General features: G+C 36.3%; 10 protein-coding genes, 4 long non-coding RNA genes and 1 pseudogene across 15 annotated transcripts; 10 read left to right on the top strand and 5 right to left on the bottom strand.

The window, feature by feature from the left end:
• Nucleotides 1-18,577: 18,577 nt before the first annotated feature.
• LOC116112339 (F-box/kelch-repeat protein At1g64840-like) lies at nt 18,578-20,234 on the bottom strand. The gene is made up of 2 exons (XM_031398488.1): nt 19,235-20,234; nt 18,578-18,699 (listed from the first exon to the last, which is right to left on the bottom strand). The coding sequence occupies exons 1-2, from the start codon at nt 20,232-20,234 to the stop codon at nt 18,578-18,580; spliced, it is 1,122 nt and encodes a 373-aa protein (XP_031254348.1).
• A 4,730-nt stretch (nt 20,235-24,964) lies between these two features.
• LOC116112338 (F-box protein SKIP23-like) lies at nt 24,965-26,083 on the bottom strand. Its single transcript, XM_031398487.1, has one exon. It carries the CDS (start codon nt 26,081-26,083, stop codon nt 24,965-24,967), a length of 1,119 nt encoding a protein of 372 aa, XP_031254347.1.
• Nucleotides 26,084-27,528: 1,445 nt separating this feature from the next.
• Nucleotides 27,529-30,431, top strand: LOC116112337 (annotated as a pseudogene).
• Nucleotides 30,432-30,920: 489 nt separating this feature from the next.
• Nucleotides 30,921-34,518, top strand: LOC116112336 (DNA polymerase eta-like). Its single transcript, XM_031398485.1, has 8 exons — nt 30,921-30,983; nt 31,103-31,318; nt 31,777-31,885; nt 31,959-32,062; nt 32,429-32,501; nt 32,591-32,724; nt 33,546-33,648; nt 33,733-34,518. The coding sequence occupies exons 1-8, from the start codon at nt 30,921-30,923 to the stop codon at nt 34,008-34,010; spliced, it is 1,080 nt and encodes a 359-aa protein (XP_031254345.1). The 3' UTR covers nt 34,011-34,518.
• Nucleotides 34,519-38,712: 4,194 nt separating this feature from the next.
• On the top strand, nt 38,713-40,641 carry LOC116112366 (putative disease resistance protein RGA3). The gene is given in 2 exon segments (XM_031398506.1): nt 38,713-39,518; nt 39,520-40,641. Coding segments are annotated over 2 exon segments (1,518 nt in total). The 5' UTR covers nt 38,713-39,104; the 3' UTR covers nt 40,624-40,641.
• A 1,419-nt stretch (nt 40,642-42,060) lies between these two features.
• LOC116112370 lies at nt 42,061-45,174 on the top strand. Its single transcript, XR_004125229.1, has 3 exons — nt 42,061-43,382; nt 43,475-43,608; nt 44,595-45,174. It is a non-coding gene; the product is annotated as an uncharacterized LOC116112370 (long non-coding RNA).
• A 1,032-nt stretch (nt 45,175-46,206) lies between these two features.
• On the top strand, nt 46,207-47,540 carry LOC116112368 (putative disease resistance protein RGA3). Its single transcript, XM_031398507.1, has 2 exons — nt 46,207-46,863; nt 47,030-47,540. Exons 1-2 carry the CDS (start codon nt 46,377-46,379, stop codon nt 47,062-47,064), a joined length of 522 nt encoding a protein of 173 aa, XP_031254367.1. The 5' UTR covers nt 46,207-46,376; the 3' UTR covers nt 47,065-47,540.
• LOC116112335 (disease resistance protein RGA2-like) lies at nt 47,276-48,922 on the top strand. Its single transcript, XM_031398484.1, has one exon. The coding sequence runs from the start codon at nt 47,276-47,278 to the stop codon at nt 48,920-48,922; it is 1,647 nt and encodes a 548-aa protein (XP_031254344.1).
• Nucleotides 48,923-56,694: 7,772 nt separating this feature from the next.
• Nucleotides 56,695-57,320, top strand: LOC116112369. Its single transcript, XR_004125228.1, has 3 exons — nt 56,695-56,718; nt 57,060-57,132; nt 57,240-57,320. It is a non-coding gene; the product is annotated as an uncharacterized LOC116112369 (long non-coding RNA).
• Nucleotides 57,321-62,658: 5,338 nt separating this feature from the next.
• On the top strand, nt 62,659-65,479 carry LOC116112333 (putative disease resistance protein RGA3). Its single transcript, XM_031398483.1, has 5 exons — nt 62,659-64,243; nt 64,424-64,584; nt 64,914-64,986; nt 65,076-65,203; nt 65,438-65,479. Exons 1-5 carry the CDS (start codon nt 62,659-62,661, stop codon nt 65,477-65,479), a joined length of 1,989 nt encoding a protein of 662 aa, XP_031254343.1.
• A 15,715-nt stretch (nt 65,480-81,194) lies between these two features.
• LOC116112373 lies at nt 81,195-82,640 on the bottom strand. Of its 2 annotated transcripts, none has more exons than XR_004125230.1 (4): nt 82,532-82,640; nt 81,702-81,814; nt 81,488-81,602; nt 81,195-81,402 (listed from the first exon to the last, which is right to left on the bottom strand). It is a non-coding gene; the product is annotated as an uncharacterized LOC116112373 (long non-coding RNA). The 2 variants fall into 2 exon arrangements; XR_004125231.1 differs by having other exon boundaries at nt 81,702-81,870; nt 82,532-82,631.
• A 202-nt stretch (nt 82,641-82,842) lies between these two features.
• On the top strand, nt 82,843-85,135 carry LOC116112386. The gene is made up of 2 exons (XR_004125238.1): nt 82,843-83,238; nt 84,819-85,135. It is a non-coding gene; the product is annotated as an uncharacterized LOC116112386 (long non-coding RNA).
• A 3,233-nt stretch (nt 85,136-88,368) lies between these two features.
• On the top strand, nt 88,369-90,162 carry LOC116112332 (putative disease resistance protein RGA3). Its single transcript, XM_031398482.1, has one exon. The coding sequence runs from the start codon at nt 88,369-88,371 to the stop codon at nt 90,160-90,162; it is 1,794 nt and encodes a 597-aa protein (XP_031254342.1).
• Nucleotides 90,163-105,785: 15,623 nt separating this feature from the next.
• On the bottom strand, nt 105,786-107,083 carry LOC116112331. The gene is made up of 2 exons (XM_031398481.1): nt 106,961-107,083; nt 105,786-106,549 (listed from the first exon to the last, which is right to left on the bottom strand). Exons 1-2 carry the CDS (start codon nt 107,081-107,083, stop codon nt 105,947-105,949), a joined length of 726 nt encoding a protein of 241 aa, XP_031254341.1. The 3' UTR covers nt 105,786-105,946.
• A 46-nt stretch (nt 107,084-107,129) lies between these two features.
• On the bottom strand, nt 107,130-108,101 carry LOC116112357. Its single transcript, XM_031398499.1, has 4 exons — nt 107,961-108,101; nt 107,639-107,797; nt 107,324-107,406; nt 107,130-107,256 (listed from the first exon to the last, which is right to left on the bottom strand). The coding sequence occupies exons 1-4, from the start codon at nt 108,070-108,072 to the stop codon at nt 107,215-107,217; spliced, it is 396 nt and encodes a 131-aa protein (XP_031254359.1). The 5' UTR covers nt 108,073-108,101; the 3' UTR covers nt 107,130-107,214.
• Nucleotides 108,102-121,387: the final 13,286 nt, after the last annotated feature.

Raw genomic sequence — 121,387 nt, 5'->3', positions numbered from 1 at the left:
CGGGATATTGAAGTCCCATGTCGATTATACTCCATTTCTTGTCTAAATTTCTCCAGATTCCTAGTTCTTTCATATCATTATCTCTCGCGATAACAGCAAACTCATCATCATTCTCATCAAGAGACGATGAAAATAATAATTTCACGACAATATGCTGTTCATCAGTTGATACAAGTTGGTATGACTTAGTTATTTCAGTAACCCGATAATCTAACAAATTTAAAGACTTTGGTAAGTGATCGGACAAGTCTTTACATTCTGAACCAAAAATTGGATCAATGATTCGGACTCTACCTGGGTTTCGCTCTTGGACTCTGACCACCCACGTTTGAGGAGTTTCTTCTTCGTGGGTATGGGAGGTCTTGTTGAGGGGCTCGATGGCGTAAACAGTTCAGACGGTGAAGTCAAAGTGGTCTTCTTCATCTGGGTATGGGCCTTTTAGAAAGTCGGTGGTGGCTAGAATAGAGTGTGGGAATGGGTATTGTTCTGAAGGAAGAGGAATTGTGGCGCGAAATGAACGACAGACGGCGCTCAAACGGAGGATATCGATTTGTGCTGGGAGAAGTTTCACGATGGAGAAGAGGAGCTTTAGAAACTCTGCTCCTATCTGGTTCGATTCCCGCCATTGGAAAGGAAGAACTGGAGAAAGAAGAAGAGTAAACCGAAGAGAAGGTAAGGTTTTGCTGAAATAGTATCTGTAATGGGGTGTCTTTGCAAGAACTGCAAACATGCCACATGGTCCGTTAATTTAGAAAATTTAGGGGTACTACAGATTTGCCCATTTTTTAGATCGTTTTTTTATAAGTGAGTTAACCACTTTTTCCCACCCGAATGATGGTGTAATGACACTTCCCCACCCTTACACTTTTAAAATACCGATTTACTACCCAAACATTAGATACCATTAACAGTTTCAGTTAAAAGTAGTGATATTCATTGTAAAGACCAAAATACCCCCACCAAAGATCAATCCCTAATCGCCGGCCACCACAATTCAAAGTTTCATGCGCCTCAGCCCAAATTCCGGCCAATTCTAGCATCGAAAAACGACCCTATCACCACCATTCAACTCATCAATGTCCCCCCTCCAAAACCCCTCTCACCCCTCACACACAATCACTCCTCAATCGTCGGTGCCACTTGGAGAGAGGCAATTCATTGAGCACTTGGTGCGCGTTGATGAAAGAGTGTAAAATGGCCATCGTCAGCAGTAAGCCATAAACCCAACACAATCATTCCTTAAACATTCAATAAGCCTAAATAGCCGCAAAGTAACATCAAATCAAAGCCTATTTCAGAGGAAATTAAAAACCCAGTCACGACGATGAAGGCGAGTTCGGCTAGCAATCAACGAGCTAACAGATGATGGGGTTTGGAGGGTTTTGTAGTGTGGAGTTCAGTGGTTTGAATGGTGGTGTTGGATTGGATTTTGGCCGCCATTAGCGACCAGAATTTTGTTTAGAACATGAAATCCTAACAAGGCAATGGCCGGGAGGAGAGGCTTGGAAATGTTGGGGGTTTTGGTCTATGGAGGATGGGGAAGCTAGTGGAGGGGTGAAGGAAAGTCAACAATGTCAGATTCTGGCCAAAATAGTTCGAAGAATGGGACACGCGCATGAGGACTCCAATGGTGGGTTCGATGAGGATGGTGGAAGATGGATTTTGATGAAGGAGGCACGAGGAACAAAATGGTGGTGGCAAGGAATCACAAAAATGCCGAAATTGGCTAGCAACGCAAAAAAAGGCAATCGCGATTAGATGAGGGGAGATGACGAAGAAGATGATCAATCAATTGACATTGGCTGTTTTGCCCTTACTTATAAGACATTTTTGACCATTCTACCCTTCTTTATAATAAAATTTACAAACAGAATTGAGTTTTGGATAGTAAAGTGATATTTTAAAAGTCTAAGGGTGAGAAAGTGGAGAAAAAGTCATTAACTCTTTTTTTAACCTTTTATTTTTACTTTTTAGCGCCCACCTAATTCATCTTGAGTTCTTCACCCACTACTTTAAAATTTATTTTTTGTTTTGACAAATTTAACCTTCTTAATTTAAATTACTAGAAATAATATTATATTTTTTAAAAACACTCATACTACATTTTATATTTTTCTTTTAAATTTTAATATTGAATCTTACATAAACTCTGACTCTAATTTTTTGTAATTATTGAAACCATTTGTTTTATTTCAAATATTTGTTTGTACGAAAAATATAACTAGATGAATTTGAATCTAAAGAAGAAAAAATAAGTTGAAATTAGGAAATCGGCTACAAAAAAAAAAAAAAAAGGCACATAAAAAACAAATCATTATTCGCCCCATCAAGTATAGCATCCAATATTCCCAATCCAATTGTAGCTCTTCTGCAACTCGAGTAACAACCAAAGATTTAGGATCCACAGTTACAATACGGCCCATGGGGAGCACTGCATAAAACTTGTGATCATAAATAATATCCACAACTGAGAACTTGGGAAATTTAAGTTCCATGTCGATTATACTCCATTTCTTGTCTAAATTTCTCCAGATTCCTAGTTCTTTCATATCATTATCTCTCGCCATAACAGCAAACTCATCATTCTCATCAAGAGAATGAAAATATCAATTTTACAATATATGCTCTGCATCAGTTGATTCAAGTTGGTATGATTAGTTATTTCAGTAACCCGATAATCAACAAATTTAAAATTTTGGTAAGTGATCGGACAAGTCTTTACATTCTGAACCAGAAACTGGATCAATGATTCGGACTCTACCTGGGTTTGGCTCTTGGACTCTGACCACCCACGTTTGAAGAGTTTCTTTCTGTTGGTATGAGGTTTTGTTGAGGGGCTCGATGGCGTAAACAGTTGAGACGGTGAAGTCAAAGAGGTCTTCTCATTTGGTATGGGCCTTTGAGGAAGTCGGTGGGGCTAGATAGAGTGTGGGAATGGGTATTGTTCTGAAGGAAGAGGAATTGTGGCGCGAAATGAACGACAGAGGGCGCGCAAACGGAGGATATCGATTCGTGTAGGAGAAGTTTTACGATGGAGAAAGGATTCTTTAGGAAGTGTGCTCCAATCGGGTTCGATTCGGCATGGCAAAGAAGAAGCAGGAGGAAGACGAAGACTGAAGGCAAGATAATGTTCAGCTTTTTCTTGAATCTTGATGGAGGAAGACGAAGACTGAAGGCAAGATAATGTTCACTTTTCTTGAATCTTGATAGAGGAAGACGAAGACTGAAGACAAGATAAATGTTCAGCTTTTCTTGAATCTTGATAGAGGAAGACGACGACTGAAGGCAAGATAAATGTTCAGCTTTTCTTGAATCTTGATAGAGGAAGACGAAGACTAAGCAAGGTAAATGTTCAGCTTTTCTTGAATCTTGATAGAGGAAGACGAAGACTGAAGACAAGATAAATTTTAGCTTTTCTTGAACCTTGATGGAGGAAGACGAAGACTGAAGGCCAGATAAATGTTCAGCTTTTCTTGAATCTGATGGGATGGGGTTTTAAGTTTTAAGAAACTCTTGCAAATTGTCACTAAGGGGTTTTGAAGATTTTTTTTCTTTTTGAAAACTTAGTGTGTACAAAGTTCTATAAATAATACTAGATGATTGAGTGAAAGTTTATTTTTAATTTAAAATTAGTCATCATCTATTGTCATGTCATGTTGTATAAGAAATATTGTATAAAAATGAACAAAATAAAAGATGATTTGTATAAAATATTGTATAAAATGAATAAAATAAAAGATATTAAGCCTGAAAAAGTTACAAAGATACATATAGAGATGATAATGAAAAACAAAGAAGTACACCATGTCAAAAAATGTTACTATCTACTTAATCAGCTCTTGAGGTTTGTAACAAGTATTCAATTTCTAAAATCTGCAGCCAAAGAATTTCGGAAACAGAGCAACTTGAGACACACAAAATTTATCAAGATACATTTTCAATTGAAATCGAAACAAGTAGACGAAGAAATACTTACATTAACCAAGCTCGTGGGGGACAGAAAACGCTTAAATAGCTTGAAATTTTGAGAGTCGCCTGACCCCACTATTCTTTAAGTCAGAAATCCAAGTACCTTGTCCGGATTGTTGGATATTTGTGGCTTGCTTTCAGTGTTCTAGGTACTGGGTTGAGCGTGGTTAAAACTAAGATTGTTTCCGCTTTGTTTTCTGTATTGAGTTTATGGTATTGTGTACTCTTGTATATCATGTTCATGAAATTATAGTGGATTTCTCTCATCCGTGAACATAGACAGATATGCCGAACCACTAAATATTTATTTATTTGTATGGTGTAATCTTATTTTGATGTTGTTCATCTCGAATGTATGTTTTTTCTGCTCGATCTCCTAACACGAATAACCATAATTATAAACACAGCCCTTTTTAAAGCTCGGGAACTCCTTAACCGAAGAGAATATGGACAACAAATTTCTCCCACAACAACATTCTAAATTCCATTTGTGTACTCAATATTACGTCTCCTCAAAATGTTGCATCTTTCAACTTCGCATAGTTGAATTCTGGTCGTTTTCTGTCTGCAAAATAAAATCATCTTGTCCAAGATCTACGACTCAAACAATCTTTTGAGTATATGTATTGATTTACTGAAATTTCTAAAGTACACATACTAATGATCTTCTTTGAACTCCATGAGCTTGTGCCATTTTTGCCAGAATTTGGTGTTATGGTGCATATCCATATCCATTCTGAGAAATTAAGTTGTCTTTTAACAAAAACCTGAAACATCAAACCCCCAAGATTTCCTATGCTTCCTTCTTTAACCATCATAGCATCAAGCTTGGGATGTTTTCCTCGCTATCATCTCCGCTGCTCTTCTCTTGTTTCCCATTACTTCAAATGAGTTGAAACACAGAAAAATTACTTGATAATTGACTGATTTCATTTCATTTCAACACCTATAGAAATTGAACAACACACAGAAAGGTGGAAATGGAATGGAAACGACCAGAAAAGAGAAAGTTTACTTCAACCAACTGGAGGAGGCCAGAAAAGGTTCAAATAGCTTGGAAAACAGAGTTTCCCAACTACATGACTTTGCAGTTACAAATCCAAGTATATTTCCGGGGTAATGGGTAATCGACCTAACCTGCATAGTACACAACCCGCGACCTCCTTCATCGAAAACGAATATGCACAACGACTTTTACCCACAAACAACACTCTTATCTTCCATCTCTGATCCATCCACAACTGGAACCCATTTTTGGTTCTCCTCATTAAGCTTAAAAATTGCGATATTATACTCATCATAATCATCCTCGCCGTCCTGGAACTGAACAATAAAAAACAAATCAATATTCAGCCCGATCAAGTATAGCATCGCACATTCGTAATACGACTGCACCTTTCCTGCAACTCGAGTAACAACCCAAAGATTTAGGATCCACAGTTACTGTATGGCCCATTGTAAGCACTGCATAAAACGGTGATCATATATAATACCTCAACAAAGAACTCGGGAAATTTAAGTTCAATGTCGATTTTACTCCATTTCTTGTCTAAATTTCTCCAGATTCCAAGTTCTTTCCAAACTACCGCTCGCCATAACAGTAAACTCATCCTCATTCTCATCAAGAGAGGAAAAAATATCACTTTTGAAAGCAATTCAACAGTTGGTTTAAGTTCGTATGACTTCGTTATTTCAGTACACCGATAATCCAATAGATTTAATGACTTGGTAACCAATCGGACAAGTTTTGATATTCTGAACCAGTAATAGGATCAATGATTCGGACTCTACCTGGGCTCGGCTCTTGGACTTTGACAACCACACCCTCACACCACCCCACCCCCCCCCCGGTTTGTGGAGTTTCTTCGTCGTGGGTTTGGAGGTTTTGTTGAGGGGCCGATGGCGTAAACAGTGGAGACCATGAAGTCAAAGATGTCTTTTTCATCTAGGTTTGGACCTTTGAGGAATCGGTGGTGGTTAAATAGAGTGTGGGAATGGGTATTGTTCTGAAGGAAGAGCAATTGTGGCGCGAAATGAACGACAAACGGCGCGAAAACGGAGATATCGATTCGTGTAGGGAGAAGTTTACGATGAGAAGAGGAGGTCTTCAGGAATGTGTGCTCCAATCGGTTCGACTCTGGCCATGACAAAGAAGAAGCAGGAGGAGACGAAGACTGAAGGCAAGATAATATTAAACTATCAACTCTTGAGTTTGTAACAAGTATTCAATTTCTAAAATTGCAAGCAAAGAATTTCGGAAACAGAGCACCTTGAGACACATTTTCAATTGAAATCGAAACGAACAAAGAAATACTTACATTAACCAAGCTGGTGGAGGATAGAAAACGCTTAAATAGCCTGGAAATTTCGAGAGGCGCCTGACTAAACCATTCTTTATGTCAAAAATCCAGGTACCTTGTCCCGTATACCATCATCTGTATCACTTGCATAATTAACAGAACCCTTTTAACGCTCGCAACTCCTTAACTGAAACAGAATAGGACAACAAATTTCTCCACAGACCATTCTATCTTCCGATCCTAATCCTCCTTCACCCGAAACCACTTTCATCTCTCCTTAATAAGCTTAAATACCTCATCATATTAAGCATCGATCACAGGCAACTTTATTTTCTATCTATGAACTGAACCTTTGAATTTTACATTGACAAACTTCACTGGCATTCATTATTTACATGATGTACGTACGAAGTATTATAAGGATGAAGTTGGGAGAGAGCTTCCAGAACTCCTGTAATTCAACTTTAGGTCCCAAGACTACCATACAGAAAGAAAAGAAACAAATGAAATTCATATTAAGCCTGAATAAAGTGCAAATGGAGAAATAACGTAAATATTGAACACCATGTTCAATCATATAATTCAACTTAATGATTCAGCGTCGCTCAGCATTGAAAACCCCCCATTATCATGCAAAACTGTCTCGTTACACAATTCAGCTGTCACCACACTCGCGACCCATGCATGGATGCATACACGCATCACGCATTTTCTCTTCGGACGGAGACAAAATTCAGATAAAATTCTCTACAGATCACCGTTTACTTTATAGAGAGTACTAATCATGTACTCTTTACCGAGTTTAATAAAAAAAATTATGCAGCAGCCGAAAATTTCAACAAAACTAGGTCATGTTGTGGGATATTCCCACTAATGAAGTCACGGAGAAGAAACAATAACGCTCACCCATGGACAGCAGTCGGGACAATGCCCACTTACAGTATTTAAAGATAACCAGCCCAGCAGAATGCAGGTTCACCCTTGCCATCTTTTTAGTTAACAATCCACATTTTCCTCTGGGTTTTATAAACTGATCAACACATATTCCTCTACATATTATATATTTTCGTCGTCAAAGGCTGAGGGCGTGAAGAGTAGACTCGGTGAGGACGAAGTGGTCTTCATTGTCTCTTGGAACTATTATTAGGTGAATGATCCAAAGTCTATATGGGTTTGACTCTTGGAACTTGACCAGCCACATAAAGAGTATCTTCGTCTTGGGTATCGTTAAGGGGCTCGATAGAGCAAACAGTGCACTCCATGAAGTCAAAAGAGCTCATTTTCGTAGGTTTTGGCCTCTAAGGAAGTCGGTGGTTACAAAGTGTGGGAATGAATTGTAATTGTTGGCGAGCAAGAGGATCTGGAGCAAAATGAGTGACAAACAGCTTTATGATTACGGAATTTAGGAAGTTATAAAGAAATTAGTTTATGATACAATCCAGCTGGATGGAAAATTATGAATCATCCTTCATGTAGAAGCTAGCATGCATTGAATATCAATCATTATTTTTTTTTAGCTGGTTTTTCCACCAAACAAAATTTTTGTAGTTTGTTTATGATACAATCCAGCTGGTTTTTCCACCAAACAACAGCTAAGAACAACTGCATTGAGTTTGTCAAAGAACTAATAAAGTATATGCTGATAGAAGAATTGGCTATTAGAAATGATGATGGGGATACCACTTTTTTACTTGCTGTTGGAAATGGAAGCATGGAAATTGTGAGCACAATGTTTGAGAAGAATAGAGGGTTACCAAATATACGTGGATGTTCCGATGATTTACCAATTCACCGAGCAGCCAAGTTGGGTCATAAAGAGATGGTAGAGTTCCTTTATATGAGAATTGGAAATTACTTAAATGACGAGGATTACATCAAATTGATTAACAATCTGATAAGAAGTGGTTTATATGGTAAGCATGCATTATGCCTTATATTTGAGCAAATTAATTTTAAGGATATCACTAGGGAAACCTTTTTATTTTTTATTTTTTTACATTTATTCTATCATAAACCCCTATAATTATTTTTCATTTCAGTATAAAACAAAAATGAACAAGGTAATTGTATATATTTAATCTATATAATTATTATTGTATCAATTTAATTATTTGAATCTTCTTTGAATTGAATTTATTTCAAGGTTGAATCTAAGTTATCTATCAATTTAATTGTTGTGTAACCAGGCTTAGTGCGGTATTATTTATACATAAGGCCAGAGTTAGTCAACTATCGTCAGAAATCCAATGGGGAGACAGTATTGCATATTTTGGCTCGAGCACCTAAATTTGCCTATCAAAAGCAGCACGGAATTTTTAAGAGAATGTACAAAGATTAGTCTCTCTGCTTTTTACAACCTTAAAGCATGTCTTGATTAGTCATATTGCTTAATTTCTTGGCTTGTACATTCTATATTTACATTCCAATTTGACACTATGATTATTATTTTTTTCAGTTAAATGATTTTTCAACATCAACTGTTGCACTTCTTATTTTACATTCTTAATTTACTAAAAATCATTTTATAAGTTTTCACTTTCATTCTTTCTAATCCTTACAAGATATGTCTTTCTTCAAATTGAAAGATATCTGAAGCCTCAATTTGACTGTAAGATAATTAAATTGTTTTGGCTCACCAAACTCGTAGGTTCAGATATGCAGATGAAGATCTCCTTTATGTGTCGCCCAGAAAGTTGTTGTTTGGATTCTCATCACTTTTCTTGTCAATAGTAGCATTGATGGTAGCATCTTGTGCAGCTATGTTCTTTGTCTTCAAAGATGGAGGGATGTTGATTCCTGTTCTTGTTAGCATGATTGCTTCCTTGCCTTTCATTGTGTCCACGATGCAACAGTGCCGACTCCTTTATGATGTAGTGCGCTCCAACTTTGAAAATAGGTTTTCTTTGCAGGACGGTAAGCTCTCTCTTTTCAACGCTGACGACGAAGAGAAATCATGGAACCTTAAAAAGTGAGAACTTTCCTGAGCAATGATGGAACTTTCTATATTATAGGTTCTTTTGAGAATGCTGGTACTCTATATTATAGATTCTGTAGTTATTAATTTATTGTAGGTTCTTTTATTATTGCTTGTACTTATATGTTTATGACTTATTATAGGTTCTTTTATTATTGCTTGTACTTTATATTTATTGGTTTTTTCATTGTTGAAGAAATATGTGCTCTATAAGATTGAAAATTCATCTTTTAGTTATGTATATGAGGGTATTTGAGGTTTTTCGGTAATTTTAACAGAGTTTAATAATGTATATATAGTGTAAGTGACAATTAGATTCGAATGTTTAAATAAGTGATATTACAAACTCAATCATTATCATATAGTGACAGTTTCATCCAAAAGATTAGTGCCAGTAGTCTAATCCATTCAATAGAAGGGTAAAGTTGGAAATAACATGAAAATTAATAAGATATAAAAACAAAAGAGTTTATCTTTGTGTCACATAATAGCACAACTACTCATGGGTAACAAATGGATAAAGTACACAAATTATTATTTTTAACTACTATATCATCATTAAATAATTTTATAATAAAACTTTATTTCCTTGATTTAAACACTTATTATTATAATTTTAGTGGAAAGAAATAATTTTTCTTTCATGAAAAACATTTTTTTAGATTTTGTATATTTATGAAAAATTTACTTGAGAATTGACTGATTTCATTTCATTTCAACACCTATAGGAGACTAAGCAACACATAGATTTTGTATAAATCGAATGGAAACGAGTAGAAAAAACAAACGTTTACTTCAACCAAGATGGAGGCGGCCAGAAAAGTTTCAAATAGCCTGGAAAAACGGAGAGTTCCCCAACTACATGATTTTTGCAGTCACAAATCCAAGTACCTTGTCCGGGGTAATTGGCAATCGAGCTAAAATCTTCATAGTACACACAACCCGCGACCTCCTTAATCGGAAACGAATATGCACTACTACTTTCACCCATAAACAACACTCCATCTTCCAACTCTAATCCATCCACAACGTTAAGCTTAAAAAGCGCGATATTACACTCATCATCATCACCGTCGTCATAATCATCATCGTTGTCCTAGAACTGAACAATAAAAAACAAATCATTATTCAGCCCCATCAAGTATAGCATCCAATATTCCCAATCCAATTGTAGCTCTTCTGCAACTCGAGTAACAACCAAAGATTTAGGATCCACAGTTACAATACGGCCCATGGTGAGCACTGCATAAAACTTGTGATCATAATAAATAATATCCACAACTGAGAACTTGGGAAATTTAAGTTCCATGTCGATTATACTCCATTTCTTGTCTAAATTTCTCCAGATTCCTAGTTCTTTCATATCATTATCTCTCGCCATAACAGCAAACTCATCATCATTCTCATCAAGAGAAGATGAAAATATCAATTTTACAATAATATGCTCTGCATCAGTTGATTCAAGTTGGTATGATTTAGTTATTTCAGTAACCCGATAATCCAACAAATTTAAAAATTTTGGTAAGTGATCGGACAAGTCTTTACATTCTGAACCAGAAACTGGATCAATGATTCGGACTCTACCTGGGTTTGGCTCTTGGACTCTGACCACCCACGTTTGAAGAGTTTCTTCTTCGTTGGTATGGGAGGTTTTGTTGAGGGGCTCGATGGCGTAAACAGTTGAGACGGTGAAGTCAAAGAGGTCTTCTTCATTTGGGTATGGGCCTTTGAGGAAGTCGGTGGTGGCTAGAATAGAGTGTGGGAATGGGTATTGTTCTGAAGGAAGAGGAATTGTGGCGCGAAATGAACGACAGAGGGCGCGCAAACGGAGGATATCGATTCGTGTAGGGAGAAGTTTTACGATGGAGAAGAGGATTCTTTAGGAAGTGTGCTCCAATCGGGTTCGATTCTGGCCATGGCAAAGAAGAAGCAGGAGGAAGACGAAGACTGAAGGCAAGATAAATGTTCAGCTTTTTCTTGAATCTTGATGGAGGAAGACGAAGACTGAAGGCAAGATAAATGTTCAGCTTTTCTTGAATCTTGATAGAGGAAGACGAAGACTGAAGACAAGATAAATGTTTAGCTTTTCTTGAACCTTGATGGAGGAAGACGAAGACTGAAGGCAAGATAAATGTTCAGCTTTTCTTGAATCTTGATGGGATGGGGTTTTAAGTTTTAAGAAACTCTTGCAAATTTGTCACTAAGGGGTTTTAAGAAGATTTTTTTCTTTTTTGAAAACTTAGTGTGTACAAAGTTCTATAAATAATACTAGATGATTGAGTGAAAGTTTATTTTTAATTTAAAATTAGTCAATCATCTATTGTCATGTCATGTTGTATAAGAAATATTGTATAAAAATGAACAAAATAAAAGATGATTTGTATAAGAAATATTGTATAAAAATGAATAAAATAAAAGATGATATTAAGCCTGAAAAAGTTACAAAGATACATATAGAGATGATAATGAAAAACAAAGAAGTACACCATGTCAAAAAATGTTAAACTATCTGACTTAATCAGCTCTTGAGGTTTGTAACAAGTATTCAATTTCTAAAATCTGCAGCCAAAGAATTTCGGAAACAGAGCAACTTGAGACACACAAAATTTATCAAGATACATTTTCAATTGAAATCGAAACAAGTAGAACGAAGAAATACTTACATTAACCAAGCTCGTGGGGGACAGAAAACGCTTAAATAGCTTGGAAATTTTGAGAGTCGCCTGACCCCACTATTCTTTAAGTCAGAAATCCAAGTACCTTGTCCCGGATTGTTGGGATATTTGTGGCTTGCTTTCAGTGTTCTAGGTACTGGGTTGAGCGTGGTTAAAAACTAAGATTGTTTCCGCTTTGTTTTCTGTATTGAGTTTATGGTATTGTGTACTCTTGTATATCATGTTCATGAAATTATAGTGGATTTCTCTCATCCGTGAACATAGACAGATTATGCCGAACCACATAAATATTTATTTATTTGTATGGTGTAATCTTATTTTGATGTTGTTCATCTCGAATGTATGTTTTTTGCTGCTCGATCTCCTAACACGAATAACCATAATTAATAAACACAGCCCTTTTTAAAGCTCGGGAACTCCTTAACCGAAGAGAATATGGACAACAAATTTCTCCCACAAACAACATTCTAAATTCCATTTGTGTACTCAATATTACTGTCTCCTCAAAATGTTGCATCTTTCAACTTCTGCATAGTTGAATTCTGGTGCGTTTTCTGTCTGCAAAATAAAATCATCTTGTCCAAGATCTTACGACTCAAACAATCTTTTGAGTATATGATATATGATTTACTGAAATTTCTAAAGTACACATACATAATGATCTTTCTTTGAACTCCATGAGCTTGTGCCAATTTTTGCCAAGAATTTGGTGTTATGGTGCATATCCATATCCATTCTGAGAAAATTAAGTTGTCTTTTAACAAAAACCTGAAACATCAAACCCCCAAGATTTTCCTATGCTTCCTTCTTTAACCATCATAGCATCAAGCTTGGGATGTTTCCTCGCTATCATCTCCGCTGCCTCTTCTCTGTTTCTCCATTACTTCAAATGAGTTGAAACACAGAAAAATATACTTGATAATTGACTGATTTCATTTCATTTCAACACCTATAGAAGATTGAACAACACAGAGAAGGTGGAAATGGAATGGAAACGACCAGAAAAGAGAAATGTTTACTTCAACCAAGCTGGAGGAGGCCAGAAAAGGTTCAAATAGCTTGGAAAAACAGAGAGTTTCCCAACTACATGATCTTTGCAGTTACAAATCCAAGTATATTTTCCGGGGTAATGGGTAATCGACCTAAAACCTGCATAGTACACAACCCGCGACCTCCTTCATCGAAAACGAATATGCACAACGACTTTTACCCACAAACAACACTCTTATCTTCCATCTCTGATCCATCCACAACTGGAACCCATTTTTGGTTCTCCTCATTAAGCTTAAAAATTGCGATATTATACTCATCATAATCATCCTCGCCGTCCTGGAACTGAACAATAAAAAACAAATCAATATTCAGCCCGATCAAGTATAGCATCGCACATTCGTAATACGACTGCACCTTTCCTGCAACTCGAGTAACAACCAAAGATTTAGGATCCACAGTTACTGTATGGCCCATTGTAAGCACTGCATAAAACTTGTGATCATTATAAATAATATCCTCAACAAAGAACTCGGGAAATTTAAGTTCAATGTCGATTTTACTCCATTTCTTGTCTAAATTTCTCCAGATTCCAAGTTCTTTTCCATAACTACCGCTCGCCATAACAGTAAACTCATCCTCATTCTCATCAAGAGATGAAGAAAATATCACTTTTGAAAGCAATTCAACAGTTGGTTTAAGTTCGTATGACTTCGTTATTTCAGTAACCCGATAATCCAATAGATTTAATGACTTTGGTAACCAATCGGACAAGTTTTGATATTCTGAACCAGTAATAGGATCAATGATTCGGACTCTACCTGGGCTCGGCTCTTGGACTTTGACACACCACACCCTCACACCACCCCACCCACCCCCCCGGTTTGTGGAGTTTCTTCGTCGTGGGTTTGGGAGGTTTTGTTGAGGGGCTCGATGGCGTAAACAGTGGAGACCATGAAGTCAAAGATGTCTTTTTCATCTAGGTTTGGACCTTTGAGGAAGTCGGTGGTGGTTAGAATAGAGTGTGGGAATGGGTATTGTTCTGAAGGAAGAGCAATTGTGGCGCGAAATGAACGACAAACGGCGCGAAAACGGAGGATATCGATTCGTGTAGGGAGAAGTTTTACGATGGAGAAGAGGAGGTCTTCAGGAAGTGTGCTCCAATCGGGTTCGACTCTGGCCATGACAAAGAAGAAGCAGGAGGAAGACGAAGACTGAAGGCAAGATAAATATTAAACTATCAACTCTTGAGATTTGTAACAAGTATTCAATTTCTAAAATATGCAAGCAAAGAATTTCGGAAACAGAGCACCTTGAGACACATTTTCAATTGAAATCGAAACGAACAAAGAAATACTTACATTAACCAAGCTGGTGGAGGATAGAAAACGCTTAAATAGCCTGGAAATTTCGAGAGGCGCCTGACTAAACCATTCTTTATGTCAAAAATCCAGGTACCTTGTCCCGTATACCATCATCTGTATCACTTGCATAATTAACAGAACCCTTTTAACGCTCGGCAACTCCTTAACTGAAACAGAATATGGACAACAAATTTCTCCCACAGACAACATTCTATCTTCCGATCCTAATCCATCCTTCACCCGAAACCACTTTCATCTCTCCTTAATAAGCTTAAATACCTCATCATATTAAGCATCGATCACAGGCAACTTTATTTTCTATCTATTGAACTGAACTCTTTGAATTTTGACTATTGACAAAAACTTGCACTGGCATTCATTATTTAACATGATGTACGTACGAAGTAAATTATAAGGATGAAGTTGGGAGAGAGCTTCCAGAACTCCTGTAATTCAACTTTAAGGTCCCAAGACTACCATACAGAAAGAAAAGAAACAAATGAAAGTTCATATTAAGCCTGAATAAAGTGCAAATGGAGAAGATAACGTAAAATATTGAACACCATGTTCAATCAATATATTATCAACTTAATGATTCAGCGTCGCTCAGCATTGAAAAACCCCCCATTATCATGCAAAACTGTCTCGTTACACAATTCAGCTGTCACCACACTCGCGACCCATGCATGGATGCATACACGCATCAGCCATTTTCTCTTCGGACGGAGACAAAATTCAGATAAAATTACTCTACAGATCAGCCGTTTACTTTATAGAGAGTACTAATCATGTACTCTTTACCGAGTTTAATAAAAGAAAAATTATGCAGCAGCCGAAAAGTTCAAACAAAACTAGGTCATGTTGTGGGATATTCCCACTAATGAAGTCACGGAGAAGAAACAGATAAACGCTCACCCATGGACAGCAGTCGGGACAATGCCCACTTACAGTTATTTAAAGATAACCAGCCCAGCAGGAATGCAGGTTCACCCTTGCCATCTTTTTAAGTTAACAATCCAAACATTTTCCTCTGGGTTTTATAAACTGATCAACACATATTCCTCTACATATTATATATTTTCGTCGTCAAAGGGCTGGAGGGCGTGAAGAGTAGACTCGGTGAGGACGAAGTGGTCTTCATTGTCTCTTGGAACTATTATTAGGTGAATGATCCAAAGTCTATATGGGTTTGACTCTTGGAACTTGACCAGCCACAATAAAGGAGTATCTTCGTCTTGGGTATCGTTAAGGGGCTCGATAGAGCAAACAGTGCACTCCATGAAGTCAAAAGAGCTCATTTTCGTAGGTTTTGGGCCTCTAAGGAAGTCGGTGGTTACAATAAGTGTGGGAATGAGAATTGTAATTGTTGCGGAGCAAGAGGAATCATGGAGCAAAATGAGTGACAAACAGCTTTATGATTACGGAATTTAGGAAGTTATAAAGAAGATTAGTTTATGATACAATCCAGCTGGTTAGAAAATTATGAATCATCCTTCATGTAGAAGCCAGCATGCATCAGACAATATTTTCTTGTAGTTTAGTTTATGATACAATCCAGCTGGTTTTTCCACCAAAACAAAATTTTGCTTTGTTGTTTATGCATTGAAGTATCAATCATTAATTTTTTTTTAGCTTTAACGTGAATGCCCACATTTGAGAATATCTAATATATTCTTCTCTCTCGAACAGACAGGAAACGCTATCAACTAATTAAGCACCGCCAACATATTCTTAAGGTTGAGTAAATCATTATTTAAAGTGATGCATGTACTGAGAACTCGGGATATTGAAGTCCCATGTCGATTATACTCCATTACTTGTCTAAATTTCTCCAGATTCCTAGTTCTTTCATACCATTATCTCCCGCGATAACAGCAAACTCATCATCATTCTCATCAAGAGACGATGAAAATATCAATTTCACAACAATAAGCTGTTCATCAGTTGATACAAGTTGGTATGACTTAGTTATTTCAGTAACCCGATAATCTAACAAATTTAAAGGCTTTGGTAAGTGATCGGACAAGTCTTTCCATTCTGAACCAAAAATTGGATCAATGATTCGGACTCTACCTGGGTTTCGCTCCTGGACTCTGACCACCCACGTTTGAGGAGTTTCTTCTTCGTGGGTATGGGAGGTCTTGTTGAGGGGCTCGATGGCGTGAACAGTTCAGACGGTGAAGTCAAAGTGGTCTTCTTCATCTGGGTATGGGCCTTTCAGGAAGTCGGTGGTGGCTAGAATAGAGTGTGGGAATGGGTATTGTTCTGAAGGAAGAGGAATTGTGGCGCGAAATGAACGGCAGACGGCGCTCAAACGGAGGATATCGATTCGTGCTGGGAGAAGTTTTACGATGGAGAAGAGGAGCTTTAGAAACTCTACTCCTATCGGGTTTGATTCCTGCCATTGGAAAGGAAGAACTGGAGAAAGAAGAAGAGTAAACCGAAGAGAAAGTAAGGTTTTGCTGAAATAGTATCTGTAATGGGGTGTCTTTGCAAGAACTACAAACATGCCATATGGTCCGTTAATTTAGAAAATTTAGGGGTACTACAGATTTGCCCCATTTTTTAGATCGTTTTTTATAAGTGAGTTAACGACTTTTTCCCACCCGAATGATGGTGTAATGACACTTTCCCACACTTACACTTTTAAAATACCGATTTACTACCCAAACATTAGATTCCGTTAACAGTTTCAGTTAAAAATAGTGATATTCATTGTAAAGACCAAAACACCCCCACCAAGGATCAACCCCTAATCGTCGGCCACCACAATTCAAAGTTTCATGCGCCTCAACCCAAATTCCGACCAATTCTAGCACCAAAAAACGACCCCGTCACCACCATTCAACTCATCAATGTCCCCCCACCAAAACCCCTCTCACCCCTCACACACAATCACTCCTCAATCGCCGGTGCCACTTGGAGAGAGGCAATTCATCGAGCAATTGGTGTGCGTCGATGAAAGAGTATAAAATGGCCATCCTCAGCAATAAGCCATAAACCCAACACAATCATTCCTTAAACATTCAATAAGCCCAAATAGCCGCAAAGTAACATCAAATCAGAGCCTATTTCAGAGGAAATTAAAAACCCAGTCACGATTATAAAGGCGAGTTTGGCTAGCAATCAACAAGCTAACAGATGACGAGGTTTGGAGGGTTTTGTAGTGTGGAGTTCATTGGTTCGAATGGTGGTGTTGGATTGGATTTTGGCCGCCATCAGCCACTGGAATTTTGTTTAGAACATGAAATCCTAACAAGGCAATGGCTGGGAGGAGAGGCTTGGAAACGTTGGGGGTTTTGGTCTATGGAGGAAGGGGAAGCTAGTGGAGGGGTGAAGGAAAGTTAACAATGTCAGATTCCGACCAAAATAGTTCGAAGAATGGGACGCGTGCATGAGGACTCCAATGGTGGAAGATGGATTTTGATGAAGGAGGCACGAGGAACAAAATGGTGGTGGCAAGGAGTCGCAAAAATGCCGAAATTCGCTAGTGACGCAAAAAAGGCAATCGCGATTAGATGAGGGGAGATGAAGAAGAAGATGATCAATCAATTGACATTGGCTGTTTTGCCCTTACTTATAAGACATTTTTGACCATTCCACCCTTCTTTATAATGAAATTTACAAACAGAATTGAGTTTTGGATAGTAAAGTGGTATTTTAAAAGTCTAAGGGTGAGAAAGTGTCATTACGTCATTATTCGGATGGGAAAAAGTCATTAACTCTTTTTTTAACCTTTTATTTTTACTTTTTAGCGCCCACCTAATTCATCTTGAGTTCTCCACCCACTACTTTAAAATTTATTTTTTGTTTTGACAAATTTAACCTTATTAATTTAAATTACTAGAAATAATATTATATTTTTTAAAAATACTCATACTACATTTTATATTTTTCTTTTAAATTTTAATATTGAATCTTACATAAACCCTGACTCTAATTTTTTGTAATTATTGAAACCATTTGTTTTATTTCAAATATTTGTTTGTACGAAAAATATAACTAGATGAATTTGAATCTAAAGAAGAAAAAATAAGTTGAAATTAGGAAATCGGCTACAAAAAAAAAAAAAAAAAGGTGCTAAGAAAAATTCAAATTAATTTTGACTTATGAAAAACATAAAAACCTGAACTCCATGAGCCTGTGCCAAGAAATTGGTGTTATGCACCGTATCCATATCCATTCTGAGCAAAATTTTCTTTGATTTAAGTCCTTACAAATGCATATTAAGTTGTCTCTTAACAAAAAATACATAAAACTAACAACCAATTGTTGCTAACTGAGTAGAAGATGATGGTCAAGCATTCATTTCACCATTCCATGATATCCTTCTTTAACCATCACAACATCAAGCTTGGGATGTTTCCTCACAATCATCTCTGCTGCCTCTTCTCTTTTTCTCCCCAGCAATGGCAGTAAGCTCTTGCCTGTTTTTGAAGTTAACAACCATATATATAAACATACACACAAAATTCAGACCCCAAAATCTCTACAGATAAAAATTACACGAACACAAAATTTTACTAATCAAATGTCTCCACATTAGAGAATATCTCATATACTCTTCTCTTTCGGGCAAAGAAGAAAATCTATAGATAAATCAAGCACTATTGGCAAATTATCATACATATTAAGCTCTTGACATTTGCAACAAATATTCATATTTCTAAAAAATACAAGCGGAGAAAATCAGAAACAGAACACGAGTTGGAACACAAAAAAATTTACTTGATAATTGACTGATTTCATTTCATTTCAACACCTATAGAAGACTGAGCAACACACAGAAAGTGGAAATGGAATGGAAACGACTAGAAAAGAGAAATCTTTACTTCAACCAAGCTGGAGGAGGCCAGAAAAGGTTCAAATAGCTTGGAAAAACTGAGAGTTCCCCAACTACATGATCTTTGCAGTCGCAAATCCAAGTATATTGTCCGGGGTAATGGGCAATCGACCTAAAACCTGCATAGTACACACAACCCGCGACTTCCTTAATCGAAAACGAACATGCACAACTACTTTGTCCCACAAACAACACTCTATCTTCCAACTCTAATCCATCCACAACTGGAACCCATTTTAGTTTCTCTTCATTAAGCTTAAAAAGCATGATAATATACTCATCACGATTATCGCCGAACTCCCGGAACTGAACAATCAAAAACAAATCATTATACAGCTCGATCAAGTATAGCTCCGAATATATCGAAACGAACTGTGGCTCTTCTGCAACTCGAGTAACAACCAAAGATTTAGAATCCACAGTTACAGTACGGCCGTTGGAGAGCACAGCATAGAACTTGCGATTATGATAAATAACATCCTCAAAGAACTCAAGAAATCTAAGTTCCATGTCGATTTCACTCCATTTCTTGTCTACATTTCTCCAGATTCCCAGTTCCTCACTACCACGACAGCTCGCCATAACAGCAAACTCATCATCATTCTCATCAAGAAACGAAGAAAATATCAATTTTGTAACAATAAGCTTTCCACCAGTTGATACAGGTATGTATGATTTAGTTATTTCAGTAACCCGATAATCCAACAAATTTAAAGACTTTGGTAACTGATCGGTCAAGTCTTTACATTTGGAACCAGAAATTGGATCAATGATTACGACTCTACCTGGGTTTGGTTCTTGGACTCGGACCACCCACGTTTGGGGAGTTTCTTCACCCTGGATATTGGAGACTTTATTGAGGGGTTCGACGGCGTAAACAGTGGACACCATGAGAGTAAAGACGTCATTTTCTTTAGGGTTTGGGCCTTTGAGGAAGTCTTTGGAGGTTAGAATAGAGTGTGGGAATGGGTATTGTATTGGAGGATGAGGAATTGTGGCGCGAAATGAGCGACAAACGGCGCGCCAACGGAGGATATCGATTCGTGTAGGGAGAAGTTTTACAATGGAGAAGAGGAGTTCTTCAGGAAGTGTGCTCCAATCGGGTCCGATTCTTGCCATGGCAAAGAAGAAGCAGGACGAAGACCGAAGGAAAGATAAATGTTTAGCTTTTCTTGAATCTTGATGGAGGAAGATGAAGACTGAAGGCAAGATAAATGTTTTAACTTTTCTTGAATCTTGATGGGATGGGGTTTAAGTTTTGAGAAACTCCGGGGTGTCTTTAAAAATTTGCAAACTTGTCACTCATACGTAATTGCTCAGAACTAAGGCGTTTTAAGAAGATTTTTTCTTTTTTGAAAACTTAGAATGTACAAACTTTTTTATACAAGTCAATGTGTTATAAATTTAATAATAAAGATAGGGTGATAAATCCTTCTCACTAACTTTCTCTCATAAACATGACGTAGTAGCTTGCAATTGGTTAGTGGAATCCATTATTGGATAAACAGGACTAATTACGAGCAACTATATTGTTTTTGTGAGAAAAAGTTAGTGAGAAAGATTTGTACGTAATATTACTCTAAATTGAATCTAACGATTAACGAATACATGCAAAAAATCAACTTTAGTACTCAAAAAATAAAGGTGAATAGAAAAATGTTACATGTACAAAAAGTCTTTGTACAAAATGATGTGGCAGTTATCACACTACTAGTTTGTAAAAAGAAAAAGAAGATTGATATGAAACTAGTGGTATAGGAGCTGTCACATCATTTTGTACAAAGACTCTTTGTAGTATTTCTCAGGTAAATAACATGTCAACTAATAAATAGTGAGTTTGTATACATTAGTTTTAGTTTGTATTCCAATGGAGGAAGAGGAATTGTGGAGCCAAATGAGCAACAAACAGCTCGTAAGCGAAGGATATCAATTCTTGTGGAGAGAAGTTCTATGATGGAGAAAATGAGGTCTTCAAGAAGTATACTCCAATCGCAGTCCATTACTTCAAGGACAAGGTTGGCTTAACTTTTGAGAAAGTCATGGTACACGTATGTAATTGTTGAAACCTAACGGATGTTAAGATAAATTATCCAATTTTCGGAAACTTTTTCTTTCCATGTAAATGACTAAAGAGTAGAATTAATTTCCATGAAATTAATATATACAATAATTGTATGCAAACAAGTATGATACATAAATCATGGCGTTCATTCACCATTTCAAGCTTCTGAAGTTAAATACCATATAACATATACACATTAGCCATTCTCTCTTCCAAAGGATGCAGAATACAGGTAAGAATTACAAAAACACAAAAATTTTACATTCTTGTGAAAGTACTAATCATGCATTCTTTTTAGCTCTTTGGTGAATGTCCATATTTGAGAATATCTAATATACTCTTCTTTTTGATCTTGAGGTAGAGGAGAAACTCTAGATGCATTAAGCTTCACACGGAGTTGCGCGAGAACTTCCATAACTTCTGAAATAAAACTTCAAGGTCTGCAGATCCTATCATAGTAACAAAAAAGAACAAAATAAAAGATGATATTAAGCTTGAAAAAGTTACCAAGATGCATATAGAGATGATAATGAAAAACAAAGAACACCATGTTAAAAAAATTAAACTATCGGACTTAGTCAGCTCTTGAGATTTGTAACAAGTATTCAATTTCTAAAATCTGCAAGCAAAGAATTTTGGAAACAGAGCACCTTGAGACACAGGAAATTTATCAAGATACATTTTCAATTGAAATCGAAACAAGTAGAAGGAAGAAAAACTTACATTAACCAAGCTGGTGGAGGCCAGAAAACGCTTAAATAGCCTGGAAATTTCGGGAGGCGCCTGACTGCACCATTCTTTAAGTCAGAAATCCACGTACCTTGCACCGGATAACCATCATCTGTATCACCGGCATAATTAACACAGCCCTCTTTAAAGCTCGGGAACTCCTTAACCGATACAGAATATGGACAACAAATTTCTCCCACAAACAACATTCTATCTTCCAATCCTAATCCATCCTTCACCCGAAACCACTTTCGTCTCTCTTTAAAAAGCTTAAATACCTCAACAAATTAACCCTCACAAATGTGAATTTCAGATCACATATCAGTGTTATGCACCACATCCATTTCGCAACACAATTTACTTTGATTCAAGAGTTAACCCTCACATCAGGCATTCTCTCTTCCAAATGATGTAGTATTTAGACCAAAAAGTTTATAGATAAGAATTACAAAAATAAAAATTTAGCTTTCTTGTTTATGCGTTGAAAGTACTAATCATGCATTCTTTTTTGCATTTAAGTGAATGTCTCCGTATTTGAGAATATCTAATATGCTCTTTTCTTCGGGTAGAGAAGAACTCTATAGATATATCAAGCATCACAAGCAATTTTATTATCTATCTATAGAACTTAACTCTTGATGCATTAACATTCATAATTTAACATATTGTAATTCTTGTAAATTATAAGGATGAAGTTGGGAGAGAGCTTCCAGAACTCCAGTAATTCAACTTTAAGGTCCACAGACTCCAATGTACAAAAACAAAAGAACCAAATGAAAGATCATATTGAGCATGAATAAAGCATCGGGATGCAAATGGAGAAGATAATGTAAAATAACGAACACCATGTTCAATCAATATATTATCAACTTAATGAGCTCTTGAAAATATTAACCAATATTCATATTTCTAAAATCTGCAAGTGGAAAAAATCAGAAACAGAGGACATCAAAACATACAAAATTTACTTGAAAATTGATTAATTTCATTTCTTTTCGGAAGCTGTGAAGATAGAGCCACGCAAAGAAAGTGGTAGTGAAGATACATTTTCAATTGAAATTTAAACAACTAGAACAAAGAAACACTTTAACCAAATCTGAGAGATGCCAAGATACACCATCTTTGAAGTCCCAAATCCAAGTAACCATCATCATCATATGAGGTATCGGCTACATAATAAACGCAACCTCCTTTACATCTTCACAATTCTTTAACCAAAACTACTACTTTCACCCACAAACAACACTTTATCTTCCTATACTTATAATCAATACCAATGTCCTCCTTGAACCCACTCCCCTTTTTCTTCATTAAGCTTAAAAACCTCGACATAATACTTATAATCAATAACAATGTCCTCCTTGAGCTGTTTAATTAGAAACAAATCATTAATTGATCCTACCAAGTATAGCATTGAAAGTTCCGAACACAACTGTAGCTCTGCAATTTGGGTGACAACCAAAGTTTTAGAATCCACAGTCACAGTACGCCCCTTGGAAGACAAAGCATAAAACTTGTGATTATGATAAATAATGAGCGACAAACGGCGTGCAAACGGAGGATATCGATTCGTGCTGGGAGAAGTTTAACGATGGAGAAGAGGAGGTCTTCAGAAATTCTGCTACAGTCGGTTCGAGTCTCGCCATTGCAAAGGAAGAAGTGGAGAAAGAAGAAGAGTAAAACGAAGAGAAGCTTAAGGTTTGCTGAAATAGTATCTCATAATTATGGAATCAAAATTTCACACACCACTTACAGTCAAATTCATAATTATGGAATCAAAATTTTAATCCATTAATAACAATGTCAGCCGCCATTGGCTCTTGCTTGTGATTTAAAAGTTACAAGAAAATAATCATGTAGCATCGAGTTGTACACCGATGCCAGTTAATCTCACCGAACATTATACCAACCTCAGCATTGAAAAACCCCCATTACCATGCAAAACTGGCGTCGTTACACATCCAGCTATCACCACACTCGCGACCCATGCATGGATGCATATACACATCAGCCTTTACTAATCATGTACTCTTTACCGAGTTTAAAAAAAGAAAAATTATGCAGCAGCCGAAAATTCAAACAAAACTAGGTCATGTTGGTGGGATATTCCCACCAATGAAGTGACGGAGAAGAAACAGATGAACGCTCACCCATGGAGAGGAGTCAGAGGACAATGCCCACTTAAAGTTATTTAAAGACAACCAGCTCAGCAGGAATGCAGGTTAACCGAGATAATGATTGGCAAAAACAGTCAAGAAAATCTGGGAGTTTTCCACCCTTGCCATCTTTTTAAGTTAACAATCCAAACACTTTCCTCTGGGTTTTATAAACTGATCAACACATATTCCTTTACATATTATGTATTTTCGTCGTCAAAGGGCTGGATGGCGTGAAGATTAGACTCGGTGAGGACGAAGGGGTCCGACACATAATAATTTTGGACCTTTTAGGGGTAGTTAATAATTTACCTCCTTCCTGAAAATCATTTTATATTGTTATTATTTTTATTTTTTTATTTAAGAAATTACTTAGGAATTATTCATTTTTATTGTTATTTTGTTTTCTTTTAGGGGTAGTTAGCAAGAAATTACTTTACTTGAAAAAAAAAATGTTTAATATTAATACCGTTATTTTTTTACTCTAAATTAATTATATATATTTTTTTTATGAATAGGATAACAATTGTTGGTATTTTTCAAGAATTTTTCATAGATCTCTTTTAAATAAATAGTATTTTTTAAGCAATTCCAGACATAGAATTTCTCATGCTTAATGCAAATAATTTACAGTCAAATTGATAACAATGAGAGCCGCCATTGGCTCTTGCCTCTGATTCATAAGTTATAAGAAAATGATCATGTAGCATTGAAAAAAAAAAAAAAAAAAAGCATTACCATGCAAAACTGCGATCCATCAACAACTGGAGCCCCACATATGTTTCTCTTCGTCAAGCAAAAAAATCCTTGAAGAATAATCGCCCGAATTCAACTCTTCGACTTGGACCAACCATGGTTGAGACGTTGCAGCTGAGTCTGAGACTCTGAGCAGGAATTCACTTTCAAAGTAACCTAGCTGATGAATACCAGAGAGGGTTAGGAAAATATGCAATTCTCTCAGAAGAATAATGATCCTTTAAGTTAAAAATCTTAACAAATGGACCAAATGGATCAACATCTTCATATTTGAAATTAATACCGTCATACCTAGAAAACGGACACAACAGATTATAAAGGTCCACCCAAAAAAACACGCTATCCTCCAATCCAACTGTCACCCGAACCCACTCATGATTCTCTTCATCAAGCTTAAAGACTATAAAATAACCTTCAAAGGCCCGATCGTACGAGGCAATCAAAAGTAACTCATTTGACAAATCCACCAAGCACAGATACGACAGACCTTCCAGACCTCCTGGGTACTGGACCTCCACAACAGTCAAAGATTTAGAATCCACAATTACAGTAGAATACAGGTGGTTGACAGTGTAGAACTTGTGATTACGATAAACCATATCTAGAATACCCTCACGAAACCTAAGGTCTATGTTAATATTAGTCCATTTCTTGTCTACATTTCTCCACACACTTAGCTCTTTATCTCTAAATTTCGCCATGACAACAAACCCATCAACGGTCTCATCAAGAAAAGAAGAAAAAACCACTTTTGCAACAACAGAAGATTCTTCTGAGGACATCTTATAAGAGCCATATCTATCATAGAGTTTGACTTTATCTTCACGGATAGCAGCCGATTCAAAAACGTATGATTTACTTATTTCCTTGACCCTATAATCCAACAAGTTCAAAGACTTGTTTTCCAAGCTTTTAAAATGAAATCCAGAGAGGGAATCCTTTATTCGGACTTTACCTGAAGTTGACTCTTGGACTTGGACCAACCATGTTGGAGACGTTTCGTCGTCAAGGGGCTGTATGGCGTAAACAGTACACTCCGTGAGAACAAAGGGGTCTTCATTGTCAGGATGGGGACCTTTGAGGAAGTCAGTCGTTCTTAAAATGGATTCTGGGAACATGACTTTTGGAGGATGAGGAAGTTTGCATCGAAATGAGCAACAAACGGCACGAAAACGAAGAATGTCGATTCGTGTGTGGAGACGTGTTGCTATTGAGGTGAGGAGGTCTCGAGGAAGTCTGGTCCAATCGGGAGTGATTGTGTCCATGGCTGCAAATTGCTAAAGAGGAAGAAGAAGAAGAAAAGCAAAATGCAAGCAGTAAATTGAGAGAATGGTGATTCAAGGAAGATTATATATAGTCATAATTCAACACTAATGGTAATACAAATAGTCACAAAGTTAATGGAGATAATAATTGTTCTCGTGAAACCAAACAAACTCCTGGAAATTATAAAGTTGGTAATGCAAATAGTCACAATTAATGGAGTGAATAATTAGCAAGAATGACATTTTCCCACCCAAAGTTTAGCTAAACGACACTTTCCCACCCGTTTTAAGCCTTTGTTAGATTTTGTTAGTGTTTTTTTGTTAATATTTGATTGAAATGATAAAAATACACTTAAATAAATTATTTTTTAATTAGTTTATTATAAATTAAAATTTAATTAAGTCAAAAATTTTATTCGATTATTTCTTAGTTCAAATGTAAAAGTTATCTTTTTTTATTTTTATTTTATTTAATTAATTAGGAATATTAATTTTCTATATTAATTAGTAAAAATGAAAATCATTATATTATGAAAAACATTATAAATTTAGTAGGTTATTGAATAATAGTGATGAGATATTGATGATATTATAAATAAATAAATATCAAAGTCATTTAACATTTAACAATTTTATAGCATTACAGTTGACTTTTTAGATGGGATTAACTATTTTTTCTTTTTTGACTTTTTAATATTTTACTTTTTGGCTAATTAAAAAATAATAAAAAATTTATAAAGTCAAATAATTAAAGGGTATTTTTCATCTTTTCACAATCCAGTATCAAGAAAACATGTACTTAAGAGATTGAAAAACGCTAATTAAACATTAATTGTCAATTGAAATTGTAACGTTATTTGTTCATTTATTTAAGAAATTACTTAGGAATTTTTCATTATGGTTTTTGTTTTTGTTTTCTTTTTCCCTTTTCATTTCTTACTTTACTTGAAAAAAAAAATGTTGAATATTAATACACTTATTTTTTTAATCTAAATTAATTATTTATAACGTACTTTATATTTTTTATGAATAGCATAACAATTGTTGGTATTTTTCAAGAATTTTTCAATTTGTATTAAAAAGTTAATGAATATTGAAGATCTTGCATTATAAATAATAAAAATTTCAAAATTGGTTATTAACAAAACTTTGTTTTAATTAATCTCCATTGAAAATTAATTTGATTTTTAAAATTATTAGTGATGTTAATAGAATTCATTTTATTTGAATTTTTTTTTTTTTTTGGGTATAATTTCGTCTATATTAACTTCTTTACTAATTATTAATTCTCACATTTAAAGAGAGAAACTGAAAAACTCTGGGGTAAAGTTAATACTTTCTCAACTGTAGAGGAGGTACTTGTAAATTACCCTTCATAAATCATAAAACACAACAAGAGTGTCTTCTCTCGCTTTATTTCGTCTTAGAGGTTGGAGGGAAAAGCAATGCCAGCGGCGAAACCACAATCTTTGATGCCAGGATCATCGCTCACGTCGACATGGACTGCCTCTACGTTCAAGGTCCTACCGATTCTCCCTCTCTCTCTCTCTCTCTCTCTCTCTTTTTAAGTGTGTGTAGTTAAATGTATGTATAATGGAGAAAATCATTGTTTGTTTTGAGTTCGAAGAACATTTGATGAATTTTAGAGAATAATTTCGTTGTTATGAGAAAAATTAAAGCATTATGAGTAAAATTTTGGACAATATTTGCGATTTCGTTGCGTATTTGTGCTTGAATTTAACTTTGTTGGTGAACTGAGATTTGTCGACGAGAAAAAGAAGAAAGTTGATACTGTGAAACAACGCTAGTGATGGTTGAATAATTGGAAAAATAGACTAGTTTTTGAAGCTTGAGAATTGTGGATGGCATGAAATCCATGAACTAGCGAAACCTTCATTATATTTGACTCGCATTAATTAATTTGTTAAATTAACCAAGGTAAGAATTGCTAGTGATAGTGTTATTGAAGGTGTGTTTGTTTTCTTTTGATTCAAATAATGATGATTCACTTTATTTTCTGTAAAATGCTCTGTTGAAGACTTATATGTCTTTCTCTTTACATGCTTTGCTTTAGTTATGCTGTAGTTTGTTCTGTTCTGAAAATGTGATATAATTTTCAATGCTTTGGAGCAGAGAAAGCAACCACATTCAAGGGGTTTGCCTACGGCTGTGTTGCAGTCAATGAGTGGAAAGGTGGGGCCCTGATTGCTATTAGCTAAGGATCTTTTTATTTGTAACAAAGTCTTTTGCAGAAATGCATTAGGTTTAAATATCTTATCCATGATTTTCAGTTCAATGAGAGGTGATGAGGCAAAGGCAGTTTTTCCACAAATTGAGCTAGTCCAAGTCCTTGTAGCCCGTGGTAAAGCTGATCTCAGTACATACCGCAATGCAGGTTGAGAGGTGTATGGATTTAAAATACATTTTGAATGGATCATTAAATTTTATTGAAAGTTATCTTATGCATACTTCTATCAAATTTGCAGGTAGTATCCATTCTTGCAAGGAAGGGTCATTGTGAAAGGGCTTCCATTGATGAAGTGTATCTTGACCTTACTGATGCTGCAGAAGCTATGCTAGCAGAAACTCCTCCAGAGAGCTTGGAAGTAGTAGATGAGGAAGCTCTTAAATCACACATATTGGGGCTTGGAAGTGGGGTACATGATACTGCTTTTTAATTTTCTGTAATATTACTTGAATGCTCAGACTATGATGCATAATTGAATAAACTTGATGACAGCTAAATACTGGTCCTTACATGTAGTTTCAATGAAAATGTGTCAAAGCAGAATGGTTAAAAACCACCAAGCTGTTCATTAATCATTTGAACTCTAAAACTCTTTGCTTTTTGCATAAATTGTTTAGTGACAACTCTGCACTCTAGTTGATACCTGTTTACATATATGGAGGGCGGTGGGGATTCACCCTCTGTTCAATATCTAAAGGTTTAGAATGTGGACCCAGAAACAGTACATAATAAAAAAAAAATTAATTTTGTTCTAGTTTATTTTTTATTGTGCCCCAGGGGCTGGTACATGGAGAGTCACTATTGTTCCACATATATGATTTTCTAGCAGTGGCTGAAGTCATCTACTTATGCTTTACATGGATATCAAAATTTTGGCAGAAATTGGTGAAATCACACTGTCTCTCTTTTGTCAATGCCACTGAACTTTTGCCTTAGATCTCACCTACTATGAGGTAGAATTTCTCATTAGCCCTTAGGGAATACTTAGGAATTTGTTTGGCCAGTTTCTTTTCTCTATAAACTCAACAGAAAATAAATAAGAGAAATTTATACTTTTCTTATATCTGTTTCTGCAATCCCAAGCCCAAGAGTCAAAGACCTTTTTTTTAATTAATTTTTTTTTAATCATTTCTTTTTTAACTTATTCACAAATTCAATTTGGGAATCACTATTCTGTGTATTTCATAACAATGTCTCTTCGGAAAATTTTTAAGATTTCATTAGACATGAGAACGCTCATTTTGTGAACTGCATTTTTTTCCTTCTTTGTTCTTTCCTTTTTTATTTTTCCTGTTAACTTTGTATATTATCTACAACTGTTATATTGGATCTGGCATTGAGTTCAGGATGGAGTTGATGCCAAATCAAATGTGAGGGAGTGCCTATGTAGAAGTGAGCCTGATCACCGTGATAAATTATTAGCTTGTGGGGCCCTCATTGTTGCAGAGCTTAGGAAGCAGGTTTTGAAGGAGATTGAATTTATCTGTTCCGCTGTTGTTGCTCATAATAAGGTTCAGCAGTCCTTACTTTGGTTTATTTTCAATAATGAGATCATAAGCATAACAATTTTTTTTCCCAGATGTGCAATTTGTCTTGTGTAAATGTTGCTTCTTAGTTGACTTAAAACTCAGCTACTTTTTCCATTTGTCATATTATTTTTAGTTTTAATAACTCTGTTGCTAAATAATTAAAAATTTATGAGGTTATAGCCAATTTATTTCTGTTTCTTTTTGTTAGAGTTTAAACAGTATTATTAGGTCCTTTTCCTAAGATCTTGAGTTTTTAGGGTTAAGCTGGATTACGTGAATATTTAGGCTGATATGGAGTTAAAACTCAAGGAACTCATTACAATGGACGGGGAATAAAACTCTTTCTGTTTCAGCAAGTAAAATTGTTCCTACATTTGTCTGTAAGTACAGAATAAATTTAGCTGTGATATATCATAGGACCTTTTTGTTTCCTTGACATCCTTATGATTTCCAGTACATTGCCAGTTCTTTTTCACCACCACATCTTACCATAACTGCAAACTTGGCATCCTTCTCACCTAGAGACGTAGAATATATCACTTTTTGCAAAGTCAAGCTTTTCAAATGCTGATTCAATTTCATATGATTTACTTATCTCTTTAACCCTATAATCCAATAAATTTAAAGACTTTGGTAACTTCTCGGCCTTAATAAATTCTGAACCAGAAATCGGAACAAAAGAGTTTATACTCAATTTTTTTTTTCCTCTTCGGAAATCGGAATGACACAAAATTCAAACCCAAAACCTCTGCAGATAAAAATTACAACAACACAAAGTTTTACTAATCATATATTGCTTTTAGCTTTTCAAGCAAATGTCTCCACATTAGAGAGTATCTAACATACTCTTCTTTCAGGCAAAGAAGAAACTCTATAGATAAATCAAGCATTATTGGCAAATCATCATACATATAGAATATTTCTAAAATATGCAAGCGGAGAAACAGAACACATGAGTTGGAACACAAAAAAATTTACTTGAGAATTGACTCATTTCATTTCAACACCTATAGAAGACTGAGCAACACATAGAAAGTGGAAATCGAGATGCATAAATCGAATGGAAACNGAGCAAAACAAGCGGATTGCACGCACACTCACACTGCATGTGAGTGCATTCAGGGTAACATGTCCTTCCTGATTTATATTTTAACTGATCTCAATTATCACAGCTTCCTTCAGAAATTCTATCTGATTGTTACTTCTTGTATGTCGCTGTCCTGATTATAAGTTGTCCTGCAGTCAAGTGATACAGATTCTCTTAAAAAGTTCCCTTCAAAGTCTTGCCCTTTAAGGTATGGGACTGCCAAGATTCAAGACGATGCTTTTAACCTATTTCAAGCTGGATTACGTGAATATTTAGGCTCATATGGAGTTAAAACTCAAGGAAGTCATTACAATGGATGGGGAGTAACAGCTCTTTCTGTTTCAGCAAGTAAAATTGTTCCTACATTGTCTGTAAGTACAAAATTAATTTATCTGTAATATCTCATAGAACCTTTATGTTTCCTTGACATCCTTATGATTTCCGGTACTTTGCTGTCCAATTGTGATCAATAGGAGTCTATTCTGAATAACTGAGATGGTCTGAAATTGCTGTACCCATGATCTTTAGAGAGATTATCATATATGATAATGTTTTGCTGCCCTTTCTCATTCCTTTTCAATTTAGTCTTTTCATAAGGATGTGAGTCCACCGACTAATTAATTGTTGTCTACTGGTAGGTGATTCTCATTGTGGAATATTTACTTAGAATTTGTGAAAGAATATCTTATTAAAATTTCTCCTAAAATGAGTTCAATAACATATCTACTGATATGAATAGAACTTCGATTGATTATCATGTATTCCCCTTAGATTTTCTTTGATAATAATTTTGATACATTGCATCTTATTGTGAAAATACCTCTGATAGGGAACATGTTCAATCACGAAATATTTCCATGGCCAAGATGCATCTGATTCTTCTTTAAAGCAATTACCTGATACCTTTGCTGGAAATATCGCACTGTTGTCACCTTCAGGTGTTTTTAATTCTAATGACTGTCATTTCTATATCATTTGTTGTTCAGTTCCTAATAAGTCCTTTTCATTCAGGCAGTGAAAGCTATTCAGAACTGAATCCAACTGAACCACAAGTCAAGTTCCCTAGTGAAGAAGTGCGAATGAAACTTTCTGTGGCTGGTTTGGGTCAACAAGAAGTGAGAACAGCTTCTATGATGTTAATATGTTGTTGAGGTTCTTCTGTCTCATATACAACTGTTAGTTGGATTTTGTAAAAAAATTTATGAACTTATATGCTATTTGGAAGGCCTGCTTCAGTCTATTGAAGGTCAAATCAGAAATGACCAGAACAAAAGTTTGGCACTTTATCTATACATTTTGCCGTCTTAATCCAATATTTTGTCCCCATAAATATTTAAAGAGAATGCCCCCATGCTACTTGTCATCAGGATTTGAAGCTTCAGACTTTGTTTAAAAAACAGGACAAAAGAAAGATCAAGAAACCACAATAAGTTCATCATTCTTATTGTCTGATTCTAATGTGAGATTCTTGGTCTGTGTAGGATCAATCTTGCTCCAGTATACAGCAGGCATCATGTAGCTTCACCCCAGAAGTTTCACCATTCTCTTGCTCAGGTAGTAACTTATTTACCATTGCTCATAACTCTCCCACTTACCTTGTTAGATTTTAGTTTCATTGTAATCAAGGCTAACTGCTCATTTAGGAAGTGAAAGCTTTTCAGGACTGAACCAAAGTAAGCAACAGAGGGATCAGGTTCATTCTGATGACTCCAGGATTAAACCTATCATGACTAATTTGAAGCAGCAGGAACAAAAGAGAAATGCTTTGAAAGACAAGGTTCAACCGTTTTCTTCTGTTTTCTCTACATTCATTGCTATTTATTATATCATACTGCTATCATGTGTGTACTATCTAGTAAAGATTTTGTGTTCGATGAAAATTTCTTTTCAAGTTTCAATATTTTGATTCATAAAATTGATGGTGTTTGGGAATTTGATTGTTGTTTTTGTGGTTATTGGACAAATAATGTGATTTTTGTCTGTAATGACTGTTTAATGTTGGTTTATGAAGTTAGTCATAATCCAGGTTGCCAAAAATTGCTCAAATTTGTAACAATTTATTACTTGAATATTCATTCCAGAATGTGGAATGCTTTTGGTCATTAGTTGTTGTGGGTAACAGAGGCATTTGTGCCAAGTTTAATTATGGATAAAACTTATGTAATTAAACATGTGGATTTTGAAGATGGAAGATCTTTGATATCTGCCATTGATAAAATATATAAGAGTTAGAAAGATTTGAGTATTATTATTGGCAGAAGTTAGATGAATTTGCGGAAATTCCAGATGGGCAAAATGTTCTTACTAATAGCTTTTATAAACAAATCTTACTTGGAGGCATGAGGAATAATGGTAGTATAGATGCTGAGAATCTTGGGCCCTTTTGTTGTGATGCAAATTTGTGAGTATGAATTGATTGTAAAAGTTATATATATGTAGCCTGCTTTACATAAAGCAGGGCTGAATTAAAAATAAATTAGAAAATGAGAAGGGAACTAATTAAAAGTGACCTTGCTGTTCAAGTTAGGACCAACTATTAGGAATTTTTTTGGATTTTGGAGATAATTGCTTACTGTTTTTTTGGTTATGGTGTGTTAGGGAACATCTTCAATCTTGAATTTCTTTAAGAGCCAGAATCCTTCTTGCTCATCATGGAAGCAGGAGCATGTTGAAACTTCTCAAAATGCTAAAGCTACAGTAGGTATATGATCCCACTTCTAAGTTATATTTAGGTATTCTTTTTTCACTCCCAGGTGCTTAATCTGGTGCACTTTTCAATTCAAAGGCGATTGCTGTTCAAAATTGATTCAAGTTCAGGAGCCAATAGAGAGTTTTTTACCGGAGACCGCAACAAACAGTGGCAGGTCCAGTTCAGATCAAATTCGACAAACAAGTGAAGCATGGAATTACAGGATTGAAGAGATTGACCCCACTGTGATTGATGAATTACCCCCACAAATCCAAGATGAAATCCGAGCCTGGCTCCGGCCACATAAGCGACCTAATATAGTGAAACGAGGTTCTTCCATTGCTGATTATTTCTTACCATCCAAAAACAGATGAGAGAATCCCAAGTGATATCATCCTGTAGAAAGCTATGTTCTCTAAATCAAAGTTCTATGGAGTCACATTTGTATCTGTAAGTATCATAAATGTTCTTCATTCTTAAATTGCGCTGCACACTAATATGTGAGAAAATGATACAGAACATGTATGATAGTAGAAATTAAAAAAAAAAAAAAAAAAAAAAAAAAAAAAAAAAAAAAAAAAAAAAAAAAAAAAAAGGAATGTCAATTATTGTGGTTAGTGCTATCATAGGCTGCTCCAGTGTATATAAAATTATGGAAATTGAAGGTGAAGGGTGAATTAGATTTGCTTTATATCATGATATGTATATTTGGGTTCAATGTAATTCATTTTTCCTTTATGTATATGATCTGGGAATTATGGGTTATACTTTTAGAAATATTTATTTTGTTTATGGTGCTATGAATTACAGTCTTGTATCTGCACGCTTAAGTTCATAACAATTAGGCTTGGCCAAAAACAAATGTCGTTTAGTTATATTTAATATATTTGTTCATCTACAGGTAATCCCAGCACTGCTGATTCTTTTTTTTTTAATTTCACTTCTTTCCAACCAATCTTATGGGATCAATGTTTGTGGTCAACGTCAACTCACTAGTGTAGTTGAGAAAAGTATCTCTATTCTTCTCGTCGCTTTGTCACAAAAGAAGCTATGGCAGAATCATTTCTGGGTGAAATTGCAGCTAACTTTTTGTTGAGGATAGGGTCTCTTGCTTACAGAGAACTGAGCTTGTCATAGGTTCTTGAAAGTGATTTAACAAAGCTTGAAGAGACCTCGTCCATCATCAAATCTGTGCTCTCGAATGCTGAGGAGCATCAGACCAGCAGTCACAAAATCATGAGCTCCGTATTTGGCTTGGGAAGCTTAAAAGAAAAATTTAAAAAAAAAAAGAAAAAAAAGAAAAAAATAAAAAAAAAAAATTAAAGAAAAAAAAAAAAAAAAAAAAACAAAGGAAAAAAAAAAAAAACAAAAAAAAAGAAAAAAACATTCTTTTCAAGTTCTAATCCTGTTGCATTTCGTCACAAAATTTGTCATAAAATCAAGGAGAATAGAGAGGCTAATATTCCTTCACTTTATGACAAATTTCACCTCACTGAGCGTGTAAGTGTTGAGTAGTACACGGTAATACTTCATGTACAGATTAATGTGATTGTTTATGTGTATCATATTGAATATAAGAAAGTAACACGGTCGTTCTATTATCTTATAATCAATATTGTGTTAGACATATAAGCTGTTACATCAGTCGAGATTTAATTTTACATATATGGTATTACTCTGCATCAACAACGAATCATACTCCCAATTTTTATTTTTTATTTATTTTTTATTATTTTCCTATTTTCAAGGTTATTGAAAAGAAAACACTGGAATAGCCAATAGGAGAGTTTCAAATGAAATTTATACAAAGTGATGAGAATTGTTGGCATATTCAAAATACAATTTGAATGTATGAGGACCTGTTGAACATTATTATTACTATTTTTCGTAGTGAATTTGCTTTTTCTTTGTGTAAATCATTATCAATAGAGGTTTTGTTGTAATAAGGTTTTTCATATTAAAAAAAATCTTTATTTTATTTGTTTGACAAATGATATCGAATGATCTATGACAAAATTGTTTTATATGACAAGCAATTAAATTAAAATCATATATATTTCTTAATTATTTTTTAATTAAACAATTCTCGTGCTAAATCTAAGGAGCTTTTTGGTCTTGACACATATATATAGAATAACTCTATATTAAGAATAATATTATCTGCACTAACTAATTTGTACTAAACCAAGTACTAACTTTGAAAATTTAAAATTTCTCAAAAAACTAAAAAAAAAAATTTTAAAGTTTCAATGTTAATACTTGGATTAGTACAATTGCTTAATTTAACCATACATTTTTAAAAAAAATGCATTTTTATATAAATATTTAACAAAGTTTTAATACCTTTAAGAGAGGATAGTTTTGTTATTTCGATATAAATTTAATAGTCAACTAACCTTTTTATCGAGTCAAAGAATAAATACAGCGCGTAGTAGTACTTTGAAACTATGAGGACCAAAGACAGTTTTTGAAACAACTGCCTTTAAACAGTAAACTGAAACCACAATGACTAAAAAGAGGTTAACTCTATTGAACAGTACATGACTTGGACCAAAAACATGGACCCTTATGATAAAAAAATTAAAATAAAACTGAGTTTAGATTTATAAAATACAATAATATTAACGTAGTTAATCCCTCTCACTAATCTTATGTGAGAGTTTGTGATTAACTTGGTTAGGTGAGACTCATTATTGGACAAGCAGGCCCCATGTAAATTGATGAATTATGAGCGGACATGTGACATTAGTGAGAGAAAATTAGTAAGAAGTGTTAGTAAATGTAATGTTACTCTATAAAATAATTTATTTTGCCATCGATGTTTCGTCAAAATTTCAATGTTTAATTTACTTTGATTCATTAAACTAGATTCCAAAACCCTTCTATTTTGCTGTAAAAAAAAACCTAAAGGGGAAAATTTTGTTAAACTAAAGAAAATTACTAATAAAAACTATATAACATTTATGAAAAAATGTTTATTATTATTTATTTTAGTTTTCTTTTATTTTTGTATTTTTTTTTATAACTGCAACAAATATTGTTATTTTTAACCCAATGTTCGATATTTGAGAAATATATTAAAATTGTGTAGTGGGAAAAGTCACGACCGGATATAAGTGTGAAATTATGGCAAATAATTTAACCCTAAGGGGCTGATTGGATCAATGGTAATCTTCGTTTATTTTACAAGATTTTTGTATTTGGCTTGCAAGGAATAAATAGCTACAATAATCTTTTATTACAAATAGTGTTTACTGTTGATAATGTGGAGGGTAATCTTATTATCTTTTTATGGGGTGTTGCTAAAATATTACCAGAGTAATATGATTTTTCTACCTATTTTGCTCTTAATTAAAAACCATTTTAGACATAATTACCCTTAAATGTCTACCAAGTAACAATTACCTAGCCCCGCTACATTTGAAAAATTAGCTAAAACACTCTAGTCACAAAAAAGTTTTAAAATTAACAAAATCCCCTCAACTACCCAAGACTACTATTGGCCGTCGGTGTCAATTGCTATAACGGTGTACGACTGGGGAGATCTGACTAGTCGCTTGAGGGTAAGGCTTTTTCTTAAACGGCCAAATTTGACGTTTCTATGGCTGTTTTATGGTTTTTCGGTCATGGATTTGTGATCCATGGTCATTTCCGGCTTTGTTGGTACACGACAAACCATATACAACCAGTCGTGTGCCATTCCATCGACCGTTGGTGACAGTCAGCGATGGTGGCTAGCTGTCAATAGTGGCTTGGGGTGGGTGGGGGTGATTTTGCTATAAATTAAAATTTTATATAGTTAGGGTGTTTTAGCAAAATTTTAAATGTAGAGGGTTAAAAAGGTGCTCCAAAAAATAATAATACAAACACTATTATATTAATATTTAAAAGGAGGGTAATTTAATAATTTACATAATATACCCACCTATTTATCCTCCCAACCAAATACATTTTCTAAACATTCTAATAATCTTCAAGGAGATTTTTTTTTTCGTTAATAAAATATACCCTTATAATAAAATATTGTATGATCCAAACACTTCACCCCCTAAACCATATATATATATTATCCATTTTGTAATCATAGTGTTATGATATAAATTTGGTTAAGACTATCCATTGTTGGATTCATTGGATGAAAATGATATTTTACAATTTAAATCCAACGATGTATTTGCATGGTCTTAATCAATTATATTAAGACATATTTAACATAAGAGTAATACTATGTGCACTAACCAATTGTATTAACCTAGGTACTAACTTTAAAAATTTAAAAATTCAAATTTTTAAAGTTAGTACTTGGATTAGTACAAATTGATTAATGCAGATAATATTATTCATTGTGTATATATATATATATATAGAGTAAACCCATCCTTATGTTTTTTTGTGTACAAAATATCATTTCAGTCCAATGAAGACAAATCTAATAAATTCAGTTTGGTCCTTACAAAATATATATATTACTCTCTAATCAGGAATGTCTTAATATAATTATATCATAACCATATATATTCACCGTTGGATACTTATATGTAAAATAGAATTTTAGTTTAATGAGTGGATCCACTAATATCCAAGCACAATCTTAATATAATTATATTAGGACGGTCCTGATTAGAAAATTTTCGTATAGTAATCATTCTCTTGTCAGGAAGTCCTAATAATAGTTTCATTATAACTACGTTTAATCACCGGATGATTTATTTCATTGGATTAGGATAATATTTTATTATTTAAATCTAATGATATATATACATGATCTTAATAAATTAATATCAGAACGTTTTGACTAGAGACCTATTTTCTCTCTCCATATATATATATTGAATCATTGATGACAAAAATTGCTCTATGAATTTACCGTTTATAATGTGTTTAAGCAACATTTTACTTTTCTGAAGTTTTTTTATTCAGGGACCAAAACGTTATTAGAAAATTCTAGAAGACTAAAGGGACTTTAACCAAACTTAGGGATATGTTATTCTCCGCAGCTGAATATGTCCTACGACAAGCCCAAAACATTTTTATCCCTCTCTCTGTGCTTTTGTCTCGAACAAAAATGGCGGCGGAATCATTTCTGTATGAAATTGCAGCTAACGTTTTGATGAAAACAGGGTCTCTTGCTTACAGAGAACTGAGCTTGTCATGTGGTATTGAAAGCGATTTAAGAAAGCTGGAAGAGACCTTGTCCATCATCAAAGCTGTGCTCTTGGATGCTGAGGTTCAGCAGTCACAGAATCATGAGATCCGTATTTGACTTGGGAAGCTTAAAGATATCTTTTATGATGCTGAGGATGTATTGGATGAAGTTGAATGTGATGCTCTGAGGAGACAAGTAGTGAAAGCAACACAAGGGATCTTATGGAGGTCCATAAGCAAGGTAAGTACCTTCTTTTCAAATTCTAATCCTGTTGCATTTCGTTACAGAATTGGTCATAGAATGAAGGAGATTGGAGAGAGGCATGGCAGCAGATAAGTCTAAATTTCAGCTAACTGAGCGTGTGAGTGTTGATTCTAGGTATGTTTTTCCTCGGGAGAGAGTGATGACTCACTCCTTTGTTCATTCTTCTAATGTTATTGGAAGAGATAGCGACAAAGAAAATATCATAAATTTTTTGTTGGAGCTTTGTGATTTGGGAAATGTTCCCCTTGTTCCTATAGTTGGAATAGGAGGTTTGGGCAAAACCACTCTTGCTAGAATGGTGTACAATGATGAGAAAGTGAATAGACACTTTTCTTTAAAAATGTGGGTATGTGTGTCAGAGGATTTTAATGTTACCAGGTTGATGAAAGAAATTATTGATTCTGCAACTGGTGAATATTGTACTAAGTTAACAGCTGATCAGTTGCAAGCCCGCTTGAGAAAAACTTTGGGGAAAAACTTTGGGTGGTAAGAAGTTTTTACTCATTTTAGATGATGTATGGAACGAAGATCGAGTAAAATGGATTGAATTGAGAGAATTGTTGATGGGTGGTGCAAATGGAAGTAAGATTATTGTCACAACACGCAGTAATCAAGTTGCATCAATTATTGGCACTGTTCCTCCTTATGTCTTAAGGGGTCTTCCCCATGAGGATTGTTTGTTTTTATTTTTGAAATGGGCATTTGTAGATGGAGAAGAGAAAAGGTATTCAAACCTTGTCAAAATTGGTGATGGAATTGTGAGAAAGTGTGGAGGGGTTCCTCTGGCGGTGAGAACTTTAGGAAGCCTACTTTATGCCAAAACTGATGAAAATGATTGGCTATTCATAAAAGACAACGATATATGGAGGCTTGAACAGGGAGAGAATGGCATCCTTCCAGTATTGAAATTGAGTTATGATTATTTGCCGTCTTACTTGCAATGTTGTTTTGCATATTGTTCCTTATTTCCGAAGGATTATTGTTTTGACAGCAGATATTTGGTCTATTATTGGATGGCACTTGGACTACTTTTTATCCCAAATGACAATGAATTGTTGGAAGATGTCAGGCTGCGGTATTTGAAGGAGTTATTATCAAGGTGTTTCTTTCAAGATGTTGAGGACTATGGTTTTTATTTTACTTTTAAAATGCATGACCTTCTACATGATCTTTCAGTATTAGTAGCACGAAGAGAGTGCTTAACGGTAAATTTTAAGACCCAAAATGTTGATATAAGAGTTCGACATTTCTCATTGATTGATAATCCTTTCAATAATCAAGAAGATCCAAATTTATTAAATAATGCAAGGAGTGTCCGGACTTTTTTTCTCCTAAGGGAAAATGATTTTTTCACGGAATCTTTTCTTAGTAGATGCTTATCAAGATTTAAATACTTCCGATTGCTAAGCTTAAGCTCTATACTTCGTGATGTGTTACCAGATTCTGTCGGTACATTGAAACATCTGAGATATCTCGACCTTTCTCATAATTTTTTTTTTGGCAGAACTCCCCGAATCTATTTGTCAGCTTCACAATTTGCAAACCTTAAGACTTGTTGGTTTTTCAATGCTGTATAGGTTCCCTTACAATATGAAACTAATGATCAGTCTCAGATATGTAGAGATAACCACATGTGTTCAGCAACTACAAGAGGATGTCATAGGGTGTTTGAAGTCTCTTCGATATTTGTACATCAATAACTGCTTCAATCTTGTAAGTTTGTTTGAAGACATGCAAAAACTCACAAGCCTCCAAACAATATATATTCGAGATAGTGCATGCTTGACTTCATTGCCACATGGTATGAAGTATCTAACCAGGTTAGAGAAGTTGGTGATTTGGGATTGTCCAAAGCTTAATCTGAACATGGAATTGCAAGAGGAAGACCCCTGCTTGAGCCTTCAAACATTTATTATTATCGACTTACCAGCATTAGTTGATTTGCCCCTGTTGATACTTCAAGGATCTGCTAATACTTTACGGTACATGCGGATTGAAAAATGCCCCCGCTTAAAAGCACTACCAGAGTGGCTGCAAAATCTCACATCAGTTCAGAAACTTGAGATTATAAGTTGCCCGGGTTTATCGTCTCTACCGCAAGGGATACAACACCTGACTGCTCTTCAAGAATTAAAGATTCAAGATTCGCCGGCACTCAGTGAAAGATGCAGAAAAGATTGTTTGATGACTGCTCATGTCCCAGAGATTCATTTGGACTAAACAAGCATTTTATGATTAATTAGGTACTACAATTTGCTTCTTATTTACTTTGTTATAAGCCAGGATAATTGTATACGGTGCATGTCTGAAGTTATTAGTACAACCTTCAGTACTCGCTATGTTGCTCCCAAGTTATGCTTCTGAATTTGGAAACGGAAAACATTATTAGTGTTTAGAATTGGCTCTAAAATCAGTTTAGAAATTTGGTATAGTTCCCAAATCTATATACATACATATATACACACATAAGTAAACAATCTCACGTTCATATGTGACAACTAATCATATTCTAATTTTTCTATTTTCCATGGTTATTGGAGAGAAAAAAAAGCGGAAAGGCCAGCTAGAGAATTTCAAAAAATTATACTGGTGAAGAGAATTTTTCTCAAAACAATTTGAATGTATATAAGAGTTATTGAATTCTTTTTCGTTGTGAATTTGTTTTTCTTTGTGATGAACTATTATTGCTACTGGTTTTTTCGTATAAGTTTTTTCATTTTAAAAATATTTGGTTATGGTTGTGGTCTCTTTATTTATTGTTTTTATTGGTTTGATTGATAATAATATTGAATGAATGACGACAAATTATTGTGCATCATAATTAATTGTTTATCCGATTAATTTGTAAGTTGGTGAGTTTTTATATTAAACAATTCTCATCCTAAATCTAATCAGCTCTTGATCATAGAACCCTTCACTCCCTCTAGATTATTCATAATGTAATTTCACACTTTTGTAGCAACTGTTTTTCAATATTTTTATTTTAAGTTATATGTAGTTTGGATGGCCTGTATGAGTCAATTTAAAGCTCAGATTTGAAATGACAAGGACAAAAATTTGGCACTCTATCTATACATTTCACTGTATTAATATAACCCACTGTTTTGAAACCCGGACCGTACGAGACCGGCTGGTTCGACTGGGAACCGGATACAACTCCGGTCCAGTTCAATGCTAAACCCGCTAATGCACTAAGACCCGTTTTGAACCGCGGTCGGACTGGCGGAATAGTATCAAACTGCCGGTCTGTGACCCAAACCAGGTCACTAATTATTGGTGGGACTATTCTACTTTACTTCTAGACTTCCAGACTTCCATTACTCCTCACTTCTTTCTCTTTTGAAGCAAAAGATGAAGAACCCTATACTGACACAAAAGATGAAGAGCCCACATTTTTCTCTCTCCTGTAAAGACCTTTCATTTTTTTTTTTTTAATCTTCAAGACTGTTCCTTGTCCCTTGATTTGCTCTCCCTTGCTCACAAAGAAACCCACAAACCCATTTCAAGAGTGGGTTTTTTAAGCTTCATTTGTGAGCTTCATCAACAGAGGAAGTTGTACAAGTTGGTGTTGAAGTGAGACAAGTGTGGATGGTCCCACCAACAAGTGATGGGATTCCTACTATGAAGCTAGTCCATTTTCTTAAACCTATGAATGGGTTTTCGTGAGGCAGAGGGAGGGGGAAAAGAGATTGGATTGGAGGGAGAGAGCGGTAGGGGTTTTCTGGAGAGTGGAGAGACGCCATTGATGGAGAGCTTGAGGCTCTCTGTCTGTTTGTGTTTTTGTGTGTGTGAGAGGAAGAGTGAGTGCTGAAAGAGGATTGGATTACGGCTAAGAGGGAAATGGAGGGTGGAGGCTGAAACAAAGGAGAGGAATGGAGGGAGAGAGCCATTGGGGTTTGCTAGAGAGACGCCATTGATGGAGAGTTTGAAGCTCTCTGTGTGTTTGTATTTTTGTCCGTGAGAGGAAGAGTGAGTGCTGAAAGAGGATTGGATTAGACTGAAGCAAAGAAGAGGAATGGAGGGTGGGGATTATCTTGAAAGTGGAAAGATTGACCGGTCCGACTGGCACAGCCCGGGACCTGGATGCCTGACCGGGCCAGGTCTCAAAACATTGATTTAACCAATATTTGTGTCCGATCCTACTCATCATCAAGATTTGAAGCTTTAATTCTCTTATTGTCTGGTTCTGATAAAGAAAAATAGATTGCAATGAGTTTATCATTCTTATTGTCTGATTCTAATGTGAGATTCTTATCTGTTTAGGATCAATCTTGCTCTACTTTACAGCAGGCATCATGTAGCTTCACCATAGAAATTTTACCATTATCCTGCTCAGGTAGTAACTTGCATTAACTATTTCTCAAAACTCTCTCCCTTTACCTTGTTAGATTTTTGTTTCATTGTAAATAAGGCCCACTGTTCATTCAGGAACTGAAAGCTGTTAAGGACTGAACCAGCATAACCAACAGAGGTATCAGACTCATTTTGATGACTCCAGGATTAAGCCTGTCATGACTAATTTGAAGTGGCAGGAACAAAACAGAAATGCATTGAAAGACAAGGTTCAATGGCTCACTATTGTTATCTTTATTGATTTATAGCTATTTATCGTATCATACTGCAATCATGTGTCTACTACCTGTAAAGTTTTTGTGTTGGATGAAAAATTCTTTTCAGGTTTCAATATTGATTCATTAAATTGATGATGTTTGGGAATGTCATGATTATTTTTGTGGTTATTGGACAAATAATCTGATCTTTATTTGTAATTGGCTGTTTAGTGTTGGTTTATGATGTTAAGTTGTATTTTGAGTTGCCAAAAATAGCTCAACTTCGAAACAACTTATTACTTGAATATTCATTCCAGAATGTGGAATTCTTTAGGTCATTAGTTGTGGGTGTCAGAGGCATTTGAGCCAAGTTGAATTAAGGATAAAACTTAGCTAATTAAACATGTGGAATTTGATTGATGGAAAATCTTCTAAAATTTATATTTTGTTTGAGAAGATATATAAATTACAGAACTCCGAGTAATTATTTTAGACAGAAGTAAGATGAATTTGCGGAAAGTCAAGATGAAAAAAATGAATTTTTCTTACTAATAGCTTTTATGAACAAATCTTACGTGCAGATGAGGAATGATAGCAGTATAGAGGAAGAATATTTTATGGCCTTTTTGTTGTGATGCAAATTTGTGAGTATGAATTGTTTGTAACAGTAATGTATATGTATAGCCTACTTTTCATATATCACAGGTGAATTAAAAAGAAGATAGAGAATGAGAAGGGAATTAATTAAAAGTAACCTTGCTATTAAAGTTTGGACCAACTATTAGTATGGCTTTTGGATTTTGTTAATAAGTTAGTGTATATAATATTTCAGCTTTAATGTAATTGTTTTATTGTTTTCTCTTTTGGATTTTTCTGTTTTCTCTTTAAGTGCCAGAATTCTTCTTGCATGTTGAAACTACTCAAAATGTTAAAGCTCCATTGTCCTTAGGTATGATCCCACTTCTATGTTATAACTGCCTATTCTTTTTCCTCTCCAGTGCTCCATCAGTTGCAGTTTTCTATCCACTGGTGACTACTGTTCGGAATTTATTCAAATTCAGCAACCAATAGTGTGTTTTTTACCAGAGAGTGCGATAAGCAGTGGCAGGTATACTTAAGATCAAATTCAACAAGATTGAGGATATTGACCCCACTGTGATTGATGGATTATGCCCACAAATTCAAGAAATTCAGGCTTGGCTCTGGCCAAAGGAGAGACTTGATATGGTTAAACAAGGTTCTTCCATCGCTGATTACTTCTTACCATCCAAATATAGATGGGGCATTCCCAAGTGTTATCTTTCTGTAGAAAGTTGTGTACTCTCTCAAAGTTAAGAAATCTGGTGCTGCTTGATTTTGTATTTGATTTTTCATGTGACCGTTACAAGAGCCAGAAGATGGTAGAGCCAAATTGAGTTACAGTTGTATCTGTAAGTATCATAAATGTTCTTCATTCTTTCTTAAACTGCATATTGCACTAATATGAGAGAGAATGATAGAAAACATGTATGAGATGGTAAAAGAATTTGATGTTGTGGTTAGTGCAGCGAAAGGCTGTGGCTGCTGCAGTTTTTATAAATTGTTTTAGTTACTAAACAGTTGTGCTTATATTTAAGGTTATCTTCGATGAACTTGTTGAATTAGTTGATATGGAAATGTAGGTTAGGGTGAGCAGTAGTTCATGATAGCAAGTTGTTATGTGGGCTCAATCTAACACCTGTTTCTTTTTCCAGATCTGGGAATTATTGGTTTGTTCAAATATATTAGTCTAGTATGATTCATAAGTTGGATTTATTTGTGTCGTGTTGGTTCGTATTTTCCCTTTTTTTTTTTTTTTTTTTTTTTTAATTTCCTTTATTATGAAGTTGTTAATGGCAATTTCAAAAAAGAGTTCATCAAATAGTTTGTTGAACATGGGTAGCCACTTCTAGAAACTTAGATGCAAATAACTAATTTAGCAGTAATCTAATCATTATGCCCTGCAAATAGTATCCCTAGTATCGTTTAACATCGTGCTAAACCGCATCTTGCATAGTCTAGTCACTTTTGCACTCTAGACCCTATATCTTCTTTCAAAATGCTTGACCATTAATGGTCCATGTAGCTTAATATTAGACCATCTAGTCTAGTATGTCACTTTCAAAAATTTAGACAGCTTAGATAATTCATTTTCCATGATTTTTAGTGCTAATATGATCTAGAATTAAATCTAGCAGGCTGGTATGGAATAGCATGCTAGATAATTTATGACTAATAAAGTGGCTTTTGATAGTACTATTAGATTATTACACAACAAAAGTTGTTTTTGACTTATCATTCGTTTCAATCTATCAAAAAAGTTGCTTTGTCTTTACCTGAATGAATTAATACTTCCTAAGTTAGTTGTTATATAGCTTATCATGTGTGGTTTTTTCTCCAAATTAATTTTAAAGTTTTAGAAGATTCTTCATGCTTGATGATGGTTCATGCTGACCTGCTTGGAAGTTAGAATGTGGTTTGTTTTAATCGAATTTTCTACTAGTTTCCTAGTTGACATCTCCAATTAGATGATGCAATGATGTTGGTTGTACTTTTCAGAAGATATCTTATATGCTTCTGATAATAATTTAATATTCTTGTAACATATCTTCCTGGGTGCCCGTTTTAGTCGAAGTCAACGCTTTCATGAAGTTCATAATTTCTTCAATTGTTCAAAGTTGAAATTCTCCAGGAACAAGTCCATCATAATCTATCAGCTAACTCATTATCCCTCTCTTTCCTTTCTTTCAAACTCAAAGAACATGGCAGAATATTTTCTGTTCCAAATTGCAGCTGGCATTTTATTGAAGATAAGCTTCCTTGCTAATCGACAACTGAAGTTGTCCTGGGCTCTTCGAAAGGATTTAAGAAAGCTTGAAGAAACCTTGTCCATAATCAAAGCTGTGCTCTTGGATGCTGAGGAGAAGCAGATAAAGAATCATGAGCTCTCTATTTGGCTTGGGAAGCTTAAAGATATATTTTATGATGCTGAGGATGTATTGGATGAAGTTGAATGTGATTCTCTTAGGAGAAAAGTAATTAAAGGAAGCCAAGGGATTAGAGCGAGCTCCAAAAGAAAGGTGAGCACCTTATTTTCAAGTTCTAATCCTGTTGCATTTCGTTTGAAAATCGGTCGTAAAATCAAAGAGATTAGAGAGAGGCTAGATGTGATGGCAGCTGCTAAGTCTAAATTGCATCTCACTGCGCGTGTAAGTGTTGATATTAGGTGTGTTCTTCCAAGAGAGAGGGCAATGATCCACTCCTTTGCTCATGCTTCTGATGTGATTGGAAGAGACAGTGATATAGAAAACATCATAAATTTTTTGTTTCAGCCATGTGATGTTGGAAATATCTCCATTCTTCCAATAGTTGGAATTGCAGGTCTTGGCAAAACTACTCTTGCTAGAGTGGTGTACAATGATGAGAGGGTACATCTGCATTTTGCATTAAAAATATGGGTTTGTGTATTCGAAGACTTTGATCTTACGAGGTTGATGAGAGAAATTATTCAATCTGCACTGGTGAAAACTGTGTCAAGTTAACAACCGACCAATTGCAAGTTCGCTTGCGAGACACTGTGAGCGGTAAGAAATTTTTGCTCATATTAGATGATGTATGGAATGAAAATCGTGTGAGATGGATTCAACTGAGAGAATTATTGATGGGAGGTGCATATGGAAGTAAGATAGTGGTCACTACACGTAGTAACCAAGTTGCTTCAGTTATGGGAACTGTTCCACCATACATCTTAAACGGTCTTCCTCATAAGGATTGTATGTCATTGTTTTTCAAATGGGCATTCGTAGATGGAGAAGAGAAAAAGTATCCAAACCTTATTAAATTTGGTGGTGAAATTGTAGAAACAAGTGGAGGGATTCCTCTAGCAGTGAGAACTTTAGGAAGTTTACTTTGTACAAAAACAGATGAAAGTGATTGGTTGTTCATAAAAGACAATGACATATGGAGGCTAGAACAAAGGGAGGATGACATCTTACCAGCATTGAAATTGAGTTATGATCGTCTGCCCTCTCAGTTGCAACGATGCTTTTCATATTGCTCCTTATTTCCCAAGGATTATCATTTTGACAGCAGATATTTGGTCCATTTTTGGATGGCGCTTGGACTTGTGATCCCATATGGAAATGAAGAGTTGGAAGATGCTGGTCTGCGGTACTTGAAGGAGTTTTTGTCAAGGTGCTTCTTTCAAGATGTTGAGGATTTCGGTTTTTATTTTACTTTTAAAATGCATGATCTTGTACATGATCTTGCAGTATCAGTAGCAGAAAGAGAGTGTTTGGTGGTAAAATCCGAAACCCAAAATGTAGATAGAAGAGTTCGACATTTCTCATTCGTGGATACTCACTTCTATAAGGATGAATCTCCAAAACTTTCAAGTAACACAGATTCTGTTCGGACCATTTTTTTCCCAAGAGAAGACTACGGGTTTTTAACTGAATCTTTTCTTAAGATGTGTTTCTCAAAGTACCTACGGCTGCTAAGTTTAAGCTCCATACTTCATTTTGCTTTGCCAGATTCTATTGGTACATTGAAACATTTGAGATATCTTGACCTCTCAGATAATATCTTTTTGACAGAACTCCCTGAATCAATTTGTAAGCTTCACAGTTTACAAACCTTGAGACTTCTTGGTTGTTCACTTCTTCATGGGTTGCCTTCTAATATCAAATACATGAGCAGTCTCAGATATTTAGAATTAACCACAGCTGCTCGGGATATACCAGAGAATGGTATAGAGTGTTTGAAGTCTCTTCGATATTTGTGCATGGATAACTGCCTCAATTTACTAAGCTTGTTCGACGTGCAAAGCCTCACAGCCCTCCGAACATTATGTATTCAAGAGTGTGGATGCTTGATCTCGTTGCCATGCAGTATGAAAAAACTAACCAGGTTAGAGAAGTTGGTGATTCAGGATTGCCCAAAGCTTAATCTGAAGATGGAATTGCAAGAGGAAGACACTTATTTAAACCTTCAAACATTTATGCTCATTGACTTACCAGCATTAGAGTATTTGCCTCAGTTGATTCTTCAAGGATCTGCTACTACTTTACAGTACATGCGGATTGAAAAATGTCCCAGCTTAAAAGCATTACCAGAGTGGTTCCAAAATCTCACATCGCTTCAGAAACTTGAGATTATAAGTTGCCGGCGTTTGTCATCTTTACCAGAAGGGATACAATATCTCGCTGCTCTTCGAGAAAAAAAGATTCAAGACTCTCCGGCACTCAGTGAAAGATGCAGACAAGATTGTTTGATGACTGCTCATGTCTCAGAGATTATTTTGGACTAAACCAACATTTCGGCAACGAATCATGATTAATTAGGTACCATAATCTGTCTTCTTATTTACTTTGTTATAAGCCAAGAAAGTTGTATGCAGGTGCTTGAACTTCCTCTGTTTTCTGAAGTTACTAATCCAACATACAGTATTATGTATTCTGATTTTCTTTTGTGATTATTTCTTACTTCTAAAATTTTAACTCTACATAGTATATCAAGATTTGCCGGAGTTGAGTGTTTTTAGGTTGTTTATATTGGCATAAAATTGCAGTTTCTTTAGAATGAACTTGTAACATGCCCCATTTTAATTGTGAGAGTTCATTTATGGGAAAATCGAAGAATGCTTTGAATGTTCCAATATTATATTCGCTGCTATTATAGCCAATACCATGTATACAAAGTTGGATTCTAATTTACGTGACTGTTTATGTGTCGGCACTAACATTGATTATAGCAAGTAACACACTCTCTCATCTCATTATCTTATAATCAATGGGAGTTAAAATCCGAAGTTGGGATTCCAACTTTGGAGGTGTAGTATGACTCTCCAATTATTAACCACTAATCATATTTCGATTTTTCTAGTTTTCAAGGATATTGGAGAGAAAATCATTTGGCTCGTGGCTGAATGGTAAGACTGTGGGTTACCATCCAGTATTGTGTTCGAGTCATACAACGTGGCCATTTATCACGTTTGTGACTTATCCTATTACATTTGTAACTTATCTGATTTATTAGGTTTGTAGGGTGTTCAATGATTCCAGAGATTAATTAAGTTGCGCACAAACCGTGGCTTGGACCCATCGGTTAAAAAAAAAAAAAAAAGAAAAAAGAGATATTGGAGAGAAACTAGGAAAGCCAGCAAGAGAGTTTCAGATGAAAATTTTACAGGTGATGAGAATTGTTGAAGATTATTATTTTTTGTTTGTTTGTTGTGAATTTTCTTTTCTTTGTGATGAACTAATTTTCGCCAGAGTGTCTTTCTGGTATCAGATTTTTCACAAGAAAAAATTATTACTCTTTTTAATTGTTTAATTATTTTAATTGTTTTTATTGATAATTATATCGAATAAACAGTAACGGAATTATTCTAGAAGAGGAGTAATTAATTATCTGATTAATTTCTTAATTTCACACTTTTGTTACAACTTTTTTCCAATAATTTTCTAATCTATTTATCAAATTATTGGACTTTCTGTCCATACGTCTTGGTCTTGATTTAATAGTTTAAAATTAATTAATTAATTAAATTCAAAAATTGCTGTAAAGGCATAATTTCTCCTTCCAGAATTAAGATTCGATTTGTATTCTATCACAATACGTTCTTTGAAAACGTAGTATAATATTTCACTATTCACATCTTTATAATTCCCAAAACCACCTTTACTTTTTGTGAAATAATATAAATGACCATCATTTTTCTCTTGCATTGAAAAGTAACCTCTTTTTAAAAGTTTTCAACTCTATATTCTTCTTCCAATTATCTAATGAAATTGTCCTCATACCAGCAAAGTTTTAAAACCCGACCCAGAAAATGACCCGATCAGTTCATCCGGTCATCAGGTTGGATGGTTGAATCAATTCAACCATCGGATCAAACCGTGATGTCATCATGTTGATGTCAGTGTGATGACACTATTCTGACATCAACATGACATATAAAAAAATAAAAATAAAAAATAAAAAAAAATGGTTTAACCGTTGGGTCGAATCAGTTGGACCGACGGTTTGTAATAAAAAATCTGATCCAATTGCAATTCAAACTAAGTCATTTCAAAATTTTGGTTTTTTAGTCGAACCGACCCGACTCGATCATCAGTTTTTTATTCAACCAGTTGAACCGGCTAGACCTAGCCAGGTTTTAAAACCATGCTCATATGTAGTATAAGCTTAAACACAATACATTAAATAATATTCTACATTGCTCGAATATGGGGTCTCAGACACTATCGTCTTCAATCTCCAACCCCAGATCGCTCGACATTATCTAAATATCAAGATTTGAGCACTATAATGAAAGCCAGATAATGTCTAATAGTCTTGAATGGTTGGAATTTTTTCCCCCTTTATCAAACATAAAATATTACTCAAACCCCACCATTTATATTATTTATCTAGCAATTATCCATAAATCAGTTTAGAATTTGAGGAAATCCTTGACATTTATAAAATTTAGTTGTTTTGCTTCATTCATGAGAAAATATGCAAATCAGAATAATCAATCTATAAGCTTAAATACAATACATTAAACAATGCTCGACATTGCTTGAATATTGGGATTCAGACACTATCATCTTCAATCTCCCGCCTATTAAGATTCGACCACTATAGTGAAAGTCAAATAAAACAACGATAAAACTTCTAGAAACTGAATAATAAATTTCTTCAAAATCTATGATTTAATAAATTGAATAGATGACAAAAGAAAATTAGGTGTGAAGAGAAATTCTAGAGACCACCGAATTATTTGAAGCATGTGAGAGACGTAATTGATAAATAAATACTTTGACTAATATGCCCACAATGAGGTTGGTGTTGGTGTAGCCAATAAATGTTTTTGACTTTTCAACTCCTCTTGTTTCTTATTCAACGTTCAATATTCAGCCGTCAACTTTGGAGGGGCTTTCCACAGCCCCTTATCTATGTTTGAAGAAAATCTCACCCCTCTAGTTTCAAAAACTAACAACACCACCTTTTGTTTTTTTGGTTGTTTTTAATTTAACGTCCGACTTTGAAAATTACGAGTTAAGGTTGTGTTCATTGTTTTCTTCTTTTTCATTTTCTATTTATCTTATCCTTCTAGTGTCAAAATTTAAAAATATCATCCCTTGCTTTGTTAATTTAATTGTCTAATTGTGAATATTAGGAACGATAGTTTTAGGAGTGTCAAAAGTGTAGGTAGTGTTCATTATCGTTTCATTTTCTATTTTTTTCTTGCAAAATTTGTAATATTTATTCATTTATCATATCTGTTTTCTAAAGGGGAAAACATGAAAATATTTCAGTGTTTCCATTTTTTCAAATTTCTAAAAAAATATTTTTGGAAAATGATAATAAATGCATTTATAAATTTTGAAAATACAAAATCAAACTTCTTATTTCAAATTTCATTATTTGACACAAAAACACTAAATACAATAATGAAAGCCACCTAAAGTTAATGGAAGAACCGAAGAAGGGGTAATACTGTTAGTTTATGAAACTAAGACGGTAATCTTGATACCATATCATAGATAGGGGTCAAATAAAATTTTCTTTCTCCATTACATAGCACAAACATTGACGCAACACTCCTTTAGAAATATCAGCGGGGCAAATGATTAAAAAGCCATATTGGCCTTGAATTTATTAAAAGGCCATGTATTTTTTTAATTTTTACTAAAAGACATTATTTTTTACTAAGACAAACTAATAACAATTAAACTCTAATCATGGCTTAATTAGGATTAATGAAGCATTGTGTAAAAAATTATAATATATCCCCAAAAACTTAAAATTCTTGCAAACAAACCCAAACATAACATCTTCTTCTTCTTCCTCCCGCCATTAACGCATCCCTCCCCTAGTTGCTGTTTATTCTAAGCTTCGTCAACATCTTCTTCTTCCTCTGCATCTTCTTCTTCCTCCTTCCTGTACATCTTCTTCTTTCCGCCATTAACACTATCTTCTTCCTCTACCATTAACATCTTCTTCGTCATGGATTCTCCTCCTCCTCCTCCTGACATTTCGTCTAGGTATGTGTGTCTCCCCTTTCCATTTTATATTTTGATTTACAAAGATTTAATAATGGATTGGGTTTGGATTATGATTTTGATTTTGATTTACTTGTTTAGGTTGTTGGGTTGTGTTTGATGTAATGCAAGTTGAAAGGAGTGAAATTTGTTGGATATTTTCTTGCATTATGGGTAGCTGGGAGTGGTAGCACCGATTGTAGGTGGAGATGATTGAAAATGTGTTCTGGATCTGATGGATCGCTTAAGCGATCTGGTATGTCATATAATGCAACAGATCATAGATCACTTAAGCGATCAGGTATATGGTATCAGATTGCTTAAGCGATATTCTTTAAGTTTGGTATATGGCAGCAGATTGCTTAAGCGATCAGTTATATGAAATAAGATTGCTTAAGCAATTAGGCTTATTTATACCAGATTGCTTAAGCGAGCCAGTAAGTGATATAGCAGATCCGTTAAGTGATACACCACATCGCTTAAGTGACTCTACATATGCTTTTTAAAATCTATTAACCCTTAATATATCAGTTAATAATTTTTGTTTTCTTGCATTATAGGTATTTGGCTATTATTAGACATGAGATAAGTTATTTTGGGTGTTGAATATTTTGATGAATGGGTGGAGGAAAAAAGTTACTGGAAGTGGATTGGGAAGAACAAACAAGTTAAATCAATTGTAGTGAGTATAGAAGTTAGTTTTGATGAGTTGATTGATGAAATCATTAGAAGAGGTGCATTGAGTTGCTGAGGTGGTGATATAGTTGTGAAGTATGTTTTAAATGAATTTTTTAAAACATACGGTTCCTGCCATCACAATAAAATTTTTCAGCACAACAACTATATCTTGTAAATGTGTGATGACATTACATTTGTGTTTTGAAAAGCTTGAATAAATAATTCTTTATATCATATTAAATAAAATTAATTATTTTTAACTTTCATCCATTTTAAATATTATCAAAATAATTGTCGTGTCAAATCAATCAATTTACTAAATTAGTCACAAGTGAGCTGTAAAAAGCACACCAAGCCTAAGGTTACTGCAATTTTCAATTTCATTTGAACTTTTTTAGTAAAGTAAATCTTCAAAAAGCTTAATATATTATATAAGGTTACAACTGTTGCACTAAAAAAGTTATTGTGACAACAAGAGCTATTGTTCATAGTAAAAAACTCTAAAAAATTCAGGCACTCTCTCGGTCTATAGAGTGCAGAGAAGATGGTTGCAGAGTTCAATTTTATATAAATATTATATTTATTTATATATTATTTTCTTGCCAAGAACTAACAAAAATAATAGAATAACAATAGATCATTTAGTTTTATGTACATTGCTGACTGATAAAGACTGAAGTGTTACTTTCACATTCTATTAAAATGAAAAAAATTATTAATAATAATAAATATTTAATAAAAAAGGACTAACAACAGTAATAGAATAACCGTAGATCATTTAGTTTTATGTACATTGCTGACTGATAAAGACTGAAGTGTTACTTTCACATTCTATTAAAATGAAAAAAATTATTAATAATAATAAATATTTAATAAAAAAGGACTAACAACAGTAATAGAATAACCGTAGATCATTTAGTTTTATGTACGATGCTATAACTTTGCAAAACCATCTACACAAACAATCTTTTACTAGTCATTCAAACTTTGTTTACTCCTTAAAATACAACTCTTTTTAAAATAAGACTGAGAAGAATCTCAAAAGAGTGTAATATTTATCAATGCTCTAAAAATTTTACCGTCTTCTTTTTCGTCCATATCTCAACTCTGAAGCCATTTTCTTGCTTGAACTCTTAACATCTTTATGTTTCGAATAAAGAAGAAGAAGAAGATATGTTCACTAAGTTGCATAGTTGTCTAGTTCTCTTCTACCCAAATCTAAATTTGAGAATGATTATTGTAGAGTACAAAGGAAATTAGCCTTGATCGCTTAAGCGACGCGGGATATCGCTTAAGTGATCATGGCTTATGTATACTGGATCGCTTAAGCGAGATAAAACATCGCTTAAGTGAGCCTGTATTTGAGAATGAATTATTCCAAGCACAAAAGGAAATTTTCCTTGATTGCTTAAGCGACGTATGTTATCGCTTAAGCGATCACGACTTATGTATACTGGATCGCTTAAGCGAGAGCCCATATTGCTTAAGCGATCCTTAATTTAGAATGATTATTAAGTATAAAGGAAATTAGCTATGATCGCTTAAGCGATGAGGGATATCGCTTAAGCGATCAAGGCTTATGTATACTGGATCGCTTAAGTGAGATAAGACATCGCTTAAGCGATCTTGTACTTAAGAATAAATTTTCAAGTACAAAAGGAAATTTGCCTTGATCTCTTAAGCAACGTGGGTTGTCGCTTAAGCCATCACGACTTATTCATACGGGATTGCTTAAGTGAGATCTGAAATCGCCTAAGCGATCCTATAGTTGAGAATGAATTATTCCAAATACAAAAGGAAATTTGCCTTGATCGCTTAAGCGACTCGGTTTATCGCTTAAGCGATCATGGCTTATTCATACAGGATTACTTAAGCGAGATCTGAAATCGCTTAAGCAATCTTGTAGTTGAGAATGAATTATTCTAACTACAAAAAGAAATTTTCCTTGATCACTTAAGCAACGTGGGAGATTGCTTAAGCGATCAAGGATTATGTACACTGGATCGCGTAAGCGAGAGAAGACATCGCTTAAGCGATCCTATACTTGAGAATGAATTTTCCAAGTATAAAAGGAAATTTGCCTTGATCGCTTAAGCGACTCGGGTTATCGCTTAAGCGATCACGACTTATGCATATTGGATCACTTAAGCAAGATATGAAATCGTTTAAGCGATCCTGTAGTTGAGAATGAATTATTCCAAGTACAAAAGGAAATTTGTCTTTATCGCTTAAGCAATCAGGGCTTATGTACACCAGATTGCTTAAGTAATCAAGGCTTATGTACACCAGATCACTTAAGCGACAGCCCACATCGCTTAAGCGATCCGTGATTTAGAGTGATTATTAAGTATAAAGGAAATTAGCCATGGTCACTTAAGTGATGTGGGATATCGCTTAAGCGATCCAGTGTATTTGAGAATGAATTATTCTAAGTACAAAAGGAAATTAGCCTTGATCGCTTAAGTGACGTGGTATATTGCTTAAGCGATCATTGCTTATGTATACTGGATCTCTTAAGCGAGGTATGATATCGCTTAAGTGATCCTGTATTTGAGAAAATTAATGGAGTACAAAAGGAAATTAGCCTTGATCGCTTAAGTGACGTGGTCTATCGCTTAAGCGATCAAGGCTTATGTATACTGGATCACTTAAGCAAGGCATGACATCTCTTAAGCAATCCTGTATTTGAGAATGAATCAATGTAGAGTACAAAAGGAAATTAGCCATGATCGCTTAAGCGACTTGGTATATCGCTTAAGTGATTATGGTTTATGTATACTGGGTCGTTTAAGCGAGATACTAAATCGCTTAAGCGATCGTGTGTTTGTGTGAATTATTTTCAAGGTGTTTCTTTCAGGATATTGAAGATAATGGTTATGGCTTGACCTTTAAAATGCCTGACCTTATACACGATCTTGCAATATCCGTGACACCAAGAGAATGCTCAAGGGATAGTCTAGCACCCAAGCATATTGCCCAAACTGTTCGACATTTTTCATTTATTGACACTCAACATTCTGAGAAAGTTGCAGAACTCTTGAAGAGCTTAAGAGCTACTCGGGCCATTCTTTTTCCGAGTTTACAATCTAAGAATGTTACTCAATCCTTCGTTGGTAATTGCATATCGAATTCTATTTCCATGGCCAAGATGCATCTGATTCTTCTTTAAAGCAATCACCTGATACCTTTGCCGGAAATATCGCACCGTTGTCACCTTCAGGTGTTTTTAATTTTAATGACTCTCATTTCTATATCATTAATTATTGAGTACCTAGTAAGTCCTTTTCATTCAGGCAGTGAAAGCTATTCAGAACTGAATCCAACTGAGCCACAAGTCAAGTTCCCTAGTGAAGAAGTGCGAATGAAACTTTCTGTAGCTGGTTTGGGTCAACAAGAAGTGAGAACAGCTTCTTTGATGTTAATATGTTGTTATGGGAATTCTAATCTTATTGAGGTTCTACTGTCGCATATACAACTGTTAGTTGGATTTTGTAAAAAAATTTATTAACTTATATGCTATTTGGAAGGCCTGCTTCAGTCTGTTGAAGGTCAAATCAGAAATGGCCGGAACAAAAGTTTTGCTGTCTTAATCCAATATTTTGTCCCCATCCTACTTGTCATCAGGATTTGAAGCTTCAGACTTTGATTAAAAAACAGGACAAAAGAAAGATCAAGAAACCACAATAAGTTCATCATTCTTATTGTCTGATTCTAATGTGAGATTCTTGGTCTGTGTAGGATCAATCTTGCTCCAGTATACAGCAGGCATCATGTAGCTTCACCCCAGAAGTTTCACCATTCTCTTGCTCAGGTAGTAACTTATTTACCATTGCTCATAACTCTCCCACTTACCTCGTTAGATTTTAGTTTCATTGTAACCAAGGCCAACTACTCATTTAGGAAGTGAAAGCTTTTCAGGACTGAACCAAAGTAAGCAACAGAGGGATCAGGTTCATTCTGATGACTCCAGGATTAAACCTATCATGACTAATTTGAAGCGGCAGGAACAAAAGAGAAGTTCTTTGAAAGACAAGGTTCAACTGTTTTCTTCTGTTTTCTCTACATTTATTGCTATTTATTATATCATACTGCAATCATGTGTGTACTATCTAGTAAAGTTTTTGTGTTCGATGAAAATTTCTTTTCAAGTTTCAATATTTTGATTCATAAAATTGATGGTGTTTGGCAATTTGATTGTTGTTTTTGTGGTTATTGGACAAATAATGTGATTTTTGTCTGTAATGACTGTTTAATGTTGGTTTATGAAGTTAGTCATAATCCGGGTTGCCAAAAATTGCTCAAATTTGTAACAACTTATTACTTGAATATTCATTCCAGAGCGTGGAATGCTTTTGGTCATTAGTTGTGGGTAACAGAGGCATTTGTGCCAAGTTTAATTATGGAGAAAACTTATGTAATTAAACATGTGGATTTTGAATGATGGAAGATCTTTGGAAATCTGCCATTGATAAAATATATAAGAGTTAGAAAGATTTGAGTATTATTATTGGCAGAAGTTAGATGAATTTGCAGAACTTCCAGATGGACAAAATGTTCTTACTAATAGCTTTTATGAACAAATCTTACTTGGCATGAGGAATAGTGGTAGTATAGATACTGAGAATTTTGGGCCCTTTTGTTGTGATGCAAATTTGTGAGTATGAATTGATTGTAAAAGTTATATATATGTAACCTGCTTCACATAAAGCAGGGCTGAATTAAAAATAAACTAGAAAATGAGAAGGGAACTAATTAAAAGTGACCTTGCTGTTCAAGTTTGGACCAACTATTAGGATTTTTTTTTGGATTTTGGCAATAAGTTAGTATAAATGAGATAATTGCTTACTGTTTTATTGGTTATGGTGTGTTAGGGAACATCTTCAATCTTGAATTTCTTTAAGAGCCAGAATCCTTCTTGCTCATCATGGAAGCAGGAGGACGTTGAAACTTCTCAAAATGCTAAAGCTACAGTAGGTATATGATCCCACTTCTAAGTTATATTTAGGTATTCTTTTTTCACTCCCGGGTGCTTAATCTGGTGCACTTTTCAATTCACAGGCGATTGCTGTTCAAAATTGATTCAAGTTCAGGAGCCAATAGAGAGTTTTTTAGCGGAGACTGCAACAAACAGTGGCAGGTCCAGTTCAGATCAAATTCAACAAACAAGTGAAGCATGGAATTACAGGATTGAAGAGATTGACCCCACTGTGATTGATGAATTAACCCCATAAATCCAAGATGAAATCCGAGCCTGGCTCCGGCCACATAAGCGACCTAATATAGTTAAACGAGGTTCTTCCATTGCTGATTATTTCTTACAATCCAAAAACAGATAGGAGAATCCCATGTGATATCATCCTGTAGAAAGCTATGTTCTCTAAATCAAAGTTCTATGGAGTCACATTTGTATCGGTAAGTATCATAAATGTTCTTCATTCTTAAATTGCGCTGCACACTAAAGTTTAAGAGAATGATACAGAATATGTATGATAGTAAGAATTAAAAAAAAAAAAAAAAGTATTGTGGTTAGTGCAGTCATAGGCTGCTCCAATGTCTGTAAATTTATGGAAATTGTAGGTGAAGGGTGAATTATATTTTCTTGAAAACATGCTATGTAAATTTGGGCTCAATGTAATTCATTTTTCTATTATGTATATGATTTGGGAATCATGGGTTCTACTTTTAGAAATATTTTTATTTTCTTTTTGGTGCAAATCCTGTATCTGCATGCTCAAGTTCAGAATGAATAACCCATCTTTGAGTAGCTTAAATGGTAGGACGAGCATTATGATGTGTGATTAAGACGCACGGTCTTAGGTTTAAATCCTCTGACTTCTAAGATTTAAGAAGGTGATCATGACGACCAAAACAATTGTTTTTGAGTTATATTTTACATGTTAGTTCATACAAGTAATCACAACATTGATGCTTTATTTTATTCTTTTATGATCAGGAGTGCTCGGGTCAGTTTACGTGTATTTTAACTAATTTCTCAGGATCTTGAAACTACTAGTTAAGTAAGAGTTTCAATAACCATTCCTATTAGCAATCAAAGAGAGACTCGAACTCATGACTTTTTGAGTAATATATTTAAGAGTCTTTATCAAATTATTCAAATATTCAAAAGTAGTTAAAAAATTTATTGTTAGATATTGGGATTTATAATTAAAAAAAAAAAAATGTGTACATAGTAGCTTTTTACCATGAACTATTTATTCTAACTATGAACTTATATTATGTCAACAAATTATGGTTTTAATATTCAACGATAACTTATAGAAGAGACATAGTTTAAGATATCCTTAATATAATTACGTGTCATTCAAAATGTATTGTTTAGCTTAAATTATATGATCATATTAAATTTCTGAATTTTATTTACTGAAACTAATGTTTTAAAACCTGACCCAGCTCGACCAGTTTAACTGGGACCTTGAAGGTTCAACAGGCTAGGTTTATATTTTTCCTATTCACTCAAAACCCTAGGATTTGAGAGGATGATCGGTAAACAATTGATGACCGGGATGTTGGGGCATTTGAAGAGAAAGTGTTGACGAATGCAATGGTGGCGACGGAGTTGATTTTCGGTGAGTAAATCGACCAAAAATCGAACAAAATTGGCAGCGGCAACAATCGGCTTTTGCCGGTGATTAGCGAGGCTAACGGTAGTGGAGTGAGGTGGTTTTGGTAGGGAGGAAGAGAGGAGTAATTTATGAGTGATGTGGGAGGGTTGTCAATGTTGGCATCGATGAGATCTGGTCTGGAGTGCTGACGCCAATGTCGATGAGATTTGGCCAAAATCGAACCTATTTCGGTTAGATCTTGGGTATGTTTTAAGTGGAATGGGCTCAAGGGATTATTGGGGTTGCATCTGGGGTGTCGTTGCTGCCAACCAATCGTTAGACGATTTGTATTTGAGGTGTGTTTGCTAAATTTCAAACCTATAGGGATTTAATTGTAATTTTTAGAAGTGTATTTATTGAATTTAAAAGTTTTTGTCAACCAGTTTGACCGCCGAACAAACTGATTAAACTGGTCAGCCTAGGACCCAACAACTTTTCCAGTTTTCACCCGGGGTTGGGTTTTAAAACATTGACCGAAACTATTATATCATAAGATTCAAAAGAGAGCAAATTGCCTGTTCTAGGCAGGATTTAATTATTTAATTATTATACTTCTTTTTAGCAAATCTTATTGGGTTAATGTTTATGGTCAAAGTAAAGTCACTAGTGTACCTGATAAATGTTTTCGGTCCCAACTGAGGTGATTGTTTATGTGTTGACACGAACATTGATTATAGAAAATAACACACTTATCTCATCTAATTAATTATATTATAATGTTTACACATAGATAAACATATCAGTTAACCAATGACCAAATTATTCTAGAAGATGAGTAATTAATTATCTGATTGATTTCTAGATTTCACACTTTTATTTCAACTTTTTGCAATTAATTTTCTAATCTATTTATCAAAATATTGGACTTTCTGTAAGTCTTGGTCTTGATTTAATAGTTTAAAATTAATTAATTAATTAAATTAAAAAATTGCTGTAAAAACATATAATTTCTATTCCCAGAATTAAAATTCGATTCGTATTCTATCACACGCCTTTTCAAACGTAGTATAATATTTTCACTATTGACACTTTATAATCCCCAAAATAACCTTTATTTTTTGTGAAATTATATTAAATGACCCCCATTTTAAAAGTAATCTCTTTTTAAAAGTTTTTGAACTCTATAATTTTTTTTTTCTTTTTTAATGAAGGGGTGTCAGGGTCAGTTTACACGCACATCGATTACTCTCTGAGGTTTATTAAATACCATACAAACCTAATGTTATAAGGTAAGCTATAAATGTGATAGGTGACTCTAAGCTTCGAACTTAAGAAGGAACTCTATAATTTCTTTTAATTTTCTAACAAAATTCTCCTTGTATATAAGCTTAAACACAATACATTAAATAATACTCAGACATTACTCGAATATTGGGGTTCAGACACTATCATCTTGAATCTTTCCCCTCATATCATCTAATGTCGTTTGAATATCAAGATTCAAGCACTATAATAAAAGTCATGAAAGGCTTGATTATTGGAATTTTTTTTTTTTTTTTTTTTTTTTTTTTTAACCACCACTTGATGTCTTTATGGTAAAATAGCAAAATAAGATTTCATAAGCTCATGAGTTCGAGTCCCCATAAGCCCTAATAGGGGTGACCATTGAGAAGCTTACCCAGTCGTCAACTTCAGGGCCTTGGGTGATTAGTTGAGATCGCGCAAGTTCGCCCGGACACTCCCGATCACCAGAAAAAAAAAAAAAAATTAGTTTCACACAAACAATAATAAAACTTCTAGAAAATGAATAATAAATTTCTTCAAAATCTATGATTTAATAAATTGAAAAGATGACAAGAAAATAAGGTGTGAAGAGGAATTCTAGACTCTAGAGACCACCGAATTATTTGAAGCATGTGATGTGAGAGACGTAATAGATAAATAAATACTTTGACTAATATGCCCGCAATGAGGTTATTGTAGCCAGTAAATGTTGACTTTTCCACAGATCCTCATTCTAAATTTCAACTCGTATTATCTCTTATTCAACGTTCAATATTCAGCGTCAACTTTGGAGGAACTTTCCTCACCCCCTTATCTATAGTCAATCTGACCCCTCTAGTTTCAAAAACTAACAATATCACCCTTTTGTTGATGTTAATTTAGCGTCCAATTTTGAAAATTGGGAGTCAAAATTTAAAAATTTCATCCCTTATTTTTTAATTTTAACGTCTAATTTTGAATATTAGGAGCAATAGTTTTAGGAGTGTTAGAAGTTTAGGTCATGTTCATTATCGTTTCATTTTTTTATCATATACGCTTTCTAAAACAGAAAACATGAAAAAGAAGAAATTTATGGATAATGAAAATACTTAAAAATATAGGAAACAAAAAATATTGGTTTTTTTTTATTAATTATGTACTTTAGCACAATATTTCAAAGTTTTCATTTTTTTTCAAATTTCTAAATAAATATTTTAGAAAATGGTAAGAATGAATTTATAATTTTTGAAAATACAAAATCAAACTTCTTGTTTCGAATTTCATTATTTAACACAAAAACACTAAGTACAATAATGAAAGCCACCTAAAGTTAACAGAAGAAGGGGAAATACTGTTAGGTTCTGAAAATAAGAGGGTGTGCTGTTTCTATATCATAGATAGGGGTTGAAATTGAATTTTTCTTTCTCCATTACATAACTTAAACATTGACGTAACACTCCTTTAGAAATATCAGCTAGCTCAGATCTCCCTCTGTTTTGCTTCATCTCACCATGGCGGAATCGTTTCTATTCAGCTTATCAACGAACCTTTTGATCAAGTTAAGCTCCCTTGCCTCCAAAGAACATAGCTCGTCTTCGGGTACTCTCGAACCCGATTTGAGAAAGCTAGAAGCAACCTTGTCCACCATCAAAGCTGTGCTTTTGGATGCCGAGGAACAACAAACGCATAACCACGAGCTCCGTTTCTGGCTCTGGAAGCTCAAATACGTCCTTTACGATGCGGAGGACGTGTTGGATGAATTCGAGTACGAAGCTTCGAGGAGGCAAGTGGAGAAGCCAAAGGTAAGCTCCTTCTTCTCAAGCTTTCAGTCCAAATTGAGTCCTAAAATCAAGGAGATTAGGAAGAGACTAGATGAGATTGAAGCTAGTGTGTCTAAATTTAATCTTAACGAGCGTACTGACGTTAGACGAGTCTTTTCAAGGAACTCGTTTGACAATGCCAATGATGTTCTTGGTAGGGAGGGTGATAAAGAAAACATGGTAAACCTTTTGATGCAACCATGTGATCCGGTTGAAAGTTTCTCGGTCATTCCTGTAGTTGGAATCCGAGGTATCGGAAAGAGTACACTTGCGAAAATGGTGTATAATGACGGAAGGGTGGATAAACACTTCGAACTAAGGATGTGGGTGTGTGTATCTGATGACTTCGACGTCAGTAAATTGATGAAAGAAGTGTCCACTTCTGCAAATGGGAAGAAGTTTTTTCTTGTCTTAGATGATGTACGGTCTGAAAGTCATGTTAATTGGAATGATTTGAGGGAATTATTGTTGGATTGTGCTAGTGGAAGTAAAATTATGGTTACTACATGTAGTAACCAAGTTGCCTCGACAATGGGCTCTGTTCCTGCGTATGTCTTGAAAGGTCTTTCCCATGAGGATTCTATGTCGTTGTTTGTGAAATGGGCGTTTAGAGAAGGGGTGGAGAAAAATTATCCAAACCTCGTTAAAATTGGAGACGAAATTGTGAGAAATTGTGGAGGGATTCCTTTGGTAGTGAGAACTTTAGGGAGTGTGCTTTATCAGAATACGTATAAACATGATTGGTTGTTGATAAAAGATTCTGACAGATTGAGGCTACTAGAACAAGGGAAAGGTGACATCCTACCGTCCTTGAAACTATGTTATGATCATCTGCCATGTCACTTGCAACGGTGTTTTGCTTATTGTTCATTGTTTCCAAAGGGTTACCGTTTTGACAGTAATTATCAGGTTCATTACTGGATGGCGCTCGGTTATCTTGCATCCCCTAATGAAAACGAAGAGCTGGAAGATGTTGGGTTGCGGTACTTGAAGGAGTTATTTTCAAGGTGTTTCTTTCAGGATATTGAAGATAATGGTTATTGCCTGACCTTTAAAATGCATGACCTTATGCACGATCTTGCAATATCCGTGACGTCAAGAGAATGCTCCAGGGATAATCCAGCACCCAAGCATATTGCCCAAATTGTTCGACATTTTTCATTTATTGACACTCAACATTCTGAGAAAGTTGCAGAACTCTTGAAGAGCTTAAGAGCTACACGGACCACTCTTTTTCCGAGTTTACAATCCAAGAATGTTACTCAATCCTTCGTTGGTAATTGCATATCGAATTCTATTTCCATGACCAAGATGCATCTGATTCTTCTTTAAAGCAATCACCTGATACCTTTGCCGGAAATATCTCAGCGTTGTCACCTTCAGGTGTTTTTAATTTTAATGACTGTCATTTCTACATCATTCTTTGTTGAGTCCCAAATAAGTCCTTTTCATTCAGGCAGTGAAAGCTATTCAGAACTGAATCCAACTGAGCCACAAGTCAAGTTCCCTAGTGAAGAAGTGCGAATGAAACTTTCTGTGGCTGGTTGGGGTCAACAAGAAGTGAGAACAGCTTCTTTGATGTTAATATGTTGTTATGGGAATTCTAATCTTATTGAGGTTCTTCTGTCTCATATACAACTGTTGGTTGGATTTTTTAAAAAAATTTATTAATTTATATGCTATTTGGAAGGCCTGCTTCAGTCTGTTGAAGGTCAAATCAGAAATGACCGGAACAAAAGTTTGGCACTTTATCTATACATTTTGCCGTCTTAATCCAATATTTTGTCCCTATAAATATTTAAAAAGAATGCCCCCATCCTACTTGTCATCAGGATTTGAAGCTTCAGACTTTGATTAAAAAACAGCACAAAAGAAAGATCAAGAAACCACAATAAGTTCATCATTCTTATTGTCTGATTGTAATGTGAGATTCTTGGTCTGTGTAGGATCAATCTTGCTCCAGTATACAGCAGGCATCATGTAGCTTCACTCCAGAAGTTTCACCATTCTCTTGCTCAGGTAGTAACTTATTTACCATTGCTCATAAATCTCCTACTTACCTTGTTAGATTTTAGTTTCATTGTAATCAAGGCCAATTGCTCATTTAGGAAGGGAAAGCTTTTCAGGACTGAACCAAAGTAAGCAACAGAGGGATCAGGTTCATTCTGATGACTTCAGGATTAAACTGACTAATTTGAAGCGGCAGGAACAAAACAGAAATGCTTTGAAAGACAAGGTTCAACCATTTTCTTCTGTTTTCTCTACATTTATTGCTATTTATTATATCTTACTGCAATCATGTGTGCACTATCTAGTAAAGTTTTTGTGTTCGATGAAAATTTCTTTTGAAGTTTCAATATTTTGATTCATAAAATTGATGGTGTTTGGGAATTTGATTGTTGTTTTTGTGGTTATTGGACAAATAATGTGATTTTTGTCTGTCATGACTGTTTAATGTTGGTTTATGAAGTTAGTCATAATCCGGGTTGCCAAAAATTGCTCAAATTTGTAACAACTTATTACTTGAATATTCATTCCAGAATGTGGAATGCTTTTGGTCATTAGTTGTGGGTAAAATAGGCATTTGTGCCAAGTTTAATTATGGATAAAACTTATGTAATTAAACATGTGGATTTTGAATGATGGAAGATCTTTGGAAATCTGCCATTGATAAAATATACAAGAGTTAGAAAGATTTGAGTATTATTATTGGCAGAAGTTAGATGAATTTGCGGAACAATAATACTATACTTACAAAGAAATCTTACAAAGAATTACATACAAAGTGAGGTGACAAAAAATGAATGAAAAAGTTAAACTCATTAAATTCACTATTTCATTCATTTTTTGCTATATCACTTTGTATGAAGATCTTTGTGTTAAACAATCTAAAGAACAAAGAAATAATAATAAAAAAGAGGAGGCTATGGTTTCATTGATACTGCACAATTCAATTGAATACTAAAAGTATGATTTAACCTAAATACAAAGATATATATAGGCTAAACAAAGGAAATAATGAAAAGATAGATCTACCCTTAATAAACAATAAAACAAAATAACCCATATTTCTTAACATCTCCCCTCAAACTCACAATGCGGCGGATACAAGCATCGAGAGTTTGCCAACTAGAAAACGAAAACGGGAAATAGAATGCGACTTTGTAAAGAAATCTGCAATCTGCAAAGAAGAAGAAACAAAGGGCAAGGTAATGGTGCCATGCTCTGAGATGTGAGAGGTAGTTTGAACAATTGATCTCAATGTGCTTAGTTCGTTCATGAAAACCGAGTTGTTAGCAATCTGAATAGAACTCTGGTTGTCACAATACATAGAGTGGGATGAGAAAAAGGAACGCCCATATCTGCAGTAACCAACGTACCAAACAATCTCTTTGTAGTAGATGCCATAGCACGATATTCTGCTTTGGTTGAAGATTGAGAAACATGGATTGTTTCTTGCTTTTCCAAGAAATAAGAAATCACCCAAAAAGATACAGAAACCAGTACAGACTTGCGATCCGTGGGATCACTGCCATGATCAGCATCAAAGTATGCACGCAGCTCCAAGGAGAGGTGGATGGAAGTAAAAGACTCTGAAAGACTGTACCCCGAAGATACACACATACGAAGATAGCTGCCCAATGAACTGAAGTAGGAGAAGCAACAACCTGACTAACAACATGACAGCACTATGCAATATCTGGACGAGTATATGAGATATACCAACTCCCAACAACAGTACGGTATAAATAGGATCTGACAAAGGTCCCATCAAGAGAATACTTTGCATTAACCTCAATCGGAGTATCGACTTCTTATTATCAGTAAGTCTAGCCTGCTAAGAATATCTGCAACATTTTCGCCGAGAGAAGATAACCTCTATGTGAAGTGCTACCTCATACCTAGAAATATCGTAGAGAACCCAAATCCTTCATTTCAAACTGTGATTCGAACTCTGTCTTCAAAACTGAAATATCATCAATATCATCACCAGTAATAATCATATCATCAACATATAAAGACAAATGATACGATCTGCATCAGTGCACTTAACAAAAGAGCAATCATACTACTAAAGCAAATCCAAGAGAAGAGATCACATAGAAAAATTTCTCAAACCAACACGAGTGCTTGTTAAACCAATAAGCTTTCTTCGCTTGCAAACATACCCAGAATCATTGAAACACCAGAGGGGCGCCATATAAACTTCTTCTGAAGATCTCCATCAGAAGGGCATTTTAACATCAGTTGAGAGATAGTCCACTGACGAACCGAAGCTACTGCAATAGAAGTACGAATAGTAGTCATTTTTGCAACAGGAGCAAATGTCTCCTTATAATCCATACCATACTTGTGAAAGTACCTTTTGCAACCAACCTAGCTTTGTATCGCTCAATAGATCCATCAGAATTAGTCTTGATCTATACCCCCACGACAACCAACAACAGTCTTACCAGGAGGTAGAGGAACCAAATCCCAAGTACCTGTCTTATGCAAAGCAGAAAGTTCCTCATCCATAGCTGCTGCCAAAAGGATCAGAATTGCCTCTTTATAGGAAGAGGGCTCAGAGAGACAATGATATAGCTAAAAAAGAAGCAAAAGATTAAGAATAACAAGAATAAGCAAAATCTGGTAACTTTGTGGACTTACGAATGCGTATGGATTGAAGTAGAGGTGGATCCACAATCTCAGACGAAGCTTGAGTGACCATAGGAAAGAGAGAGCTTCAGGTTGTGCTGGAGAGTAAAATGTCAGTACCTGCAGAATGATCGTACTAGGAACCTGAGATGAACAACTATCAGAATCCTCAAAAATGATCTATATGAATTATATCAGATCTAGTCAAGGTATGAGTAGTGGATGGAATAGAAAAGAAAGGTATATGCTCAAGAAAAACAACATGACGAGACGCATAAGTTTCTGAGTTATTGGATCAAAACAACGATACCCTTTTTTCCTTCACCATAACCAAGAAGACACAAATAGCAGATCGAGAGGACAACTTGCTGCGTTCTACATGAGGACGAAGAATGAACACAGTACAACCAAAAAATTAAAGGAAGAATAATCAGGGGCATACTCATACAACTTTTCGAAAGGAGAAAAACCTAAAATATGAAAGAGGAATTGTATTAATCAAACCTACAGCAGTAAATATACTTCACCCCAAAACACACTAGAACAGAGGCAGACAATAAGAGAGAACGAGCAGTTTCAACAATGTGCCTATGTTTTCTTTCAGCACACCATTTTGCTCAGGAGTATCTGTACACGGGTCTGGTGAACAGTTCCATCTAATGCAAGCAGCTCACAAATTTATTAAGGTGTATTCCCCCCCCAAATCACACCTAAACATTTGATATATCAAAATGTTGAGTTTTGACAAGAGCTCGAAAGGCTGTTATATCTCAAAGATTCATAACGATGTTTCATTAATAAACCCACAATAACAGTATGATCATCAATAAAAGAACATAATATCAAGACCCTCCTTTTGTGGCAACAGGAGAAGGTCCCCATACGTTAGAATGAATCAAATCAAATGAGAAGAGAAACAGAAATACTTCAATTAAAAGGTAAAGCTGAAAATTTTGCCAGTTTACATCCACTACATCAGAAATATCACAAGTTTGCAAATTTCCTAAGCCCCTGTGGATGCCAAAAATCTCAAACGAGACGAAACATGACCTAAACGAGAATGCCATAATAAAACTATGAAAGGACTCAAACGAAAGAAGACAATCACACTATAGCGGTAGCATCAGCACTAGTAGCAGTAGCACTAGCATTTTTAACTCATCCAAATATATAGCCCCCCTTCCTACGGCCTGTCCCAATCAGCTTCTGAGACTGTAGATCCTGCAAATAACAAGAAAGAGGAAACAAGTGACTATTACCAGAATCACATAACTGACCAACAGAAGCAAGATTTAATGTAAGTTTTGGAATATGATAACATTAGAGAGAGACAAGTGAGGTGTGACAACAGAACCAACACCTGCTAAAGGCATAGGTCCATCAACAACATGAGAAATAGAAGACGAAGGAGACACAGAAGCAAAGATGAGAATTTGGAGACTATGATGTGAAGCACCAGAATCCAAACCCATACAGAATGTGACATACCTGAAGATTATGAGGTAACTGACCTACGGAAGAAGAGCAGAAATAGCTTGTGGCTGTAAGGAGAGAAACTTCTGAATTGCTCAGCCAAAGTACTAGGATCGTGAAGGCCTGATGAAACTACTGTTTGCAGTATTAGACTGTGGTGGTTTGTAACCCTGAGGTGGTCTATAAGCATGATTTGTGACTGGTTGCCAAGCTTCCAAGCTTGAGATTGCTGCTACATTGATTCTGCTACCTCAACTTAGGACACTAAGCCTTCCAATCCCTTTTTGCTTACAGAAACTGCACTCGTCGAAGGCAACCCTTGTGTAAGGTTTATTCTGATTATTAAGACTAGCTTTGAAGGTACTGCTAACACAGAAGGATTAGAAGTAAATCGGAAAGAATTCCCTTTTCAGAATGAGACTAAGACGTATTTCTTCAGCCAATAACTCACTGACAACTGGTCACAAAGGCATTGGAGAACGATGCAAAATTGAACCTCTAAGTCCTTCAAATCAATGCGAGTGCCGTTAAAAATTGTACCAACCGTTGCTGCTCCCTATGAGCAATATAGGCACTACATCCTTTAATTCTGCAGATTCTGTAAGAGCTAATTGATCCCAAAGATCTGTCATAGCAAATAAAACTCATGAACACTCATATTCTTCTACTGAAGAGCTCGTATGTTATTCTCCAATTGATACTGCTTTGCAAAATTTGACTGAGTAAATAACCTTTGTAGATGATCCCAAACCTCCTTTGCTGTCTCATACTTCGCTAATTGTGTACCTAGGGAATGCCCAACAGAATTGTTAATACCAAGTAATAATTTTTGCATTGTTTGCTTCCCGGCATCTATCACCACATAACTCTCATCAGTATTCTTAGGTTTCACAGAAGTTCCACTAACATATCCTTACATCTTTTTAACCCTTAAGAAATTTCTCATCACATATAACCCAATACGAATAATTCTTTCACTAACCTCACACTTACAGACTGAAGCGAATCGTCTCTTTCAGTAGCCATATTCAACAACAAGAAAACCAGAATGCAAAAGAAAGGAAAACGAAATACCAATTGTCGAAATTGAACGAATACCAACGAAATACCAGATTGCCAAAATTGAACGATTACCAACGAAATACCAATTGCCAAAATTGAACGATTACCAACGAAATACCAGATTGCCAAACTAAATGAATACCCTCTCCGAAACTAAAGTTGGATCCGCGCAAGCTATGTTTAATATTAAGCCTCGTCCCATGATTTTTGCTCTGATACCTGTAACAATCCAAAGAAATAATTAAAAAAAAAGAGGAGGCTAGGGTTTCATTGATACTACACAATTCAATTAAATACTAAAAATATGATTTAACCTAAATACAAGATATATATAGGCTAAACAAAGGAATAATGAAAAGACAGATCTCCCCTTAAAACATAAAACAAAATAACACATATTTCTTAACACTTTGTACGTGTAGTATTTGATGCGTGCAAATGCAACACCTAATTTTACCTCACTAAATTCTAATGCAAAGTCGTGTAGTAGCAAAGAGTAAGTAAGGGTCTTTCCCGCACAGGAGTTGTGAACTCAATAATTATCTACTTCAACAGGGTTTGTCACGAATTACAAAAACTCAACACAAAACTATCAAACTAAAACCAAACAAAATAAAACAAGAAAACATCACGAAAGAGTATAATAAGAAACTAGATTGAAGGTTTATTCGCTACCCCTAGACATGAATTCAGATAATAAAAGCACTCTTTAACTTCTTCCTTCTTGATCATATCAGCTCCGAAAATACCAAACGTTGATAAGTTTATATCTCTCTTTACTGAGTCGTTGGATTAGACCGTCTAACCCAATTCCCTATTTATTACTAACCTAGATACGATCTCTAGATTCAAAGTAATAAAAGCATTAAGTTGCGAGAGCCCTACTGAATCAAGGCTAAACTCATATGGTCGGTTTAGTTATCTTGAGTGATTACCCCCCACGTACAACCATACACTTTACCACTAGTTATTTAGGTTAATAAAGCGTTTCGTAAACAACCTAAATTGGCATTAATAAATTAATTCAACTATTTAATTGCGTATTTAAACAATTAAGACAATCTATCTAAACCCATTCACAGAGAAATAATCACTAATCAATAGGGATCAAAAATAATAGATGCATATTTTATTAATCACAAGACATGTCTAGGGCTTTAAAATCACCCTCAATCACAAAAGAATTAGTCCTTCATGAATAAATATGAGAACATCATTGTATTTTCATAACAATAATAATAACAAAGAAGAAGAAAACTTAGTGAAACTTGTTGGATTAATGGAGTTTGATGATTCTGCCTCCCCAATTCTTTCTCTCCAAGCCTTCTTTAATCTCCTTTTTCCTGCATTCTTGAATTACTTTGTTCTCCCTTTTTCTTCTCTAAAAAATTCCCAAAATAATGGTAAAAGACTTATATTATATCCCCACAAGTGTTAGGGTTTTATTTTCCTTAATTCTAGTTAGTTTAGACACTTAAAACCCTATTTTCTTAGTAAAAAACGGAAAAAGTTCCCAGCTGTCGTGACTGTGCCACGGCACTATGCTGCGGCACAGTAGCTACTGGAAAAAGTGGTTGCGGCACGGTAGCTACAGGTCTTCTTCCCGTATCATTCCGCTATTTTTCAGAAATGGTGATTTTTGAACTCATAACGATGGAATTTAGAAAAGTGGCAAACATATGAAATTTAGCCCTTTAAATCACTTTCCAACGGTCTAGATTGTATTAATTCCGAGTTTTACAGCTCAAATATTCTCAAAATACCGAGGCATGCTCAAGCTAAAATGTAATCTAGAATCTTCTCTTTACTTCACTTCCATAACCTTCAGTCAACTCCGATTCTCGATCCGTTTGTTTCCAGTCGTCACAAATTCTCTGGCCAACATCATCTCTCATCCGAATATTATTTTTGAGCCTTATTCCTTGAAGCCACAAAAATTACCCGTGATCTCAAAAATGCATTTATGAAACAATTATAATTCATTTCATGCGAATTAATCTTAATTTCCAACAAATGATACCTATAACCCATAATATAATGTGTATTTTTTAAGCACTTATCGTATTACCTTTGCCAAATTTCTAGATGAACAAAATGTTCTTACTAACACTCTTTTATGAGCAAACCTTTGGAAGCTTTGTTTACGTATAGGGTATTTTGGCCCTTACATAAAGCAGTCTGAATTAAAAATAAATTAGAAAATGAGAAGGGACTAATTAAAAGTGACTTTGTTGTCAAGTTAGGACCAAAATTAGGATTTTTTTGGATTTTGGCAATAAGTTAGTGTATCTTAGATATTGCTTACTGTTTTTATGGTTAGGTGTGTTAGGGAACATATTCAATCCTTGAATTTCTTTAGAGCCGAATCCTTCTTGCTCATCATGGAAGCGCAGCTTGAAAACTTCTCAAAATCTAAAGCTACAGTAGGTATATGATCCCACTTCTAAGTTTAATTTAAGTTCTTTTGACGTCCTTTCCACTTCTGTGCATTTGTGTTCTTATCTCGTGCACCTGGGCGACATGTGCGGGTCAAAAAAAAACCAAAATCGGAGAGATGCGCGTTGTTACCGAGATGTCGACAACACATCGTTGGCAGGTCCAGTAGCAGCCAAGTTCCAACACCACCATCATCGAGCATGCATTCATGAAAATTGACCCCCAAGATGTTCACCACGTTCTTCCGCACTAACATCGAGATGACATTCGATCTTGCCAAGGTTGCGGACTACACAAAACCTATACACACACAAACACAAAATAAGTATAAACACAAGTCCTCGGGCGGGCCATTTAAAGCGACCTAATATAGTCTAAACGAGGTTCTTCCAATTGCGATTATTTGCTTACCATCCAAAACAGATAGGAGAATCAAGTGATATCATCGACGTTTTGTAGAAATATATAGTTCTCTTCTCAAAGATCTAACACATGATCTGTAGTTGCTATTGCGTGCAGATCAAGCGAATATCACAGAAAGTGAAGTACAGTGATGAATTAAAAAAAAAAAAAGTTGGGTGCAGTTCATAGGCTCCGTTGATAATTTATGGCAAATGTAGGTGAAGGTGAATTATATTTTTTGATAAACATGCTATGTAAATTGGGCTCAATGTAATCATTTTCTATTATGTATATGTTTGGGAATCATGGTTCTACTTTTAGAAATATTTTTATTTCTTTTTGGTGCAAATCCTGTATCTGCATGCTCAAGTCAGAATGAATAACCCATCTTTGATAGCTTAAATGGTAGGAAAGCATTAGGATGTATAATTAAGACGCATGGTCTTAGGTTTAAATCCTCTGACTCCAAGATTTAAGAAGGTGATTATGGCGACCAAAACAATTGTTTTTGAGTTATTTTACATGTTAGTTTCATACAGTAGTCACAACATTGATGCTTTATTTTAATTTTTTATGTCAGAAGAGTGTTCATGTCAGTTTACGTGTATTTTACTAATCTCTCAGGATCTTGAAACTACTAATTAGGTAAGAGTTTCAATGTCATTCCTATTAGCAATCAAGAGAGACTCGAACTTATACTTTTTGAGTAATATTTAAAGTCTCTATCGAATTATTCGAATATTCAAAAGTAGTTAAAAAATTTATTGTTAGATATGGGATTTATAATTAAAAAAAAAAAATGTGTACATAGTAGCTTTTTACCATGAACTATTTATTCTAACTATGAACTTATATTATGTCAACAAATTATTGTTTCAATATTCAACGATGACTTATAGAAGAGAGATAGTTTACGATATCCTTAAATAATTACGCGTCATTCAAAATGTATTGTTTAGCTTAAATTATATAATCATATTAAATTTCTGAATTTTATTTCTGAAACTAATGTTTTAAAACCTGACCCAGCTCGATTAGTTTAACTGGACCTTGAAGGTTCAACGGGCTAGGTTTAATTTTTCCTATTCACTCAAACCTTAGGATTTGGGAGGATGATCGGAACAATTGACGACTGGGATGTGGGGCTTTTGAAGAGAAAGTGTTGACGAATGCAATGGTGGCGACGGAGTTGATTTTCGGTGAGTAAATCGCCAGAAATCGACAAAATTGGCAGCGGCAACAATCGGCTTTTGCCGGTGATTAGCAAGGCTAACGGGAGTGGGATGAGTGGTTTTGGTAAGGAGGAGAGGGGAGTAATTTCTGAGTGATGGAGAGGGTTGTCAATGTTGGCATCGATGAATCTGATCTGGAGTGTTTGACGCCAGCGATGGATGTTTTGGCAAAATCGAACCTATTTCGACAGTCTTAGGTTATTTAAGTGGAATGGGCTTAAGGGATTATTGGGGTTGCATCTGGTGTTGTTGCTGCCAACCAATACGGGTGATTTGTATTTGAGGTGTGTTTGCAATTTCAAACCTATAGGGATTTCTTGTAATTTTTTGGGGTGTATTTATAATTTAAAAGTTTTTGTCAACCAGTTTGACCGCCGACAAACTGATTAAACTGGCAGCCTAGGACCCAACAACTTTTCCAGTTTTCACCCGGTTGTGGTTTAACCATTGACCGACACTATTATCATAAGATTCAAAAGAGCAAATTGCCTGTTCTAGGCAGGATTTAATATTTAATTATTATACTTCTTTTAGCAAATCTTATTGGGTTAATGTTTATGGTCAAAGTACTCCTAGTGTACCTGATAAATGTTTTCGGTCCAACTGAGGTGATTGTTTTGTGTTGACACGATCATTGATTATAGAAAATACACAGTTATCTCATCTAATTAATTATATTATAATGTTTACACATAGATAAACAATCATTAAACTCCCAAGTTAGTTTCAACTTGGACTGTACATAACTACTTGAATATTACTAGATCATGATTATTTTTAATTTTTAAAATCTATATTTAATTAGATTTATATCTGATTGATTCTAGATTCACACTTATATTTCAACTTTTGCAATTAATTTCTAATCTATTTATCAAAATATTGGACTTCTGTAAGTCTTGGTCTTGATTTAATAGTTAAAATAATTAATTAATTAAATTAAAAAATTGCTGTAAAAACATATAATTTCTATTCCCAGAATTAAAATTCGATTGTATCTATCACACGCCTTTTCAAACGTAGTAAATATTTTCACTATTGACACTTTAAATCCCCAAATAACTTATTTTTTGTGAAATTATATTAAATGACCCCGTTTTCTCTTCAATTGAAAAGTATTCTCTTTTTAAAAGTTTTTGAACTATTATATATATTATATTTATATTATTATATTATAAGGGTTCGGGTCAGTTTGCACGCACTTTCGACTAATCCTGAGATTATTAAATCCTTACAAATCTAATGTTTAAAGTAAGTTATAAATGTGATAGGTGACTCTAAGCTTCGAACTTAGGAAGGAACTTTATATTTCTTTTAATTTTCTAACAAAATTCTCCTTGTATATAGCTTAAACACATACATTAAATAGTACTCAGACATTACTCGAATATTGGGTTCGACACTATCATCTTGAATCTTTCCCCTCATATCATCTAATGTCGTTTGAATATAAGATTCAAGCACTATAATAAAAGCCATGAAAGGCTTGATTATTGGAATTTTTTTTTTTTTTTTTTTTTTTTAACCACCACTTGATGCTCTTAATGGTAAAAAACAAAAGAAGATTTATAACTATAGTTCGAGTTCCACCAAACCTTAATAGAGGTGCCATTAGGAACTTACCTAGTCGTCAACTTCAGGACCTTGGGTGATTTGAGATCAGTAAGTTGCCGGACATTCCAATCACAAAAAAAAAAAAAAAAAAAAAGAATAAATTAAAATAGTTTCACACAACATGATAAAACTTCTAGAAAATGAATGATAATTTCTTCAAAATCTATGATTTATAAATTGAAAGATGACAAGAAAATAGGTGTGAAGAGGAATTCTAGACTCAGAGACCACCGAATTCTTGAAGCATGTGATGTGAGAGACGTAATTGAAATAAATACTTTGACTAATATGCCCGCAATGAGGTTTTGTAGCCATAAATGTTGACTTTTCCACAGATCCTCATTCTAAATTTCAACCGTATTATTTCTTATTCAACGTTCAATTTCAGCGTCAACTTTGGAGGAACTTTCCTCAACCCCTTACTATTTACAACACCCTCTAGTTTCAAAAACTCAATACCACCCTTTTATTGTTGTTAATTTAGCGTCCAATTTGAAAATTGGGAGTCAAAATTAAAAATTTCATCCCTTTTTTTTTATTTTAACGTCTAATTTTGAATATTAGGAGCAATAGTTTTGGAGTGTTAGAAGTTTGGTCATGTTCATTATCGTTTCATTTTTTATCATATACGCTTTCTAAAACAGAAAACATGAAAAAGAAGAAATTTATGGATAATGAAATACTTAAAAATAGGAAACAAAAAATATGGTTTTTTTTTTATTAATTGTACTTTAGCACAATATTTCAAGTTTTCATTTTTTTTCAAATTTCTAAATAAATATTTTAGAAAATGGAAGAATGAATTTATAATTTTTGAAAATACAAAATCAAACTTCTTATTTCGAATTTCATTATTTAACACAAAAACACTAAGTACAATAATGAAAGCCACCTAAAGTTACAGAAGAAGGGGAAATACTGTTAGTTTCTGAAAATAAGAGGGTGACCTAACTATATCATAGATAGGGGTTGAAATTGATTTTTCTTTCTCCATACATAACTTAAACATTGACGTAACACTCCTTTAGAAATATCAGCTAGCTCAGATCTCCCTCTGTTTTGCTTCTCTCACCATGGCGGAATCGTTTCTATTCAGCTTCTCAACGAACCTTTTGATCAAGTTAAGCTCCCTTGCCTCCAAAGAACATAGCTCGTCTTCGGTTACTCTCGAACCCGATTTGAGAAAGCTAGAAGCAACCTTGTCCACCATCAAAGCTGTGCTTTGGATGCCGAGGAACAAACAACGCATAACCACGAGCTCCGTTTCTGGCTCTGGAAGCTCAAATACGTCCTTTACGATGCGGAGGATGTGTTGGATGAATTCGAGTACGAGCTTCGAGGAGCAAGTGGAGAAGCCAAAGGTAAGCTCCTTCTTCTCAAGCTTTCAGTCCAAATTGAGTCCTAAAATCAGGAGATTAGGAAGAGACTAGATGGATTGAAGCTAGTGTGTCTAAATTTATCTTAAGAGCGCCTGACGTTACGAGTCTTTAAGGAACTCGTTTGAACATGCCAATGATGTTCTTGGTAGGGGGTGATAAGAAAACATGGTAAACCTTTTGAGCACCTGTGATCCGGTTGAAAGTTTCTCGGTCATTCCTTAGTTGGAATCCGAGGTATCGGAAAAGTACCTTGCGAAAATGGTGTATAAGGACGAAAGGGTGGATAAACATTCGAACTAAGGATGTGGTGTGTGTATCTGATGACTTCGACGTCAGTAAATTGATGAAAGAAGTGTCCCTTCTGCAAATGGAAGAAGTTTTTTCTGTCTTAGATGATGTACGGTCTGAAAGTCATGTTAATGGAATGATTGAGGGAATTATTGTGATTGTGCTAGTGGAAGTAAAATTATGTGTACTACATGTAGTAACCAAGTTGCCTCGACAATGGGCTCTGTTCCTGCGTATGTCTTGAAAGGTCTTTCCCATGAGGATTCTTGTCGTTGTTTGTGAAATGGGCGTTTAGAGAAGGTGGAGAAAAATTATCCAAACCTCGTTAAAATTGGAGACGAAATTGTGAGAAATTGTGGAGGGATTCCTTTGGTAGTGAGAACTTTAGGGAGTGTGCTTTATCAGAATACGTATAAAACATGATTGGTTTTGATAAAAGATTCTGACGATTGAGGCTACTAGAACAAGGGAAAGGTGACATCCTACCGTCCTTGAAACTATGTTATGATCATCTGCCATGTCACTTGCAACGGTGTTTTGCTTATTGTTCATTTTTCCAAAGGGTTCCGTTTTGACAGCAATTATCTGGTTCATTACTGGATGGCCTTGGTTTTCTTGCACCCCTAATGAAACGAAGAGCTGGAAGAGTTGGGTTCGGTACTTGAAGGAGTTATTTTCAAGGTGTTTTCTCAGGATATTGAAGATAATGTTTGCTTGACCTTTAAAATGCATGACTTATGCACGATCTTGCAATATCCGTGACACCAAGAGAATGCTCAAGGGATAGTCTAGCACCCAAGCATATTGCCCAAATTGTTCGACATTTTTCATTTATTGAACTCACATTCTGAGAAAGTTGCAGAGCTTTGAAGAGCTTAAGAGCCACTCGGACCATTCTTTTTCCGAGTTTACAATCCAAGAATGTTACTCAATCCTTCTTGGTAATTGCATATCGAATTCTAAATACCTCCGGCTGTTATGCTTAAAGTCTTCGATTTGAGGAGCTGCCAGACTCGGTCTCTTCATTGAAACATTTGAGATGTCTTGACTTATCCTCGAACTCATTATAGAGGAGCTTCCGGAGTCATTTCAAGCTCTATATGTTGCAAACTTTGAGACTTCGTGGATGTTCAGGGCTGAAGAAGTTACCCAGCAATTGCAGAACATGATCAACCCAAATATCTGGAAATCACTACGAAGGAGAGGCGTTACCACAAAACGGAATTGAATGTTTGAGTTCTCTTCGACATTTGCGCTTAAGCGACTGCCACCATCTGTAACATTGCCTGACAAATGCAGAGTCTCAGCAGCCTCAAGACATTGATTCTGGAGGGTTGTTACAGCTTGATCTCGCTCCCTTGTGGTATAAAACATCTGAAGAGACTGGAGAAGCTGGTGATATACAATTGTCCGGAGCTTAATCGAAGATGGACTTACAAGGGGAGGAAGAAGAACATTGCTTGAATGTTAAAGTGTTCATGATAAGTGGATTGCTGGAACTAGTGGACTTGCCCCAATTGATTCTTCAAGGCTCTGCAAAAACTTTAGAGTACATGAAGATTGAAGCATGTCCAAACCTAAAGCACTGCCGGAATGGCTTACAAATCTCACAGCACTACAGAACTTGAAATTGTAAGTTGTCCAGATTGTCATGCCTGCCAAATGGGATGAAGAACCTCACTTCTCTTAGAAATTGAAGATACAAAATTCTCCTATCCTGAGTGAGAGCTGCAGGCAGAATTGGCCAAAATTTCTCATGTTAAGGAGATTCATCTCGACTCTACAATTCTTCATCAAACTCTACAATTACTTCATCAATGAATAAAGACGTATGTGTCAATCTCCCTACTATATTCATTTTTATAAGCCTGGAAAATTATTGTTATTCAGTCTGAAGAAATTAGAACTTTCTGCAATTTTTAATTGCTTGTGTTGTTCAACTTGTTGCAGCCGTCTTAGGGATTCTGTCAAGTTTTCGGCTCCGATGCTAGTGAAGGAACCATTCATGAATTATTCATCTGTTTCAATTCAGATTCCTTCATGTTAACTGTTTTCAGTTTTGCCTTCTTTAATTTTTATTTTATTATTATTAATATAATATATTTTTTTTTTTTGTTATATGGTGCAAAGAGATTTTATTTTATATCTTGATTCATTTTAATCATCTTTGCCCTAGATGATGCTTTAGAATTATTTCCAATCTACAAAATTCAAAAGAACAATTCATTTGGTTAAGAAAGAAATTCTTACAGAAGGAACTGTCTTTAAAGCCTGAAGACCAGAAAATGACTTCTCAGAACCATGGCTTTTGGGAGAAGGCGTGCCGAACTTCTTCACCACTGATTCCTCTTGCCAAACAAATTCTTAAGTTCTCCCTGAGGGCTCATGAGAAGTTCTACCGCATAGTAGGTGAGATTAAGGTAAAAGTTGCACCATGAGAAAAGAGAGAGCGTGATTTCCCAAAATTCTGCAAAAAATTTAATACATGTTAAAGCTAATTATATGATTTTAGCTAGTGCTAAGAATCATATATGTGCAACATAGTGACTCTCCCTGTAACATCCCCGGGGCAAAATAAAAAATAAATAATCTAAAACTAATGTAAAATTACACAGTTTTTTATTCAGTACTTTTTCTGGGTCAAACATTCTAAACCTTCAGATATTGAACAGAGGGTGAATCCCCACCACACTCCATATATGCACACAAACTTTAAAACATAAACACCTTTAAGGTTTAGTGAAAGTGATAGTTAGACCTAAACAAGTGATATTACACGCGCAAACATTATAATATTATACATTTTATCCAAAAATATCCACCGTAACCAAATTCATTATCTAACAAACAAATCTAATAAAAAGACTCTTTTGTTTTATCTGATTATTAAAAAAAAAAAAACAATAATTAGTTATAATAAATTAAAAAATACTGGGCCTTTGGTGCAGTTCTCGTTTTTGTCCCGTTAGTGATGGCTTTTCATTCTTCTTGGCCATGTGCTGGAAGGGCGGGTCTTTTTGGGCTTGTACTTTGTTGCTTGTATAGCTTCTAAAGTTTTGCTTTTATTTGCTAAGGCCTGGTTTTTTTTTTTTTGTTGGGGGGGGGGGGGGTGGGGGGGGGGGGGGGGGGGGGGGGGGTGGGGGGGTTTCACCCTTGTAGTTATTTTCTTTTCATTCTTTCCTTACAATTACCATTTTATCCAAAAAAATATAAAAATCCAAAAAATAATTTCACAAAAAATATTTTTTATCCAACTAAATTAAAATAATAAGTACTTTATTTAGAAAAAAGAACTTTTTAATTACAAATTTTTTTAATGATATAAAAAAAAAATCTTAAAAAAAGTTTATAGATAGGCGTACTTTATTAGATAAATTATTTGTTTACTTTGTCCCTTAGTTACCCATGATTAATTTGCTGTCATATGATACAAAAAAGATAAACTCTTGTTTTTAATATATAATTAAATTTTAAGGCATTTTCAACTTTACCCCTTCATCTGATAGATTAAGCTAATGACAGTTACTTTTGTATGTAAATATCACTATATTATATTAAACCTCTGGGTCTGACTGTTACATTAAGCCTAAAGGGTGTTTATGTTTAAAGCCTATGTACACAAGTATCAACTAGAGTGCAAAGTTTTCACTAAATAACTTATGCTTTGAGATATTTGTATTGAAACCATATGTCTAAAGATCTGTATCCACCTGTCATTACAGAAAATGGAAAAACAGGGTCTTTTACCTCGCTTATAAGCCCCAACATTTGTGGTTTAAGAACTTCCTCATCTACCACTTCCAAGCTCTCTAGAGGAGTTTCTGCTAGCATAGCTTTGCAGCATCAGTAAGATCGAGATACACTTTATCAATAGAAGCCCCCTCACAACGACCCTTCCTTGAAAGAAAGGACTGCAAATTTGATCAAAGTTGTCATAAGATAAACTTTTTAATAAAATTTAATGATCCATTCAAATTGCATCTTAAATCCATATACCTCTGAACCCACAATGCATTCTGGTATGTAATCAGATCAGCTTTACCACGGGCTACAGGGACTTGTACTAGCTCATTTGTGGACAAACTTCCTCTGCCTCATTCCTCTCATTGGACTGAAAATCATGCATGAGATATCTAAATCTAATGCATTTCTGGAAATTATTTTGTCACCAAATAAAAAGTTCCTCAGAAAGTAACTAAAACTTACTTACCACTTTACACCATATTTCCAGGCATCAAAGCTAACAGCTATCAGGTCCCCATCTTTCCACTCATTGTACTGTACCACAGCAGAAGCTAAACCCCTTAAATGTAGTTGCTTTCTCTGCTCCATTGCATTGAAAATATCACATTTTCAGAGCAGAACAAACTACAGCAAAACTAATGCAAGGAAATGTGAACAGAAAGACATATAAGTTTTCAAACAGAAAAGCATTTTCTGAAAAACCAAGTAAATCATCACTATTAGAATCCAAAGATAAAAAATACACCTTCAATACTGTAATTTCACTATCACTATCACTATCAGTAGCAATTCTTACAAGTCAAATGCAATAACTAATCCTCAATCTTCAAAAACTAGTCTCTTTTTCCAATTATTCAACCATCCATAACATTATTCCTATCTTTTCTGATGTAGGACAGATTTTCCAAAACTAGGATTTTAGATTATTTTCCTTTTTCTTATTTGGTTTTCTAATTTTAATTAGGATTTTATTTGGAAGTTTAGTTGTTCAAAGATTTTAACTGAAATATGAGTTGTTTCATCCTGGATTCGAGCCGCAACGCTATAGCATATCTAATGCCTATCCCTATTCTGCTGCTTATTTTTTCTCTTGTCCGACACACCTCACTTCACAAACAAAATTTAATTCAAATAAAAATACACAACGAAAAGCCAAAATTTACTCCTAAACTATGAAATTATTCTTTAGAAATCATCAAAATTTCATCGAACTCAAAACAAACAGCGATTTTCTCAATTATACATCCATTTAAATACAAAAAAGAAAAAGGAAAAAAGAGAGAGAATTGGAAGGACCTTGAACGTCCAAGCAGTCCATGTCGACGTAAGCGATGATTTTGGCATCAGAAGACTGTGGTTTCGCCACTGGCATTTCTTTTCCCTCCAATTTCTTAGACGAAATAGGGCGAGAGCGAAAGGGAAAGAAGTCACTCCTATTCTTTTAGAGTAAGGGTAATTTGATTACCTCCTCTAAGGTTTGAGTAAGTATAATTTTACCCCAGAGTTTTCAAAATATTAAGTTTATCACTCGTTAAAACTCATAATATTTACAATGACACCCCTGAGTTTCTCAAAAATTAAATCCCAATAAAGACACTATTTCAATAACGACCCAACCTTCTCTTTGATTAAATCTTCTTTCCCCCGTTCTTCGCTTGCCATGGCCGGAATCGAACTCGATTGGGGTAGACTTTGTAAAGACGTCCTCTTCTCCATTGTCAAACTTCTCCCCGCACGAATCGATATCCTTCGTTGCGCGCCGCTTGTCGCTTATTTTGCTCCACTATTCCTCTTCCTTAAAAACATTACCCATTCCCACCCTACATTCTAATCACCACCGACTTCCTCAAAGACCCGAACTTTATCGAAAATGACGTTAGAATGACGTCTTAACCTCAGGGATTCCACTATTTACTCCATCGAGCCCCTCAACAGAATCTCCAATACCCAGGACGAAGAAACTCCTCAAACGTGGGTGGTCAGAGTCCAAGAGTTAAACTCAGGTAGAGTCCGAATCCTGACCCAATGACTACTGAAGATTTTAAAAACTTATCCGAGAAGTGACCAAAGTCTTTAAATTTATTGGATTATTGGGTAACGGAAATAGGTAAATCAATATGAACTTGACTCAGCTGTTGCACCCTTTACAAAAGTGGTAATTTCTTCATTTCTCGATGAGCATGATGTTGATTCTTCTGTTATGGGTAGATGTGTTTGTGAAAGGAAACTGGGAATGTGGAGAAATGTAGACATAGGACTTCTGTTTCATGAGTATTTTGCGGATACTATTTATCATAGTTACAAGTTTTATGTTTTGTTCTCCAATGGTGGTAATGTAACTGTGGATTCTAAATCTTTGATTGGTACTCAAGTTGTGGTAGACCTACGGTTGACTTGGAGATTTTCGATGGTATACTTGGTGGGGTCATTTAAGGATTTTTTGTTTTTTTTTTTTTGTTTTTTGGTTAATAAATGCCAACAGTACAATGATGATGAAGATCAGTAATATATCGAAGTTTTTAAGCTTAATGAAAAGAAAGGGAGGTGGGTTCAGGTGGTGGATGGATGGATTAGACTTCGAAGATATTTGTGGGTGTCATTAGTTGTTCGTTTTCTGTTTCGGTGAAAGAGTTGTCGGGATTTAGAAGGGATTGCGTTTATTATGCAGCTGATAGCTCAGATGATCATTACCCTGGAAATGATTGTTGGATTTGGGACTCTTATGATGGTGCAATTGGGCATATCTCAGTTTTTCGAGGCTATTTAAACTTTTTCTGATCTCTACAAGCTTGGTTGAATTAGCTGTTTCTTTGTTCTAGTTGTTTCAATTAGAATTGAGAATGTATCTTGATTAGCACTTTATCTGTGTGGCTTTATCTTCATTACTCTGGAAAAGAAATGGAATTAGATAATTCTTTAGCAAATTTGTGTGTCTTAACTAATATGCTCTGTTTCTGATTTTTCTCCACCTGTAGTTTTTTAGAAATATTAAAATTTGTTAGAAATGTCAAGAGCTAATTAAGTCTGATAATTCATTGTTTGAACAGTGTCCTTTATTTTTCATTATCTTCTGTATCTGTGTCCTAATACCTTCTTCATGCTTAATATGATCTTTTATTTGTTTAATTCTCTGTGTTACGATGGATTCTGTATACCTTAGAATTTGATTCCAGGAGTTATGCAAGTCCACTCCCCGCATCATGCTTTACAGTTAACTCAGTAGATTATGTTAAATAGTAAATGTTAAATTTCTAATGCAAACTTGTGTCAATGGCCCTATTTAAAAAAGGTGTTGCTAATTCATTAAGACTATGAGTATAGTAGGAAAAAAAATGTTACTGATGCTTGATTTAGCTACTTATCTATCCGAAGTAGAAGAGTATATAAGATATCCTTAAATACAGACATTCACCTAAAAGCTTAAAAGAATGGATGATTGGTACTCTTAATGTGTAAAAAACAGAGTATAGTTTTGTGTTTTTGTAATACTTATTTGTAGAGCATTTGGTCTGAATTCTGCATTCTTTGGAAGTGAAAATGGCTGATGTGTGTATGTATATATGGCTGTTAACTTGAGGGACAGGCAAGAGCTTATGGCCGGTGCTGGTGAGGAGAAACAGAGAAGAGGCAGCGGAGATAATTGTGAGAGAAACATTCCAAGGTTCATGACTTGATTGTTAAAGAAGGTAGCATGGTGACCGTGGATTTTTGTTGTGGTTAGGATAGGTTTTGAGTGTTGGTAATATGAACATCACAAATTGGATACTTAATTAGCTACTGGTGCTTGCTATTTATTTTTTTGTGTAGTACTTGTTTGTATCCAAATCTCGGATGTTGATGTATAAAGAATTTGCTAAAAAGACAAAATTATTATGAATTGAGAACTCTGACTTGTTGAAAGGTGCAGTATTTGTAGTTGACATTATTCTTCAGTAGGCAGATCCAGAGGATAATAAAGGTAAGAGGAAGAATATTCCCCCTCAATTGGTGGGAGAACCAGCTGCATTGTTTCATAAATTAAACTACATGAATATATTCTACATGAAGGATGAGCTGAATCTTCTTTACAAACACGAGTTTGCAAGTGAAAATTTTAGGGAAACCTAACTTTCTCTTCCATTTAGTAGTTTTCACCCTCCTGCTTCTTCTTTGGCATGGCCGAAATCAAACCCTATTGGAGTAGTGTTTCTGAAGACCTTCTCTTCTCCATTGCGTAAATTCTCCCTCTATGACTCCATATCCTTTGCCTTTGTGCTGTTTGTCGCTCATTTCACTACATAATTCCTCTTCCTCCACAACAATACTCATTCTTTGATTCGATTCTAACCACGATCGACTCCCTTAAAGGCGCAAACCCTGATGAAAATGAGTTCTGACTTAATGGTGTCCACTATTTTTTAGATTATAGATTATGAAATCAATAACTATTGAAAAAGCTACAAAAACCTCAAACTCGTCCTTAGAAGGAAGAGATACTATGGTCCAATTCTAACAGCTAGCAAGTGTTTGATTCGCTATACCGGAACTTTTGGGGGTTTATTGTAATTACACCTGTAAGAGGTGCAAAAAATTATACAGGGTAATATTCCTGCATAATAAACTAATAATAATAATAATAATAATAAACGGATGTTAATATAAAACTCAACATATTGGTTAACTTTAGAATTTTCCAAATCTAAGGCAGCATGAACAAAAAACTCTTTCAAAAACCATATGCATATATACCTTATGTTATGCTTGAAAAGTTAGGCTTGACGTGTATGTTCCAAAAACATGGTATGCATATTATAATTTATATTTTTTTTTTCATTTTTATATTATGTTTGATTTAGTTTGGATGAATTTTTTTTAATGGTAATCAATAATAAAATATTATAATACTTTTGCTTTTATTATATATATAATATGTTTGGATTTTTTTTTTTCTAAATGTCATCAATAATTAAATATATAAGTATATAACATTTTAATTAAAAAATAATAAATTATTATGATACATAACATGATAAATTTAATAACATAATAGATCGTGTAATCAGGTGATATATAACATAGTAAATCTAATAACATAATAGTTTCATATTTTTCCAAATGTAATCAATAATTAAATATTATAAGATAACATTTCAATTAATAAATAATAAATATAGTATGATAAATTGATAAACATAACATATTGTATAATCAAGTGATGTATAGCATAGCAAATTTAATAATATAATAGCTTAGTTAAATATAGTATGGTAAATTGATGAATATAACATATTGTATAATTAAGTGATATATAATATGACAAATTTAATAATATAATAGCTTAATTAAATATAATATGACAAATTTATGAACATAACATATTGTATAATCAAGTGATGTGTAGCATAACAAATTTAATAACATAATAGTTTAATTAAACCTAAATTAATCACACATTTGTATTGATTATATATTACAATAAACTCTCATATCATTAATGAATTTATAAGTGTTGATACAAAATATATATGTAGACAGTACTGATAATATATATATAACCTATAATTTTGATAATTTAATAACATATTTAACCTATGATTAATATATATATATATATATATATATATATGATAATAATTTTGTATATACACAATTACACATTATATATATATATATAACAAATTAATCACACATATGTATAGATCATTTATTACAATAGACTTTCATTCCACTATAAATTTATGGGTGTTGATACAAAATTTATATGTAAACATTTTAAATATTTATGATAATTTATGTAATGATAATAAATATATGATAACCTATAATTTTGGTAATTTCATAACATATATGATAATAATTTTGTATATACACAGTTGCACATTATATATAACAAATTAATCACACATATGTATTGATCATATATTATAATACTCTCATTTTACTATGAATTTATGGGTGTTGATACAAAATATATATGTAAACATTTTAAATATTTATGATAATTTATGTAATGATAATAAATATATGATATCCTATAATTTTGGTTGTAATGTAATATCTATGCAAAATGCAAATTCCTTTTGTTTGTGTCATGTTTGATATGGAATCAAATTTGTTTTGAACGGTTTATTGTTCTGTTTAATTTATTTCAAAGTTTTATTATTTATGATGGTTAGTTATTTTAATTTACTGAGTTTTTATTTATTTATTTAAAATATAAATATAGATAGAGAGTTGATTTATTTTCAAATATAAAATTAAATGGGTAAGAATTATAAATTGTTGTATATATTTGTTTTTTAGAGCATAAATTGGAAAGTTGATGTATAATTTTTATTCGAACAGGTATTCGAACGAGTTATTCGAACATGTATTTACAAGTTGTCAAATGAGTTATTCGAACAGATATTTACAAATTATCGAACGAGTTATTCGAACAGGTATTTACGAGTTAGTCGAACGAACACGAACGAGTTACGAACAAATATGAACAAGCCTTTTGTTAATCGAACGAACACGAACAGACATCTTGTGTTCGATCGAGTTCAAACACGAACTCAAACAATCGAACATGTTTATTGAACGAGTTTCGAACAAGCCTGTTTGTTCATGTTCGGTTCGATTGCAGTCCTATTCCACACTAAGCAAGGGTCTGGTTTTATCGGCCAATTTGTACTTCTTATCCGTAGTGAGGATATGAGTTCAAGTAGAGCAACTCGCCCATTGGGTGAACTCAAGGTCTCAAGTTACTCAAATGTAGACTCAAATAATAACAACAATATAAAAATAACAGCCACTTCACTTAGCTGATCTACCATGGCTCATAATAAATGATATTTAATTATATTTATTTTTTGTGAATGAATCTGTACAATATAAGAATCATTTATTGATAAAATATCAGACACCATATGGTAACAAATTTTTACCTTCTAAATTAATTTTTCCCTATTATACATTAAAAAAACTTTAACAATGAGAAATTAAATCATTAAGAGATGAAAACAAAAGGGTAATATATTGTATTTGTAACATGAAGACATCTAACAAGAGAGTCTGATTTTCGAAACTAATCTTCTTCTTCTTTTTTTTCTCTCCTTTGTTTTTATTGAAAAAGAAACTTGAACCCTTCTGTTTCCTCCCACTCAAAGAACATGGCGGAATCATTTCCATCGACCATTACCACTAACATTTTGTCAAAGATAGCCTTTCTTAATTCCAAAAAAGAAAAGAGGCCGTCGTGGCGTATTCCAGAAGAAATAAAGGAGCTCGAAAAAACCTTGTTGAAAATCAAAGACAACCTCTTGAATGCCGAGGAAAAGCAGGCACAGAACCCCGTGCTGCAGGAAGACCGTGAACAGCTTTCAGATCAGTTGTATGATGCTGAGGATATGGTGGATGAAGTGGAGTGTGAATTGGAGAAACCATCGAACAAAGAATCGAAGGTAAGTAGATTCACTGTGAGATGGCCACCTATTCCTTCTGTTAAGAAAAGTAGAAAACTCGATCATATTATAAAAAAGTTAAATAAAATAGTAGCTGCTGTTGAGCCTAAAAGTGGTCAGAAAAAGCGTGAGGTTCGGAGGGATAATTTGAGGAAGACGATGATAAATCACACCTGTGTTGGTCCTTCAGAAGTTTTCGGGAGAGACGCTGATAAGGAAAAAATTATGAACTTTTTGAAGCAACCAAAAAATGAAGGTGAAAATGTCTCTGTCATCGCCATAGTTGGAGGTGCAGGTATTGGAAAAACCACTCTAGCCAAATTGGTGTATAGTGACAAAACGGTAGACGAACTCTTTGATCTAAAGATGTGGGTACATGTACCTGGGGACTTTGATATAATTTCTTTGATGAAAGAAATTTGTACTTCTGCAACTGGTCAAAATCAAGCTGGATTAGCCGTCAATGAGTTAGAAGATCGCTTGCTGGATGAATTGGGTGGTAAGAAATTTTTGTTAGTCTTGGATGATGCGTGGAATGAAAATTATGATAAATGGGACAAATTCAAAAACTTATTGACGCAGAAACCCAATGGGAGCAAAATTGTGGTTACTACTCGTAGTAATCAAGTAGCGAAAGTAATGGGGGCTGTTGACATGTCTGTTTTAGAAGGCCTTTCCCAAAAAGATTCTATGTTGTTGTTTAAGAAATCGGCGGCTTTTACAGATGGAAACAACGCAGATAAAGACCTCATTGAAATTGGGGTTGAAATTGTGGGAAAATGTGGTGGCAATCCTTTCGCTGTGAAAATTTTAGGAACCCTACTTCATCAAAACAGAGAGAAGTCTGATTGGTTGCTAATTAAAGATGACGAAGGATGGAATCAAGAGTTTATGGGCGTCCTCCAATTTGCGTTGCCATTCAGTTACGCTCATTTGCCATCCCATTTGCGAAGATGTTTGGCATATTGTTCCTTATTTCCTAAGGGTTATTGCTTCAACAGTAATTATCTGATCTGTCATTGGATGGCGCAAGGTTTTCTTGCTACTCATAATGAAAATGAAGAGTTGGAAGATGTTGGGTTGCAATATTTGAAGGAATTAAGTTCGAGATGTTTTTTTCAAGATGTTGAATATCATGGTTATTTTTTTACATTTCAGATGCATGACTTTGTACATGATCTTGTCCTCAAAGTAGCTAAAACAGAGTGCAAAGTGGTAGATCTCAGATTCCAAAAAAATAAAGAAAATGCTCGACATTTGTCATTTCTCGACATTGAGTATTCTGGTCAAGTAGTTCCATCTATTTCCAAGAAATTGCGGACCATCATCATGCAAAGTATACTATCTGAGCACGTTACTACGGCCTTCCTTAATACATGGATATCGAATTTTAAGTACCTCAGGTTGTTATGCTTCAGTGGTCTACAATTTGAAGTGTTGCCAGCTTCTATTGGTGCATTGATACATTTGAGATGTCTAGACTTGTTATGCCTAAGGAAATAAAGAGGTGACGTGGGAAGAGTCGCGTGAAGGGCGACCTGCTCCCGTCAGAGCAACACGCACACGTCAGACCTGTCAAGCGATGTGGAGCCCACACGCGTCCTTTCTCCTGCCACAAGTCGTGCAATGTCAGCTTGGAAAAAGGGAAATGGGACATAAAGCCTGATTATACACTGACAATCACACCTAACCACGGATTTAGCAATGATTATACATTTTCGTTCATATAAAATAGGAGGCCCCTTCATTAGGGGGATTCGGCCATTTAACATAAAAAAGAACAACAGAAATCTCTCTCTCTTGTAAACTTTGCTTTGACCTTTTTCGTCTGTTGTAAGTCAGCTCGCGACCGCGACCTGACACCCACCAATATCAATACAAATCAGTGGACGTAGGACTTGCTATCTTAGCATCCGAACCACATAAAAACTCCCTCTACAGCTATTTTACTTTCCTGACCCTATTTTCACGTACTCAAACAGTCACTTGATATTATACACGTGAAAAATTCGTTGGTGCAGAATCGAGCATCAACAGTTTGGCGCTAGAAGGAGGCCTAGATTTGTGTCTACCCTTCATCAGGGAATCTTTGACCTACTGGTCTTACAGCTACAATGGCCCGCCAATCTGAACCTGAGCAAGGGAATCAGCATGCAGAAGGAGTCCCCCTGGCCCAGAGGGACACCCTTCCAATATACCTCTAATCTCGCAATGCTGCTGGGAATACCCCAACAGCCCCGCAACTGGACCCTGCCTCGGAGTTACCTGGAGAGTTTTGATAATACTCTCCAACAGTCAACCAGAGGTTGGACTCTGGACCAAGGTATGTCATCCACGACAGCCAGAGCCGTACACCCGCCAAAAACGCCTGCAGTCGCGCAAAAGCGCGGCAAGGGCGATAGCCCTTGCCGCGAGCACTGCAGCGCGTAAGCGCAAGGGTAAACAAGTGGCCAAAATAAGCCTACGGCTCCCAGGGCCGGCGAATAGCAAGGGTGCCCCTAGCAGAGTATCAGCAAAGCTGAGACTGGCGAGAGAGTGGACCCCGAGCTGTCCCATGCCACGATGCAAGCAAACCCAAGCAAAAATGCTGGGCATGGTGCCCGATCACCACCACAGAGCAATCCCGATCGTTATGCGAGATTACCACACCTCGCGGGCGGTTCGTACCACCGCGAGGGTCGTGAGAGTGCCCCTCACAACCCGTCATCTTCACATGCCCATGTCAGCATGTTTTGAGTGCGGCTGGAAATGCCGGCCGAAGCGAGGAGGAATCCGATCTCCGGACTGTCCTGAACCGCAACCGAGAAGGGAGGGCTCGCACGGGTAAAATAACCCCCAATGTGCTCCATTACACGCAAATTGAGGAGCTGCAGCGGCTCTGGACAGGTTGAGGGAGCAGCAAAACGAGCAACGCAGGTGTCTCCACATCCCCGTTTTCCCCTGAAGTGCTAGCTGCCCCACTACCACCAGGTTCAGATGCCAGACATGCGGCGTTTGTGAAACCATGACCCGCAGGATCACTTGTTGAGTTCAACGACCTGATGGAGCTCCACCATTTTTCGGACCTCGCGAAATGCCGATGTTTGCCTATGACGGCTGACTCCTCACGCCAAACGTGGTAAGTCGCTCCCACGGGTTCGATCAGTTCGTGGCCTCAGATGAGCACGATGTTCCTACGGCATTTCCAAGCCAATCGGAAATTTTCAATGCCTTTGAGCTACCTCAGCAACATAAGACAAAGAGAGATGAATCCCTGCAGTCTTATGTTGACCGCTTCCACAGGGAACTCAACAAGGTGGCTCACGCCCCAGAAGATCCATCCAAACTCTATAATAGCCGGAGTTCGCCCGCAAACCGACCTGTGGAAGGAACTGCAGGCCGAGACGATATTTCCCTCACCAGATTCTACAACTTGGCGGAAAATTATCTCCGAATAGAGAATTCGCTGGCGGCACTTCGCCGTCGCGATCGCCGGCACCTCCAGCGTTACGACAGGTCGGGAGATAACAGGCGAGCTGATCGCAAGGGAGACAATGACGATCAGCGAAAAGGGAAGAAACCCCGCTACGAACAGAAAAAGTCCTATGCTCCTGTCCCCCGTCACGACCGCGACAGGGCCCATACACCCGCTGAATGTGTCCATATCTGCGATCCTCGACAAATCCGAGGAAGCCAGCCTGCTCGGTGAGCCAGAACCCATGAAGACTCCTGCAAGGCCAGAACGGCAAGAAATACTGTCGGTATCACCGAGATACCGGGCATCACACTGATGAGTGCCGAGCCCTAAACAGGCTATTGAAGAGCTTATCAGAAGGGGCACTCAAGGAGTACATTGACGACTCCCCAAAAGAAAACCAAGGACGAAAGAACAAGCGCTGTGATCGAGCGGGTACAGCAGTGAACCTGATTTTCGGAGGTCCGCACCTCGCTGGAAACACCACGGGGCGCAGGACAGGTATGCTCGAGAAGCGCATCATGACCCGATCAGCGTCATGAGCACCTCACAGCGACCTCAGAAAGCCAGGAAGGAAGAACCAATCACCTTCTGCGAGAAGGAGGCGCTCGCTTGCACCATCCGCACGAGGACGCTTTGGTAATCACCCCCCCTGATTGGATTGTCATAACCTGCAGGATGCTTGTGGACAACGGGACGCTGTGAACATTCTGTTCAAGTCACTTTCGATAGAATGAACCTGGTCGAGGCCGACCTGAGCCAGCCTCGATGCCTCATAACGGTTTAACAGGGGATCACCTAATCCCCAGCGGAACATTCAGCTCCCTCACGCTCGGCGACTACGACGAGGTGACTAGAGTTACAGAGTTCCTGGTCGTAGACTGCCCATCGGCCTTCAATGGATCCTAGGGCGATCACTACTGAGAACCTTTAAGGCAGTTACTTCCATCTATCATCTCAAGATGAGTTTCCCACCCGTCGGGGATCGGGGGGGTAAGCGTCGCAAAGTGCATCACCGAATGCTATATAAAGCGGTCCAATGGCCGCCAAAGGGAAGAGCATTTCGCGGTGCACCCCCGTCAGGCCATGACGATCAGCCGAATCGAGCCACAGCCCGTCCGGCGAATAATATAGATCCACGAATTCAGGAAATCCCCCCGGCGGTCCGGTTGAAGATCTGTCTGAAGTATCATTGATCCGAAAGAGCCAGAGCCAATACTAAAGATCGAGCTGTCTCGATCCCCAGCTCGCTTCCGAGCTGGTGACTTCTTGAAGGAGAACATTATGTTGTTCGCGGGGCTGGTCGCCGCGAGAAGAGGACGCTACGATGGGTCAAGAGAGGGAGGGGAGAAGAGAAGAAGGTGGAGGGAGAGGATCAAAGACCGGCTGAGGAAATGATATTCCCTCAGTGTCATCTACGAGTGCCATAATCCTGAAGGTCAGCAAGACTAACGCTAATAAAGAAGAAGTATAGGAAAAGAAGTAAGAAGTAAGAGAATTCTCCATTGTCGACCACAAAATTAGTAAAGGTCGAAACTGTGATACCAGATCTCGTCTTTTCTCCATCATCTCGTGATCCGCGGCTAAAATTACAGACAAGTGCAGATACCGTCTCTCGAACGATGCCGATCTACTGTCCCTCTGAGCTCTTCTATCCCTATCTTTTGGTTCCGCACTGGGTCGCCACGGAGCCAGTCCTGGTCAAGAAGCCGAATCGGTGAAGTGCGGACGCGCTCGTCGTAGCTACTATCCGTTACGTCCTGCACATCTAAGCTGAGCCCGAAGACTAGTGTTCGACCCCTTCCTATCGATGAACTCCTGCCGCAATCCTGAGCTCGTATGCACCGCCGACACGTCAGCCTGCGTGGCTACCAGCGACGACTGTTACAAGCATCACCATCGTGGCATTGGTGGCGCGGTGCTCAAGACGCATATCATCACGCAGGGACTACAACATCAAAGGAATCTCGAGCTGGTAAAGGTATCAGCAGATAGAGGGAGGCAGTACGACCTTCAGTTACAACAGATTAAGGTAAGAAAAGGACGGGGGCAGTAATGCACAGTCGTCACTTGATCTTATAACCTGAGCTAGGCTACTATCTTGCTGAGAGGCACCTGATACTCGGTCAGCTCACAAATCGCTGCATACCGGTGCGACCTCCCGGCGTGTGAGGGTGATGGTTCAACTCGTGAATTCGTTGCCTCCGACCAGTAATCAGTGATCAGCCGCGCAGCAGAATCGGAGGTCTATGTAGAACAAAAACCCCAACATGCTAGTTAGATCCCATCAGATCGCCATGCACTGAACAAAGATACAATCACCGTCTGCATGAATGTGCGCGTGACATCCCTGTCCGACTTTCGTAATAGAATCCAGTAATACGAGCCTAACGGGCTGCACCAGCGAAATGCTCATGCCCTTTGTCGGCCATTTGGACCTGTTTATATATAGCATATCGCCGCTGACTGCAAACTCTTGGCGATTGCAGTATCGGGTGATCGTCAGGACAAGTTCCGTGTCAGTATGTACCTGCGCCTAGACTCCCGGCGGCGCATAGCAGGCTTGGCAAGGAAAGCTCATCCTTGCCAGCAGTGAAAAGATGATACAAGCTGCTGGCTACGTGAACTCTGGCAACGAGTAAAGGGTCTGCGAGTAGCCCTGCAATACACGGCAGCTCTAGTTAGGACGCACTGGTGCATAGACTCACGACGGCGCCATGCTAAGAACGGAACTCGGTCAAATCTAGGCCATTCTATCGATTCGCTAGTGCACGCGCGTGACCGGGCGCGGATCGCGTCATGGCTCCTGCTGGTCTATAGCCTGATTCCCTCTTGTGTATACTCGTGTCAGACGGTGCGGACAGGCAATCAAAATTTCGAGTTCTGAACTACTGAAGCTGCATGCAGGTCATTGCGCACTATCCGTATAAACAAGATCATCTTTTTAATACCAGGTATCATTTCCGTCCTTCTACTCGTACAAGCTGACTCTAGACAAATCGTTCACTAAAAAACTCAGCACGCATCCCGTTGTCCACAAGCAATCCTGCAGACGTTATGTTCCACAGGATAACCCTGACTTCGTATTGTACGGGCCGTGGCGGTACCAGAGCGTCCCCTCAGTCTGATGGTTGTCAAGCGAGCTGCCTCCTGTTCTCAGAAGGTGGGATGGGGGGGGTCTTTCCGCTGTGCTGAGGTCCGTCGGGGGTTGGGGCTCATGACGCCTGAGCGGTTTCATGATTCGTGTCGCGGAGCATTACCTTCCTGCGCCCCCGCTGTCGTCGGAGTTCGCCGGCGATGTCAGCGGGGCCGCTTAACCATCACGGGATACCGCGAGACAAAGTCTCAGTGTTCAGCTGTACTGACATCGCAGTAACGTCTATCATAAATGCCGTCGACTTGCGATACAGTACGCGGTCATGTAATGCGTGATGGAAAAAAAAAAGACGGCAAAGTCGCTTAGCTTCGCCTACTGCTCCGTCGTGTCCAGAAAGCTAGCCCGTTCTTCCATGCCCAACGATCAATTTAATACGAGTTTAGCCCCCCAGGCAGGTGCCTCCAAAAGCCAGAGCCCTCAGGCAAAGTTGCTCAAAGTGGCTATGGAGCTGAGCCATGTTCGACCTAAAGCTCTAATGCCCAGGGTCTACCCCAATCAAAGGGCGGCTTTGCAGACTCATCTCGAGAGTTCTCCTATCCTCTCCCAAGCGGAGCAGACGTCGCATGCGAATTAGATTCGATTCAGAAACTATTCAAGACCTAATTCACACGTGAGACCTCTGAACGTCGACTGGTCTCCAATATAAAGAGCAGGTGGCGGGTCTCTTCTCCTTTGAGCCGAGGGGCTCGGTTCATGGAATGCTCCTGGGTGTCGGGTTTAAGGCAACCAACAATGAGTCCGAATAACAAGCCCTGCTCGCCGGGTTGTGACTCGTCGAAAGAACATGGGGGCGCCGCGATCATGTATCTACAGCACTCCCTGCTGGTCGTCAATCACAAATCCTAGGAGAGTCCATCACAAGAAGGAAACATTGTCCCGCTACTGGAAAAAGCTAAGGGCCTCTTGGGGGCGGTCAAACCGTTAAAATCGCTCATAATCCCAGTAGAGCAACCTCTATAGGCGGCACCCCTTGGCAAAGTAGCCTCATCACTTTGGTGTTAAGTGTTAGACATGGCGCGAGGGCCCCTGATAGCTTTCCTAGTTCGTTTGTGTCGACAGTCCGTCCATCAGCACCTCGCCGAACTAGCACATGAACGAAGGATACTCAGTCAGATTCCTGGATGACTCCCATTATCAATACCCTCAAGGACGGAACCTTGCACAACGACCAGGTCCAGGCGAGGGTCCTACCGATAAGGTCTGCTCGGTTCTTACTTCATCGGGGATACATCTATACTGAGAGGATTCAGCGCCCCTCTCCTCCGATGTGTGGACCATTGAAGAAGAATCAGAGCTACATCATGCGGAAATTCAGTGAATGGATCTGTGGCAACCACACGGCAGCTCGATCGTCTTGCGAGCCAGATGTTCGTGCCCGGGATATACTGGCCCAAACTCCACATGAATATGCGCGCAACTTTGTTCGAAAGTGCGACACAATCCAGCGTTCGCGAACACCCGCGAGCACTCTCAGCTAGCTGGTTACTATGTCAGCCCTTGCCTTTTTCGCTGGGAGAGGATCGACCTTATCCCCCATGCCAGTGTTGAAAGGGAGGGGTCACGTACGCGTGATCGCGGTGATTACTTTACAAAAATGAGTCAAGCCGAGCCCTGCCACGATCACGACCAGACGTTAAAGACTTCGTTTCAAACTAGTGAATGTCGCTACGGAATTCCTCACACCCCTTATGCTCGATAATTGTGAAAGCGAATTCGATAATGATAAGGTTCAAGCAGTTCTGCAAACGAGCGCTATCACAAGAAATTTGCCTCTCGCCAGACCCCAAGCGAAGGGCAAAGTTTAAGCATCAACACAGACCATCACGCCCACTCTGAGGCCAAGCGTCGGGCACCAAGTACAACTGGGTCTGACGACCCGTCCCCGAAGTTTTATTTGCATACAGGACAATCCCACCGGACCGTCACCTCGAAAACTCCCGTTTTCATTAGCAATAGATGTCTGTTATCTGATCCCTTTCGAGGTCAGGACCTGGTTCTCTTCGGGGACCTGACAACGAGGACGACAACGAAGTCACTTTTGAGAGCACGTTTGGATCTACTCGAGACCGTCGCAGCAAGGCTTCGCAATGATAGCACCTACCAGCATGGCGAGCAAAAAGGTTCTTTGACCAAGTCAGCGAAGAGACTTCCATGTCGGGAGACCTGGTGCTAAAGGAAGTTCTCTCGGTAGCCAAGAGCCAAGTGATGGGGTCTAGGCCTAACTGGGAAGCCCTACCGGATCGACAAAGGTGATTCAACCAGGGACGCTACCCACCTCAAGAGATTGAACGGCTCCAAGTTACCCCGATCTTGGAACATGCCGACACCTCTTCCGTCCATACTATTATCCGTAAATCCCAAACGGTCACTCGGTTTTTGATAATTTCATAATTTTTCGAGCATTACTTATGTCTACTTAAAACAGTCGAATGGTTCTTGTCGCCTTGTCCAAGTTTATAATGTAATCACTTCTGTGAAATCCACAATTGCTAAAATACCCGTGCATATTTATAGAGAGAGTAACACTTACACTTGCAATTGACAAAAGAAAGTCATGATACCAAGTTCATAAGGACATCGAGTTGGCACAAAGGAGCTACTTCTGGCTAAACACTATGGCTACCACCGGCCGATGCGGGAAAAAATTGAACGGTGATCCTTCGCGCGGATCCACCACACCATCCTGAAGGATCAGTGCCCGCCTAGTTCAAGTGTAGTGGGAAAACCACCATTGTTCCTCGCTCGTGGGTCGTCCGCATTCAGCCTGTTCCTGGGCGCCTCTCGCCATCCGGGTCCGCAAGGTCCAGGGCTGGGGGGGCCTAAGAGACCTCCCCGGTGCAAAGCGGGAAACCCCAGGTGTGAACACCCCCATTTCGAGTTATGAGGAACGGTTTAGATAGTCTCAAATCAGATTCTTTCTGCTCTATAGGACTACACTAGATGGCCAACCGCCTATCGGGTTTTGTGTGACCTCTGCTGCCAGTTCTTCCGTCTGCGCTCCGTCCCTCTTCCCCTTCATGACCGTTTCGCTCATACAGGTCCGACTTCTCTGCATCGTCAACTGGCGGTTTCAGTGCAGGCGTTCCTCCCTCCCTTCCGTCTCGTGAACGTCGCATCAGACGCTCGCACTCCTGTTTTATTCCGTTCAACTCGTCTCACCGTCCCCCCCGACCCCTTTGTCCCAGTTAACCAGATCCGCCAGTTCAGGCTGTGCAAGGTCACGCTCGCTGCAGAATCCCCGTCGCATCAAGGTGTCGAACAGCAGTGCCGCCGCAGTCTCTTGAAGATTCTCTATTTCTCCGGGCAAGAGTACTATTTTTCTCCTTCCCGCTCGACCCGCCACCCCGGGATAACAGAATCATGGTGTCCGGTGAGGAAATACGTCTCCTCCCCGGTCTCCCAACGCTCGTTCAGTGAATCTCCTCTTGCACGCGGTGAGCTCAGCCTTCCAATGCAGGAATCCACGGTGATTGTTTTCTGAGGCAGGTGCAGTACCATCTCTCCTCCCTGGTCCGTTCATCAGTATAACCTAGATGAGCCTTTGCGACGCTTGGCGAAATCGTTACTGCTACACTCCGCTGGGCGGTCGTTGAGTCGCGCCACCTCGTTTGGCGGATCTTGCCAAGCTGGAGCTGTCTTCACACGCCGTTGTTGATGGCTCGCAGAGACGGTCAACATCCATCTTAAACCCTTTCCAGGGATTCCCTACCTCCAGGTGGGGTCGGCGAATAGCCTTCCCTATCCTCGCTGTCCCGCGTGGACCCCGTCATGACCTGATTTCTTTCCCTCCCCTTCTTTTATGAAGGTTAAGCTTCCCCAAAAAGGCGTCTTTCTCCGTAAAATGTGTGACATTGTCCTCCAAGATTTCGTCATAGTATTGGAAACCCTGCCGGGGGCTGGGGGGGGGTAGTGAGAATATGTTAGAAACAAAAATCAAATCGTGCGACCCTCTCTCACTTCTAGGCGGCACGAACTGATCGAAACCCGTTGTGAGTCCATTCTGACCTTTCCAGATTGCGAGAACCTACGTAGCATGAAGATTAGGTCGTTCGCCGCGTATCTTGTTGCGAATTCCGTTGGTGAAATATGATGGCCGACTATCTTGACGCAACAGAGTCTGCAAAAGGCCCAGTCCATAGGCCAAACAGCTCACTCGCCATAAACTTTCCTCGCGAGGGCGTCTCCCGGAAAATCCGCATTGCTTGAGCTGAGCGGCCAATCAGGGTATACGCTCCCCTGGTCTAACTAATTCATAGCAACAGTGATGGTGCGTCCTGTCGTGCGTGATCGCACTGGTCTTGCCTGCACAACGGACGACAGGTCATGCATTCAGGACCCCTGGTTGGTAGTGGGGCAGCTAGCTCACTTCAGGGACAAACGGAGTCACTCGGACTGAGGCACGACGCACTGACCGCTGACGCTCAATGATGTGCTCTCTGTCTCTCTGATTCGTGCCTGCCCTTTCCCGTCAACCCCCGCCTGGTTCCCTACATCCGATCGTCTTGCTCAGCTGACTTTGCTTTCTCTTTCTCTAGACTTCTGGACCAGGGAGCCTTTTCCGCTTTTGGGCGAGTAGGCGGTGCCTGAGCAACCTGTCTCGACCTTGGTTGCCCTTGCGCAGCAGTGGCGGGGCTGGGGATCTGGGACTGTTCGCACCTGGCCTGAGCGGGATAACACGAGCACTTCAGCCGTCCCTGCTCTTCCCGCGATCGAGAGAAGACAAACGGTGCTCGAGGGTACTGCCCTGACTCGGGTTGGGGGGCATCGTTTTCCTGCATTCGAGGTCGTTATATAACGCGAAAACTCATTAGACGACCAGAAAGAATACCCAGTAAGCTTACGCTTCAAGTGGTTTAAAGATGCCATGGTCGCGAAAAAACCGTACTTCCGCAGTTCGCGGTTGTTACAAGCTCTCCTCGCGTCGCGACTATCTTCTATAATATCGACGAAATTACGAGCCTATCCGGGTCAGCGAGTAGCGACTGAGGTGTGCCGTCTGTTAACTGTAAAACACATCAGGTCGGGTTATTATCGGATCAGACGAGCAGATCTAGAACTCAAGGAAACCTACTTGGTTCGTTGAAAACGGCAATGGCGTTGTACATGAAAAGAAGAACTTGACGTGTAGGCCCCCGCTTGCTGGGGTACTTATGTATCCCCGCGTTAATGGTAGTCCCGAGAGAGGTAGTACGATCCTTATCCCTACTCTTCGTAAGGTAGTAGGCGACACCGAGCTTACCGCGTTGGTCCCCTAAGCCGTCTCGCCAGCACGCGATGTACATCGCGCGGCGATGACATACGCGTTGGCGTCAATTGCATCGGTGGCGATCCCGAAATGATCCAGGAGACTTTGGGAATGAAAGGATGGAAGGGAATCTCCCCCCCCCCTTGAAGATCTCTCTGAGATCGCCGGCTGAGTGGCCAGTTTCTGGGCGCCGCGACGTCTTGGATGGTTGGAGCGAACACTTCTGTGCGAATATCATAATGGCGTCTTTATTTCTAGTATACTCACTCGGAAGTAAACACGAGTAAACATCAAGGGCCTGCGTCCTCGGGACTTCCAGCGAGGACGAGCTGGCTCCTTCTCGGGTACTGGCGTGGACAGGTTCCATTCCCCAGTCGTGAACATCGACAGAACGGTCATTAGGGCCTTCGTGTTCGTCCCAAGTGTTGACAGGACGCCCTAAAATCTATCAACCACTCGCCCGCCGGCACGGCTCGATCCAAGGACGGCGTCGTGTCTCCGGTAAACGCCGAGAGACCCAACAGCCACTTGTTCCACCAAAAACAACACCAAAAAAAAAAAAAAAAAAAAAAACACAAAAAAAGAGAAATAAGAGAAGGAAGCCGGAAAACCTTCTCTCTGAGACGGGGGCGTGATGCCGACAGGTCCTTCAGATTGCTGAAAAAATTGTCGATGGACGAAATTGCTTCGGTCGTGCAAAGGTTTTCTGTTTGAAGCAAAAATAAAAAAAAAAAGAGTTTCGGTGGCTTCATCAAAAGTGAGTTTTTATATGGGGATGCCGATCGGGGTTACCTACCCCTTTGGGCCGAAACGACAGTCCAACTCTCTCTCCCGCATGAATGCGCGCCACGTCGCATTAAACACGCAAACGTTTAAAACAGTAATGGCCCTCGTTTCGGTTACGTACGCCACTACATTGCCCAACGGTGCCAAGCTCAGCGCGCAGAGCAGTATATGTGCCTGACCTGTCTTAGCGCGCGCAGACCGTATGGCACGTGAAAACACAGTTCGTTGAACCTGTTCACAAGAGAGCGCCCCTCATATCCAGGCGTAAGGTGTAGACTGTAGGGCGCTCTGACTGAGGAACTGCATGAGGTCATGTTCGCTCAGAGGGTCGGTACCGAGCTCTTCTGTTCAGGTCGGAGCGAGTAAACTTCAACGTAACTTAGTTTCCAAGTTCCGAAACCTTTCGAACCTTAAAAACTAGGGGGCTTTGTTATCCTAGGAAATAAAGATGAGTGGAAATCGCGTGAAGGGCGACCTCTCCCGTAAGAGCAACACGCACCGTCAGACCTGTCAAGCGATGTGGAGCCCACACGCGTCCTTTCCTGCCACAGTCGTGCAATGTCAGCTTGGAAAAAGGAAATGGGACATAAAGCCTATATACACTGACATCCAACCTACCACGGATTTAGCAATGATTATACATTTCAGTCAGTATAAAATAGGGAAGGCCCCTTCATTAGGGGGATTCGGCCATTTAACATAAAAAGAACAAACAGAAACTCTCATCCTCTGTAAACTTTGCTTTGACCTTTTTACGTCTGTTGTAGAGTCAGAAGCTCGCGACCGCGCCTGACACCCGACCCAATAGTCATAATCCAACAAAATAGTGTACGTAGGACTTGCTATCCTTAGCATCCGAAACCCACATAAAAACTCTCTCTACAGCTATTTTAACTTTCACGATACCCTGATCACGTCATCAACACGTCAAACTTGACTATTACATTGTGAAACAATCGTTGGTGCATTGAATTCATTTGAGATGTCAGACTTATCTTGGAATTTATTTTGAAGGAAATTCCTGAGCATATTTCTAACTTCTGAATTTACAAACCTTAATACTTCTTGGTTGTTCAAATCTCAGAAGTTATCTCACAATGCAGAAGATACCAGTCTTAGATATTTGAAATAACTAAAGAGATTGGAGAATGGATGCAAGTTTCACCGGCCTCCGACATTGGTTTGGCAAGGTTGTGATAGCTCGAACTCATTGCCATACAATATAAAAGATCTGAAAGGATTGAAGAGCTGGTGATACACGTTGTCGAAGATTAATCTGAAGAGTATTTGCAACAAGACCCCAACTCGAGCAAACGGACTCGCAAAGCGGCGACCCAACCACTGGACTGACACTCTAGAGTACCTGCGGATTGAAGCATGTCCAAAGCTCAAAGAATTACCACCATGGCTTGCGAGTCTCAAAGCACTTAAAAAACTTGAGATTTTAATTGCCCAGAACTGTCATCTCTGCCGACGGATGCAGAACCTCACCAACCTTAGAGAATTGAAGATACAAATTGTCCTACGCTGAGTAAAGACTGCAGAAGAATTGCCGGAAATTTCTCATGTGCTGGAGATTCAACTGGATTCCATGATAGCTTCTTTGATGAATTGACTAATGAATAAAAGCCAGGTATGTGAAAATTTCTCTCTAACTCTTTATATGTTTCAATGCAATAACTCTATTTTTTTATGCTGCCGTAAATGGAAAGTTTTATCCAATATTGATAAATAGCTACGATGAAAAGTCTTTATATTATTGTCATCTACTACAAACTAGAAATATATATACTTTGATAGACGATAAATTTCATGTTTTGTTTATGTAGTTTCCTAGTACATTTTGTTTCTGTAGGCTTTTTAATTCATCGGAGAAATATGATTATTTGTAAGTAACATATAAATTCATAAATCCTTTCACATAGATTTTCTTGATGTTATAAATTCTATATTAATTAATAATTTTGATTTTATTATTTGTATTTGATGGATATTATTGATTTTACACATCTCGGAAAAAAATCAATAAAAAAAAAGAAAGAATCATAATTGATCGATATATCCTAAATCTGATGAAGAATCATAATTGATCGATATATCCCAAATTTGATGAGATAGATGAATTGAGACTTCTTTTTAAATACTTAATGGTCTTGAATATATAGTATGACACACTTTCCTTTGCTCCATGCTGCCCACCGAATGACTCGAATTTTTCATTGCAGAAGCCTTTTTTTCTTTTTTTAAGTGATATATAAAGCATTTTTTTTTTTAAGTGATATATAATATAACCTTTAAGAGAGTAAATTTGTTTCTCTGACCTATTACTTATTGAGTAACTTGAATTATTCAACTGTTGCAGCTTCCCCAGAGATTCTGGCAAAGTCTTCAACCAGTGGAAGAAGTTTCGATTCGGAGTCCTGCTAATTGTGATGCTGCTTTTTTCTTTTTTTTCTTTTTTTAATCTTTTGGTTCTTGAATTGTTATTTTGGTGTATTTGTCACTTCTTGAAATCTGTGGGTGTGTTGTATTTTCATTAAATTTATGCTTGATTCAGTTAATCATGTTTGTATTAGATAATGCTTTGGAACGTTTCCCAATCTACTGTTTGTTTGGTTATCTCTATTGCTTATATATTTTCCATTTGTTATATCATGTATCATATATTCAGAATGCATTTCTTTTGTCAGAAAGCATGCTTTCCGTTAAATTAAAGACAGCATGATGTTCAGACTAGTCAAACACAAAGGTTGACAGTCCCTTCCATGGTTAGTGGCATGGGGCTCATTCTTGTTTATATTCAGCGGAAGACAATCAGTTCGAATCCTTCTCCTAACTGGGATGAAGTCCTCATACCAGGCCCAATCCCTGAATTAAACAATTTGGAAAGGAATAGGAATCCTAATTTTAATTTAACATTGTTGTGACCCATGTATACTCAGGTCTTCCTCAAAGCTCCAGCCTATGGTTTATCACTGGCATTGGGCCAATTCATTGAGTTTTCAATAACTTGGACAGGCTGATTTGAAGGGCTCTGGTTGGTTGTATTTTAGCTCATCCGACATCTCATCCACATAGGAATTATTAGTATTGACTACTAGCTCGTTAAAATGAATTTTCTTGTTATCTATTTATTTATTTTTATTTTTTATGATCAGAGTGTTTGGGTCAGTTTATGCACATCTCTTCTCAATTGATCTTCAAGACCTTAAAATTACCGACCGAGTAAGAGCTCTAATGATCACCCCTATTAGTAATCGAAAAAAGACTCAAACTCAGGACATTTTAAGTAATACACTCAAAAGACTTTATCAAACCACTTGGTCATAAAGAGGTTAGTTATTTCCTTTTCTTTTTATTCTATCTCCAAAAATTTTGAAATTGTGTCAAGATTCTCGAAGATTCAAAGGATGTTTAATGATTTTTCTAGAGTTGGAATTAGCATTTAAGACACTATTATTTTTCCCTTTTAGCTGAATCACGATAATTTTAAATTTTTTTTTTTTTTTTGACCTCTCTTATTCATTAGGTATTACACTTTGACCCCTTTTAAATTTACTCTTTTTTTTTTTTTTTTTAATTTCATTAATTTTTCATAGTTTGATCTTCCTCCCTTTTTCTTAACATTACACTTTAAATATATTCAAGCCTCAAAACTTTATAAGAATTTTATATGAATAATTATTTATTTAGTCCCAAGTACGAATGCTACTCCATGGCCCACCCTCAAATTTTTCTTAAAAATATTAATATGTATAATTTCTGAATTTTGGCACACCCTAACAGAAATATTAATGGACAAAGATATTAATGTGCAATTAGTTTTTATTTTGATTTACCCTAAGAGAAATTTCTGGATCCGTCCTTGTTTGGTCCCTTTAAACATTGAAAAGAGATTTCAAAAAAGAAAAGAAAAGAAAAAATCTGAAACTGAAAGTTTAACAATTTTGTTTTTAAAAGTTTATTGTTAGAATAAATGAACACTTTTTTTTTTTTATTCATTTTTCAATTATTATACATTTATTTTATATTTACTAAAATTAATGTATAATTAATTATTAAGTTAATCAATAATATAATTAGTTGAAATATAATTTTAAAATTGTAAAAATATTTACAGAATAAAATTATAAATATCCATTCTAGTAAGTATACATCCAACATCACTTTAAAAATAAAAATGCCAAACACATATAACTAAAAAATTTCAAAAAACATAACAAACTTAAAAAATAAATCTTTCCAAACGCTATTCAAAGCTTATTATTTTCACATCACAGTAAAAAGATTAAGGTTTAATTAAATAACAAATATTTTCACATCACAATAAAAAAATTAAGGTTTAATTAAATAATAAAAATCTTTGCAAAGTTTTTGAAATAACAAAAATCTTAATATCTTTAAGGTTTAGGTATTAAAATTAATCTCAGAAAGCAAGTCTATAAATATCTATAAACTCATAATATTGTAACTTTTAAGGGCTATTAAAGATTCATTAAGAAGAGGAAGAATTTTGTTATTACATCAAGCAGGATGTTATCTAATCACTCTGGAGTACAAATATCTATAGAATACAAATAGGATGCTACTTTTTTATTATCTAATCACTCTGGAACGAGAGTAACTTCAACAGTTTCTCTCTGACTTATCGAATTACTTGGTCGAGGACACGTTTGCTTGGCTTTCTGAAAAGGCCAGGCTGATAGGTGTAAATGAACAAGTGCCATATGAGGGAAAATTGCGAAGCCACAAACAAGAGCATGGGCAAACAGGCTGATACAACCACTAAACCGAGCATCAAATATGCCTTTTTCTCATAAAAAATCTGATAAACAGTGGTTCCAAACGCTACCATCATTGAGGTTATGGAGATGAACATGATAACAACTCCCAATATGAACTTTCTGGGAAGGGCCTTGAGAAAATCATCTTGTTTGTAGCGTGCAGTGATGATGGACATGAATATTATGGCGGCCGCAATCGATGAGAACAAGGAGAGTGCATCTGAAAAGCCAAATGTCATGAACACACTCAATTTATCATAGCCACTAGTTCCACCGAACGCTGCTTGAAAAACTAGTGTGGCAGTCACTGTTGCGGCTACTATGCATGATGTCGCTGCTTCCTTCATCCATTTCTCACCTTCTGTAACAAGTTTCTTATGGGACTTATGGAATACCACTGCCGGAGTTTCTCCTACACAATTTATTTCGTTTTTGCACTCGGCAGGTACAATGTTCTCTACTTCCTGTATAACATAAACTTTGTAATTACAAAATAACATAGTTATATATGAAAGAACAGAAATAACGAAAATGTATATAAAACCCAAAACAATGTCTACTAAGTTAGGAGGACTTAAGTGTTATAAACTAAATTCTAGACTCATTCCCTAATAATGTATAAGTAGGATGTGACAAGTGACTTGAACATCACCCAAAACATGTCTACTTGGTTAGGAGGATGAAAAACTGAATCTAAGGCTCATTCACTAGTAAAGTATAAATTAATTATGTGTAAGGAAGCTTAGATTCATTAACGAGTTAAACTAGTTTAACATCATGTGTGTGTGTATATATATATCTTATTTTTTACTCCCCCCCTAGTCATGCAGTAGTGCAAAAAGCAGCTATTTCAATGTTTATATCAGAAGTCTTACCTTATACCACTGTAACTCACGTTGCATTTGAAAAGCTGCACCAGCAATGACATTTAGTTTATTTTCAGGAGCTAGCTTTCCAGCTAAATGCAAGATGTTGTTCTTGTCGACGTCTTGAGACATTAATAACAAATGTTTGTGATCAGTCATTTGATATATGAGTTTAAATACTTTCTCTTGACGATTCATGACTGCTAAGTGGAACAGATTTTGATTCTTTTCATTCGTAAACCAGATTGCATCAGGATATGACTTTATAATCTCTTCCACAATTTCACAGACCCCCATTTCTGCCCCTAAAAGGAGCGGTCGCTTTAATATCAAAGAAGTTGTTCTATAGTCATTTCTATCGTCTGCAATTACCTTGCACAAGTGTTTGACAAGTTCAAGTACTTTGTAATCACTCATCAACTTTGTCTCTCCTATTTTTTTTGTATAGCTCGTAACTGCAAATTAAATAGGTTCAACTGTCAACAATGACAGTGACTGTATACATAACCGAGTAAAGTACTGTAAGTCATAAGTTTGTTCCTTCTTTTGGAATTTGAAAAAATAAATTTCAATCCTTTTTCATTTGAAATATCTTCATTTGTAGAATATTAGTCGAACAATATTGTTTATTAATACAAAATCAGAAGAAAAATAACATTGATGTCAGAAAGAAGTATATATCCTCACCCTTAGAAACACCGACGTATCCCCAAAACGGTAGCCTTTTTGTTCTTCCACTCGGAAATGCTGATGGCTTTTTGGTTATTTCACTCAACAGAGATTCACCACCATAAAATGTCATTGTCGCTAAACTTGGATGTTTTTTAATCAAGTCTAACGCCAAGTCTAACGCCAAGTCTAAGACATAATGATCGACATGAATTTATTAGCTAGGATCACTAATTTGAAATTTCGACATTAAGAAATTTACTGAAAATACGTCTCAATAAAGTAAATGAAACTTTCAACGGCATGTATTGAAAGTTAGCAAAAGAAAGAATTAACTCACCATAAAATTCAGCAGTTATAAGCAACTTTACTAAAAGAACGCCCGATGTAAAACGTGTTGCAGAATCATAGTCCAAATAATTGTTGCTGAATTGCAATAAATAGTTGATCATCTTCTTTTGGCCATGTCGAGTGGCCTGAATCAAAGGTATCCTTTTAGACTTGTTTGAATCTTGAATTAAAGTTTGATTTCATCTTTCTTCATTATCATGCAGCCTGCTTGGACATTGCCAACAATTGCAGCAATGGAAAGAACAGTGTTACCTTCTTTATTTTTCAGAAACAGTTGATGCATTGACATCCGATCCAGTAGATACTCCACAATATGATTTGCCTTGCCTGTCCCAACAGCTACATGAAGAGCTGTGTCCAAGTTTACCGTAATCCTTGTTAAGATTTTCATAATATTTTGTATATATTTTGTAATCAAGTGAATATTATGTAATCTTTTAGTTATGTCAAGTATACGATCTCAGAATATTCTAGAGATTATGTAATCTCCTAATTATGTCAGACAAAATATTGTGTAATCTATAATTGACTAATTAGGAGATTTAGGAGATCGTATACTCCCTATATAAAGGGTGTAACTCCTTAGTGATAAATCAATGAATTGAAAACCCAATTCTTTCAAACAAACATGGTATCAGAGCCACTCTCTGATCTCTAAAAAAATTCTCATTGTAGAGCAGCCATCGGAAAAATCACAGTGAGTAATCATCCCATCGTCGTCAATCCAAGAGAAAAACGACTGCAATCATCCAATCCTCCAAACTTCAATCACCAAGAAACACCACCACGCTGACGTCAACACGATCTGTTTCCGGTGACTCTGATCGGCAGTTGCTGTGCCACCGTAACTTGCCGTGTGCTTGTTGAGTGTTTGTTTTTAAACTTTTTTTTTTTTCCTTTTTTCTTTATTTTTCTTTTATTTATTTATTTATTTTTATTCTTAAGTAATATTAAAAAAAAAAAAAAAAAACAGGGTTGGATGTGTGGAGAAATTCTACGAAACTCAGTTCCAAATTTGGAAGCAAGTTACTCAGAGACGACTAAACCCGACATGCTCAATAACAACAAAATAAAAAGTTCTACTGATGTTGATGTTGTTGTGGAAAAGAAGCAGATGTCCAACAATCTTCATCATTTGTAGCTACTGCTGGAAATGATGGTAAGTCTTAAATATGTGTACATTTGTTTCTAATAGTGCATGGATAATTGATTATGGTGCTACTGATCATATGACATTTGATTCTAGGCATGGTCTAACCTAAGTCATCCTCACAAAACTTTGTTTCTACTGCCAATGGTGAATCTAACCGGTCATTGGGGAAGGTTCGTTAACCTAAAAAACTCTTTATACTTAGATTCTGTCTTAGTTGTCCCATCCCTAAATTATAACTTGTTGTCAGTCTCCAAATAACCAAAAGCTTACAATGTGTGGTGATTTTTTGGCCTGAATTCTGTGAGTTTAAAAGTATTCAACAAAGCAGACGATTTGTTGTGGTATTAGACAGGGGCAATTGTATTACTTGGATTTAGAGTCACAAAGTTCTACCGTGTTACAACAGGCTTTGACTGTAGATTACTCTAAAAGGGAAACAAAAATCCGACATTTGGTTATGGCATTGGCGCCTCGGACATGCTTCGTTCGGTTATCTAAAGAAACTTTTTCCAAGTTTGTTTGAAAAAAATGATATCAGTAACTTCCGCTGTGATGTTTGTGAACTATCAAAAAACCATCGAGTCCTATTTCCAACAGCAATCACTAAAAGTCCCAGTCCTTTTATGCTTATATATTCAGATGTCTAGGGGCCATCACCAGTTACTACTTTAGGTGGATCTCGTTGGTTTGTTACTTATTGATGACTGTACAGAATGACTGGGTATGTCTAATGAAACTAAAGGGGAGGTTAATTTACTCTTTCAGAGATTTCACAAAATGGTTCGTACGCAGTTAATGCACAGGTTCAGATCCTTCGAAGTGACAATGGAGGAGAATATCAAAGTTCATATCTTCAACAGTACTTAGCAACACATGGTATCATTCATCAGACTACTTGTCCAAACACCCCAAAAAATGTGTTGCTGAGTGGAAAAATCGACACTTATGGAGATTGTTCGTGCCTCATTAATAGAGGCTCACATGCCGTTATCTTTTTGGGGAGAAGCACTTACTTCTGCAGCCTACCTAATCAATGGGTACCCTCTAGTTCTCTTCGGTTTGAGACAGTTTTCAGGCTCTTGGTAAGCAGTGAATACTCCAATGGTCCCGAACTTACCGCCTCATGTTTTTGGCTGTATTGCATTTGTTCACCTCCATAAACATCAACGTAATAAGTTGTCCCCTCGTGCATGAAATGTGTTTTTTGTTGGGTAGGTGTTCATCAAAAGGGTATCGATGTTATTATCCTCCAACTCAACAGACGTTTGTAACGATGGATGTTGTTTTCCATGAGAGTTGATGTATTTTCCTTCTGAGTCTGAACTTCAGGGGGAGTTTGTCAAGAAGAAATTCAGACTCTGACTATGCAGTTCAAGATGACGTTCAAGATGTGGGAGACTATGAGTCACAAACTAGACCTATTGTTCGACAAGAGAGAAGTGGATGATGGTAATGTGGAGGTGGTATCAAACCGACCGTAGAAGCTTCTCAGTCCGAGTCTCTTATTCCTGGTATGTCACACCATCATTTGTTGAGAATATTCCTGATTTAGAGTCTGAACCAATTAGGAAAGAGTTACCACCACGTAGTACTAGAGGGATTCCAACAACATACGAACCAAAGCTATCTAGTAAGTCAATACTCCAGAGTCATTATGTGTCTAACCATCGTCTATCAGAATCGAATATGTCATTTGTGAATCATTATCTACTGTATCTATCCTAACAGTGTGCAGGAAGCCTTATCTGATCCAAATGGAAAGTTGCTATGAATGAGAAATGAAATCGTTACAGAAGAATGGACTTGGGAACTTGTTGATCGTCCACCCGAAAAAAGACTGTTGGATGTCGATGGGTTTACACTGTGAAGTATAAAGCTGATGGTACAATTGAGAGATTCAAGCAAGACTAGTAGCAAAGGGTACACCCAACCCACGGATCGACTATACAGAGACATTTGCACCCGTAGCTAAATAAACACGGTACGTGTCTTATTATCTTTAGCTGCAAACCTGGATTGGCCATTACAACAGTTCGATGTGAAGAATGCTTTCCTACATGGAGAATTGTCTGAAGAAATCTATATGGATCCTCCACCAAGGTGTATTTTACCAGTGAAACATAGCCAAAAGGTATGTAAGTTAAAGAAGTCATTGTATGGGTTAAAACAATCTCCGAGGGCATGGTTTGGGAGATTCACCAAAGCTATGAAGTTTTTTGGTTACCATCAGAGCAATTCAGATCACACACTATCCTTAAAAACAACAAGGAAAGATCACTGCACTTATTGTATATGTGGATGATATGGGTTACAGGAAATGATCCAGAAGAAAGGAAGGCATTGCAAAGTACTTATCAGAAGAATTCGAGATGAAGGACTTAGGTTCTTTGAAATATTTTCTCGGAATTGAAGTGTCTAGATCTAACAGAGGTATCTTCTATCACAAAGAAAGTATGCCTTGGATGTGCTACAGGAACATGGTATGTCAGCATGTCAACCAGCTGTACACCAATCGAAGAAGGCTTGAAATTAGGAGTCGAGACTGATCAAGTACCAGTTGACAAGGGAGATACCAGAGACTTGTGGGAAGACTGATTTATTTGTCTCACACTAGGCCAGATCTTGCTTATGCATTAAGTATAGTCAGTCAGTTCATGCATAATCCTGGAGAGCAGCATATGAACGCAGTTATGCGTATCCTGAGATATTTAAACATGCTCCTGGAAAGGGAATTTTATTTTCTAAAATAAAGACTACCAAATGTGCATGCATATACTGATACTGATTGGGCTGGAGTGTGGATGACAGACGATCTACTTCTGGTTATTTCACTTTTGTAGGAGGTAATCTAGTCACGTGGAGAAGCAGAAACAGAATGTTATGGCATGTTCAAGTGCTGAAGCGAATTTAGGGAATGGCACTTGGGATTTTTGAAGCTTTGTGGCTAAGATTTCTACTACAAGATGGGTATCAACCTAATCAACCAATCCAGTTATATTGTGACAATAAAGCAGCATGTGACATTGCTCACAATCCAATTCAACATGATCGTACGAAGCACGTTGAAGTAGATAGATTTTTCATCAAAGAAAAACTGGATGAAAAGATTATTGAACTACCCAAGATTCGATCGAGGATCAATTGGCCGATATTCTTACCAAGGCCGTCTCCAAACGTATTTTCTCACAAGTGTTAGACAAGTTGGGCATGTGTGACATCTACGAACCAACTTGAGGGGAGTGTTAAGATTTTCATAATATTTTGTACATATTTTGTAATCAAGTGAATATTATGTAATCTTTTAGTTATGTCAGGTATACGATCTCAGAATATTCTAGAGATTATGTAATCTCCTAATTATGTAGACAAAATATTGTGTAATCACAATTGACATAATTAGGAGATTTAGGAGATCGTATACTCCATATAAAGGGGTAACTCCTTAGTGATAAATCAATGAATTGAAAACCAATTCTTTCAAACAAACAATCCTCGCTTCTAAGCATTCTCATCTCATCACAGAGACTTCGTACGTATATCAGATCGCCTTGAGATAGCTTATATGTCGCATGTATTCTTGAAATCCTCTGCAATAAAAGAAAAAGAAAACTTTTCAGACTTTTTTTTTTTTTTTTTTTTGTTGGTTGGAATATTATTTTTTACTTGAAAATTTATTTTAGTTTTCTGCTACTTACCGTCTCTCCCTACTGCTAAGGAGATAGTCTGCGATGAGAAAGAAGTGATATAAGCTGTAATGAGAAGAGATCCATATTGTATTTTGATAGCGCGTACTGAGGAATGCCTTGGAACTCTTCTTTCAAAGCATCCCATGCCTCTTTCGCCTTCTGAGCACGAGAAATTTTGCGGAAAATATTATCATCCACCGCTTGTTGAAGGATGAAAAGTGCTGCTGCATCATTTTTCTTACTTTCTTTCAACTGCTTCTGATGTTCTTCGGATAGAGTGGAGATGGTGATCTCTAAATAATTTTCATAGTTAACAATGTCCCATAAGTCTTGGGACAAAAAATATGTCTTCATCTTAATACTCCAAACATCATAATTTTCTCCAGTAAAGATGGGGATAGCAAGAACAAGTGGATTAGTGTTTCCTTTGGCCATGGCGAGTAATTCAAGGTTTAGTATTGAACCCTGTTTCCAATGTACATATAAATACAATGATGGATAATGCTTTTATGCTGAGAAATATTATAGTCTTACCATCTAGAGTGGTTTAATGATATAATAGTATATTATGTATCATCACATGTTTATCAAATTTTTTTTTTTTTTTTTTATTTATCCATCTTTATTATTTGTGAATAAGTATCTTTAATGTTTTATCTATAACCACTGCCATAAGAGGAGGTTTTTGACGATTAACAATACATGTCTTTGTTTCATTGGACAATTTTATCACATCAACAAAGTGACGATGAGACTGTTGCATATAAGTATTGAACTCTGTTTCCTATTTATATATGAATATAATGATGGAGAATGCTCGTATAGCACAGCTATTATTTGGTAGTTGGTAACAGCAAGAAAGTAGGTAGGAAGGGGTTTGTTTAGTAATTGTAAGAAACCGGGGGCTGATGTGTTATTTGGCTAAAAGGGTATTAGAAATTAGAAATAGGATGAAGGATTTTTGTGTGAAGGGAACTAGGGGAAACTATTTTTTTTTATGGGAAAATCTTGAACATTTGGAAGTAATACATGAATTATCACCAATTCTTTAGTTTTCTCGATTACTATTTGCATAAATATTGTAATAATTTCTGTTTGTTAATGCAGAGAGTTCGAGAAACATATCTCTTTGTTGGTATCAAAATAAGATCTATAAATCTATAATTAATAACAAAAAACAAGAGATTCATACCAAAACCTCTAAAAGTAAAAGTACACGAACAATTATTTTCTTTAAGCTGTGTTGATGTTTAATCCTTTGAGAACTTCTGGATAGCTGCATTTGTACATATTGACAATCAGAAACTGAATTTATTAAAAAAATAATAATAATAAGTGTTAACATGAATGGAAACTTTATGTGAAATAATGTAACATAATAGTATATTTTATAGAACTTTTTATTTATATTTTATAAAATAATAGTATCGAAAAGAAGTATTCCAATAACCACTGGAGAGTAGCTGGTGTTCTAGTTGTTCCACACTTTTTGACAGGAAGCCATTCAATCTCATATCGAAAGGAGTATTATATACACCGCTTAGGCCATGGGTGCCGTGTTTTATATCTATAAAAGAAAATTAAAATCAAACTACTGAAGACTAATTAGTGTTAACTTAAATAGAAAAATAAATTTAGTTCTATAATTTGAATTTAGAAAAAAGAAAGAAATACAAAAGGCCATCAACGTCCACAATCTCGCCTTGCGTAGCCAAATCGAAGCCCAAATTGTTCTTATTTGTGTGTTTTGAAACTTGCATCATTTTTCTCTTTTTCATAAAACTATGTCCTCTAATTGATAATACCCCAAGTGAATAAACTAAATTATTTATTTTTTGTGAATTATCATCGTTAAAATATGACTAGTTTTAGTTTGTCATAAGTATAAAATATTGTATTGACGTTAGGACACCAAATTTGACTAGAATTAGAATTTAGCTTCAAAATCAAAGAATATACTTTCAATTATTAATATTTTTGAAAGAAATAATAAGTCGGTAAAAGTTTTTTATATCTCCCTTATGTTTGCTTGAGTTGGTGTCTCAAATTTTATTTTTATTCTGTATGCTCCCACATCAACAACCCATTTAAGCCATCTTTCCAACATCTATTTGGTATATTATCACATTACTCATTTTATTGATTGCTCAAGAAACTCAAATAACACATGGGATTTATAGTTTTTTAATGAGTAATAATTTTGCAAGTTTATCATAAAATATCTTTTAATCGTTTGATTTATTTTTAATCTTTAGTCATCAAATCATTTTAAAATACGTCAGTTTATATGAGATGATTAGTATATAAAGTATTATCTCTTTTAGTACCATTTTAGTAGTTGAGGTTAGCTCTTCTAATACTTATTGACAATATATAATCTTTCCATATCTCAAAATTGACAATTAACAGGCTTTTTCTCTCCTTTTTTTTTTTTTTTTTTTTTTTTTTTTTTTTTTTTTTTTTTTTGTTTTTAAGAATCCAGACGGAGTGAGAGATAAAAATTCAAAAGAAAGAGAGAAAATCAAAACAGCCCCTTAAATTAAATAATTAAGGTGCTGTTTAATTTTATCACATAACACATAATTAAGGACCTTTAGGTTATGACTTCACACAAATATGTAGGAGAAAATCACGGAAAGAGATTTGTGTAGTTCTACGATGTCATCTGCAAGATTTAGAAGTCTTCTTTATTAATTATATAATTTCTACTCTACATATGTGAAACATTTGGTTTTTTATTGTGCTTTGATTTTTATAATAATATTATAATATACTATATGTATTTTTTTAACAGGGAAACATCAAGTCATTTTTTTAAGATCTTGATCCACTAGTGTCACATGTTAATAGATGCATTTATTTTACTTGTACTTTGATTTTTGTAATCTACTATATTTTTAAAAATTAATAAATTAATACCCTTTTCTTTACCTTATTAATAAACAACAAAGTCTGTTTCTAATTAATTCTTGGTCCGCTGGTTAATAGTGTCATATGTCAACATTTCATATTTTACTATACTTCAACCTTGCAATCTACTAGAGTTTTTTAATAATTATTAAATTAATACCCTATCCTTCATTCACTTTAATAAGGTAATACAAAGTCTGTTTTTATTATTTCTTGGTCCACTAGTGTCATGTCTCAGTATTTAGTATTTTATTTTGCTTCGCTCTTGTTGAAACAATCTAGAGAGTGCTTGGAATCAATGTAAACTCACAAATAACGAAAACTAGTAAAGAGAAAAAGTGCTAATTTATCATGGCTCACCCAAATTTGTGCTAGATGTAGCAGAGTTTAATATTATTTCAATATTATCTTTACTCTCTCATTACAATAAATTTATTTTGCGTTGATTTTTTATATCATTAATATAAAAGAATAATGTGTTTGGATACTAAGATTCTCATTCCTAAAACAAACTCTCATGCGAGACCTCGAATACATCTACTTGGCCCATTAACATTGAAGTAGTAGCTTAAGGTCGTAACTCGAGAGTGCACAAATGTCGAAGTGGTTGCTAACTCCAACACTTGTAATATCCTAAATTTACAAAAGATTTATAATAAATTAACACCCTACACTTTACTTAAATATGCAAACACAAAGTTTTTTTTTTTTTAATTAATTTTTGGTGCACTAATGTCTTTGTCAATATTTGACATATTATTGTGCTTTGATATTATACATTAAATAAAATGTGTTGAATTTGTATTATATAATGTGTATTTTATTTGAATTTGAAGATTGACCAAGAACTAATAACAAAAGACTTTGTGTTTCCTTACTAAAGGAGAGCACAGAGTATCAATCACTTTAATAATTTTTTTTTTTTTAAATGTTGCAGATTACAAAATCAAACTGCTGTAGTTGGCGAAGAATTTTAATAGAAAAAGACTTTGTGTTTCCTTATTTAAGTAAAGGGTATGGTATTAATTGACTATATTTTTTAGATTACAAAATCAAAGCATAATAAAAAACCAAACATTCACATGTGACAGTAGCTGACCAAGTTATAGAAAAAGAAGACTTTTAACTTATATGTAGTGGGGCCAAAATTATAAATTTGATAGTTATTATGTAGTGGAGCCGAAAAAGAAGACTTTTAATTTAAGATATAAATAAATCTCTAATTCTGGCTAGTGGCATCTACAAGGAATCTCTTCCCGTTATTCCCTCCCACAAATTGTCATCTGATCATCAGATCTGAGATCCGGATAAGTTAATGTCAACTATTAGAATATGAAGGTGTACTTGAAGACGATGAAGTAAGTCTAGCTTAAGGGAGAATATTAGCATTATAACTACGTAGGACTTCATTGTAAATTCATAGAAGTTAGTCTGGGATACTTTTGTAAAAGCTCAGCTCATGTTTGGGTTATACAAGATCCGTAAAATGCAGTGTTTTGGTAATGCTCTAAATATAAAAAGCATCACCTAACTGCTTCTAACTACTTTCTGTTAATAAGAAAATTTTTCAGATCAACTTTTCGTTACATTCTCTCTTTCTTTTGTCTTCTTCTACATTGTTCTATTTGATTCTTCTCAAAGTTCTTCATGGTATTAGAGCTTTAGACACACGTCAAAAAGTTGATCCCAAGGATAACTCTTGAATCTGTTACAGCGTGAAAATGGAGTATGAACAAGTCACTACTGGTAATGCACAAAGTCTGACAGTTCAGCCATCTCTACCAACAATCAGTGTAAAGCTACTTGAGAGAAACTACAATTTCTGGAAATCTCAAATTCTACCGGCACTAACAGCTCATGATCTAGATGGATTTATCACAGGTACTAATCCTTGTCCTCCTATGTTTCTATTGGAAAGTTTAGACGATGATGAGAAGCTGATGAAAAAACCAAATCCTAAGTATTTTACATGGAAGAAAACAGATCAATTTCTTGTGAGCTGGTTACTTTCATCAATTTCAGAATCGATGTTTAGGAATGTCTCTAAATGCGCTAATGCATATGAAATATGGAATACACTAGAGCTTCACTTTAATTCTTTTTCGAAGGCTAGAATCTTGCATCTTAGGAATATGTTGAATACAACTAAGAAAGAGTCTCAAAGTATTAATGAGTATATCCTAAGAATGAAAGAATTAGGTGATGAACTCAATGCTAGTGGTGTACATATTGCTGATGAGGAACTATTGATGTATATTTTGGATGGCTTGGGAGCTGACTATGATGCGGTGGTAGCCAATCTTACATCGAATATTAGTCGAACCTCATTCCAAGAAGCTCAGTTTTTGCTACATAAACACGAAATGAGGCTGGAAAAACAGAAAAGCGCCTTGATGAACTTTCATGAATCCATGTCTTCTGCGTTAATGGCTGCCAAAAGCAATAATGCAGAGATAGTTACTGCTCAGAATGTGTCTGGAATGCCAGTACAACAATCCACTAATGTAGTGAATCCATTGACGTCCAGTTATCAAAATGCTGGTGGTGTAACTCATCCAACTCAACAGACTCAAAATGTGCTATTTGGAGCTTCAGGAACTCCTCATTATGGAGGAGGACCTATGTATATGGGACAACCAGGAGCTTTAAGGACTGATCTTGATCGTCCTCCTTATACTGAATACTCACAATCTTATGTTGGTAATTTTGTACCTTTTAATAAAGGAAGAGGAAGAGGTCGAGGCTATCCAAAGCCAAGACTGATGTGTCAAGTTTGCGGAAAAACAGGTCATTTAGCCCTTCACTATTATCATAGGTTCGACTATGACTATCAAGGATTTACAGTAACCAATTATAATGTTCCTGGACAACCTTCAGTAAACTTCAATATTTCTGGACAGCCTCCATCATATAATACATCTAAATCAATGCAGAATGCATATTCAGCGACACCTCATACTAATGCAGATCCTGTGAATGAGTTTCCTCAAGCTCTGGTCGTTGGAATGAATGCATCAACTCAGTACTCTCATGATCACATTGGGAACCTTCATGATTACTCAGCCTATGGAACACCATCAATGCATTAGTTACCTAATCGGTGTCCCTTTGGCTCCTCTTTAGACAATCAAGGACCAGTCCAGTATCAACAGAACTCTTCCACTGCTCCTTCTCATACTGATATTCATACATCAGCATATCCGTCTGGTCACATGTTAGCTACTCCTCAGATTGTCAAAGACCAAGCTTGGTGTATGGATTCAGGCGCCTCCAATCACATGATTTCTGATGCGAATAATATGGCAGTAAAATTAGGATATCCAGGCAACTCTAAAGTCCAAGTTGGTAGTGGAGAGGCCTTAACAATTACTCATACAGTTATGTTAATGTTACCATCTTGTGATGCTCATAGGTTAATACATCTCAAGAATATATTGTGTGTGCCAAAAATTGCAAAAAATTTGCTAAGTATTTCCCAAATTACCAAAGATAATAATGTTTCAGTTGAATTTTATGCTGATCATTGTTTGGTAAAGGATAGAAGCAGCAAGGCTATTTTGCTGCAAGGGAAAGTCAAGGATGGCTTGTATCAATTGGCTCTTCCCACTGGTGCTGTTTCTGCTGCTGCTGCTTTAGAGTGTTCAAATTCTCTTTCTCCTCAACAAGTTTCTGCTTCCAGCTCGTCCATAGAAGTATTTCAGAGTTCCTGTTTTCCTGCTTTGGCTCCTAATAATAGCAATAAAGCATCCACCTGTCAGATGCAATCTGCTCCTCAGAATTTACCCTTACTTTGGCATGCTAGGCTAGGACATCCTAGTCCTAAGTCTCTTCATTGTGTACAGCAAAAATTAAATCTAAAACTTTCTATGGATGGCAATAAGAACTCTGTTTGTGAAGCTTGTGCTTATGGAAATTATCTCAATGTACCTTTCCTTCTTCCAACACAAAAGCAAAGGCACCTCTAGAATTAATACATTTAGATCTTTGGGGACCAGCCCCTGTTCTTTCTAATGAAGGGTACAGATATTACATCATCTTTGTAGATGACTTCAGCTGGTATACCTGGATTTACCCTCTAAAACTCAAGTCTGAGGCTTATGGTGTTTTTGTGCGGTTCCATGTGTTTATAGAAAATCAGCTGGGTACCCGAATCAAGTGCCTACAAACTGATTGGGGGGGAGAATTTAGAGCATTCTCTAAATATCTATCACAACATGAGATCATGTTTAGGCACCCTTGTCCCTATTTACACCAACAAAATGGTAGGGTTGAAAGGAAACATGGATCCATCACTGAGTTTGGTTTATCCCTTCTAGCTCATGCTTCAATGCCCTAAAAATTCTAGTGGGAAGCCTTTCAAACAGGAACTTACTTACTAAATCATTTACCATCTGCTGTGCTTGATTATAGTTCACCCTTCCAGGAATTATTCAAGAAAGAACCCCAGTATAATGAGCTTAAGGTGTTTGGATGCAGTTGCTTCCCTTATTTAAGACCTTACCAAAAACACAAGCTCTCATTTCATACTGAGAAATGTGTTTTTCTTGGTTATAGCCTGGCTCATAAAGGATACAGGTGTATGTCCTCTGTTGGAAGGATTTATACAGTTAAACAAGTCAAGTTTTGTGACTGAATTTCCCTTTAAAACAGGTTTTGTGCAGCAGTCCTGTAATAGTGATGCAACTGGTTGTAGTTCCTATAGTTCATCTGATGCTCAGTGGTCTTCTCTATGGCTAGTACCCCAACATTCTGTTGTTCTTGAGAAGGATCACTCCTTTACGCCAGAATACTCTAAGTCCACCTCTCACTTTTTGTCCAACTCACAGCAAGATCAGTTAGCTTCAAGTTCTAGTCATCCCTCTTCTAGCATAAACATTACTTCCTCTCACCATACAAATCACGATTAACCTCTTCAGTCAGGTTTTGAAGCTACAAATTCTTCAACCCAGCCTCACACCTCTAATGTTCAACTAGAAGTTGTCCTATCGTTAGCAACACCAACACAATTAAAACCTCATCAATCTCCAGCTCAAACTCCTTTACATGTTCAGTCCCCCAAGTCTGCTAAACCCACTGCCACTGGTGTTCAACTTGAAGTTGTCTTACCCATAGCAGCCCCCACCCTACCTACAAAACCAGTCTCCTCTACTTCTCTTAATACTCATCACATGGTAACATGGTCCAAAGCTTGTTATTCACAGCCTACTTCCTCTGATCAGGTACCAATTCAAGCTTTACTATCTACACAAGTTATCCTTAAGGAACCTCAAACAGTTAAGGAAGCCTTAAATATCCCTGAATGGAAATCTGCTATGGAGGCAGAATATCAGGCTTTGTTAAACAATCAGACTTGGGACTTGATACCGTATGAGTCAGGCATGCATCTAGTCGGCAGCAAATGGGTATTCAAAACTAAACTCAATTTAGATGGGACCTTACAAAAGTACAAAGCCAGGCTTATTGCCAAGGGGTTTCAACAAACCCCTGGCTTGGACTATTTTAACACTTTTTCTCCGGTTGTTAAAATAGCAACCATCAGGATTATTCTCTGTTTGGCTGTGTACAATGGTTGGCAAGTTCAGCAACTTGACGTGAATAATGCCTTCTTAAATGGTGAACTCACAGAGACAGTATATATGCTGCCACCTGAGGGATTTGAACCTGCTT

This window comes from Pistacia vera, unplaced genomic scaffold, assembly GCF_008641045.1.
Source record: "Pistacia vera cultivar Batoury unplaced genomic scaffold, PisVer_v2 Contig660, whole genome shotgun sequence".
Lineage (NCBI taxonomy): Eukaryota > Viridiplantae > Streptophyta > Magnoliopsida > Sapindales > Anacardiaceae > Pistacia > Pistacia vera.
Note: the sequence above shows the minus strand (reverse complement) of the source record. Positions and strands in the feature narration are given on the sequence as shown.

Coding starts and splice junctions, on each gene's coding strand:
- LOC116112339 (XM_031398488.1), bottom strand. CDS start 20,234: ATGGCAAGAATCGGACCCGATTGGAGCACACTTCCTGAAGAACTCCTC. Junction 18,700..19,234: donor GGGTTGTGTGTACTATGCAG/GTTTTAGGTCGA, acceptor CTTCAAAAACAG/GCAAGAGCTTACTGCCATTG.
- LOC116112338 (XM_031398487.1), bottom strand. CDS start 26,083: ATGGACACAATCACTCCCGATTGGACCAGACTTCCTCGAGACCTCCTC.
- LOC116112368 (XM_031398507.1), top strand. CDS start 46,377: ATGGCAGAATATTTTCTGTTCCAAATTGCAGCTGGCATTTTATTGAAG. Junction 46,864..47,029: donor TGTTCTTCCAAGAGAGAGGG/CAATGATCCACT, acceptor TAGAGTGGTGTA/CAATGATGAGAGGGTACATC.
- LOC116112335 (XM_031398484.1), top strand. CDS start 47,276: ATGGGAGGTGCATATGGAAGTAAGATAGTGGTCACTACACGTAGTAAC.
- LOC116112333 (XM_031398483.1), top strand. CDS start 62,659: ATGGCGGAATCGTTTCTATTCAGCTTATCAACGAACCTTTTGATCAAG. Junction 64,244..64,423: donor TGTTACTCAATCCTTCGTTG/GTAATTGCATAT, acceptor CTTTTCATTCAG/GCAGTGAAAGCTATTCAGAA. Junction 64,987..65,075: donor TTCACCATTCTCTTGCTCAG/GTAGTAACTTAT, acceptor TTGCTCATTTAG/GAAGGGAAAGCTTTTCAGGA.
- LOC116112332 (XM_031398482.1), top strand. CDS start 88,369: ATGGCGGAATCATTTCCATCGACCATTACCACTAACATTTTGTCAAAG.
- LOC116112331 (XM_031398481.1), bottom strand. CDS start 107,083: ATGTCTCAAGACGTCGACAAGAACAACATCTTGCATTTAGCTGGAAAG. Junction 106,550..106,960: donor GTGAGTTACAGTGGTATAAG/GTAAGACTTCTG, acceptor TATGTTATACAG/GAAGTAGAGAACATTGTACC.
- LOC116112357 (XM_031398499.1), bottom strand. CDS start 108,072: ATGATCAACTATTTATTGCAATTCAGCAACAATTATTTGGACTATGAT. Junction 107,798..107,960: donor TATAACTGCTGAATTTTATG/GTGAGTTAATTC, acceptor ACTTGGCGTTAG/ACTTGGCGTTAGACTTGATT. Junction 107,407..107,638: donor ATACGTCGGTGTTTCTAAGG/GTGAGGATATAT, acceptor TTTAATTTGCAG/TTACGAGCTATACAAAAAAA.